The sequence below is a fragment of the Nyctibius grandis genome, chromosome 9 (assembly GCF_013368605.1).
Source record: "Nyctibius grandis isolate bNycGra1 chromosome 9, bNycGra1.pri, whole genome shotgun sequence".
NCBI lineage: Eukaryota > Metazoa > Chordata > Aves > Nyctibiiformes > Nyctibiidae > Nyctibius > Nyctibius grandis.
In genome coordinates, this window is record NC_090666.1 from 9,309,211 (window position 1) to 9,417,046 (window position 107,836).

Below are 107,836 nucleotides of genomic sequence, written 5' to 3' on the forward strand. Positions count from 1 at the left end.
AGTTTGCTAGCCTGGAAGACGCATGTGATATCTCAATAATGGTTTCCAGGACCTGAAACCTAAGCCAACATATATTTCTACAAAGGTGAACATTAAGTTAATGGATTTTTTTCATTCATTCTTATTTTCCTCAGACTTTTTGGAATTGGGTTTACTTTTTTTTTTTAGGCTAGCACATTTTCACTTAATATGTGGAAAGCACTGACCAAACACAGATGGGGAAGAAGAACCTGAATGCAAGAGGAGCCCCCAGGTCCTTGCTTTTGGAACTGTTTTAACTTCAGGAGTAAAAAGATAACTAATCACTAGGGTGTATGGCTAAAATGGAGTTGATCAATATGATAGTTGCAGTGATTGAGTGTATCTTATCTGTGACCTTTCTGTTATCTACAGAATCAAGCTTTCTCGCTCATTTTCACTTGGCCCTAGACAATTTGGGCTTTTTAGCTATCTCTAACACAAAGGTTGCTCCTCCTATTTAACATAGGTTGTTTATCTGTGTACAAAAGAGGTCATAATTGGTGCTTTTGACAAAACTGATGAAAATCCAACTTGCTCAAGTGTTTCCTTTTCTCTGCCTGTTCCCTTAATGTGTGTCAAAATCTTTGAATTTAAAAAATAAAAAAAAAAGAGGAAAATTTTGTAAATAATTCAATGTTACTAGGCCAGCACCCAGTGGATCAAGGGCTTTTATTCTTGATTTAATTCAGGACTTGGCACATCATGTCATTCCATCCAGTATGACTGTTTTTAAGCTTTCATATCCTGGGTGACACCTCTAACCCAAACACTCTTTTAAAGTACTTTTTGCTGATTTCAGATAGAACTGCACTTGCAAAGATCCCCATGTACCAAGAACAAAAACAATTCTTGACAGTAACTCTATTTTACTCTGTCTTGAAAAATGAAAATTATTTCCTCCCAAGATACTACAACTACTCAGTGACAAGTCTTGCCTGTCTTTCATTAGAATTAAATCTACGCCTTCTTGAATGATCAGTTCCACATCAAGCCTGGATAGTCTTCTTCCTTTTGTCACATTTGTGTCTCTTTTTAACAGTTTAGGGGTTACTGCTGCAGTCTTTCTCCTCTATAGCTCTACACTGGCTTCAGTGGCATTGTAAGAAGTGTAGGATCTGGCCTACCAGGTACTAAGATCTGTCTTGTGAAGCTGAGACTTTCCTCCTCCCTTAGAGGAAGAAGTCCAAGACATACTTGTGCTATATAAATTATATATATAATGATATAGTTGTATATATAAATTATATACATAAAAATGTGGAGATGGTGGGGATAGGCTGCCTTTATCACCTCAAGAATGGGTTTCCCTACCTGAAAACTTCCAAATGCAGGCATCATTTTGCAAACAGGGTTTTATAGTTTTCCTTAATGCTTGTTAATGGCATTTTTGGTGTAATAATTGAAGTTGGAACTCTTCGCAATTTTCAAAATGGAAGCTTTGATGATTTGTTTTAAGTGCTTTGGTCCTAACTTCTATGTACTGCCAGAAAACAGGTTCTCCACCCTGTCTCTGTGTGGATGTGGATGTACAACAGTATACCGTATATACCTACACAGAAGAGGAAACTGAGCTACTGACTTACAGTTTGTAGTAGCCAACTGTGCCTATTGCTTTGATTTAGGGAGGGCACTTGCTGTTGCCACTGCATTTTAGAAATCATGTCAGCTTCTGCAGGAAAGTTTTCAACAATCCTGGGAAATACATGTTGCTGTGTACTGTGAATGAGTAGGCTGCGAATCTGGGGATTGGGAGGGGAGGTGGGAAGGGAGGGGGACGAGGACTTAGCATGTACACACTGAAGGTGAACTAGAATGGACAGAAAGGTGACAATTTTAGCCTTTATTGTTGGGCTCTCGGGGAAATGAAAAACTAACACGCAGTCCCTGGAAGGCCTGATGGCTGAAGGGCTGATCTTTATGTTTTGCAACATACATTTTACCCATCGCTCTGTATTTTAAACCCCAGGCCTGTCAGATTCTGGAAGTAGATCGAAACACTGGTTTAAACACTACTTTGTTACCAAGGCCATGTCTCTACCAGGGAAGTTGCCCTAAGTTAAAAATACCAGTCTTGTTAAAATCACTTTGTAGCTGCACCTATTACTTGATTGCCTGGATTAAGTTTGCATTGGCATCCTATGCAGTTAAGCTGAAGTGTAAGAAATGCTTCAACCAATTAAGATACCTCTACAGGAAGGTTCTTGCACCAATTTAAGTATCTGGTTTTGAAATCACTGCATATAAACCATGACAGCTTTTCTCTTAGAAACAAGGCCTTAGTTTAGCATGTCTACTCATCTAGTTGAAAAAATAATAATGCAGGCTGAGATTCTGTTGTCTTGCTTTGCAAAGTGGCCTGTTTTCTTTCTTGTCCTTTAAAACCTTTCTTGCTCTCTACTACACATTAGATTTTTGTTTGGGGGATTTTTTTTTTTAGCACCAACAAAAAAAACTATGAATGCTCCCTATTTAAAAAAAAAACAACAAACAAACAACATTGCTTGAAGGACTTTCATTTTGCACTATAATTTTTCTTTTACCAGATGTGTCTGACAAGTGCATTTTGGAGATGCCCTCGGTCACGTTCTCTCAGGCCTACTCTGGTATTTCTAATATATCACAGAAGTACCCAATCTTGTAGCCCTCAGTTCTGCCTTTTTTTGACATTTTATTTTTTTTAAGCTTTTTATATATATATATATAAATATATTACTTTGTCAGTTTTTTTGCTGTACAAAAAGTCTTAAGATTTAAAAATATTATTTGTATTATATGATGGTGGTATGTTAATGTTACAAAATTATTAATGAAGAAAAAATTTATTTTTGTTACTGGTCTGTTTCATAATTCTTTTTTAAATTGGTATATTGTAAGATATCTATGCAAAAATGTTATGTGACGCATTTTTATTTAAGAATGTAATATGTGTAATAAACAGTAGAATGTGTTTGGCCCGACAGTGTTTAGCGTGCCTTGTATATTATTTCTTTATGAAAACTTCTGTGAAGAGTGAAATGGGTTTTGAGTATCAGTTAAGGCTATCATTCTGTAAACAGTTATTGACATAAATTATATAACTTCTAAGTATGCTTTAGCTTAGCAGAATCACATTTTTTGATTTAAGCAGTTTCTTTTTTTTAATGTATTTTATAACAGTTCAAGTGTTGCTTATATTCATGCCATATCACATGTTGCTTTTGGAAAAGATGCTCAAGAAGGAAGTTCTTATTCTTAAAAGCTGACCAGATTTGGCTTGTAATACTGCTTCTGTTGGAGTGAGCGACTTCTTTACACTGGTTGGAGATTTCAAGCAGTATTATTTTTGTAAAAGACACAGACAACACTTGCATTGCATTTTCCATGCCTGGCTTTAAAACATTTGTCAGTCAGTGGTCAAAATAGGACTAGACTTTGAGGCTCCTGAGCACTAGTGCTATGCTCTAGTCTGTGTATCAGGCTGTCTCGCAGGATTGCAGTATTGTTCTTTCCCCCGCCTCAGTCATTTAGTCTCCCTCTTTAATGTCTGCAAAATTGCAAGCACAATTGAATCCACCTGGATGCTCAAGTACTAAAAATGTATTTAGGCAGTAAAAACAGTCATTCTGAGCACAATTACTTTGCAGTGTCGTGGCATAAAATGAAATTACTTTTTCAAGTCAGGCTGGTATCCCTTTAGGTTTTGCTGTCTTGTGCTCACACACTGCAGCAACCTCAGTGGGCGTTGCATGTAGACATCCTAGGGCTCATCTGATGCCAACTTGCTAGCTTTTATTTCTGGGACAACATGCCTCACTTGCCCTCTTGGGAAACCTGCTAGGACTGTTTATGTCAGACAGACAGAGGGTAGGATTCCCCTCCTTACATCTGCCATCTAGAAGCCAGATGACCATTCTAACCTACTCATTTATACTCCCTCTATAGCTAATGAAGAGAGACATATCCAGAGGTGACTCACTCCAGGGGATGAGTTAAATGCAACGGGAGCTGAGGTGATGTCAAGCATTTCTGGAAAGCCACGTGGTAAGTTGGAAGACAAAAGTTTCAGTGATGCCCGTGGCTGCTCTGGTCACTCAGGTTGTATCAGATGTTTGATGATGGACATAATTTGTAGTGTTTGGGTGTATGCTAGTGAACAGCTCTTGACCACTGGAAAAGGGCTCAGCACAGGTCAAAATTTTGGGCTTATGTTCCAAATGGTCAAAACCGCACAGTGCTCTGACTGCTTCAGTGTGGCAGTGTTACTCTTGGTGTTACTCTTACAGAGCGTGCATGAGGCAGTCAGTTGTTATACAGCTGGCTCTTTGGGCTGTATTCAACTGGCATGAATTGGAGGGAGAATTATCAATTACGAGTAAACATATAACCAGTTGGTTTTCCAGGAACTTTCAGTAAATACAATGCTTTACTATCATACACTTCCTCTTAGAAGCAAGTAGATTATTAGTCTTCAGGAATAGCTGTCAGACACTTCCCTAGGCTGGAGGGCAGGGAAAAGAGATACTGTGAAAGAACTCCTTCCCTCTAAAATTGTTCAGGTAGCATGCAGTCACACACCTTGGGCAACTCCCACTGTTGGGGTGTGGAGTTCTCTAAGGAAAGAAAAGAAAATTTTTTTCACTTCCAGGGTTAGACTGCATATGACCATCCCTATTGAGCTCATCTGATGCAAGCTCATTACGTGCAAACTTTGCATGACTTTTCAGACATAGTTCCTCTCCTTCAAATGCATCTCAGCTGAAGCAGAGAAGGGCTGAGGAGTCCTTACCCCTTTCTCAGGCTGTAGGAGGCTGAGCAAGCTCAGCACTGTCTAGGCATGACTCCACAACACATGGCTATCTGGTGGGCAGCTTACTCTAACAGAGGAGGTTGCCAGATGCATAAGTTGATCCTCAAGTATCTTCTTTTCCAGGCTACTTGAGCTGAAAAAAAGAAAAAAATGTAGATTTTTTCCCCTCTTTTTTTTTATTTTTGCTTTAACTCACCTTCTCCTAGTGAGAGTAAATAATGACAGCAGAATTAAAAGCGAATGAAAGTGAGGGTGTGCCACCAGAATTACGCTATTTTAGTGCTTTTTACAAATATTTGTAATACTTCTGGGTTTAGTTATTTTTTAAAGATGTCAATCAGTTTTTATATGAAAAAAACAGTTTTTCATGAACAGTTTTCTGACCACCTGGCTGGAAGTATTTCCAGAAGCCCAGTTGCAAGCTGCTGACTGAGAGCTTGTGTGCCTCATTGAATACCTCTGTGGTGCTGAGAGCTGAGCAGGGTTACTGGAACTATTGCTTCTAGGGGCCTTCTGTGTCCATGCCTTGTCCATTGACTTCAGTTGTCTGGTGATCTTTTGTCTGAAACTGTAACAGACACATCCTGTTTTCAGAGACCCTTCCTCATGTACCCCTGTGCATGGTTTCAGATTCATTGCCTGCTTATGTTCTGGCTGGTTAATGTTCAATGATTGAGAGGCAATAAAACTGAGCAAGATGAAGCTGTGCTGTACCTAATTAGTCTTGAGTCAGGGCTTGGAGGCTCTTCCAAACTCAGTCAAATTTACTTCTGTCCAATGGATTTCCAGTGGACTTTTTGGGGGTGTAGACTGAACAAAAGCATCTCGAACAGGTGGAACAGGATAGGTGTACCTCAAGTTCAGCTTGGGTTTCCCAAATAATATGGAGTGTGGGGACTAGAAACCACATTCCCAATCCAGGCAAATACCTTCTGGTCTGAGGCTCCTATCTAATATTTCTAATTTACTGAGGTAATCAGGAGGCACTTTTCCCCTCAGGATCCAATCTAGCTGGTGTTAGCAAACCCAGGACCAGTACTAATCCCATAAGTAAAGAGAAGTATGGTCGAGTGATACCATTGTGAAAGTATTTTGGGATATTCAGGAAGGATCTTTGAGAAATAGGAACTTTCCTGCCCTTTAACAAAAGCCTCTTACTCTTTTGACAGAAAACTGCGAAATAAATACAAGTCCCTAGAATTCAATGATGAGAACCTTGGCCTTCTGAGGTGAATATTTTGGTCCCTAAAATATACGTTTCTTTCCACCTCTTTCCTGTGACCCTGAAACACTGTGGCTAGCTGATGGTGCAGAAAAAGCTGCTACAAGGAAGGTAATTTGGAAGAGGAAGGAGGGGACAGCCCGCATAATCAGAACAACACCTAATGCTCTGGGAAATGGCAAGAGCTGCCAGAGTGTAACCTAAATACAGTTCATGAGCTGTGGCACAGGACGGAAGGTCTCAGCTACAGATCTTTATCTCCATGTAAAATCATGTGAGTAGCTCCAAGGCATCGCCACAAACACCCTGAAACCCCAAGTAACCGTTATTAATAAACCTTAACTGTTCCCATTCTGCTTTGCTTTTCTGAGACATATCTTGCAAACATTTCCCTAAGCCCTCTCAGCTCACTCTGAACCTCCTCATCTCCCTCCTTTTTCAGGTTTTTATGCTGCCAGATGAGTTTGCCTTCCTAGTCCAAGACCGTGATCACCCCTTTACATTTAACTGATTAATTGATATTTAATGATTAAATTATTATTAAATGATAAATTAAATTTCCTTCATTGTGAAGGATGAGTTACAGGCAGCTAAAGTGACGGCTGTTCAGAGACCCAACGAATAAAATTGTGTCTGGGTCACTGTGCACCTCAGAGGATATAACTGTGTACTGGTGAGTCAACGGTGTGACGCCCAAGGAGCGTATGTGCCTGTCGCGTGTAGTCAGAGACCCCATTCCGAAACCGCTGGTGAGGCTCTGCGGTGAGAGGGGGGCCGCGGTGCCCCTGCCGCCCAAGGCGAGCCCGCTGCCCGGGGAGAGGCAGGGGCCCGGCGGGGCCCGCGCGGCTGAGGGGGCCCTGAGGAGAGGCACGCGGCCCCTCAAAATGGCGCCTCTCTCCCCTCAGGCCTCCCCGCGGCAGCCGGCCTGTCCCCTCGGGCGCCCTCTGGCACCGACTGCAAGCGCCAGCCCTGCTCGGCGCCCGAGCAGCTGGACGTTGTGGCAGTGACAGCAGGAGCAGTGAGGTTGAAGGGAAGCGCAGGAAGAAATTTTCTCCTCCTGTCAGGTGGGTCCTTTCCCGGCACATGGAAGCCATGCCGCCCTCCCCCCGTACAGTGATTCTGTCACCCTTCTGTCCCCATCTCGTACTTCACTGTTTTGGGGTCCCTCTTGCACAGCTGGCCAGGCTTTCTGCTGAGCCATGAGGGTTTTTTTTCACAGTGCTGGTAACCAAAGAATTATAAAATGCTGCCATGTTCTTCATGGTGGGGATTGCTATTAACCCCTCATCTGCTTTCCTCTTGGCAGGTGCCAAGAGGTGCATTTCTGATGCTAGGTGCCTGCCCTCCCGAGCCATGGCACAAATGAAAACCAGCCACCTAGGCATCCACGGGTCACATTTTCATTAGTAAACTCAAGAAGGCCGTAGCCCAGTTATCCGTACTGTTAAACTGCTGGTATGGCCCTGTCAGACACACCCTGCGACACCACCTGGGTATGGCTGAGGGCTAGCAGGTGCCCAAAGGCAGCCCAGACATGGGCACTGCTTTGGGAGATCATGTGGGGAAAGGTATGAGATTTTGGTGGTATGAGACATAAGCCATGCTGAGCCAGTCAGCCTCAGGGCCAGAGGAGGCCTCAGGTGCATTTACTTGTCCGTATGAACACTGCCAGCACTCCCACACAGCGCCATTCCCTTCAGCACCTGCTGTTGGGCTCTTTTGGTGACCACAGCTGTCTGTGAGGAGAGCACTACAGGCTCAGGGGAGCTGTGTCACTGTGATCAGGTGTTGCCCAAAATTAATTGATCTGTGGGGTGAGAAGGTAGCGGTGCTGCTCTCTGAACGCAGCCACTGGCAGCCAGGCCGCTCCGGCTTGGTGCCTCAGATGTCCGCCATGGAGCAGAAGCTTCAAGATGGTGGCTGTGCCAGTGGTAGCCGGGATGGCCGCCAGGCTGGGGAGGTCTCCTCCTTCCCCTGCTGCTGCATGTGCTTTGTGGTACTGGGCAGGACAGCAGGAGGTAAGCACATGCTCCGGAAGGAAGCTGGCCCACCATGGTGGGCAGGCACAAAAAACATCCATAGGCTGAATAATTTTGTTCAGCCCCTGAACAAAAGACCAGCCCCTGGGTAGTTGCTGCCTGACAAACTTAAGGAGGGCAGTTTTCCCTTTGATGTTAGCGGGAATTACGTTGTACACATACCAAGGGGTATGTGCCACTAATTAATCAGAAATCGCTGGTAGCAAGTCACTGTGTCAAAAGGGTTTTGGCTACTCATCCCTCACTCTTCAGAAGGCCCCCATTTCCACACAGGGAAGGACTTGCTTGGAAGCAGCTTGAACAGATGAAAAATAGTCAACAGCTCTGAGAAAATTGCATGTATGTTTGTGTCAATTTAACAGAGAAATATACACTCAGATTTAAATGCCTTCTTGATTTATTTTTTTTACAGAAGAGAAAAAGATGAAGAGGACACCAAAGACAAAACATGCAAAGAAAACCTCAACTCAAGTTTGGTTTTAAATAGAGCAAGATGTTAGTGGAGCTGTATGGCAAGGAACTGTACTAGAATTTGGAAATGCCAGATTGTACCTATACCACAGCAGACATTTTAGGTAAATTTAACTGAATATCATCATCTTGTATTGGCTCAGTTTTAGTGATGTGCACCCGTTTTTCCTCTGTATGTTCCTATGTAGCACTAGTATGCCCACGGAATTCACTTGCTCCATGGCTCTAGCAGACACACAGCAAGGTGTTAATAGCTGCATAAGACATTTTGCATGGGTGATTCTGCTGTGAAAGGCTAATGCTGGTTTCCTCTTTCCATGGGGAGAATAGAGATGGTCCACTTAATACAAGTTCAAACATGAGCAATAAGCAGTGGGGAGAGGGTTTTTACTGACGGTAGCCAAGCCCGAGAAGGACGGTTTGAATTATTTTGGTGTCAAGGCAATGGCTGGACTCGATGATCCCGGAGGTCTCTTCCAACCTGATTGATTCTGTGATCATTTGTTATTACTGAATTCTGTGCTGAATCCAGATCCTAGGAATTTACAGCCTAGTCTGCAGAGGATTTGAGCTGACCGTGACACCAGGCTGGGAAAGGCATCTCTCCTTGACCAAAACCAAATCCATGTAACTGTAGCTGTTGGTTACAATACCCTTTGTTATAAGTACAGCAACCAATTTTCTCTAAGGCACGGAGTGACTTCATTACTCTGTGTGTTGATTTTTCTGAAAAGAATTTGTAAATAGTTTCATAAAAATCTGTGGTTCCAGTAGAAGGATATGACCCTCAGCTCCATAATTTTCATTTGTCTGATTATGGTGCCAATTATCTTACAGTGTGACGGGACTGAAGACAAGAGGGTCTGATGCCAAAATCACTTTCTGCTCATGATGTTCTTTGGTTTTGCTTTCTTTGGGGAAAAATTATGGCTGGTGAAAATACTAGATAAATCAAGGAAGTTTATGATTCTGCCTTCACATGCCATGTGCCTCACACCTCACCCAGAAGAACTATTTGAAATGGAGGACTAAAACAGTCTCCACATTGCTTAAATTCAAGGCTTATTGATTCTAACTGCCTTTAGCTGTGCCAAGCATCGCCAGCCGTGGAGGTGGATACACATCTAATTAAGAACTAGACTAACATCTATTTTGTGTGCTGGCAGCTGTCAGAGTGAACAGGTAATCACCGTCAGCGTGATTACTGCTTTACATGTTGTGTCCCACACATGCTTGTGTATTTATACATGTGTATACACACATGTATTTAGGGATATTCAAGTTCTTATGTTCCCTCCTGACCTTCCTGGTGGTACCATAAGTAATGCTTAAGAACATTCTCCTACCCCCACACCTATACTTAAGTGATGTGAGAGGAGGAGAGGAACAAAGCTTTTCTGAGTGTAATACTGGTACGATGTTAAGAGGCCTTGTCTGCCAAGCCAGATACTCCTGTGATGCTCACTGTAAACACGTCACTTTGGTCCAAATTCACAGGTGGAATTCAATGCCTAAATATCTTCATTGGTATTAGGAGGCTTTAGCCTCCCAACAACTCCCTAAACCAGGAATGATAGCATTGCTCTACCAGACAGGGGTACCTGCATTAATGAGATTACCAGATTCCAAAGAGACACAGACACCAGACTGACTTCCCTGGTCTCACCTGTCTGCTAATCTGTTTATAACACCGTGTCATTCCTGGCTAATATTGCTTTCAATCAAGTTATATCCTGTTAAACTCCAACTTCTTAGCTGACTGCCAAACCATGGAATGATAACTTCAGTGGCAACACCATGATATTCAGATACAGTAGGTAAAAGTACTGTGTTGCCACGGTTCTCCTCCTTCCCCGCCCTGTGTTCTCTATTGTATTCTTTATCGGATTTGTGTGATGCATCACACAGGGGCTGCGTGTATTCTAGGAAGGGGCAAGCGTGTGCTTGTGAACTGGATGAGTCCTCCATCTCAGTAGGACTTGTTTCTTTTCACACAAAGACACGTAAATTTAAGGGAGCATATGTATTTGAGTCTTGGCTCAGGCCATACTGATGTATGCTGTGTGATACTAACATATATTTTGTGATGCCAGTGCACCTTTACTCTCTCATCTGGAAACAATACTAAGAATTCCTTGTCAAGGGTGACTGTGAGGATCAAACATTTGGCGGGGGGGAAGTAACTGTTAAGAATATTATTTGTTTGATAGTAAGCAGATTTTTTTTGCTGTATCCCTGAATCTCTATTGTCATAAAAGACAAAAATGTACCATGGTTCTGTAAGAAACTCTGAGATCAGTGCTAATACACTGTTACCTGCTTAGGAAAAAAAAGAAGATACGTATGGAAGAGGTTGTATGCTATATATCCGTGGGAGTGCTTGAGAGCATGAGTGCGTACCCCAGTCTGTTCCTTTCTTGGAGAACTGTAGGGTGCAGGCATTAAAGTTCATGGTCCATAGATATATAGGGGAGGGAAAAGGAAATTAGGGCATTTAGGTAGCAGTTATTCAATCTGATGTTTTTGGAAAGAGAGATCCTCTCTTTGGAGAGGAAGACATTAAGTTCCAGTGTGCCTGAGCAGATTTTTATGGATCACTCTTCAAGGCTGAATACACTTTTTCTGAAAAGTTAACCCTAGCCTGGTGTCTGATCTAAAGACCATTAAAGCTACTAGGCAGGTTTTAAACTTAACTAGAGTTTCTCAGTTCTCAGTCCTGAGTATGGAGAGGTTTTTATTCATGCCAAACACTTTTTTATTTTGTCATACAATAAAATAGATATAAAAAAACCCCACCAACAAAAGTGCTAAAAGACAGCCAATCTAATTATAATATTTCTGTCAGCACCTGTTCTTTTGGTCCCAAAAGGAGCAGACTCCTGCCATGGTTCTGTTCTTCCACATAGTTCTGATTTTAATAAGAACAGGAGGAAGCATATAGAGAGCGTAACATTTTTTCTGCAGAGGACCGGCCGGTGCCTCAGCATTAACAATGTAGCAGATTAACAGTCTTCTCTGAGAACTGCTCCTTTGTATGGTGACAGCCCAGTGTGCCCTATTTCCTACACAATCATAGTTTATGACTGGTACACACGTACATTCATAGAATCATAGAATCGTTTTGGTTGGAAAAGACCTTTAAGGTCATCAAGTCCAACGGTTCACGTCACAGATTACCAAATGGCAGTAACAATGGAGATATTTTCCAAGCTTTACACAGACTTTTTCTTTACATTTCTCTTTAAAAAAAAAATTTAATTATCAGTCCACCTCGAGCACTTCTTTTTTCTCATCTAACCACCCCCAGCCCCCTCCCCACCCGTCAAGCTGTGTGAAATCTTTCCAGCAAGACCTAAAACCATGTGATATCCTCTTGGACTCATGTTTCATGTGGAATCTCAAACTGAGAGAGGCCTCAGGATAGAGCACTAACTGACAGGGGGACGGCAAGCCAGTCGGGATTATGTAGGCGTGCAGAACTGAGGAACCAGGGCTGCTCAATATGTTTTTAATGAAACTAATAAATACAGCCGTTGAATGAATAGAGCTGATTGACACAGGGAGTTCCTAGTTCCCCCCTTCCGTCTGCAGCCTTTTCAGTAGCAGAACAGAATAAAGAAATTTAAAAGGAAACTGGGACATGTATTTTCAAAGAAATTGCAGGCAAAATGCTGGATAAAAGAAAGAGTGTTCTTTTTCTACAAAAAGCCTAATAAGGTTTTCCCATGTTCTTTCCACATAAAAGAATCAAACCCTCTCTCACAGTTTCCAGTGAGCCAATGGAAAAATCAGTAATGGAATAGCTGTAGAAAATTCAAAGTAGAAATTGTTTTTCATTATCATTTTCATGACAGGGGAAAAAATTGCTAGAAAAATCAGCTGTCCCACTGCTTTAAAAAAAAAAGGAAAGAAAAAAAATAGAAGTGAGCTTTGAAATGTCTTGATGATAAAGAGGGAGCATTTCCAAGGGAAAATGCAGCCCTAATCTAATTATGGAAAGGAGTTTGCAGCCACACAGGTCTGACCTCATCGCACCATGCTGGATCAGGCAGCACATTGTCTGCACTGGGTAGGATGTGGGTAGCCAAGTCTTTGGGTAAAAGAGTGCCTGCATTTCCACATACCTTCTTTTTCCCCCATCAGCATGTTGACTGTGTATCCAGTTCTCAAAGATGGGAACAGGGGATGATGGATGACCTTGAGGATAACTAAACTGAAATCACAGTTGTATATTCTGAAGTAGGGAGCTAGGCAGAGAGGTTGTTTAAAAATAGGTAGATGGCCTAAAATAAATACTATCAATGTCTGCATGCCACAAGCTTAAAAATAATAACAGGTGAAAGCAGTGTGTATGGCAGTGGAAGGGGAACTTGACGTAATGGGTATTTCTGAAGAATGAGGGAGTGTCAAAAATCAATGGGATATTGTAATACTTACTATAATAATAGAGCAAGGACAGGTTAGGTCACAGAGTGAGGGGGAGGAAGGGGGCTGTGCAGCTGCAAGACACCATTCGATCTATATAGATAAGATTTAAGTAGGTAAAGAAAACCAGATAGTAAAATATCTATTAATGGCTGACAAGAAGTAACTATATATTAGGAGTAAATAAAAAGGACCACAGCATAACTCTGAGCAACCTCCTCTGGGTAAGAAGCATGCCAATAGTAAGCTAGTAAGTAGCTTGCCAATATTAAAATTTGGAAAGGAGGAATTTTCTTACAAAAAATACAAAACCAAATAGAGAAGCTAGTGAACAAGCCATAGAACTGTGAGTAAGGATATTCAGAGCCTTAGGCTGAGCAAGGAATTTTTTTCTGAGTAACTTACAGCGATCACAAATTTAAAGACTAGATTATCTAATGCCTGCTTTTCTACCTTCCCACTTCACACTCTAACATTACACTGAAATATTTTCCAAGATACTCTTCCTTCTGCAGTTCCCCTTTATATCTTCCTCCCACAAAACTGTTATAGCAATAGTCCAGCTGTTTTCTTGCTGCTGTGGATTTATGCAGAAGACTCTAACACCATTGTACAGATGATAGACAGGAAAGCCTCAAAGCATCCCTGAGCTGCTTAACCTTATACCTTGCACATGCTGAAATCAAGGACTTAAAGGGAGGGGGAGGCAGGGCTACTCCACAGAGGTTTAGGTCAAACATATGCACAAGTCTTTGTAGGGACAGAGCCCCCAAATGTCATGCAAAAGTAAAAAAAACACTGCATATTCGTAGTCACAACAAAGATTATTTGTATTTGAAAAATAATTTGGCCAGAGCCTGACTTGCAATTGCTAATATTCTTATTCCATAACTAGGTTAGTCTTGCTGGCTCTCTACCGAATCCCACAAATATCCAAATTAAACTAAAATAGTTCAGAACAGATTTTCTGTAACTCTTACTTCTCATTCTGGATCCTAAGTAAATAGGTGTATGGTGTGCATCACGCCAAGTGGGCAGCAAAGCTGAGCTCTGACAAGTCAACTACAAATGCATATTCCAGGGTCAAACTCTTTGGTATCAATGGAAGTTTTGTCTTTAACAGTGAAAGTGGGTCGGGGTCCCCTCTGGCCTAATCTGTTGTGAATCCTTGTGCTATTCATAGGCTATTCAAGGAGGATGAATATTTTTTAAAAGTACAGAAAAAGGAGTGAGGAAGAAAAGAAATAGTAGTAGCATGGAAAAATATTGAATTAATTAACACCCCCTTCCCCAGTTATTACCTCTTTTCTTTGTTCTAGGGAGCCATCTACTTAATCAGGGAGTTTTACTCAGATGAGAGTTTTTTGCAGATACAGACAATTAGTACACTCCTTGTCACAAGTTTGGCTATCAAGTGATGCTCTTCAGGATTTATGCCTCCTATGGACTATCAAGCTGGAAACCTTGCAACAGAATGAACCTTCATGAGTAACCCTGATAAACACATGAGATTATCTTTAAGGTAGTGATTAGGCTCCTCTCAAGTATTTCAAGTGAAATACACCCAACCTGAGATCCTCCAGTTCATGAATCACATTTCTAGAATTTTGTTCCCTGGAACTCAGCTCCAAAACCACAACTTCTGCCAACGCTAGGGCTGGATCATGTTTCTGTGAAAATCAGAATCGTTGCATTGGCTTTACAGGCAACACATGCAGGCTCTAAATGTCTGATTAAAACATGAGACTTATTTATTAAAATATTTTAAAATTATTGGCAACATTTTTCCACATTTGCGACATGTGGGAACATTTTTTGCCATGGTCACAAACACTTAAAATTAGATGGGTATCAAAAGATGTCCTGGATAGGACAGGATAGATAGGATAAGGAAGGATAAAGTTTTGTATGGCAGGTTTTTTTCTTCCTCTTTTGTTTTACTTGCTATTTGTGTGTCTCCTTGGTGCTAATTTCTGGTTTTCAAAAACATAGTTAAGTAGTTCATTTATAGAAGAAAAATATCAATGAAGAAGTCAGGTTCAGTCTTATGTGTATTTAGTCTTCAGACTTCCAAAGAAATTGAAATGGTTCAGAAGTACAAATTCCTGTTAAAAAGTTGGGAGTGTGCTGCTATTCTTGTAACTTATTCCACCACCATATTATTTAAATAATTGCCTTCTCACCCACCCACCATATTTAGGAAAGAGAAGAACTTTGTACAGATGAGTTATATGAGATAGGGAAAAAAGAAAGGGGGAAACAAAAAAAAAAGGAGGACATGGGAAAAAGAGGGGAAAAAAGAAGAAAGAAAAAAAAACAGAAAAAAAGGTGCTCATGTATAGAGCTGCAGAATAGAAGACATAGCCTCCAGTTCAGAGAAACTCTTCCTGTTCCCAAAGAGGTGATTAATCATGTGCTTGAAGTTAAGCACACACTTATGTGCCTTGCAAAATTGGGATATAGGAGGAAATTGTGTGGTGAGTAGAACATCCTGATTTTATTTCCTAAAATGTCTTCTTGTCTTTAAGATCTTGTCTGTTCTGTCTGACTGGAGAATTGATAATCACAGGACAAAATCGATCTAGGCTCTGGAGCAACTGATTGCCAGCAGGTCAGCTGAAGCATATACTGCACTGGGGACTAATTGATGGAGTTTTCCAGTTGATAAGGAATCTGCTGGGGAAGACTGTGAAACCCAACATATCTCTTTCTGATTTTATCAGTATGGGGACAGAAATTTGGAACAGTTCCTCATTCTTTACCTTCATCCTCGCTTGCAAGTATCTTGGCGCTAGAAAAAAAATTGACAGATTCTTACTTACATTCTGGTACCTTAGTACAGGTGGGTAGAAGGGCCTTCATGTGAGAATTGAGAAAAAAATGGCACTGAATTATGAAGTGGTATAAATAGCTTTTCTGTAAATGTGAATCTGACCTCAAGTACTAGGAGCTCCAGAGTGGAAGAATAGCATTGTTAAAAAATAAAGGGGCAGAGAGGCTTAAGTTCAGGCATGCAATTGCTTTGCAGACATTCATCATGCAAAATAGAAGGCAAAAACTTGTTAGGAAAAGTAAGACAGTGTGATACATAAAGACATTTACCCCTAGGTAAGTCAGGAGTAGTTCTCCTGAAATCAACAGATTGGTGTAAATTGAGCCTGGAGCAAGACCGGACTCTGAGATAACATCTGATCAAGTTACCTCCCTTATTACTGGAAGGATTGTCTGCAGCCATGTCTATTTGGAGCTGCAGCACAAGAGGATAAAGGGAGAATGCTTGAGAACTAATTAACAAGTTACCAGCTGAGTCGGTCTCATTATTTTGAAATGTAAATGCTTTTGTTGATTAAATCTGGACCATTAGCTCTGCTCTGTGATAGAGGAAGTTTCATCAGAAGTGAAAAAAGAGGAAGCAAGGAGCTTTGTGGTGTGGTGATGGCCATTGAAATAGCTGATCCATTGAGGAATGTCCCAAGAATATAAAGAGGGCTGAAAACATGAGCTTTTCTATTTGAACTTATCCTCTGCAACTGGAGCTGTGAGAGGCTCTTACTCTCTTCAGATTATGCAGAAAGGAAAAACATGACTTACACTGACCAGCAGTTACCAAACAGTCAGTTTAATGACAAGACAAATTCCTATTCAGCAGGATCTTGGTAATGTTTCATATAAATAAAGTTCTAGCGCAGAACAGGCAAAAGTTTCTTCCCAGATCCTTACCATAGATTTTTATCTACTCCAGATGCCTGGAGTTCCTATTTATGAAACCAAATTTCTGCGCACGTAAAAAGACATATGTCATGGATTTAGACACCTTCCTAATTGACTTGCACAAGAATAATCACCTAATTTAAACACCCACTGAAAGGCACATTTTTTTTGTATACAAGGTCAAATTCTATCCTGATTATAGAGCAGGATGAAGGAAAAACATTGAAGTTAGCAAAACAACCACGGGTAACAAAGCTGTTCTTTCAAAACTTCTGGTCCTCTGGTGTGGATTTCTAGGTCTGAAATATGCGGTCAACTTCCAAACAACCTCTTCTTGACCTATGTCAGGGAGCCAAGACCATAGCGTTTGGATTTTGCAATCCACTTTTCTTCTGTCTTCTTTCCAAGTGCAGCAGGAGACTCCCCAGGCGTTTCATTACCAGAAATCATAGTGATCTTCTGTCTACCTTGGGAAAGTGTTATATAAAATGCAGTTACCTATATATTGAATGACCAAAGGACCAACAGGATCATCTGAAGTATTACTCCACAGCTATGCAGCTCAGTCACCCTGCCAAAAGTACCATACTCTGTGTACTGCAACTTTCACGTAAATAGTGAGCAGTATTTTTCATAGTTTGTGGTGAAGGCTTTGGGTAAGCTGGCCAAACTTGCAATTATGGAGTTATCTCCAGCTCCACTACACTGATTATTGCTCAAGTTCTTGGGCTACAGAGAAAATCTATGTGGTATTTGAAAAGATGAGCCCCTGGAAGAACTGGAAGGCCTTATTATATATTGGCTAGAGCAGAAAATAATTCCTCCTTCTTGTTTAACAAGAAATCACCATCTACTTTTCTCCTCATTGTGTCCAGATATACAATCAGGCTTTGTTTTACACATCCAAGAAATAGAACCTTCAACTCTAACATGAAAACGTGGTTTGTGTCATGGTAGCACCAAGAAGAACTAATTAGGGGCAGGGTGCCCATTACGCTAGATGCTGCACAAACTTCTGAAGGAAACTGATAAAGATGTTGACTTCTAGTTTAAGACAAAGCATCAGCACCCAGGGTAGAAGGAGGTGGGGAGTTAGGGGAACACATGGTTATAGAGACCAGCTTTGAGAATGTAAAATGGGTAAAGCTTCTGAATTCTTGCCCTTTCTGAACCTAAGGCCCCAGTAATGGGATACCAATAGGACAGGTAAAATCATGTCCCTTTGAAATACCTTGTCTTGTCTTCTGGCTTTATCAACTGACTATGAACTGTTTTCACCGCAAAGTAAACTAAAAAGTGAAAAAAGCCACAGAGTGAGCATACCAGATGGTTTTCATGTGTGTTTAATACAGCACTAGTAGAGCATTATCCCAAATGACTTATACCCTCTCAAACCATGATAGCTCTAGGAAAAAGCAAATATTGACGCTCCAATAATGTTTGCCCAGCAATCAGTGAGTGGTATACAGCACTCAGGGCGTCTTTATTACAGGAATCAATTAGGAAAATGGCGAACTGAGGTTCTCCAATTAGAAATATATAATAAATGCTGACATTATTGAAAATGCCCACTCTGCGAATCTTTCTGAAGCTATGTATGTATCTGCTTCGCAGTCGGTACCACTTGAAACTCCCACTCCGGTTGACTATCTGCCAGTATCCATACCTTCCATTTTAACGTTACCTCCCACATGTGGAAATAGATGTTTGTCATCCTAGATCCACACAGCATCCACTTGTTCTGCCTCCAAAAATGATCAGTACCAGCATTATCAGAGGACGTAATCCTGCAGCTGAGGAGATATTGAAAATATGCTCCCAGGGAATGTTTCCTGCTATTCCCATTAACTGCATGGTGTCCTGACATAGACTTCATATACTTTGATTACATGACACCCGTTTTCTTCCTGCAAACACTTGTTTCCTTCTCTCTGCTTGACTGATGCTAAAGTTAGCCTTCCTGTGTACCAGAACATTGAGATTTGAAAATAAAGGCTGGAGTCTTGAGTAAGTTCTCCTTTGCCTCTTTATACCACCAGCGAGGCAAGGGAGTCAGCAGTCCCTCTTCACACAGTGAGGACAGGAGTTCCAGCTCTTTTGTGTCACTGGAGCACTCAAAGGAGTTAGAGATTAGTGACTTGAACCCCGAATGTGCAGTGGATGAAAGCTGGTTCCAGTTGTTTATGTCTGTAATGCACGGGATAGAACTTCTTACAGGAGAGATTCAGCAACCACTGAAGCGACTCCATCAGGGACAGATCATTAGTCTGTTTCCTGGGTGCTATTTTCTGATTCTGTTAGCATTCACAAATGTCTCAACATCTAGCATTTTTCCATTACAGACTCTATAATTTGTCACTGCTTCTCCCAGGACAAATATTTGCTGTGGAAAGATGAATCTGATTGGCTTGGTTTTAAGACCGTAGCTTTTTGTTTTCCTTCTTTTCTGATAGCTTTGTTATTGTTTTTGGCAGCTGAGTCACAAGGAGATGTTACACAAAGGGTATTTACAGTATAATGAGGTTCAATGGAGTTGAAAGCTAAAGTTCATTAGCTTGCATTTAAGACTACTAGAGCAGAGAGGCTGTAGTGGAGCATTGTGTTTGTCATTTGCGGGTGTTTCTGAAAAGCAAACAGCATAGATTCTCCGGACACTTACTGGCTTCCTTTCTAGCCTCCCAGCTGATTTTCACTTACAACAGAGTCCAGTATTGCAGAATGGAGATTGACGGAACCGTTCAGCACAGTGTCAGCAAGTGTACGTAACCTCTGCTCTGACCATCGCCAAAGTTGCCAGAGAATGAATCAGAAAGGATTTGAGCAAAGGATGGTGTCGGTGCCATAGTGACCATGCAGTTGCTAAGGATGTGATTAGCACACCGATTGCAGGAACGGGGAAGTTAATTGCTATGTCCTCATTCCATTTCTCTAGGGGAATACCTGTTTGCCAGTTCTGCAAGACAAAAAACCCCCTGCCTCTTGATTTTACAGCGCCTGAAGCCAGCACCTGTTTGACCCTGAACATCTCCATTATGAAGCTAGAATACATCACTTTTATCCACTAAGTGCAGCACATACAATGCTAACAATTGCCTTTTTTTTCCCTTTTTTTTCTGTATTTCCCCCTCCCATGCACAACACACACTTACTTGCTCACTTCCCTTAGGAAGTTTAAGAGCCATTTTTTTTTTCTTTAAGCCTGAATTTCAGTTATTAAGCTGAAGAAGGCTCAGGGAAATGAACTGAAATGTCTAGTGAGAAGAAAAATGGCACTGTAAGGATGAGATAAAAAAAAGCTCAGGGTAATAGAGATTGATCACTCAATCTGTTCATGGCTTCAAATAAAACTGAGTGAATTTAACACATTAGGTTACAGTTAAGAAGCTGAGTTGTTTCTGTGAATATAATATAGTTTCAGATTATCATGGGGAGCCATTTATTTATTTTTGCATTTGTGAGTCATTTAGACAGTCCCTTTATGTGAGTGAAAATATGCTTATTTTCCCACTCCCTGCTGTTGGGTTCTATTAATATCACACTAGCTGAAATCGACGGGCACACTAGAAACTATTTGGTGCTGAATTTGTTTTTCAGATTTCTTTTTCTCTTCTTTTTCTTCTTCAGGCGGCTATTTTTATAAACCAGTTCAAAAACCCACAGGCACTTTTAATACAAGTTTTCCTCCATTTTTAAAATACAGGGCTTAACCCTGCAATAACAATCCACAAGGATGCAGGAGCCTATGTAAGGTCTGTGATGTCTTTTATCCCTTTCAGACAAGCTGGAGGTGACACTGTATTCCCCTAGCTTTCCAAAACAAAGCATCGGGCGCTCAGAAGTGGCCTCAGTTCCGACTGCTTCTATTTGATTAAAATAAAAGGAAAAAAGCTAGAAGCTGTCAAAAGAGAAGCTTAAGTGAATAGAAAAGAAATGTTGCTGTGAGATATACTGGTCCCTGTAGTTTACCAACAACCACAATTAACATCTCCCCTCCCTCACCAAGGACATTCCTGGTAGCTGCTGCCACAGATGCTCTTGCCCTTTTCCTCATGGCAGAAGCTAATGGGATACTGGTAAATTTGACCCTTTTATGTTCCCCATAAACTCTTGGAGTTGTTTCTCTTCGCTCTGTCCTTCCTATGGCTCCGTTTGGATTTTAGTGATGTATGGACTCTCCAAGCAGGGATCTGGTGTCATATCATGCTTAGCGCTATATGTACAGATTATAATGAGGATACTGAAGAGCTTATTATCTAAAGAGATGAGGCACAACAGGTTTACAAAGGAAATCAGTGGAGAAATTGAATGTGAAGTGTTCCCAGCTGAGCTGAGCAGTTCCCGACTGAGGGAGGCGACAGATGAGAACTCAAAGTCCAGGAGCTGGAGCCAGAAGACCTGACTTTCAAATCTGACTCAGCTGTTCTCACTCATGTTGAAATGATGGGGGATTAAAGCACCCATACTTGATGGAGGTGCCCTCCCCTTGGTGAGGCAAGGGGATTGTTCTGGGGGCTCTAGTCAGTTATCTGGGGGCTCCTGAACTCACAAAAACTCAAATTGTGCTATTACTGCTGTGTATAGCAGAAGCAGAATGGCCCTGAACATGAGATCCTCTTCACACCCTCAGCCAGCAAGACCCAGTTAGCTCACAGCAGACACCAGTCAGGATGTTTGCCTCTGCCTGTGACTGAGCAGCAAGATTGCTCTCGTGCCCCTGGCTTGGCTCTTGCTTTACCCCCCCATTTGTTTCCCCATTATGTGTCACTCTCTCCTTGTGCTGCATACTGTCTAGGTAGGAAGTTATGTGCACTGTGGAAGAGGCGCTGTCTTTGTTTTAAATGTCACTATCATACCTCGTCCAGCATGGCCCTGACCTCTTGGTATTGGTCTTAAGAGCTACAGAAATAGAAATGAATACATAAATCCTCCCACCTTAACAATTAAGGAAGAGTGGGCTGGTCATGACCCCATGGTGCATATTCCCACCCGCCCTAGGAGTCTTCAACTCTACTTTTGAATGTAACCTCACCAGCTTTCTCCTTGTGGGAAAGTGCCTCTGTCTCTTTGTTCTTTCTTGATCATATATTTTGGTTCACATACAGCCTCACCTCCATTACGTCCTCACCTCTGCCAGTGGGAGGGCAGTAATTTTGAAAGGGCCTTAATGGTCTATCATTTTGTACATGCTTCAAATAGATCAATGAAAGCGCCAGCTCTTACTGCTGGGCAGTAAGCAAATGTTATGTAAAGGTGAAGAGCTACATAGACTGCTCCGCTGGCTTAGGCAAAGAGATAAGAAGACACGAACAAGCTTCCTGGAGAGGGAATCTAAAAAGACTAGTCACAGGGAGCAAGAGATAGGAACAACAGATTGGAGGAGAAAGCAGGAAATTAAGGACAGCTATACTGGTGTCAGTCCTACTTTCCTAAAGTCCAAGGGAGATGTGTCAGGGTCTACAAATAAGAGCAAGATCAAGACATGAAAACTTATCCCCTCATTGCCTACCACTTGCATTGAATATGCTGGTATTATCTGCTTTCTCAGTCACTTCATTCATCTGGGGTAACAAGTCTGGTAAAATGTGTCATGTATCTTCCCCAGGAACAAATCCACAATATCTGAGTGTTTTTGATCTAGGACATAGTTTTCCTTTGGTGTTACTAGCAAAATCAGTGGTATCACCTTATGAGTCATCTTGTACAGCAGCACCTTTTGAAGGTGTTCTGCTTTCTAATGCTGCAGATCTTTTAATAAGTCTTTTTCCAACATCCTCAGGCCCTAAGAAGCCAATTTATAACACATCTCTTTTTAAATACATGTGCCAGAAACCCACACATTCAGCATGACAAGCACAGGAGCTTGACATTAAGTTCTTAAACCTGTGGCTGAGATCCTAAAAATAAGCACCAGAATTTTCAAGAGGGATGAAACCTGGAGAGCTTCAACCACACATCAAGAAATTATGTATTTGGTCCTTTTGAAAAGCCAGAAAATAACAAGAGACAGGGCTTGTAATGCAGGACTCATTTTCTAGCCTGTGTGAGGTGTTTTACAGCATTTTACACTCATTTCTCTTTAGAGTCACATCCATCCATTAGAGGACCAGACCAGGGTCCAGGAATTTTCAGCACCTCTTATTGTTGACCTGTTCTCTTGGCTGCAGTTTCAACTTCTGTAAAATGAAAGGTGGGGAGGGAGGATAAAAATGTAAGGGGAAAAGAGGAAATTATGGTGACCAGATTTATGAAGCAGATTGAGATCTCCTGATGAAAAGGAGATAAAAGAGCCATCAGTTATTATGGGGCACCATATTCATGCTGGACTAGAATGTGTACATTCACAGAGCCTCCCCAGGAAAAGGAGTCCCTGAATTTGTTCCTATATTTACACAGGGATGTAAGTATAACTATTATAGGACTGCACAGTCCTCATGTAATAACAGGGAAATTGCTGCTCTGTTCTATGACTCGTATCATAAAACCAACCCTCTGCCCCATAAATCATTGCCCAGTTACATTGTTCTGCTGGAGAAACTTCTGTTACCGCCCCAAAAACATTAAAAAAAAAATCTATACTACCTGGCTTTTGGAGACCAAACAGTGGCTGTGCCTGGAAAATTACTTCCCTGGCAACTCTTTATACCAACAAAGCATGTTCCTTCTGTGCAGGCAGATCCCAGGAGGCAAGAGCACTCAGCATTCCATAACTTGGGATCACAGTGGCAGGACTGGGCCTTGGGGGTTTGTTTTTTTTTTTGTTTGTGGGGCTTTTTTTTTTCATGACTAGCGGTCTCCTAAGCAACAAAATGGGTAGGAGGAAAAATAGCAACTAGGCTAATAACAAAACTGGGGGAAATCCCAGCCTGAGTCATTGTAGGAAAGGGAATTAGCAGTCCCCTTGAGCCTTGTGACACTTATTCAACAGAAAAAGTTGTTCAAGATTATCAGCCTGTCATCTGATGATGTGGGGTATGTGCTTAACGGGTCTTCCTAATTGTAGAGTAAAACTCCCTCCTTGCCTTGCCTTCTGCTTGCTTTTAAAAAAGCAGTATTTTAACAATTGAAGAGTGAGACAGTCCTCTTTTCAGCAGGAGCTAAATTCACATAGAAACCAGATTTTGTTCCCAGATTGGCTTTAAATGGGAAAAAAGCCTGGCATTTCTACAGGCTTGCTCTTGCTTTTCAAGCCACAAATGGGAGCAGAATCTGACTTTTTAATCACTCCCATAAGGGCAGCTCCTGCATAGCTTATAGCTTCCTCATTTCTCTACACAGGCCTTGTCTGAGATCTCTTCTATCTGAACAATGTGGTTTTTAGGGCTGACACAGGAAGCTGCAGTGCAATAATAAGGTGTTTTGATTTGTCCAACTTCCCAAAGGATCAAAGAACTCTCAGAAAAACCTTTGGCTGAACTCAGGTGTGTCCAAAAATACACACCGATTTATGTAGGTGCCACACTTGCTCTAAATGCCCTGCAGGTTCTTTTCTATTTTCGAGGGCTTTCAGCATGTACATTTCTTCAGCTAACATGCAGTGTAAGTTTTATGTTGATATTGGCTCTTATTGTGTATGACTACATATTTCATGGCTTCTCAGCATTTGAGCTTCTTTTCTTATCATCCTCTTGTGGTTTGGTTCAGGTCTTTTCATGTTGGTAATGCAATTGAGTCAGCTATGTCTAATAATCCTCATAATTTTCACAGAAAACAATAATACAACTAAGCAACAGAATTAACGAAGTCTAGTTTCCTCTGAAATTGTCTCCCCACCCACACACAGTCTGTAACCCACTTCTCAATTTCCATCATAAGTGTGCCAAAAACCACCCTCAATTTCCCTCTCTCTCCTCTTGGAGAGGCCCCCCTGCTCTTTTCAAACAAGACCTAATTACTGACCTCATCGCACACCCCTTTGCCTCTTAAAGGCTCTAACGTTAGCTCTGTACTCCATGCAGCCACCTTTTTTTACTGAGCTTACAGGAACTCCTCACTTTTGTGAACTCTTTCACATTGCCAGTTTGGCTGAAGGCAGACAGCTGGTTCACAGGTTATTAAGGAGAGGCTGAGAGATAGACAGTATGATCTCTTAGACAGTGTGATCTCTCAGGCCTTATTTCTTCAGGAAAAGAGGATAAAACGACAAGGTGATTAGAGCTCAAGTCTTTACGTCTATGGACCTGGGTTTTTAAAGGTGTCTTTATCCCAGAGAGCTGGTGATTTTGTTGAGGAGTTACTGTGTATACTCCCACATATTATCTAATCATTACATTTTACCATCATCCACTGAGGACAATAGAAATGTTTTAGTAAAATAGTTAATTTGTCTAGTTGGCTGTGAGAGACTGGGAACTGCATTTAACCAAGGCAACAATTCCCTTCTTTTTTAAACAGCTTGGAAGTTCCCAAGGACCTTGTCTGACTCCTGATTCCCCTCCTTTGCTGTTCCCTGTCTTCTAAATTGGCACATGTTGCCAAAAGTGCCTGCTGCCCAAGGAGTGGATGGCATGGCTTCCTGTCAGGCTGTGAACATAGTTCTTTTAATCAGTCAGGGATTTGTTGCTGAATGAAGGAAATCTCCCCCAGACATCTTTCAAGTGAATGGTCTCCACAGAATTCCCAAGCCAAGTTGCCGTGGGAAACTGGGTAAAAAGGTTTTAGAAATCAAGCTCTGGTCTCAAGCATGTTAGGATTTACAGGGTCAGATCCAGCATTGCTAAGGCCAGGAGATGTCTGACTATGGACTCAGCGAGTGCAGGATTAATCCCATTGCCGCTTAGCTACCATGGTGACAGAAACCTTAGAAATTTCTGAGACATTGCTGGTGTGCTGGACTAATTTCAAGCTTAAATTTGGAATAGTTTGCACAGCAAGTTTAACATTGCCGTTTAAATTATAGTCAACTATCTTTTCTCCTAAAATGTATTAAATAAAATATGTATTTACATCTTGGAGGAACATTGTGGTTTTGCACATTCTTTTCCTTTTCATCTAGAAAAAATGACTGCTTAACAAAGAGGATGATTTCCCTTTAAGCAGCTTCTGTTTCCACTCTCATGTTTGGAAAATGCTGCTGTTCTTTAGTGAAGAGCCCTCTGAGACACTCCAGCTTTCTGTGAGGTCAGAACTCCTCAACCGCTCACTGCAGTCTGCTCCTGACACATCATCGTACTAATGTTCCTGGTGGGTTTCTCTAAAGTGTCTGTGTGTTTTGAAGCTGAGGAAGAGGTGTAGTCAGTAATTTCACAGGGTACTATAGCACCATGTCAGCATTTGGGTTTAGTGCTCTAAGTAAAACCTGCAGCACTTCATATAGAAATTGAAGGTCTCTCTCAAAAAAATGTGACAGAAAGGGCTTCTTCAAATACATTGCAGGTAAAACCAACACTAGAGGCAATGTAGGCCCACTGATGAATGAGGTGGGGGCCCTGGAGACAGAGGATAAAAAGAAGGCGGAGTTACTGAATGCCTTCTTTGCCTCTGTCTATACTGCTGGAGGCTGTCCTGAGGAGCCCCGGACCCCTGAGGCCCCAGAAGAAGTCAGGATAGAGGAGGAATCTGTCTTGGTTGATGAGGGCTGGGTCAGGGACCAATTAAGCAATCTGGACGTCCATAAATCCATGGGCCCTGATGGGATGCACCCGCGGGTGCTGAGGGAGCTGGCGGAAGTCATTGCTAGGCCACTCTCCATCATCTTTGCTAAGTCGTGGGCAACAGGAGAGGTGCCTGAGGACTGGAGGAAAGCGAATGTCACTCCAGTCTTCAAAAAGGGCAAGAAGGAGGAGCCGGGTAACTATAGACCAGTCAGCCTCACCTCCATCCCCGGAAAGGTGATGGAACAACTTGTTCTTGGTGCTGTCTCTAGGCACATCAAGGATAGGGGGATCATTAGAGGCACTCAGCATGGTTTCACCAAGGGGAAGTCATGCTTAACCAACTTGATAGCCTTTTATGAGGACATAACCCGGTGGATAGATGATGGTAAAGCTGTGGATGTGGTCTATCTTGATTTCAGTAAAGCGTTTGACACTGTCTCCCACAGCATCCTCGCAGCTAAACTGGGGAAGTGTGGCCTGGATGATCGGGTAGTGAGGTGGATTGTGAACTGGCTGAAGGAAAGAAGCCAGAGAATGGTGGTCAATGGGACAGAGTCCAGTTGGAGGCCTGTGTCTAGCGGAGTCCCTCAAGGGTCGGTACTGGGACCAGTTCTATTCAATATATTCATTAATGACTTGGATGAGGGAATAGAGTGCACTGTCAGCAAGTTCGCTGATGACACAAAACTGGGAGGAGTGGCTGACACACCGGAAGGCTGCGCAGCCATTCAGAGGGACCTGGACAGGCTGGAGAGTTGGGCGGGGAGAAATTTAATGAAATATAACAAGGGCAAGTGTAGAGTCCTGCATCTGGGCAAGAACAACCCCATGTACCAGTACAAGTTGGGGGCAGACCTGTTGGAGAGCAGCGTAGGGGAAAGGGACCTGGGGGTCCTAGTGGACAGCAGGATGACCATGAGCCAGCAGTGTGCCCTTGTGGCCAAGAAGGCCAATGGCATCCTGGGGTGTATTAGAAGGGGTGTGGTTAGCAGGTCAAGAGAGGTTCTCCTCCCCCTCTACTCTGCCCTGGTGAGGCCGCATCTGGAATATTGTGTCCAGTTCTGGGCCCCTCAGTTCAAGAAGGACAGGGAACTGCTAGAGAGAGTCCAGCACAGAGCCACGAAGATGATTAAGGGAGTGGAACATCTCCCTTATGAGGAGAGGCTGAGGGAGCTGGGTCTCTTTAGCTTGGAGAAGAGAAGACTGAGGGGTGACCTCATTAATGTTTATAAATATGTAAAGGGCAAGTGTCATGAGGATGGAGCCAGGCTCTTCTCAGTGACATCCCTTGACAGGACAAGGGGCAATGGGTGCAAGCTGGAACACAGGAGGTTCCACATAAATATGAGGAAAAACTTCTTTACGGTGAGGGTGACCGAACACTGGAACAGGCTGCCCAGAGAGGTTGTGGAGTCTCCTTCTCTGGAGACATTCAAAACCCGCCTGGACACGTTCCTGTGTGATATGGTCTAGGTAATCCTGCTCCGTCAGGGGGATTGGACTAGATGATCTTTCGAGGTCCCTTCCAATCCCTAACATTCTGTGATTCTGTGATTCTGTGATTTAAGCGTGGTGTATTTCACTAGAATACCTGTTAAACATACCATCAAATGCTTTTAATGGTTTTTCTGTAGAAAAGCAAAATGAGAAATTTGCACTACATTACTAAAAATACTGTATAAGAGAAATGTGATAGGCAAAAAATATTGATTAGTTCTAGGATGCTATGTGTTTTTAAAGTAGAACTGTACTTGGGAACAATTTATTTTCCTTTGAAGCCATTTTTCATTCTAAAGCTCGGTGGCTCCGTTTGAATGGTACAGGGTCGTGAGTAGGTCACTGACTGAGACTCCAAAGATCCGGGCCCATTCTGTGTTCTGCAGTCCATCTTGCTGGGTACCCTTATGCAAGCTGGTTTTCTTTCCCCTCAGTTCACATGTGCTTTATTGAGTAGTTTCTTTTGCTACTAAGAGTGAGACTTTCAATAGACATGTGGGCCTCACTGTATTGGCCTCACTGGAGGTACTATAGTCACATAAAAGGTAGTATTTTTGCTGCTCAAAAACACAGAACTCCAAAATAGTTCTGCAGTAGGTGTTGTTGTACAGGGAGGTGAAGTAAATGGTGTCTATCTCTGAAAGTTTACAGCATGGGAAAGTGCCATTTTAGCCTATTCAGAAAATAAATAGCTTATTCTTTCCTGGTCACTTTTGCATTGACATAGCCCATCTGAGAGGACTTTCACCTGGCAGAGGACTGAAGAATAACATAGCTAGATCAGTGGGACTGACCAGACTGCCTAATTTGAGTGATCCTGACCATGGAGTAGGTGTAGGGTTAGAACAAACTTTGTCTCAACAGCTATCTTAGGCTAGAGAACTCAGCTGGAGTTCCTGGTTTTCCTTGGAATACAGTCAAAGAGCTCAGTCTTCTGCTGATATTACAAAGCAAGCATCCAATAGATACAACATCAGATTCCTGGTAACCTGGACAAAGCACACACGTTACAGCTGAAAAAAAAGCTTCACGACCGTCTTATCCATACAGTCTAAAGGAAGTGACAATTTCTGGAACTTAATCTTTTTCAGTCCCTGGGACACTGTGGGTCACAAAGTAGATAATTAATGGGTGAAGCTAGTGGCTGTCTCTAGATCCTTGAGAGTCCATGAGATCCACAGAAATAACTAGGACAATAAGACTTGCTAAACAAAACAAGTATATACATAAAAAATACATATGTATTTGAAATATATATTTCCTGTGCTGAACAGAGTCATACATATTGGAAAAGTCCAGGTAAAAGTACAACTTCACCGTTTGAAAGGGGACACGGAAGAGGAGAGCTTGAGACTTTAATGACTCAACTAGACAACCACCCCCAGAAATGTACCCCAAAGAGCAATCCTAGGAGCCAGGTAGTCTTTCATTGGCCTTTTTTGTCATTTCTAACTTCTTTGATTCCGCACATTTCCATGTCCTTTAAATAGAACAGGGTTCCTATCAATCTCTTAATCTGTTCTCCTGACACACACAGTGACAGTCCTATGTGCAGATGGAGACAGGGGAGTTTTACTGCTTTTTTTTCTAAAAAACATGTCCAAACTGCTTTTGGATTCACTGCTTCTCCACCCCCGTCATTCTGCTACCTCTTCCCATTTCTTTCCTGCTTACATTGCTTGACTTTTCTCCCACTTGTAAGATATATGCTTTATTTTACAACATTTCTCATGCACTATAAAAAGTGCTAAGTCAAGCAGTTACCAGAGCTGGAAGATCTCACCTTCCTCCAATTGGCACAGCCGTCATATAATAGCCATCATGTTAACTTTAAGTATAGATTATTATTATTATTGAGCTTGTATTACCTTGGCTGTTTGCCCAGCTTGTCCTTGATAACTCAGGGTCACAAAAAATGAGTAATACTCTGGTCCTACCCAATAAGACACAGGATCAGCCTTCAAGAATCTTTTAAATTTGGCACTCCAAATTAAATTAAAAAATGGTTTAGATGATTGCTTTCCATGAATAATTGCTATTAACCCTTATTTCCCTTCTTGCCCCTTCCCAAGACTATTATTCATTCCCAGTTGCTTGGATGCTAAGAATATCCTTGGATAATGTTTTGGGGATTTAAGGCAGTAACAAGTTTATGAAATTAATGGGATTCTGTAGGTAGCAGACAAAAGACAGCTGGATAGATTTCTCCATGCACAAGTAGCTTGATACCTGCCTCTGAGATGGGAGCAATGCCAAATAATGCATTTTGGCTGTGGACTCTTGGGCAATCATTTCCCCAATAGAATTACATTCCCCTGGTGTGGGATGGTTGGTGACCTCTGAGCATGACCCTTTTATAATATTTCCTAGTCAACTGTTTGACACAGAACTGGCTTTCCCAGATTTCTACCTCTAGGTAATGATCCCTGAAGTGTTTTCAAAATCACACCATAATTTGTTCAGGTCAATGCCACAGGTAACTGGTGAAGCAAACAACAGTGAATTCAGAGACAGTTCCAATACCACAAGTGTTTGACCACAAGGGACATTGCTTATCCCAAGGAAGATTAATTTTTCAAGTAGAAGCTAAAGCAGAAGCCCACCAAAACCAAATAAAAAAGCCCCTTCATTTGTTTCTAACTATGTAGCTTGGAAAAAAAAACAGTCGCAACATGCAAATATAAAGAATACGCAGAAACAGTGTCTGAAGTGAGACAAGCGAATCTGGAGTAACGTGGCCTTTCTCATAGATTCCTGTGTTCTGTTTTGTGTTTAGAAACTAAGAACACAGACATTAAATACAAACTTACTTTTTGTGTGTTAGATGATGGCAGTGGATGGGGAATCCTTGCTACAATCAGTTGATTGACCTGCCCTGGCACTAGCAGTAAATGATACAAAAGTCTGCACTACAATCTCAGGATGGACACTTCTGTTATGTGACTCTGGCAAACAGACTTTTACACCTAAGTATCACAGAGTGTGCTGCCTACTTGTGTGTTCCTTGCTGCCTGGTTATGCTTGTGCTCAGTATCTCTCTCATTAGTTTTAGTCCTTCTTCCGCCCTGTGCCTCACTAATCAGAGCTAAGTAACATTCATTGGTAATCCTTTTCCTTCTCAGCCCTCTCCCAGGTAAAGCTGTATGGGTGTTTGAGAACAGGAAGAGTTTGTATTTTCAAAACAAGTGCTGTCTTTTTTAGACACTCATGCAGAAGCAGCTAAAGCTAGGAACAATGGCATTATTAGTCCATCTGTGACCTGTCCATTTCCTCTTTCCCACTGCTAAAGCCAGCATTACTTACATCTTTGTCAGGACAATAAATTTCCATCGTTTTCACAAATGCGCTCCCTCCTCTAGGGATTTTCCATTGCAGTTGTTACTATGCAATCCTAACCACCTCTCCCTAAATTACATTGCCCTGATTTGAGGCGTTCCCGCACAACAGAGCGCAGCTGTGGTGGGATGTACCTGGTCAGTATACCGAGGTGAATTAAAAGGTGTGAGCATGACACTGCATTTGCTCTTTCTGCTTGCCACTGGATGCCTCGTGAAATAGCACACTGATATTGTTTGCCAACTTGCAGAAAAGAAGCTGGTTTTAAGGATGCCTACCATGCACATAAACAGACACCGTGAGATTTGGCAGACAGGAGCAAGTGATGACAGGTTGTCATCAAATTATTCGTTTATATTTTATACCAACAAGGGTCATCCGGATTCATTGGAAGGAGGATGCAGGAAATATAAAATGCATTTTAGACAAGATTTTCATTAAGAGTACCCAAGTTTGCTAATTCTAATGCCCAATCATAACCTCTGTTTATTTTTTCTTATTATTGGTCCCCTCTCAGCTTAGTGGTAATGAAAACAAAGCAGCCTTCCCCAGCCATTTATGTGGAAGGAGATTGTGAGCACAGCATGTCTCATCAAAGCCATGGGTTCTGCTGTGCTTTTTGTGTATGGTATAACTGGACGTCCCGTCTAGTAAAGAAAACCCATCTCTGAATGAAGCCAAAAGAAGACACAGGGAATGAGACAAAGCTCATCAGGACCATGAATGCCTACAGGTTGTAGGTTGAGGGAACCCAAGACGAGCTCGGGGTACTTTGATTTCCATTCAGAGCCTGACCCTTCTGTCTGAAGTAGGTCCCAGGCTACTTTGGAAAAAGGGGAGTTTTGGCTAGAGGGATCTGGGACACAAATGGCTGGGTCTTCAGCTGGCATAAATCAATACATTTCCATCTGTGATAATGCATGGAACACACTGAGAATATCTTTCTGTGTTTCCGAGCAGGTTTGTTCCAGTTAAGACTGCTTGCAGTTTTCATACACAGTCTAAGATGTTCAAGTCTGAGAGTTTTTCACTTGGAATACAATCTGCACAAAAGAATAATATTTGAGTGGATTTTGGAGCATAAACAGTTTAGCAGGAAGTAAAAACTTGCATTGCAAGTGCTTCCCCAGAAAGGTCAACTGACAGAGGTGTTTTCCACACTCCCCTCAAAACTGTAGGTGTTTGCTCTTCCATCATGTGATGCTCTAAGAAATGAGGCTACACACGTTCGTTTAATATTATAGTTCCCTCATGATATCTTCACTTTCCTTAATGAGGGCAGTGTTGCTAACTTGTTAGGAGCCTGAGGACTGTATCAAATTAACATAGCATGGAGGAGAAATTAACAGAGAGAGGAGCTCCTTGCATGAAATGGAATGAGATCACTGCTGGCCCTTTCCTCAATCGTTATTTTTGTATTACAGACAAAATGTTAACAAGGATAATATAGAACACTGTTACTCAGAACTGGGATGCCCTTGTTTTTATTCAATAACCTGAATGACCAAAAGTAATTAATCCTTCGCAATACTAATTATATATTAAAGCAAGCATGATTTGGGTGTTTAACTGTGAGAGAGAAAGGGAAGGGGCATGGGTCTTGGTAAAATTATCAGAGAGAAACAACAATGAATAAAAGAATCTTGTAGTTTTTCATGATAACTTTTAGTTTTGCATGTGTTTACACATGAGTAAATCGAAAGTCACACTCTTATCTCAGTAGGATAATGCTGTGCTTTTGCTAACATGCAAGAAATCAGAATGCAGCTCTTCCTGTACTTCATAAAGCAAAACCTGGCAAGGGTCAGAGAAAGCAACAAAGGAATGCAGGAGAGAGAAAGCCAGGCAATGGATTAGTGAAGTAAGGGGTGTTTCAACAGAGACATCCATACTATGTTTTTCTTTAAAATTTTCCTTTGCAAAACATGGTTGATAAAATGCGCCCTCTCTGCAGTGATTTTTGTCGGCCGTACGTATCACTCTTCTACAAGCATTAAAGGTACACTGAGAAGTCATCAAACTAGGAGGGTGTGTGAAATATAGAGCCCATGTAATGTTCGTAAAGATCAATTTGCTGTAGCCTTGGCCTTTTGGTGGTTATGGCTTACTTGTGCAATGATAGCTCCTAAAAGGGACTGTAAGCACTCATTGCAGGACATCTCTTCTGCATTGGCAGTGGGGGCAAGGTGCTGCTTCCACACAACCTTCATTTGTGGTTTCATTATGCAAAGTGGGTGAGTCATTGCTGACAGATCCAAGGAGCTGTAAGTCCAGGCATGATCAGTGTGCTGACAGCAGCAGACATTCTTCTAGATAATGATTATTGCCAAATATCTCATATTTTTTTTCTGACAAAGTCTTCCTCTCTGCTTCTATGATTCTTGAATGCTGGGAATGCTGGTGGCAAAATCTCCCCTCATCCCCCTGCCTAGGTGCCACATGCAGGGACATCTTCCCCTTCTGATGGTGGTTATTACAGCAAGAGGAGCTAATGAGGAACTGAGCTAGTCCACAGAAACCTGCTAATTAACTTTGGGACGCACCTGGTTGTAACTTGTAGTGGTAAACAATTTTATAAAAAGATAACCAAGGTCAGCAAAACCAGCTCCCTTCCTCTCTGACTCTAGGTGTACAGGCTGTGCAATATCTCTGAATCCAGCAAAGCCCTGGACAGCAGCATTTTTGTACCAGAGTAGTCATGGGTTAGTTTTGGAAAGCACTTGGTGGCAGCCCAAGCTTGGGTTGGCTTTGGCAAGGTGAGCGTGTGGGCATCAGTCCTCAGAGGGCACTGCCATCTGCTGCTGGTGGCACTGGGGAGCTTCACCGCCGTTTGCCAGCAAATGGCTACGACACACTCCTGATCAAACCCCACTTGCTTAAAGACAGCTCACAGTTATGGGCCAGATGGACTTGTCTTGTTTCTTACAGTTCCAAAGACACAATATATAAATACAAATATGAAGACTTACAAGTCACATCCTAAACTAAACATAAGTTTAGGGAGTGATGCTCCTGTGGGGAGAAGTGCTAATTAGTGACACCTTCTGCTACAGAGCCCAGCAACAGACGGGTCTTACTGTAAATGAGTGGTTGGTCTGAAAGGACTATGCTCTGGGGAACCTGCAGGAGTTAGACAGATTTAGCTACACCAATTGGTAATAATCTGTGGACGATGAACACAGGAACTAAGATTTGTCACCTAACAGTACAGACAAAATGACAATAAGATGTGCTTTGGAAAAATGACTGCAAGGAGTTTTTTTTTGGTTGGTTGGTTGGTTGTTTTAACAGTACCATGGTCAAGTGATATGCATCCTCCTCTTGGCAGCATTGGAAGAGAATTGGACAAAAGAATTTTCCAGGCTCTGCCACAGATCCTCTATGAGATCTTAGTCAAGCCACTGAGTCTCGCTGTACTTTATAACTTCAGCACAGCAATATTTCAGTGCTCTAAATGTCCTTTATCTGTGAGTTTTCTGGCAGAAGCTCTGGATCTGCAGTTGCCATCACTAGCCTTCAAGCAGTCAGGGGGAAAAAAAAATGCTCTTCCCCAAAGTTGAAAATATTTTGTTGAAAATATCTGGTTAGAACACTTTCAAATTTTCAAGTGGAATCTTGAAATTTGCTAAGAACAGACGTTTTATACAAAATAACTCTTTCCTTGGTGTTCCTTTTGAGTGGCTCAGGTGGAGGGTCCCTGCTCAATGGGCTGAAATGTTTCCTTTCCTGTAGCACTCCACTGAGCTTCCAGCTTCACATGAGGATCCCAGGCAGATGCCTGCAGGCTCTCCCAAGTGATGGGGAGCCATGCAACCGGGCCCCAGTCCCTCTGCAGAGTCAGCCACAAAGGATTAAGGAGGTTTATAAGAAAGGCACCCCTCTATAAATAGGCTTTCTTTACATACCATCTGTAATGAAATCCCTCAGGAGTCTGACTTCAGGAGAATATTTGTCACCACGAGTCACACAGTTTTGGAAGTTGAGGATCCAAAGAAATCACTCTCTGGTCTGCTCTGTAGGAATAGCACCCCATCCTTATCTTCCTGTTCCCTTTCCCTTTTGTATTTTTGAAGGAGTTGGGCAGTTTCTGTGTTCGCTAATCTGACTGCATCTAAGTGACAGGGCCACATGTCTTGTCTGTCCCCACACACTTGCACCAGCTCAACTCTTCAGCTTGTTTCAGGCTGCTGTTGATGGTTGCCTGGTTATGACCATTCACCAGCTTTCCAGGCCCTGTCTTTTCTGGTAAATCCCAAATGTGGCAGTTTAGGGAAGGAAGGTGGATGTCAAGGAAGCCATCCAATTTTCTGTAGTGGGAATTGGGGATGTTTAAGTGTCACAGGCGTCCTGCTAATGCTAGCAAGACCCAGGAGTCAGCGGGGTCAGGCAGTGGGGACAATAAGTGACAGAGCAGGACTGTGGCTGACAGAAAGGCTGCACAGGCCCAGGTGAGCCCCTGAAAATGTGCTCAAGAACCAGGGAGTAATAGTGCTCTGTCCCTGTGTGTACTCAAGCTGGCTTCTTGCAGATCCGGCAAGTGAAGCTTGGGAAATTTCCACAGCTCTTCATCCTTTCCTCCTTCCCTAAAACACAGCTATCAAAACCACAAGTGGATGCTTGTATTTTGTGGCATAAGCCTTTATTGAAATACTTAACATTTAGTTCCTCTGCTCATGTAATTTTGTCTTTTCAAAGGGACATTATACTTTGCATGGGAGTCTCTTGCTGGGTTCTCTAAGCCATTTTTAAGAAACAGCCCATGTAAGTAAAACACTCAGGCAAAGGCTCAGGCCCAGGCTGCCTGGGGTCAGCATCACAGCCCCACCTGGGAAGTACTTCTGATCAACATGGTCTATGATTGTTGTCACAGCCAACATAGTCTCCTCACATGTGGGTTGGATCTGGTCAGCAGGTAGAACAAATCCATGAGTACCCTTGTCTCGCAGTTCGAATGTGTAGGAGAAAGGAATCCCAATCATGTGAGCCCAGTCCCGTGAGGAGCCTGAGTTACTGTCTGTGAATTTAAAAATAGAGGGGAGATATATGTATTAAGCATGATTCTTTCTTTGAAAATACTTCTTGCTATAGTTAATGCAAGATTATACCAGAATCTCTGAACTGAGCAGTAACCGTATATCACTGTGACAGGGAGAGCAGAGTTGCTAGGTGCTGCAATTCTTAATTATACTAAAAGTCTTCCATGGAGTTTCCTAAGTGAAACAATCCTCCATAAGATGGTATTGTACAATAACAGGAGATGACTTCCAGGGATTCTGCGTTTTTAGCATTTTACTGTGGTTAGCGTGGGGTACAAGATGGACTGGCCATTTGTCTGATCCGGTACTTCATTTCCTACATTGACACTGCCTGGAATTTCTTTATATATTTGTTTTTAAACATAATTTTGGTCAAGTCTGAAAAATTTCTGGCTACTGCTTATATCACTGTTCATCTGCCTCGTGGATCTTTTTTCTTACCTATTCAGTGTAAGTACAAACCCTGGCAAAATGCAGTTCTAGGCATGGACAAGGTACCTTATACTTACACCACATTGCTCATGCAGTAGGTGACTCGTGTGACTCAGGGACTGGCACAGACAGACACTGTGAATATGCAAAACTGCATGGGTACTGGAGCCAACTACTTACTGTTCTGAGTGACTAGCGTGACTTATTGCTTACTGGGAAAAGATTGGTTTTACCAGGCAGTCTCTGGGGCCCTCTAGTCCTCTATGTAGAGACTGTCAACTAGTATCAGCTGTGATGGTGTGTTCGTGATGTGGCTATCCAGTCTATTAGGAACAAGGCTGAAAGCAACATATTTCACACAGAACTGCAAGCAGCTGCCGTGTGATAAAGTCTGATGGAGTAACTATAGACCTGAGTGGGATTTTAATTTTTGCTTGACTCCGGTGAAGACAAATAGGAGTTTTGCTGCTGGATTCAGCAGGTTCAGGATGATCTATCACCAGTCTCCTTCTGTCCTCTGTGATGTATCTGTGAGGAATTCATGTAGGAACTAGCTTCTGATCAATGCTTCCTTCCTTCCCGCAGTCAGCTTTATAACGTACAGTGTTATTTTGTATTCAAATGACTGCTGCTTAGATGTTCCACCGAACCAGCCCATTAAATATTACTCAAAGAGAAAACTCAGCAAAACAATACTTACTGATGCCTGTGACACAAGAATAGAATGACTCTCTTCTTTGAAAAACAGAGCAATCAAAGGGAAACATAAAGAAACTTACATAAAATTAAAGAGGTTGATCCTACTTCATAGCTGGTCCCATACTTTCCCATCAGGGCAGCAGCTGCTTTCTCTGCAACATGCATCTGTAAGTTCAAAACGGGAACATCATTGTCATCAGTGCCAGTACATTTGGCAATTATTTTGAGTGGACCAAAATATTTGTCTCTTTCAGCTTTACATTTACATATGATCAGCTTTAAGTTTTGATATTATTAGCTCAGGACTTTAGAGAAACCCATTTCAAACAGTTGGGCAAATTGTTCTTGAATTTTGTAATGTGAGTTATGTTAAAATTTTAAAAATCACTCTGCTATTAGGCAGAGAAGGTATTTGCTTTGTTGTAAAGGTAGAGGGCTGTATTTTGGAGAATTAGAGTCTCTGCTGTATAGCATACTGGTACTGACTACAGCGGTCATTGATCTCTTACCTGTGTCACATTGCCATAGATTCTGTATCCCACCATCTTTAGAAAATGAGCCATAGACAGACTAAATTACTTCTCCAATGACTCATATGAAGTCCAAACCCAAGTCCCTCATGCTCTTGACTAGTGCTCCAGCTACTGGAATGTTTACAAATACGCATGTTCATGAACTCAAATTAGAACACTCAGAAACTGAGGGGAGGTGTAACCAAGAAGTAGGTGCCTACTTTTCTCCCATTCTCCTAGTGAGCACATTTGGAATACCCTTTCTGGACACAATTGTGACAAACGTGTGTGTATAATGTGCTGGCATCCTAAAGTGCAAATGCATTCTTGTATGCAGAAAGAACTTGGTGCTCTCTCCACTTCCCTTGCGTTGCAGTAACCCTATCTGTAATAGTTCAATTTTCCTGTTTTAAAATGGAGGATTAGGATTAATTCTGAGGCAAATAAACCTTGCTGATACTACATGGAGTGCCAGTAACTCTGGGAGCCAAGCCTCTGAATAAGCCCAGCTCCTCTGAAGGAAAGGCAAGAGGGCAGATAGAGTTGTGCCACATGCTACTGCCTGTACTTGTTCTCTACAAGTGTAGAAGATGAATGTTTTGCCCTACCAGTTCTTCACTGTTACTTGGAGGTTTAGTTGTGGAACCATATGGAGTGAGGATGTACTGTCCATAGGAATGAATTGTTAAATAGCACAAAATGTCACTCTTCTTCCTTTCGATAAACTGAGCCACAGCTCTTGTCTCAGGCTCTGATTCTGGTCCAGATCCACAGAAGATTTCACTGCTGCAGTTATAAGAAACACCAATACCTGGAGAGGAATACAAAAAGTGAATCAAAGGAGAGACATATAAACGCCAGTTCAGAGGGAACAAGGAAATTTACCTTGGAGTGTTAAGGCATGTGTTTGTGTGGGTAGGGAGGCTAGACAGCTCAGTGGGACTTCAACATTTTACTCTGTTGGTAGTAACTAAAATTTGCTACAAGACTGAAATATTTAATGCATATTTACAGGCTAGCTGCAACGAAAACACTCTGACACCACCACAGTGTACCACCTGCCAGGGAAGCTTTGGAGGCTCCTTGAAATTCATGGCAAGCACAAATACTGGCTGTTAAGTGACTAACTCCTAACATTGCTGTCTAGATCTGATGCTTGCTCCTGCAGTGAATTAGAGGTATAGTTATATAAGCAGCAATTTTCTGCTCACGAAAATAAATGCCAGTTGAAAGTCAATGACTTAATAGTTTTACAAACCAGGTTTTTATTTTTACATATGTCTTGATGATGAGATGAGTATTCCTTTCTTGTAGGACATCATCTTATTTCAGAGACTAATTATTACTCTTACTTTACATTTGTGTTGCTGATCTGAAGTACTTGGAACTTACTGCCCCACGAGGAATTGAAGTTTCGGTTCAGATCTGTCCCATAGCAGGTGCCATTCATATATGGAGAACGGTTTTTCCTCCACAAACGATCCTAAACAAAAGTAACTTCAGATACATAATAACAACTTAATGATCCATAGGGCCTAGTGATAATATGGTGTGAAGACTCCTTTGTCTTAGACCTCTGCATTGTGAGTAACTCTTGCATTGTAAGAGTGCAAGTCTGTGTGCAAGGGTTGTAAAGCTTAGTGACAGAACATTTTATCTACTACAGCCAGGCTGTCATATTCCACAAGCCTGCGTGCACCTTGGAATGAGCCTCCTAAGCTTTAAAAAAAAAAAGAGTATGCTTTTTCTGTAGTACCCAACTGCTTCCATGCAGTGTTGCACTCCTAAGAAAGACTTGGCATTGTGAGGGATACCTCTGTGTCCAAGAGATGATAGTGGAACTTATGTTTGTTTCAGAGTCAAGATGAATGCTTTTTTTGTCAGCTAATCTTGCTGCTGCTGCTTGGTTCCCTGCTATACTCACTGCTATACTTCGTTCTCTGCAGACCTCACTGCACTGCCTGTATGAGCTTCCCGGCTGAATTACCTGTGCATCCAAGTGCAATGTGTGGTATGCCCCAAACCTGCCAGGGAGCAAGTTGGGAGACAGCAGGATCCACAGGGCAGTAGGCTGAGCCTGTTGGGCCATGCTGAGCTCCTGCATTAAAAGGTGTTTTGACTGGGCTCAGAAGCCTGGAAGCATGATGAGAGTTGCGGAAGACCAACAGTTTGCATTATCCTCCATATCAGAAAAGGAAGATTATTTGGGAGAGCGCACGTATTTCAAAACCAAATAGCCCAATATTTGACCAATTCTCCTCCTGTCCCATGCTGCAAAGGTGCTTAGACCCATCTGCTGGTTGAGATCTCTTGCAAAGAATGACTGACTCCTCCAGACATGCTTAACTCCATCAGCCAAGCCTTGAGCTGTTAGCAGGGAAAGTCCATCCCCAGAAACCTAAAAGCAATAGATCCTGTGGTTTTGACCTTCTCTTTTCCCAAGGCTCATGACATTTGCTAGGAATTTTTAGCCCTGTAATCTCAAGTGACTGCTGATTTACCAGAAGAAACAAAACCTCTCTGCCATGAGAGGATTTTTGTGAGTAATGATTCTGTCACTGTTCTCTGTTTAAATATAATTGCTATGATTGTATCTAGAAATGACAATACATGCTTTGCACATCTAACTTTCAATCTAGTTCCTGTATTTTCACTACTTACTCTTTCCCAGGAATAGATGTAGCCATCAATATTAAGGACTGGCAAGACGTAGAGGTCCAAATTCTGCAGAAATCTGCTTATCTTCGGGTCAGATTTGTAATTTTGAAGAATCTGAAAAGAAAAAATACAGAGGACTGAGCAGAGAATCTAGTGGTAATCACTGGAAAGAGCTAGTTTAGACCTATCTTCAGGGAATCACTCACTCCTGGATACCATCATGCTACCCAAGATCTACTTGATCCCCAGATATGTTGAGATATTTACCTTTTGCCATTAACAAAGTGACAGTGTATCCCATTATAGTGTACTTCATATGGATACAGTCTTGCAGGTATGAAAGCTGCATGATAGCATAGCTGTGCACCAGGTGCTTTCAGTACACGTGGAACATTGCTATACCATATCTTAGGGTTGCTTTATTCCAGGGAGACTGTGGCTTTGCAATGCAGAGATGCTTGATCCAAAAGCCAGTGTGGGAAGTGGAGAGATTGCTATCAAGTTCAGTGGCTTTGGAAGCAGTTCAAGAGGCGGAAACAATGCGCTAACAAATATTGTCCCATATCTCATCTCAAACTGTGATTTGGACTTAGGTCTCCACAGGTATCTGTACTATGTACTAATTTTGAAAATCATATTTTAACAGAAAAAGCATAATTCCTGGTACCATGATAGACAAGAGAACTGAAGTATCCAAAGTGATATGTTTTTTTTACTATCTAATCTAAGTGGACGAGTGAGGACTCACTTCTTTCACAAACCACTGGCAGAAGGCTGGAGAGATCCATTCTCTGGCATGAATCCCACAGTCCATCCAAATGATCTTTTTGGTTTTATCTGATGGTTGACTGATCTGAGAGAGTGTAAAAATTATCATTTGGAAAACTGTTACATTACAATAAAATAGCCTAGAGTAAGACAGAAAGAAAAGCATGTGCCTTGATATACCATTGAGCCATCTGAGATTATTATTATTACAGACATCATTATGACAAGCTTTCCCTCCTAATAACCCCATCTCTGTAGTATCGCAGGGCAAGAGTTTTAAAGTGTCTGTTGAGCAGGACTGTCAATAAAACACTGTCTTTTTCATTTATATTAGTCATTCACAGGACTGGTTGTTCTTACTTTGAGATTCTTTTTTTTTAGAAGGGGAAGCACAAAAAGGCAGGGAATCTAATTTTACTCAGTGATAGGAACAGATTAGACAATCACTAACCCAATTATTAAGACTATGGTTTTTACTAGAGCGTCCAATAAAAAATGTCCTGAAATACTCCTAGCAGAAAGGCTATATGCTGTAAAAAGTAATAAAAACAATGAAACAAAACTCTTTATCCTCCCGCACAGCTGTTGCCAAGCTAGTTTCAGCTTGATTTATATTTCTAAACAAGACTTCAGATAAATTTGTTGTTTTCACTGCATAATAGCAATAGCAAGCTTATGGTGATAGTGTATATGAAAGTTGGCAATTCTTACTGTACTGTAGAGGAGTAAAACCATCTTCTGTTATTTCAGTGAATTGGGATGAGCACTGTCTTAGGAAATACCTGAATCCTGTCTTCTCCTGCGTACTTTTTTGTGAAGATACCTTTTATTAATTTTAAGAAAGTTCCTCCCTTACCTGCAGATAATACATTGTTCGATTCTCAATTGTCTTCCCCAGGTAGTGCTGAGTCACCAGCTCACTGTTGCTCTTCTGGATCTGAGTCATCCATTGATAAATCTGAAATAGTCAAGGAGAATTCTTGGCCCAAAGTGGGAGTTGCCTACTCTTTCTCACCTCCATTTTCAGATTAAAGCATTTTCTTTTGCTTAGACAAACAATGTTTTCCTCAGAGCTTATTTCAATCTGTGGTATCACTTAATGCTCATGGAAGGCTTTTCACTTGCCTCTGAGCAAAGGCATGGTCATATCTCACTGAATGTTATAACATCACTGCAATACAACGCTGATACTCTATTCTGATCTCATTCTACATGCTCATCCTATTGGGCATCTTTCTGTTTACTTCACCAGACATGGAGCCACAGCATCAAATCTTCAAAACAGTATTACAGTCTCTTCCTTATCAGTAGTGATTCTCCCGATCTGATTTCAGCAGCAGTCATCCCCAACAGGCAGCTCAAACAAAATATACATGAGGATTCACTCCACTCTCTCACTCTTATTATGTGGCTAAGAGGAAGAATACCAACATGCTCTGCCTTTGTCCAGGCTTACCCACTGGTCTGTGAAACATAGCACCAAGAAGTCTTCACTACCCACCCTTCTGACATTATTCTCTCCTGAAGTGTCAAAAACCTGCCCTTAAATTACTTCTTTCTACAGGTCTCCCATTGTTCACCTCTTCTTCCTCACTGGGATTCCAGATACCGCAATAGTCATTGCACTTCACACTTGGCTCAGAATCAAACATACTGGGACTTAAATGAATAAATACTAGAGAAAATGATAAAGCATAATAGGGTAGAAAGGTGGCAAACAAATCAACTGAACCCCAGAATATTATTTGCAAAACAATATGGCTGCTTAATGCAGAGTATTTAGGTTTTGGTCAGGGAGGAATTGAGGATTTAATCATAATCAATGGCAAATTCATGTTCAATTCAACCAGGCCAAGATTCTAGTCAAAGAGTAAGGACTAATTCTGCAAAGAAGAAAGCCAGAAAGAGCTCCACAGACTTCAGCTAAAGCACAGAGTTGCTTCCTGTGTCATTTACAAAATAGGAGCAACAAAGAAAGCAAGGAGACTTGGGTTCCTCTTTACCTCTTCCATTGGATGATATTGGGTGTAGACATAACCTTCTGGGATCTGCCTGTGGCTCCTCCTCTCCCTTGGCATGCTCTGATCCACAAGTTCCTGTACGTCAGGTATTAGGACTCTGAGGGGAGGGGAAAGGGGGAAAGAGAAAACAATCCCAAACAATTACTGCAGAACTATCATGGTGGGTGCATTGCTTACATCAACAATGAAAGGATTTAGCCTCTTCTGTTGTGGACTGCCTGGTCAAATTCATCACCAACAGCATAATGGTTACTTTCATGTAAGAGGAAATTCAAAGTATTGAGATTTTCACTGGGTTTTAACAATAAAGTAATAATTTTACCAGATTTTTTTGAAGGTTGACAATTTTCTACTAAAAAAAAGTTCCATATTTTCTTTTCTTCACCACTTCTACCTCTGGGCAAAACTGTAAAATATTGCCTTTTGGGAAAAGGAGGGAAAAGTGAAAAAATTAAAATTAGTGGTTCATTGTGTTTTGTGGAGACATTTTCAGTTTGCAAAGACTTCACAGAAGCATTCATTGCAATTTGCAAAAATCAGAACAAAACCTCTTTTACCTTCAAAAAGCTCTTGCTTTTTAGCTACAAATTGGTTCAGAAATGAGTATAGCACAGGCATGATTCCATGATCAAGGGAGTCAATAAAACCTTTTCCTTGGCTTCGGAGGACTTTGGATCATAGACTGTGCTTTCTCACTGCAGTCGGCCCGGTGTAACACTGTTACAAATCTGTGCTCCTTGTAAACGCTTGCAATAAGACAATTGCGAAGGTGGCTTAAGTATTGTTGATTTCAAACACTGTAAGTGCTAATAGGCTGCTCTGCTGACAGCAGCACTGGTCGGCATTTCTGGAAACTGCACATAAGAAACTTTTTAAAGTAGTTACAGCTGACTTTCACTCTGAGCTTTGATGTTTATTCACATCTGAACTTCAAACTAAAATTCAGGCAGTACAAATTCCTGTGAACTGAAACCACACATGCAAAATGCCTTATCAGAGCTCTGGAGAATTGAAATCCCAGAGTCTGACACAGTCAGAATATTGATGTCCTGATTATAATTTGTCATTTATGTCTCTATATACCTAACTGTCATGTTACCTTCCTTGCATGTCAACTGACTTCTAAAAGGCAGTTCCTGCTTTGAATCTGTTATAGGAACTTTAACTCTAACATTGCTGTATGTATTCATCTCAACCCCTTTGCAATACAAAGCCAAAATTTCAACTTGGCTATTAAATTATCCACCTCTTTCTTTAGGACCCTACACAAGGTGGCTACAGTGCTGGCCCCAATCCAAGGGAAAAAAAAAAAAAAGATTAAGCTGCTAACTTCAGTTTAGTCTTTAAATTTCCACTAGAATCAGCTGAAACCATTAGAAAATGAAGAGCCTTGACATAAATAAGAGGTTAAATATCTTCTGGAATGTTGTCTAAGTCCTGAATACCTAAACGTGATGCTAGATCATTTGTACTGGATCCCACCTCATCTCTCTCCATCTATGGTTGTCAGGGCATCACACTTACTAAAAAGAATTTTTCAGGCAAGATGCAGGATGTCAAGATCAGCTTTAACTCTGAACAGCTTTGAAGTGGCACCAATCCTCCTGTAACTTTTTTTTGATTGGTAAATGTCAGTGTACGTCCATAGACCGTTTGTCACCAGCCCTGAATGACTACAGGACTGTTTATATGAAATATAGCTAGCTACTGGTTACCTGAAAAAGTCAGTTCCAAATGGGAATGGGACTGCGTGAGGAAAAGATCATATTTGATCTCATCTGGCTTTATAAACACTCTTTGTATCTGGATTAGATCTTCTGGTTGGAAGTAGAAGCGTGGCAGTTAGTGAAGATGTGTGGCTGGGTAGGTGTGATAAAGCATCATGGGCCATCTGCAGCTCATGGCTCACAATTGTGTGCACAGTGGGAATATGCCACTGGGACCTTTGTCCCAGGCCATGATGTCTCTGGCTGGATGATGCCAGGAAATTCTCACCAGCCTGGTGGGGGAGGGATAGGAGTAGGAAACTGCAGCTTTGAAGAAACTTGCTGAATATTCACTTTGAAAGGACTCTTCTCCAAACCAGAGGAACAACAAAAGACAGAGAAGGGAAGAGGAGAGTTACAGAGACTGCTTCTTTTGAGTGACACTGATTAAACCTTTGGGCTTTCCAAAATAGGGAGGACCCTGTGTTCAAGTATCCATACTTTCCAAGAGCAAAGCATGTTCCTACAAGCAATGGTTGTACCAAGTTTGGCGTCCTGACTTTAGACTAAAAAACTGAGTCATACATCTGAGCTCCATCCTCTGCCACTGAGAAGGCAACAGCAGGAAACAAGACCGATTTGGCTGTCTCAGATCCCAGCTCCAAATTCACAGTATAGGCTAGCTGGAAGGTGAATAAACAGGGCACAGGGGAATGTGCTTTTAAAACTCAAAGGTATATATAGCATCTGTGCATTGGGCAGGTCAAGGTAAGTTGGAGGCTCTTGGAACAAAGGTTGGATTCTGTCATCAGTACTTGCTGACTGTTCATTGGAAAGGGCTAGGTCCTATTGTGATAGCAAGGAAGATTGTTAGAGCCAGCCTTCCCCATCAGGAAATTAGAGGTCATACTTGTAAGAGATCATATGCTGATCTAAGCTGTCTTTCACCTCCTGCACCAGAGCGGCTGGGACCCTTATGTGCAGGTCTTCTCCAGCCCAGATATCTTCAGGCAGCAGGGGCTTCCACAAATCCAGCTGTGCAGAGGAGAATAAAGAAATGCACAAATCAAGCTCTGTTTTCAAAATGAGAAAATACATTTAAGATAGAGTAGCTGCATATCAATAAATGGAAGAAATTTTTCTTCAAATTCTCCCCTTAACTATTCTCCAGCCATCTGTTCATAGAGCATGCAGCACAAACTTAGTGTTTCCATTGACTCAGGCACCACTGATTCAGAGCAGCACCTTCACAGAGCCATGCAAGGAAACTAACTTCTTCCCAGAAATTCCTTCAGGTAGTGGAAAGGCAATTCCACCCTACACTAAGAAAAAAAAAGTTAGGTAAATCTTTTTCAAGTTTACTTTAACCTTCATTCCTGTCCAAAGTTACATACAAATCTGTTTTACAGCCCAAGACCCCGCTCTGCTTTTTGGGCACACATGGTTATTCTTACTCACCAGTAAAGTGCTGCAAAGATGCTGAAGATGCTGGACTTGCTGAAATGTTTCTGGCACAATATGCAAAACCTGATCCCTGGAAATTCAGCAGAGAAACAAGATCAGTTTTAATGTCTGTTAAAGTATCTATGATTTCATAACTCAAAAGGATATATTTTGTTATGTAGAAGGAAGACAGAGAATGTAACTGAGCGCTGTTCCAACAAAAACATGGATGAGTGATGAATTCCTGGAATGTTTAACTACAAATAGTACTAAGTGTTGTAAGTTTCTGCTAGAGCGTTAGGTTAACACTGCTTCCGTGCCAGTGGCAATTCTTGATTCACCATACCAGCTTCACTGACGCCAACTGCTCACATGAGCCCTGGTGTGTGTTTCTGCCTTTGCAGGACCAGGGCCCAAACAAGATCATTGGCAATATATAATAAGCTGTTTATTTGATAAGATGTCACTTTTTTTTTCTCTAGTTCAGGAATTATTCAATTATTCCAGATAGACTTGGTGCTTTGCTGATCTACTTCAGCATGCAAAAACATTAGGTAGCCATAATAAATGAACACTGCTAAGAGCTTGAGATGTTCACAAACTGCTTGTCATGAGAATAGCCAATTTATTCTACAAATAGTGAATAGTGTGGTCCCCAGAATTGCATATTCTTACTCAATTTGCAGGAAACAAAAATTTCTAGTGCAGGATCTATCATTTTATATTTCTAGAAAAGACACACAGATCCAGTGTCTAAGTATATATTTTCATGAGGCCCCATGAAACTTTGATTTACTACAAGCTTAATCTGAAAAAAATATTGAAAGTTTATGAAGAACAAATTAAAATGGTTGGAAATGCAGAAAAAGCAAATCTGTATGTTCTATTAAAAAAACCTTTGTAATTATTTTTCTAATTTTTTTTCAGTGTTCCTTCAGATCAGCTTTCCAGGACTGATAGCAAGTGTGACTTTTCTAATGAAAGGGTTTCATAATGAGGAGTGGATTTTGACAACTACATTATATTACTTAAAGGTAAGATAGCAGTTATCCACTACTGGTACGACAGAATGGGGAACCTGAGAAATGTTCATATTTGTTAGTAACCAATAACTGCTGCTTCACAGCCTCCTTCAATGCCTTCAATGGGCCTTGCAGCCTTTGTGGGACAAGTACAAAAAAAAGTAGATTTTACATTTGAAAGCTTTTGTAACAGAAATTCTTGTTGCAAAGCCTTGCATGGCTTTTTATTAAAGCCATGGTCATCCGTATAATATGCTCTCATCATCTGAACTGCAACTGCTGTCATTGGTGCTGCCACACACAAATGTACAATTATCAGTGTAATATACATGCAAATAGAATTCACTGTTCATTCACACTATCCACTGAAAAACAGGGGGATTGGGAGTTTTTTACTTCTCTCTTGAAAACATCACCTTTGCTGATAAAGAAACTTAGAACTTGATAGTTAAAATGGGCTGTTTACTACTTGTTCAGGAGATGCTGTTAGCATATAGGACCCTCATCTATGGGGCAAAATGATTACATTTGCATTGCTAACAATTTGGTACAACAGCCAAGATATCTTTGTAATAAACCTTGTAGATGCAGGATAAACATCTTTGCTAGGAGAATAAACATCTCAGCTGCAGTTCAGAGTTTATTCTCTCTAAATGCCTGGGCTTGCTTTGCTCTTTGTCTATCAGGAAGGGAAACAATATCCTGTAATATCTTTCTATCCTCATTGACATTATGTCTTAATTACACCAAATGAAAGAAATGCCAGACAGTCAGATTGCTGCCAGATGGCCAGCTCTTATTTACTGATAAACCTTTTACAATAGCCAGTGTGGAGACAAATAATTTTTAATAGCAAACTAAGATTAGAAAGCACACACTCATTTATGATTATGGACTAGGATTCTCAGTGGAGAAGTGCAAAGTCAGCCCATGTGACCACGTGAGAACAACAGTTTTTTAAGTGCTACAGTTAAGATTTCTTACCAAATTAAAGGGCTGTTCTCAGCACAAGCTGCACTTCCTTGGATGCTCATAGATTGGATATTTCATTTAAGTTGTTGAACGGAGCAAATGACAACAGAAATGGGCTTTACTAGTCATTTTGTCTTTGTGCAGGTGCTGCCCACACAAAGTCACACTGACCATTCGATTAAGTGTGTTTTTAAATCCTATGAAAATACTCAACAGGTTCTGTCCTGGACAGCAATTAGAAACAAGAATGAACACTACATTACCAAGGGTCTGTTGAATTCTACTCAGTGAAATCAACAGGCTCTGACTGTGTCCCTGATACAAATCTAAAGGCTAAATATTATCCAAGGGAAATAATACATTTTAAAGAGAGAAGTAGTGACTTTCTATGTCTGCCAGAGCTTTGCCAGGAGAGCTGTTGAAAGGGTATACTATGAAGGAACTCACTTGCAGCAGGTATTGCTTGGTTTTCTCTCCTTTTTAAAACTATCTTCTGGGGGTATAATTAGTCTAGAGGCATTCAGCACTGGGCTACTTTCTCTGTTTACTTTAGAAAATTCCGTGTATAAAGTTATATGTGGATAGCTGGCCTCCACACTGTATTTGTGCCCCTCCTGCAAATCCCAACTGCTGTAAAGGCAGAGTGACCTATCATTGCTTGTAAAGTTGAGGGTGAATGAAACAAAATAGTTTAGATAGGCAAACAGCATGATTTTCTATCGCTCATTTTCTTATGAAGCAGAACTGAGAATGGAGAATACAGCAAAACTGGACATTTCATACTTTTCAAAAACATTAATCAGTAATAAAAAGTGTGATAATCTCATTCTCTGAACACCTTGAGGTGAAGATTGTCTGAACCAACTCCATTAGCTTTTTTTTGTTATTGTTACAGATTTCCAGCAGGGGTTTAGTATCTGAGCTGCTTTTCGGACACCATCTTTTTTACATAACCTCAGCTGTCTTTTATTAACGGATATAATTGTGCTCAGTCATCCCCCCGCTTTATACTCAGAAAAGGCATTTTATTCCTACAGCATCTGATTTCAAAGTTCATTATCAGAGTCTAAGCCAAATGAATTTCAGCTAATGGAAGCAGAGCATCCTCAGGTGCATTTGAGGGGCATTCTGTGTCTCCTGTGGCTGCAGCCATATCTCTGTTGGCTTGGATTTGGTTAAATCTTTCTTCATTTCCCATCTTTATGTTTTCTTTCCAAATCTTACAAAGCTTGAAGCTTAGTAACCCTATCTCCAGGTTTTCGTTTCATAATTGTTGTCATTATTATTCTTACACAGTCCCTGGGAATTTCACTGCATGCACAGTTCTTCATGATACCCCGTTCACACTCACCCGTCATATTGCATTTTCAAGCTGAGTTTTCCGGGAATTAGGATCCCCAGAGAAAAGATGATCCCAAGAAAAAGCCACATCTTTGTGCAAACAACTCAGCCCTGACAGTGCAGGACTAGAGAGGAGGAGGATAGATCTGGACTGAACACTTTATTTGTACAATTATAATATATAACCAGACTTATCGTGGAAGGGAACCTGCCCTTGTTGAATCATTAACTTTGCTTTTAAATAGTTCTACATCTTCTTAATTCTTCAAGATCTCTTCCACACCCCAAAACACAAACACATACAAATAGCAACATTCTCACTGAAGCACTTCTGAGAAGTAAGAAGATTTTTCTATATGTCACCTTCAAATCTTTTCAAATGTTACGTGACAAAGTTGGTAGTCATTGGAGAAAGTGTTACCTGGAAGGTCCACAGCGACTACTTAAGATTAGCTTATAAAAATCATAGGGATGGGAAGAACAAGAGAACTGTGGTAAAACAAGCTCCATCCTTGCTCTCTTCCTTCCTGTGTTTGTGTCTTTGTGGAGCACTTATTTGACCTCTTAACTGCAATTCTGTCACTTGCCTAGCCAAAAAGAGGGCATGAAAGAAACAACCAACATTCCTGTAATAAGAAAAGATGGGGACATCAGAGTCTCATCTAAGCCACTTTCAGTTGGACCAGATCAGTCTCTGGCCACAGACTATCAACTTTACACTGTCATAAAGAGTGTTTTTGTTACATACTCAAAACAGTGGGCTGGTCACTATCTGAAAAATTTAATTTCTTTCTTAGTTCATATATCAGGAGTAAACAGCTGAATTCCTTCCTTAATAGGCTACAGTTAGACATATAGCACCATTCCTCAGAAAGAGTGATTTAATGCAGAGAACTGTATGGATTTTGGGTGAAGAGAGTCCAATAAGTCAGTTTGGTTGTGTAGACATGCAATGGATGTTAACTGTAATTATGGTATCTTTGTAAATCTTCCTCAACCAAGTATGAAGTCCACGTTACTACCAAGGCTGTCATCAAGGAAACAGGCAGCAGAACTGTCCCAGTGTAAAAGAGGAACATCTTAACTCAAAAGTGTTCTCAGAAAACCAGGCTGGATGCAAGAGAAGAATATGTTCGTCTTCATAAATCACACCAGACCCTTCCCATTTTCTTGCCACACACTATAACCTGCTTAACAACTTGAACCTGAAAATGGTGGGTATTTCCCTCCATGTAGATATCCAACCCACAGTGACTTCCAGAAGAACTGAATACAGGATTAGAGGCAACTCCTTTTGTGAGAAATCAGAAAAACAAACTCATGTTGGAAGACCATATTCCATGTTGACACTCAGGACATCTGCTCAGATAACCTTTAATTTGCTTTCTTTTTCTCCACCACTGCTATGAGGTGGACTGTTTTCAAGTCTTCTGCAGTGTTGTCTGTGCCCTTTTACCAGAGCTGGCTTTGAACTGGGGTTCAGTCCCTTGACAGGGACTCAGAATCTAGGAACAAGAAAAATGGAGGCATAGAGGAAAAAAACCAAAAGACTTCATCTTTTTTTTTTCCTCTTGCAAAAAAGATATGCACAAATGGAGCAAATCGTGATACATGCTAAAATTCAACTCCATCCCAAAGCTTACACCTCCATGCAGAAAGCAGAAGCTATTTATTCTGTGGTGAAAACATTACTCCTATGATGCCAAATAGTTATGAAGATAGATAGGGTCATTTTGCTTAATGGGCATCGGATTCAGAAGAAATTACAGCTGCTTGCTAGGTCTTTGATTCCAGTTCCTTTGAAGTGTAGTTGATTTGAATGGGCTTTAGATGAAAGACCTGTGCAAATAATCATGGACATTTCTCACTGATTTAAAAAATGGACTTGTTTTGGGACTTCAGCAGAAGATTTGTTCATAAAAGACAATACTTAAGCATGTACTTAACGTTCAGCTTGCAAGCAGCACTGCTGAATTCGGAATAAAAGCCATTGGAGACATTATTCTGCCACCAATGAAAAAATATCTTGGGATGAACACTTAACTTCAACAACAAGCCTATTGCCCTCTTGGGCATAAATAATGTCTCTCAGTAACAGTCTGTTCTTTGGTCAGGTTCTTACTGACAGCTGCTTATCTTTCTAGCAAATGTGGAAGGCAGCTTAATCCATTTATTCCCTCCTTGAAAACTGTGTGCAAAAGGCATGGGGTATTCTGGGGAGAGGAAAGGTCGTAAACATATGGCACAAACATGCCATATGAAACCATGCGCTGTCCTTTCTTCCAAACAAGTTTACTTTGCAGTTCTTCCGTACGTTCTTCTTAGAGCTTCAGAGCATTTTTTCAGCATCAGTTTAGCCTCTCAGTTGCCCTGTGAGACAAACAAATATTATTTCCACTACTTAAAAGATTAAGAAAAAAGGGGAAAAAAGTGACTCCCCAAGGTGACATAGGAACACTGCTGCAGAGCCAGGAATAGAATTCAGATCTCCTGACTCCCTGTCTGGTGCTTCCTTAAATATATGACCATCTGCTCTCCTGCTGGAAGTATAGATACTATATGCTGACTCCAACAAGCTGGCTGCTAAGCCTGTTAGTTTATCCTCTTTTTATCCCATACTGATATCATCTCAAGCTAAGCTTTTGGCCTGGAGTCAAAGTGATTTCCAGTATTTGAATGATTCGACCTGCTTGTTATTGTTTTAACCTTGCACCACACATATGCTCAGCTATTTGTGACTTATCTGCATACAGTCTGTGTAGCAACAGCCGCAAGCTAGAACTGTTTTGTTTAAAGATTCCATACTGAAGCAAACCACATGTTTTAAACAACTATCATAGCGGTGAGTTTGATCTTGGTAGCTGCCTGCACCCAGATTTCCTACTGAGCTGCATGTAACTTTCAAGGACAAAGAGCTTATTAAAAACACAAAAAACTTACACACTTGTGTGTTTCCACAAACATCAGTTCATCATGTTAAGCTTTCCCAGTTCCACAGCTAAATCCTGCGCTAACTCCATCCAAACTAAAAACCAAACTAGAACTAGATGAAATTTAACATGGGCAACATTTTCTTAAATCATCACCTTGATTCAGAGGAAATCATTCTCCAGTAAATCTCCTTCTCTCATTGCTGCAGAAATCTCACGGTATGTGTCCAAGACAGAATCATCACTCAGTGGGGTCAATACAGTAGCATGCTGACTAATGTGCCTTAAATCCTAGTCTTCTGCTCCACTGAAGAAGTGAGGTGGATAATTCAGCTGTTTTACTGAAATATCCTCTGGTTATCACTGTAGCTTTACTTGGAGGAAGCACACAATGAATTGACAGTTCTGTTTCACATTGACTTGTCATAGGAGGTAGCTTATTCTATAGATATTGTCTTTTTCTATGAGTACTAAAAGATATTTCTGTCTTTCTGAGCAATGTTCAAAATATTCCAGTTCATTCTACACGATTAAGTACATGTTCTTGATTCTGTAGCATATGAATATTCAGCAATGCGTTGTGTGGTCTGCAATGTGAATCATTGTTCCTCTCAGTATGCCAAGTCTTCAGCTTTCACGGCTTTGTTAGTGAAAGGTTTTTCTGAAATTCTCTGGACTTCATTGTTATTTGACAGTGCTAACTGTTCTCAAGCCTCATTAGCTCCAGCAATGATCCTAACATAAGTGGGAATATACTGGAAGCTATGCTGAGTTACGACGATTCTCTTCTAGAGTAATCTTGCTGAGTTTTCCTTTCTCTTTCTCTGAGATTACACTGTAAACAGCCCACTAACCTTACATTTGAGATTTTAAATAATCTTAAACCAGAAAGAATTCCAGCCAACATACACTAGATTAGAATGACATTACTAGCAAACCTTAAAATTAGTTCCATTAAGCCAACCTTAAGTGTCCTGCAGATCATCAAATGACATAGGATACTTAAGCTTTAGCTTAGTGGAACTAATTTGATGATTGGTAAATGATCTAGTAATTTCAAGAGATACACATTTATAGATACTTTCAAAAATTTCTCCGTAGTTTTTATGGCATTTATACACATGCATACTCATATATTTTGAGGCAAAACTGGAAATATCAGTGTGTTGTGTCAGTGTGGGAAGTAACACCTGCCTTTTCTCCCCAAGTCCCATGATGCAGTTTTTAGACAGCTTTGTTACCAGAGAGGAGCTTCAAGTACCAGTTCAGTAAGCAGTTCCTTATGGAAGCGGGCTGAAGCAGGCTGACAAAGTCTGTATTGGTTTAATTAGACTGGCAGAGCAGCTTCCTCAGACACCATTTTCTTTAACCAGAAAAGGAGAATGTTATTAGTGAATTGTCTTTCTTCAGTAATAGGTAGCCTGGGTGGTTGTTTTCCCTTCATCCTTTAGACAGCAAAATGTCACTGCTAAGGAACCTCGAGCTGGTTCTTTAACAAACAATCTGAATTCAAGATGATATTTACCACTCTTACTAAAAAGTAACAAACACTATTGGTTCAGTTCTAGGAGTTAAAGGGTGATCACCTTTACAAAGAGTTGTGCACAAAATCCTACAGTCTTTATGTAAACACAATTCCTACGGGAAATTTGTCTGCGTAAGAACTGTGCAATTTAACTTAAAAAAAATACGAGTAGTATATTTCAGATGCAATGGTAAATTGCTGAACCCAAAGTCCACACATACAAGCTGGCTGCAAAATATTGCCCTTGTAGTTTGACCAAAGGAAAGGTTCAATTTGCTGATAGTTTTTAATGTGCCTGAATCCACTGTCAGAATGATCAGTTAAGATTTTCTCACTCACTTTCTCCAGTCCTGAAAACTTCCCTTTATAAGAATACCTTCTGATGACATGCCTAGAACTTAAGATTTCAAAGTTACTGCTCTGGGGGAAAAGGATTTTCAGAAGTGTTTGATCCTGTATTGATGTTCTGAGTGGGCAAGAATCCTTGATTTTGTGAAGAAACAAAACTTCTTGTAAACTTTCAGCTGTCAAAGCAATATGTTGTTTGTTTTAATTAGGCCTTTTTAAAGAAGATGTCACATAACATTAAAAGCCTAGCTTGTATTTTTAAATAAAATAATGACCTTTGTAAGTAAATAAACTAATATTATTTTATTGCTACTAGCAGAACTGTAAAGGACGGCACATAAGTCTCTATTATTGCTTAATGGTTAAAAACCAAGCTTATTGCTCCGTATTCTAGAATAACCAACATTATTTTTAATGAGTTCTATTACAAGCACTAAAATACTTTATGATTAGATGTGAATGTGCTTGCATATGATTTCTTAGACCCAAACAATATACACTATATTCACTTTAACTTAGGTAATTAGCTTTTACAGCTATAAAACATGTTCATATTAAACTTTGGCCTCTGTTCTATCAACGATACACATACTTAGCTTTCTGTTTAATACCAGCACCACTGAGCGTGACGGTATTGCTTGTGTGCATGCAGTGATGTATGTATGTCCATACAAGGTCAGTAATACTCCAAACCCCTCAACCAGCATGAGGATCTGTTCAAAATGGTTGTGATGTCCCTGAGGAATCTCAGTGATTATTAATTAAACCAATAGTACCTGACAAAAGACCTCAAAGCGGATCTCATCTGAGCCAAACCAGTCCATTCTACATAACTTATACTCAGTAGAATATCCGGTTATATTTGCAAATGACCCTTAAAGAATTTATAAGCCGGGTTTGAAGTGTGCTGTGTGTGTATGGGTGTGACATGCAGTAGAAACAGCTTGTATTTTGGTGTCTGATTTTGTAAAAAATCATTGCTGCTAATAGTATCTGGGGAAGGGACTGGGTAGTGTAACTTTGAAGTGCTTGTTGTGACAGGGCTGGGTAGGTTTGCAGTAAGGCTGTTGACGTGGCTTGCATTGGTGACAGATTTTGTGGTTCTTCAGCAAAGGGAGCTGTTTCTTTTACACTTAGCCAAGACTTTGTCCATTCCCATGGCTGAACTGTTACTACTCTTTGTACAACAAGTGGATCTGAAACATCAGCCCGCTCTGCCTTGGAGAGCTTACAAATCCAAACAACTGGACATGGGGATATCCCCTTTATACAGACAGGGGACACAGACACCTGGCTGCACTGGGACTGGCAGTACTGAGATGGGAGCAAACACCAGGACTCTGGGTGCGCCACAGGGACCTCCTGAATGACTTGCCCCTGAGCAGACAGATAAGTGGTGGCAAGCAAGGAGCTGAACTTAGACTCCCCATGTCTCCATCTAATGCCTCAGTGTCAGTTCATCTTATCCTCTGTTAAGAGAGAGTGGTATTGATACCTTCATTGTTGTTCTCTTTTTTTCCCCTTCAAATAATGAGTAATTAGATTCAGCAAATTAATATCAAACCTACCACCAGCAGTGGAAAGTTTAGAAAGTTCTCTTTTTACTCTGCATCAGCAGAAATCAAACCAACCTTCATCCCTCTCAGTACTACCTTTTGGGGGGAGTACTGCCTACTGAGAATGAAGTCTTCTTGCAGACATTAGTGAAGCATTCACCATTTTGTACTGTTCCTTGAGCATAGACTGATACAGAGCAAATCTCCAAACAGAGATGCACACACATGTTTTTTTTTGCCTGCTTAACTTTTCAGATCTCCATCATTTTCCTTACATTTATACAGAAGTGACCCAGACTGAGCATTTGTTTAGAAGATGGTGTGTCCCTGGAATAAATTGTTCATTGGCAAAAATAGAGCATATTCTAAAAGAACAGAAACAAATGCATCAGCAGTCTTTACCCCCTTCTTGCCTCGGACACCACAGTGTACGAGGGGTTTAGGTTGCTTTTGTATTTTCTGAAGAATTCCCAGGGTCAAGGAACTCTCTGTTGTTCTGCTAAAGCTGATATCTAAGTGCTGAGCCAGCACAAAGGGCAAGTAACAACCCAGCGCTGGTCTTCAATATGTGTGTTTTAAAAGATTAAATAGTCTTTTATTACATGACTGACATTTCAAATGTGGGCTCCATGCTCGGTCTTTCCTCCCTCCCTAGCTATCGTGTGCAGTAACATCTTAACATACAGAGAGATTATCTGCTCCTCAACAAGCCATTGTATATTTCCTGAATCTCGTCTCATCTGTGTCAGTACACATCAAGACTTCAGTGACAATTCTCACCATTTACACCAGCCTCTGTGCAGTCAGAGTCCAATTCACCAGCTGTTCCCTGTTGCAGAAGGAGAAGACTGGACTGGCATGGCAGTTAAAGTTTTCTCCTTTGAAGCTGTAGAGCTGCAGCCTCAGCTGGTGTATATTGCTGTAGTGCCCTGATGTTAATTTGAAGCAGCTGATGAGCCACTCCCCCTTTCCCCACACTCCCCACACATTTCCCCACCTTTCTAAAGGGTGGTCAAATACAGATGACATCTTATGTGCAGTGGAATCTGTACCATGAAAACCAAACAGGCAAATACAGAAAATTTAGCAAGTGCCCTTTGTGGATTGAACTGATGGGAGTAAACTATGGCACATAGGAATGACAAGGAGTGTTCGGTGAATTGTCTCTGGAAGCATGGATAGAGTCCCTTACCTATAGCAGTGAAAAATGAAAAGAAATTCTCCTGTTTATAAAAATTTGCATCTTGCTACATAAAGCAAGAGCATATCTGGGTTTTGATGGGTACCATGGCAACAATGTTACTGGAGTATAGCACAGGAGGATTTTCTGAGAGGGAACAGGATGAAACAAAAAGCTCACTGGTTATCTGTGGACACAAGGGCTTTCGCTGCACACCCAAAGACAGATTCTCCTTCTTCTTGTTCCTGGGAGGCTATTTACAGTTGCCAGCACATTCATACTTTCACCTTATACTGCGGTTGTCCAGAAATAATAAAAGAAGGGAAAAACCTGCTACAACTAGAAGGACAGATCTTAAACATAATTCAGAGATCCATGATATTTGCATCACTTAGAAGAACAATGCAGAACTTCTAAAACCACTATGGTTACTAGCAAAGAATGAAAGCACATGATTACAAACATGTTCAGTAAAACCTATGCTTAAGTACCATAACTGATTTAAAAGTATGCATGTAGAGAAGAACAGATAACCACAGCTCTGCTTTTGTTCTAAAATAACTAATTTCAGCACATTTCACCTAAGAATGAATGCTCCACCTTTTTTGAGATCTACAAAACATCCGCAATTCTTTTTTAATTCAGATATTTTAGTGCCAGGTATTGAGGTATTGAAAATAGAACCTCATTCATGCAAACTTATGTGCTCTAAGATTTGGGTGCAAAGAGAATAGCTTAACATTAGCAAATGGCAATAAAAAATAATACCTACTGCAATGGCCAGGGGAAAAAAAAAGGGCATTATAGAGGGAAGTCTTACTATTTTCTTCACTTTAGCAATTGACCAGAGCCACATCTTTAGGTCTCTGCATACAAAGCATTAATCAACCTCTTGCCTGTGCAGAAACAGTTGCAATACTTGAGAAAGAGACTTTCATTCTCTAATTCCAAGCTCCAGTTTATTTAGATTCTGATTGCTCAACAAAAATCAGACTCTTGCAATGTACTTTTAGTCCCTCTTTCCCAGTCACTTTTGACCATCTTGGCCAATTTGAGAGCCAAGTGGAATTTTTGAAGAGAGGTCCTGGATGTTTCTTGTGAATGAGTAGCTGGGATATTTCATACCCTGAGAAGGCTGGAGTTAGGGCTCAAGAGTGTTTAGACATAAGCAAATCCAAGCAGGAGAGAACTATAGGTCAGCAGGGTCTGCAAATCCAGCTGCTTATGGAAACAATTTGTTTTTCCAAACCCTCACTGTTCTCATTCTGCATTACTTCACAAACTTTGTTTCATTTTTGCTCAGATGGTACTAGTTTATTTTCTGTTCACGCAAGAGCCTTCTTGACCCTTGCAGCCCACATCTTCTGCCTTCCTATTTCTTGCTCTCATTTTAGATCTGTTCACACATCCTGCAATGCTTAACATCATCCTTGGGCCAGTGAAGTTTGCTATATGACTTACATTTGTAAATCCTTCTCACAATGTTTTCTTACTGATTGTGTGATGCATGACAATGATCTGAGCTTGTCACCCTTTTTTATGTGGATAACCTTCAGATGACCTGGAGAATTCAAAGGATGAACAGTATGTGCTTTATTCTCAAGGAAAAATTTACCAGATAAGCCAGCTTTATCATGGCATTTTACTGTTTTGTAATAAGATAAGATTTATGAACCAAAAAAATGTCTAACAGCAAGCAGCATGTAAAAACCAGGATCATAAAAGGCAGTATCTGTTTCTTTGAGATTAGCAGGACAAATACGTAAGTCCAGTATCTCTTAGCTCACAATGAAGGAAAGATTTGTATGGATCTACTTTTCAGACTTCTTTGTAGCTCAGGAATAAAATATGCTGCCTTCATATGAGAATCTGGTCAAATATATGGTTGCTCTGTGCAGCTGAGTCCACTGTCTTTAAGTCATAGTTACGTAATTACTCTAAGCCCTATACTTGCTTTATCTTCTTTAACAAGCCTTCAATTCATTGAAGATCCTCCCCTCCCTCATTACCTGAAATTACCTATTTTCACTTTACATGGGGTTGAGAACCTTGGCCTTGCTGCAGATTGGGTACACCCTTGAAATACCTTTAGTGAGTCAAACACCACAGCAAATGTTTGGGTTCCATCCATTAATAAGATATACCCACGGGCTGTATGAAATAAAGCCATCTTCAGCTTCCTGGTTCCTCACTCCTTGTTCAGAAAAAATTTCCAGCCACTTCACTTACAAAGTGTTCCAAGTGTGAATAAAGGTTAGAAACACATGTTCCTGAGTCTGCAGGCAGTCTGTGAACATGGTAGAGAAAGGTGCAGCTTGCATCCCCTGTTAGTCTCACTGGCAGGTCAGCTAAAACCAACTATTATTTAGTACCTGTTACACTTTTTAAAAAGGGGATTTTGCACCTTTTGCACCAAGCAATCCATGCAGTGACAAAACCCACAATTACAGGTGCAAAATAATTTTTGTTGATCTTCATTGTGAGTCTCCTGCTAATTTTAGTAAGCGTGATTCAGGAGAGAGAGGAGAGTGGTATTTAAATACAAGTTGTAATGCGCAAAACAGGGGATTAGATCTCCTTACTACATGAACTGGACACCTGAGAAACCTGGGTTTATTTCAGACATTGCAGCAGAGTAGCTTTTTAGCAGATGCAAAGATTCAAGAAACCCACAGCTCTGAAGGCTCTCTGGCAGCAGCTACATACTGCTTGGAACTCTGAATCAGTGTAGGTGACATAGTAATGACTGAAATTATTGAGGCAGCATAAAGCAAGGTATTTTAATAAGCAAGGTGATCATTATGGCAGACTACTACACTTCCATACTGCTTGTATAAGTTTCCACCTACTCGTAAGGTGTTTAAAAAAAGAAAGATGGTGATCAGTAATGTGCTATGCCATTTTGTGCGCACTGCTGGCCAATTCTGTCCAGGCTGCTGGCACCCAAGAGGACAGTATAGTTCCCTGCCTGGTGTTTTGTCCCTGAAAAGATGGGAGCTACGTACCTGCTACTGAGGACCTGATTGAAAAACTCAAAGCAGAGAAAGCAGTTCCCCGGCCCAGGCAAAAGCTGCAGCTGACACTGCATTAGCTTGGTTTGCAGGGCTTCAGCTTTGAACAGCACCAACTGCTTTCTCAAACACAGCTCTAAGCACCACCTGGCTCTCCAGCACAGAGTATTTCAGACCTTCTCCAGCACAGGCCGGAGCCATGAGTCAGTCGGCCAGCTCAGAACACCAGAATGGCTCTGACCAGTCTGCTTCACATAGATTTGTACATATATAGTGCTTTCTTAAAGTAGCAGATCCAAAAAGGGGGGACAACAAACTTCTCATCAAGCAGATGAACTCTGCTCTGGTTGTTAAGTTTTACAATTGCATCAAATCTGCAATCAATCAAATCATTTCAGAGACTGAAGTGAACAGCGTGCTCTGCTTTTTATGCCACACTGCTGTGACGATGCTGCTTTGGTTGCAGTTTCCTCCATAAATGTGCCCTATATTCTACCTACATGTTCTGCAATAAGTTGGGGGGTGAATTTTTTTTAAGCGCATTGGTTCTTTTCACATTATCACTAGAATACCTTTTTTATCTCATCATTGTAATACCTTACCCACGTGTCCACGCTACTTCAGAAGGACAAAGAAGGTAGTTCGTGTAGCTCACCAAGTGAAGCAAGGGCACCACCGTTAGGTAGCACACAGTCACTGTAGAAAGTATTGCTGTTTCCCTTCATGCTGACTGCGCTGTGGTACAGCAAAACTGTGGCTGGAGATATGATTACACCGCAGAAAGCAAGTTGTTGTTGGCAAATATATGTATTTTGAGCATTCCAATGCTCTTACTAAGTACTTCAGCAACTCCAGCCCAACAAATGGATTTTACCAGTAAATGTTACCAAGAACAGAAAAGATGTACCAGTTCTCTCTGCTCCTTCAGCTCAAAGGCCCAAAGCTGCTTTGAACTTCTAGGACTGCCAACACAATCAATTCCACCACTTCGTAACAGGCCAGTCGAGGTGCATCACAGTACGTAATGAACAAATCTGCGAATTGCAACACCTCTGACACTGGTATCAGAAACAGAGAGCAAGAGTCAGTTTATACAGACATGCCAGACCTGTGTTCTTGTAGCAAGACGTGTCAAAATCTATGACAGTACGAGTGAAGCAAAAGGTTCAAAAGAAAAAGCATACAGCTAACAAACAGAACCGTTATTGTCCTGAACTTCTGAAAAAATGGGTGAGACTGATTTCTTCAGAAACTTTTCACATAACTTTGGATTTTTTAACATACCCCTTAGGCCGATTTATTTACTGCTTTAGCATCTATAGTCCTGCATAAAGATTAACACAGGGGATGTTGGGGGTGGGATGTTGGGGGGAGTCCTTCTAATGCATATTTGTAGGCCAGGTTCCAATAGGACTTGAAATGGTCACCTGCTTTCCCTGACTCAGCTCAAGGGAAGAGATAAATTTGACTTGGGGCATGGAGGAAGGGAAGCAAAATGAAGATAAAATTAAGAAATGTCAACAGCAATGGATACCAGGATGCTTCTTGGATTAAGTAGTTCCTCCCACTGAAGAAAACTCCATCCCACTTCACAAAAGAAAACTCCCACTATCAGCAGACGTTGTTCACTTCACAAACTTTCTCAATCATCTGTAATACTTTGGAGTAGGCAGTTGTGTATAAAACTGCTTACCGTCTCTTCTGTTAAAACCTTACATTAATTGCACAGGAAAAAGAGAGACCAGGAGACCCAAAACTGTTAGTTTATTTTAATTATTATCCTGCATAGTCACTTCAGAAAAATTGAAAGCATTTTCTGAATAAATTTTTCCTTTCAAAAACTCAACTGCATCTTCATTTGTCATTTCCTGAAACTTCTTGTTCAGGACCTGGAAGAAAGGAAAACGAATGGCTACATTAGTTCTATTGTCTTTAGCAAACTACCCTGTCCCACAAACCAAGCACTCAGTGATGGGAAGGCCATAGGGAGTCGCTGTATTTTGAAAACAAGTTGACTTGGATCATTCATTCTATAAAAATCAGGGAAATAAGCCAAAGTCACATAGAGGGTTTTTTTTTTGCTCAACTATGATTATATTTATTTTGCTGATAATGATAAGTGGTAGCCTGTCTTTTACAGTTCCTCTGTCCTTTCTCCCTAGTGACACCACCACTACCTTCTAAGTAGAGACGATATACAATTACCACTCTGGAGAAGGCTCACCATTCCCTATAAGGCCTGTTCTATCAAACGAATGTACTCATTACTGTGCTGACAACAGGACTGAAACAGCGAGAATAGCAGGACTCTTCTTACCAGAATCACATGATAGCCCAGTTTATTTAGATGCCGCTTCTTCATTGCCAGCTTCCCTTGGGGGTGTGTTGTACCCACACAGAAGGCAGACAGAGGAACAAAGAGAAAAGCCAGTCTGCAACCAAGAAGAGTAGGGATGACTCCATTGTAATTTTTAAGCATTTCTAAGACAAGGATTCAATGCTGTCCTTTAACACAGCAGAACATACAGCTGTCTTTCTGGTAGGCAAAAATATCAGGACTGCACAAATTTCATTATCATTTTCCTTCTCCAGACTTCAGTAATTTAGACCCTCTCTTCTTCTATGAGCTTCACACAAGTACCAGCATCTACCCAAATTCCTACAGCTGAATTAAGTCCTTAGATCTCCACTTCTCCCACAATCAAAAGGAAACAGATCATTTAAAATTCTACATTATTGTTGCAGCCTCTGCATTTACTTTGATCCTTTGCTAATACTCAGTATCAGCTACTTCCTGCCATAAAAACCTACCTGGAAGGGTGAGGAAAGCTGAATGCCTTGGAAGCCTGACAGTGAGTTTCTGTTACACTATTCACTAGCTCTCCTTTTCCCAAAAAGCAAACTATACAAAATACATTGCTGTGCAGTGATCCAGCACACAAACGTTAAGTATTCCAATTCTACTTAAGCGTTACTTAAATGATGTATGTCCCACTTCAGTTATTGAGAGGTCATTTTTCTACACAAGATTAAATTAATCACCTAAAATGTGGATATGATGATCCTTTTTATTCAGATTCTATTTCAGCAGCTGAATTAACTGCCATAACATACCACTGAGATGCACATTTTAGAGACTTAAGAGAATAACTGAATGTTTAATTGGACACACAAATACTTGGAATTTTAAAACCATAACGTAGCAATTTTTGGAAGGGATTTCAGTCATACTTCAAAACCTGTATCCATTACAAGAGTATTAGATTACTGTGATGTTTCATGCCTCTTTCTCTGAAATGTTAAGTTTTAGCCTCTGTTAGATGGAATACATATAAATAAAACTAGCCTGCTAGAAAAAATACACAGTCAAAAAAGACACCTTTGAACACTTGAGTCAGCATGATCATCTGTTGCAGCTATTGGGAGCACCTTCCTTCTGTCTGAATCCATTCTGATTTCAAAATCTGAAAACAAAACAACAAAACATTTAACACTGCAAGAGGTTACAATTAATGTTCTCATTTGAACATTAATTGTTCAAACTGTTTTCAAATGAACAGCTCATTTGAAAAAGTTAACAGACACTGTCACTGCTCTGTTTCTAACTGCCGTTCTCTAATAATTTATTTATTATTGATGGCTTTTCCCTCCCTGCAACCAATATAAACAGCTATAGTTGCACATCTTCAGAAAAAAAATTTGGTTTTGGAAACTGTAGATATAAATTTATGGGAGTGAAATCATAGTTTAAAGAAACTAGTCTTGATCAGTCTGTCATACCTACTCAGATTTTCCTATAATCTGATTTCTCATTAGAAAAATTTAGGAAGAAAATTATTACAAATACAGAAAAATTGGTAAGTTGGGTGGCTGGAAAAAATTAAGCAATATCAAAATATAAAAGAAACCAAATGTTATGAAATGATCACTTATCAAAGAAGGTCATATCCCATTTCCTAAATGAAAGTAGAACCCAAACCTTAGCCAGAGCTTCAAAGAAGTAAGTCAGAGAACAAAAGGCAGCTGCTGTTTGGCTTTGATTCTAATGTGATTTAGTACCAACACGTCAACTCTGTAAAACAGTTGGCCGTATTGGATTTAGGTACAAATAACATTTGCTCGCTGACGCTTAACAAAAAGTCCAAAGCAGTTTTGTAAGTAAGAGCAAACATAAAGTTTTAGTAATTGACTTAAATACTTTAACAGAAGCATCCTAGAAAGCAGATTCACCAATCAAGGACATAATTTGTCAAAAGATTGTGTCTTCAAAGTGTTACACTTTTAATCACTTGCACCCTACGCAAATTTGTTACCACCTTATTTTGGGGACTATAAATCTACATTAAAAAGAATAGGACAGTAATTTGGCTTCATACCAATACGGTATTTATATGGCAGCTGAACATTTTGCTGAAACATGTTCTCATCTCCCAGAAGTTCTATCAGTGCCTCCCGAGCCTTTCTGAGATTAAGAGATAATAATGAGGAGAAATTCTCAGTCGGCACAAATGCAGGCTTCGTGAAGGAAGGGCTATCAAGTTCCATACATGCTTTCACATGGCGAAGCATCACTTCCTTTTGTTCTTTGTAAAGATCATCTGAAAAAGGGTACAAAAAATATTACATCCAATGTATCATCTCACAGAATTTTTCATTTTATTATCATTTATAGTCTGTTCTGGCAGAGCAAATTAATTTCAATACAGGAATCAAAACCCAATTGTTTTTTCACTGAATATTATTGAGTGTCTTCAATATATTGTTAAATATACACCATCAATTCACTAATTATAATATTAAAGTCTATGGCTGGCACCTGCCCATTTATCCAGTCTTTCCCCTCTACTGTACACAGCTCTGTGCATGCTATCATTTATTACAGGAGACTTAAGGAGAACAAGGAATGAGAAATCATGCATAAAAACCACTTATAAAATCCAGACAACTAGAAGGCTATTTATAAAACAAAGAAGGGATATCAGACTTGGCCATAATTTTGAAACTGTACTTTAAGAGTACTAAGCTGCCCAAACTCTAAGCAGTTACAGCTTTACAGCTTTCAGGTTTAGTCACAGCAGTCTCAACAGCAAGACACAGTGTTTTACTCTACACTGAATTTCTCCTCCACTGAGCTACTCTACTGGCTGTAGAGAACTGTAATGTGTAAACCAAATTCTACTACAAACCATTCCAAGTTCCACACGATAACTTGAAGCAGTCAAAAAAACCCCTTTTACTCATGATTCCAGGTACTAAAGTTGGTTTATGAAGGTTAAGACTTCCTGTGTTTTTAAAAATCCCTGAACATCTGTTGAAGATAGAACCCCTGGCTCTTACACATTTCTACCATTTCCACAAATCTCATATTCACCTCTCTCCACATGCACACCTACTATTAAACTGTTGCTATCATGGGGCATGATTGCATTCTTTAATTTCTAAACTTTTAACACAATTACAACAAATTATGTATGGAGGCAGACTATCCCTTTTAAAACAAGAATATGTGAAAGTAAGGCCTGACCTGACAGTAGAAGTTCATCCCTGCTGTCCTTTTGCAGCAGCTCATCAAGTGCACGATGAGGAAGATATCCTAAGATGCAAAGTGAATACACTGCCCTCAGCAGTTCTGTGTTGGAAATCTGAGGGAGGTACTTATTCAAGCAGCTATGAAGAGTCTCAAAAAACCTGTTCAAAAAGCAGAAGAAAAGTATCTAAATACACAATAAGGCTACAGAAAATACAATTTCAAACAAAAATACAAGTTAGAAATCTTTATTATCTTGTATAATCACACGTTGTGTAATCTAACATTAGCTTTTGATTCTTCTTTGAGCATACAGCTACCTATCAACAGATTTAGAAGCGCAGTCAGTCTAGAACCAAGGTCTCCATTTTCAATTACAGAGAAAAATTCCTATGCAGAAAAAATGTGAAAAGACACAGCAAATTTACCTTAGATTAATAAAACAGGATTATGAACTCTTTCACAACTGAAATCAAATACTAGTTGCCATACATTACTCTATAATGACTACATAACGTATTATCAGGCATTCTAAATGAAAACCTACAGATGCTTTTGGCCTCTGGGAACATAGTTGAGTCGTGAATATGCTCGGAGAACAATCAAAAGGTCTTTCAAGTTGAGGAATTCAGGGTCTTTTATCACCTTCTCAGCAAAAATACCCATCAGCTCACTAGGCTGAAAGCCAAGTGTCTCGAAGGCCGAAAGAAAAAGGATAATCTAAAAGAAAAGATAGTTTTATAAGGTCAAGAAAGCCAGTAAAGCGGATGCTATCTGTAGATTTCATAAAAGCCATTTTTAATGAAAGCGAATTTTTCAAACTGTGACATCCCTTTTATTTCTTATTTCTTTATTCATCAATACATAGAAGAGCATTTAAAAAACATGACTGTATCAACTTCATCAGATTGGTATTCCTAAAAAATCTGTTCTCCAAAGATCAAATACAAACATGAAGAAAGGTAAGACAGAAAGCACCAGATACGCTACTACCACCACTATAAATTATTTGGTCTCCAACTCACCTGTCTTTTGTCCCAAAGGCAGGCAGTAGAATTAACATAGTCTGCTAATGCTGAAAACAGTTTTACATTACGGTACTGGAGATTGTGACAAGCTTCCAGAATGAGAATTAACTGCCGAAATGGAGCATCGTGGATATTCTCTGTAACAGAAGAGCAAAAAAAGGACAAATTATACAAAGCAATGGGAGCTGTAGGTTGGAGACACTGTGGGAACAGTTTGGCTAAGGGATGGGGAGGGAGGAGGATCAGATAAGGAACTGTGGAACAGACTGAGGCTAGCTAGGCAAAGTCAACTGAGCTAAAACATATAAAGAAACTGAGAGGTTCAAGAAACCAAACTGAGTCAGGACCAAGCTAGAGGGATATATCAGCAAAAGGGAACAAATTAACAGAAGAAGCAAGAAGATTGTGTTCCCAGAACATCTTCTGTTCCAGGATTCTTGATTTTCAGCACCTCCCTGCACTCAACACGGAAACCCTCAGGCTAGCCCCTTTAGTACTGATTGAGCCTTTGGACTGTCCACTTCACCATGACAGCTGAGGGAGTAACAAAAGAGGTGGATCTACAGCTGCTGATTAATCAGATATTAGCACATGATGAAATTTACTTTTTTTTTCTGATTTGGTTTTACAAAACGGCAAGAAACAACAAATATGAATCTATTTCTAGAAAGTACTAAAGGCTGTCAAGCACTAAAACATTCGTGTATGCTAAACTGGAAAACATGGAACCACAACGTAACCTCCTGGTGTATGAGCGTGATGACACAGATTGAGTCAGGTGACAACAGACTGCTGTTTCATTTGCCACACAAGATGGACCTACTCCTGAGATGAAAAAGATGTGTACCTAAAGATTGTGTCTTAACACGTATGAACTGTATAAGCAGCCTAAACACTCCTGGTTCATTTATGTTGAGAATGCTATTTTGCTATCTTAATGTTTTTTTTAGATACAAATTCATATGTATTTTAAGGGTGAATCAGTACATACTGAGCACATATACTTAAGAAATGTAAAGGTATGGAGAGAGGTGAAAGCATTAGCTTTCATTTAATTTTTTTCTGGGCTGCAGCATGAGGTCAGTTATTAAGCAGCATTCAATAATTAAATCCAGTTAATCAGGCAAACACTGTTCCCTATAGTTTATCAACTAATCACACTAAGCCATCAATCCATCCTGTAAGATGTCCACTTCCAATTCAGATTTGTTTTAAAAGTTTATCTGAAATCTATTTTTTCTTGCTCGAACTCAATTCTTTTCCCTAAATTCTGCATACAGAAAAATGTGAAGAAAAACATGTCATTCAGGTAAATGTTAAGAAGGGCAGAGATGACAAGAGCTATTTGCTTTCATTACTGATCAGTAATTTTCTGTCTTGCTGCTTGTCAAATGGCTCCACGTTACTATAATATCCTGTAAAACAAAGATGTTTCCTGAGAAGGAAATCTTTAATCTTTTTTAAAGGGACATGAGACAATAATTAGAAGAATTTGGTATAAGGAACGGAAATTTAATAAATGTATTTTTTTCTTACCCTGGATCTTCTTACTGCAGGCATTCAGGATTGGAATGGAACAATAATTCATCGCAACAAGAGCGAAAAACACACGCAGAGCATTTGGGAAAGTCAGATGGTCTATCTCTTTCAAAACTGCCATCTAAAGTGAATTAGAGTTTATTAAATCCTTCATTCTTCAGGTATATTATCACTGCTTTCTGGTGAAGGCATTTTCACCACAACTTTCCCAAATTCCTTAGCTTGTTCAGACTTTATGAAAGAAAAAGGAGCAACAAACAGCAAAACCGTAATTACTCTCAATTTCTTAATACACAATTATAGCAGATAAAGTGTTCTAGAGCTGTGTCACTATGCAAGTTCCCAGCAATCTGCCTTTATATGTTTTTTTTAAAGACAGAAGTCTCAGTAAAGCTCATTTCTAAATACTGTGAATATGTATGTTCTACAAATGCTTTAAAAAGTAGCAGAAATATAATTGGCACAGTTGACTTATTTAATAGTACTCCAATTACTGTTTTTGATGTGCGTGAAAGCTGTAAGCCTTCAAAGTGATCCAACAGCACACCAAGTGGCATCTCTTTTAATACAAACACCCAGCTACAAGTGTGGACTGAGGCAGAGAAGGTCAGCTCTGATGCCACAAAAGAGACTTCATTTATTGAAGCAGTAATTGGATTGACATAAATGACAGTAAAAGTGAGACTACAAAGCATATGGGCTATTAAAATATAATATTCTTACTGTATGCGTATCAAAGGTTAAATACAAAATGCATCTACAACAGAAATTACACAGCATTAAAAATAGCACCCTGTAGGCTCAGAAAATTAAGAGCTCCCTTCAGTTAACAAGTGGAAATGTTACTTTCCTCTCAGTTCCATATTCCACCATACCTTCAGCCAGTTTCTCACTATCTTGTAAAAAGTGGTACCTTGTCTAAGGTTTTATGATTTACTTACATCCAACACATTACGTAAGCCCCCTGCACTGCTCTATTCTTGCCCAATTTCCCATCAGTGGTATCTTCCCTCACTTCCTCATGAATGCTATTACAAACTCTGACCTCAGAGCCCTTCAGCTATGTGATGAAAACACTAGCAGGCCCTGTTTGAAAGGTTTCAAAATGTGGCTTTAAATCAGGGGATGAAACCCAGTACACCCTGCCATAAAACCTGCAGCCTGCTCCCAACCACTGTATTTCTCAGGGGACCTTTCAGATACACAGAAAGATACGGCCATGAGCAAATGCAGTTAACCTTTCTATCATATTTTCTCTTTGAGTGTCTGGAAAGATCAGTTTATAAACAATGCAAGAGCACAGGCTTTGTGGAAGTAAAAATGAGCCTCCAACTAAATTTACCTCTAATTTCTTTTTCAGAAAGACTGGAGCATCTTTTCCCATGCATTTCATCAGGTTTTGCAGTGTAAAGATGTCTCTGATACTTGGAATGCGCTGCTCCACTAGTAATCTGATGAAGAAAAACACAAAAGGCTTTGAGCTAGAGAGAGTAACTGTTTACCAGAGCTTTCGTCATTTCAGCAGAAACAGGTAGGTACCCCATTCTCCCTCACTGATGTACTCTCAAGTTAAAGCTGTAATTCCCTGCTCCTCTCCCACCTCCTTTTTTGCAAGGCTGCATAACTCAACATGAGGTAGCTGCAGCACAGATATTTTGCACACGGAAATAATTATGTATGTCTTCTTGATGTTATCCTGATAGATGTGTGTTGTTGCTGATACATTAACAGCGTGGGCACCTGCCCAGACTGCACGTGACTGTGCAGACATGAGTGCGGTTAAACCTCAAGGAATTAACTCTCTTCTGCAGAAAAAAAAATTTGCACATTTTTATCATAGGATCATCTATGTGCAGGCAAGTTCTGAAACAGCCAGGAAACTCAGGGATGGACATGGACAACAACTTGGTGCAAGTGAGGAAAAAAAACAAACAAGCAGTGTTGTGAGCTGTAGGAACAGAAGGGGATATAACACAGAGGGATCATAAGCACAAGATGAAGAAATTCTGCTTTCCCAGCACCTCCTTTCCTGGCTCAGAGGGAGGTATTATAATTTTTATGTCTTAAATATACCTGCACAGCCACAAAAATATGAAGTGTCACTTTCTAAGACAGTGCACTGCTCTGAAGTTCATCACTGCAGATGTGGCTTCGTGCAAATGGGCAGGAGCTCCAGACATCAAGACAGAGAAAGAGCTGTAGATGATCTCCTGCTTTCTACCAACTTACAAACACTGTGTACCTGAGCTTCCAGGAGAACCTGTTTTTTGCGTATGACTAACACATCCACCTTCTCAAAGCAGGACCTGACACAGGACCAAAAGGACTAATCCATGGCAAATTTTATGACATTCTCAGTAAAAACAATCTCATGGGAGTGAGCAGATTGGTTACCCACATAAATCTCATTAGCCCAGAAAAAAATCACTACAGCCAGAGAAGTTATTCTGATAAAGCACTAGAGAGAAGGCCTTGCTGGATGCACAGATAACATCTAAACTTGTCTTCATCTTAATTTTTACTTACTAAATTGAAAGAAAATATTCCCTGTCTGTTAAACAGCATTTTTAATCATGACAAATTAAAATACTTCACAAAGTAAGCTAGTCTCATTACCTCCTTTCTACACGGAGATAAAACAGAGGCATAGATACGTGAAGTGACTCGATCAACATCACAAAAAACCCACAGCAGTGGAGCTGCAGTCAGAATATGAATCCCCTGCAGAGCAGTCTAGCACCCTATGCCATCAGAAGCCTTTCTGCTTGAAACTGCAAAGACAATGCCAAAAATCACTGCCTTGTACAGCTGTTATCTCACGGGATCATTTAAGTCCTAAAACTACAATATGTCTTTTATGCACAGACATTCCCTCCATGATTTCTAAAAGACAAATATTCAAACAACACGTAAATATGAAGAACATGTGAAAGAGATATTTTTCTCACTGTAGTCCAGCTTGAAGAGCGCTCACATTCTTGTCTTTATCCAGCCCTGCTAGAGTAGTTGCCAAAACTGAGATACATCGGTTATCAAGTTGATTCAGCTTCTCCTGTTGAAGAGTTTTCACAATGTCAGATTACTTCAGACCAGTAAAAGTTTCAGAAAAGAAAAACTGACTACTCTTAACCTGTACCTGCTGTCTTCTCTTTCCCCCCAGAAGTCAATTCATAAGCTTTAATTCTGCAGTGACCTGAAAGGTCTCTGCAAATTTAGTCATCAGTCAAATTTAGTTGATTTGAAAAGGGTAATGATTTTTGAGTCTTCTCCTCTCCGTTAAATCTGTCTGAAATCAGGCAGTGGTTTCAAAAATGAAGGAAATTAGAAGTACACACAAATTAACTATGGGAGCCCTGTTTCCATGGAACATCAGACTAAACCAGGGACGTAACACAACTCTCTCTGATGTTGCACATCCTCCCAGAATTAGCCCTGAGGTTTCAGCCCAAACTTAGGAGAAGACAATTTTGATACTTACTTGACACACCCTCACCAAAGTCTGGACTAGGAGAGTGTTCTGAGGAACACCTAGGTTCACCACGGCATGCAGACTGAACACCAGATCACCCCGCGTCATCCTTCTGGAGTCCCGCAGCAGCTGCTGACAAAGCTTGACAAAAGCTGGGTGCTCAAAGATCAGCTGCTTCTCGTAACGCTGCTGGTCTTCGGACAGGTGTTTGAAGAGCCTCCACACTGTAGTTAAAGAGTTTGTGAAGTGCTTAGTGGAAACAGCAGACTCTGAAGCCAAGTCCAGTGCATCGCAAGGACAGGTACATTTCTGAAGGCTATTAAAGAATGGGTCACTATGATCCATTACGTCCTTCACTTTGAAGCTCCCAGAATCATCCAACTTTTCAAGTTCCAAGGAGCTCTGGGGAGGCTGGTCACTCACCAAAGCCTCTGTACTCTTCTCAGGTTGTATTTTAGCACCTGTGCTAAAAACATCTGTCTTTTGAGATAGAAATCGAAGAGATGATCCATGCAGAGAAGGAAAAATATTTAAAAATAATTTCCTGACGTTCACATTTTCCAGGGGATCCCTGTATCTGCCAACCCATAAAATGTGTTTTCTTGTTGCGGATGAAGATTTGGGAGCCAGCACAGAATTGCACCTATGCATGCATCTAGCAGTATTTAACAAGTAACTTATTTTATTATTCATTTTTGCTTATGTCTAATTACTAGATTTGAAACGTCAACTCAAAGTAAGGGATCCGATGAAATTCTACCAGTGGAAACACTCCTGGAGAAACTGCGTAAGATCACTTATCTGTAAAAACAATCGAAAATTATGGATTGGTTACCAGACTTTCAATTCCTAAAGTTTCAATTGCCAAATCTACGCACATCTTTTACAGGAAAGAAAAAAAAAAAAACACAATTTGGAAAAAGATCCCTGGAAAATTATTTGCAGAAGGACTTTTATTGGTTCTCCTACGTTTTAGTCAAACATCTCAACACAAGGCTAGCTCATCCTGGGTGTCAGCTCGTCCTCCTCTTTGCTGCTTTAACCAAACACTATGCCGGGAGGGAGAGCCTTTCCCGAACTGACACTTCTCGAAGCAGACGCGTGTCTTGCCAGGGCTCTGGCGGGTCACTGCCAACCCTCAGCTCCGGCTCACGCAATCCTGCCCGGCCGCGGCCACAAACAGCCTGTCCCAGCCTCCCTGCCGCCCTCCCAGGACGAGCCGCCTGCCCGGCGGCCGCGGCACGCCGGCGGGCACACTGCCAGGGCCGGGGGCACCAGGCGGGCAAAGCCTCTCGGCTTGGGGCTCGCTTTCTGCAGGCGCTGGGAACGCTGCCCACGGGGGTACGGCACCAGTGGCGCAGGCCCGCGGCCCGGCGCCAAGGGGACAGGGGCCTCTCGGGGGCTCCGCACCGGCGCGGAACACCAAGGCGCGACGGCGGGGGGTCCCACCGGGCCAGGCCGTGCAGTGCCGGGCCGGGCCGGGCCGCCCGCTGCCCGCCTCAGCCGCGCCGGGAAGGGACGGGGCGGACGGGTCGCGCACGAGCCCCCCGCCGCCCGGTAGCTGTTACCTCGCACGCGGCGGCGCCATGACACCCGGCCGCCCTCCGCGCGCGCTCTCGGCGGGCCTCGCGAGAGCGACGGCGCGGGCCGAGGGACGAAGCGCCGTGGCGCGCGGCGCGTTGCTGCGCAACGCCGAGGCGGCCGTCAGAGGGTGCCGCGCGGATGGCGAAGCTGGTGGTGGCCGGTGAGGGGGCGCGCGGGGCGGGGGGCGGCCGGCGGCGGCCCGCCTGCGCTGTGACGGCCGGTCCTCCCTGCGCGCTGCCTGACCTGCCCTTCTCGTAGTCTCTCGGGCGGTGTCTGCACGCACGCCGCCTCAGGGCTTTCCCAGTCAGCCTCCTCATCCCCCCGGAGAGGCTTCTGCCCCCCTCGGGGAGGCCTCCTCAGCCCCTCAAACGCTGGCTGAAGAGACTGTTCCACCTCTGAAATTATCCTGTCTTTGCTGGTTGTCCTGTTACTTTCTCGGAACTCATGGGATGCTGGTTACATGAGACTCTTCCTTGACTGGAAGAATTAAAAACTGTTTGGTCTGTTAAGCCCTTATCAGTCAACATCACAAAATCTTCCATTGGTGGTGTTGTCGCTGTGTTCACAGGTAAGGCAAACTGCCCGCACTATGCCAAAGTCGAACTCCTGGCTGACTATCTCCAGGCGAACTTGCCAAACTTCAGGGTTCACAAGATCACTCAGCACCCTGACAAATGGGAGGTAAGGGATTGTAAGTCAAGTGGTTGGTAGATGCCCCAGTGCTCTGCAAAGCCAGGAATGTGCTCATCTGTAGTATGTCTCTTGTCCTATGTTAGCATTTTGATATGTGGGTAGAGGTGCTGCAGAAGCAGCTTTGGCTGTGAGAGCCAGCCAGAGGAAAGGTTTGAATGTTGTGAGAGATGGGCATTCTCGTGAGTCTTACCACAGAAGATGGGCACAAAATGAGGGCCAGCCTAAAGCTGTGTTTTGTCAGTAAGAAGTTCAAGTTTATTGGGTTTTTATTATGTGTAAATGGCTGCTTAGCCTGTAAATCTTTTGCACACCGTGATTGTATATGCCTTCAGAGTTGTCACTTGTCAAGAGCATTTCTGGCATTCAAGGGCTTTGAATTACAATGGAAGTATGAAATTAAATCTCACATATTTGTTTACAGCGTGGATGGGCCTTTCTGAGTACTTTTGCTGTAGACGTTGCCATGTCTGCGCTGTAGTTCCTATAAGGAACTGAAAAAACTGCAGTATTACTTCATGAGACAGGCAGTACTATGATGTTTATTACCTCACATTTTGCTTGACACCTCAGCCAAGTAAGTCACTTAAACAGTTAAGTGAATAACAATTAACCTCTTCATCTTACTTACCTTCTGCAGCCAAATAGAACTCCTCAAATTACTCGCTGCTTCACAACATTGCTATCTTTAGTACCGCTAAGACAATTGAGCAAAATTACAGCAGTAAAATCAAGCAGAAGTAAAACCTTTTGCTCTTTTCCTGAGGTATCACAGTGTATCACCATGCCTTGCTTTGTGTTATTTCCTCATTTTGCACACACTGGTACTTGAGTAAGTTGTGAAGCACCTTGTAATTATGTATTGAGAGGAAATAATAAGAATGTTTATAGCTGTAACATTTAAGTGTTACCAACTGTGAAAAAGTATTAAAACCTTTTGTCGGGGATGTTTACATCAGCAGTGGCTTCATGACATTTGTGAAATGAATGGATGGGAACACAGAGAGTCTCCTGTCATTTGGAGAGAACTGTTGGACCGTGGAGGGAAAGGTCTGCTTCTGGGAGGAGTTAATGATTTTCTGGAGTATGCTCAGGTAATGTGCTGCCTCTAATACTGTAAATCCATATTTTATGTTTTCTTATAACATTGCTGATCTTTATTCCTCCTTCAAATGTAAAATAAAGCTATCCTTTCTAATGTTACCTTGCTTGTTTTGGGTTGTCATTTGATTGGAGATCATCCTTTTTGTTCTTAGCGCTATTACGGCATCACCTCAAGGATGCTGAGTGAGGAAATGTTAGACGTTGCTGAGGAGAACCTGCAGGCGTATATTGAAATTGAAAAAGAGGAGGAAGAGATTAAAAGTCTTATCAAGCCTTTGCAGATCTGGATCACCAGGTGAGAGTAAAAAGAATATCTATGAAGTTTCACTCAGCTTCAGAAGAATGCATTTTTTTCCTATCATGTGTAACAGGTGTAACTATCTGAAGTTACAGACTAATCCCTGGAATTTGCTGATTTGAATTACGTTCTGTGCCCCTCACTGTGAGCATTCAGTATATAATTTAGAAATTATTTCTACTTTTGTTACATTTTGCACCGGTTTAAGTGAGGGATGTGAACAGGCACCATTTAGCCCCCAGAACACCTTAGGGAAAAGCAAGTATTTACAAAACAAGCTAGGAATTTTGTAGTGCAACTAACTTGCATTGAATGTTTTTGGAAATATTTAAATAAGTAAAGAGTCTCTTGCAGTTCTAGGTTTAGAAATTTCTGTATTTCTGATAGTCTTAACAGGGCACCTTAAAAAAATTGTGGCTCTTTAAAGACATCATTTTTTAAGTGACAGTATCAACTGAAATGTATAGGATGGAAAAACCTTCACATGAAAGGAGGACACAACTGTTTTAAATTTTAACCTGTTAAAATAACAGAAAGAGCAATAAAGGATCCAAGCTAATTTAAACATATTCTATTTACACAATCAAATACAAAAGAAAGATCTTTGTGTTTATTTATGTAATACTTCCAAACAAGCAGTGGTGAGTCGTCAACTATAATTTTTCTATATCCTTCTCTTATCAGTGCATCAGCTCCGATGTGTTATCAGCTGATCCCTATGTTGGCAAATGGAGAAGTGTTTGGGATGACCACAGAAATCAGTATCCATTTGCTTGACACTGACCAGTTTAAGGAAGCTCTCTGCGGTATTGTAATGGAAGCTGAAGACATGGCGTTCCCGCTCCTCCGCAGTATTTCAGAGCACACTGAAATAGATGAGGCTTTTATTCAAGCCGATGTTGTCATTGTTCTTGATGACGTCCTCTTAAACCGTGAAGTACAGTCCCTTGAGAACTACATCAGAGAAGTGGGTGAGATCTGTCAAGTGTATGCTCCCCTGATTGAGAAGAATGCCAAGAGTGAGGTCAGAGTAATTTCATCAGGAAAAACCTTTGTAAACCTTAAAGCGATGATGATTATGACATACGGCCCGTCCATTAAGCCTGAAAATGTCATTGCCGTTGCGACATCCTGTGAAAGTGCAGCTAAAGCCATGCTGGCCAGGAAGCTGAATATGAATGCAGCAGGTGAGTGTTTGTGTGTTCTGGTAGCATTTGGGGAATTCAGTGGATGGACACCTTTGAGAGTACATATTTCATTGTAGAACACAGCTGATGTGCGTGCAGAAATGCAAGCACAGCAGTGCACCCACTGAATTGCGTGGCTGTCCAGAATGCCAAGGTGCGACTAGCAGGTGGGACCCTTCTCTGTGCTTCCTGCTATCTGGATCTGTGCCTGATCCCATGAATGTCAATTCTTTTGCTAACTCTTGGACGCATCCCTGCTATTATGGTGTGTATTTCATGCTGGAAATACACTAAGAGGACTGAGCTGTGTTGCAGATCAGGAACTAGGACTTCAAGATTGTATTTGCACTCTGCAGCGCATTGTTATTTTGGAGACACGCAAACTAGCTGTGAATAAACATGACAACATACTGCTGTGCAGATAATGAGAGTATAGTAGAACTGTGCTGTAGTACTATTCTGTGTTAATTACCTTTCTTTCTCAGGTCAGTTGCTATAGCTTGGTTCTATTTGCACAGTTCTGCACTGCATAGCAAAGGTGTGCTCCAACAGCCTGCTCAGCATCAGGATTCTTTCAATGTTGCAGGGATAGGAACTGGTCATCAATGACAAGTCTAGATGTTTTGGAGCCTAATAAAATAGAAAAGTAAGTTAATAAGCTGAATAGCCTATCAGCAGGTTATTTGAGAAATTCCTTTTGCATCAAAGCAGGTCTTTTTTTTTTTAATGATTTTTTACTGTTAGGCATTCTGTATTTGCATGTACAGGATTTTTAAAGGAAAATTGCTCTATGTTTGCAATATGTTTTGGTTTTTAACAGCTAAGTATTTACTAGGTTTTGCCTATTATGTACAAAAACATGATATAAATGAAAATTCCTTTTTCAGCTTGTGATGAGGTTCCACATGTTATGGAGAACCTTGTTGCATGTTTCAGATCAAATAATTCCTGCTATCAAGGCAGGACACTAATTGAAGAATAATTCATCTCAAAAGGGACTTCTGAAAATCATCTAGTCCAGCCTACATTGTGAAAGTATTTGTCTCTTCATTAATCTATGTATTTTTCTCTGTTACAGGAGTTAAAGACGTGATTGTTTGGGGCAATATTACCGGCTGTAACTACATTGATCTGTCACATGCAAAACTTTATGGATATGACTGTGCTATTTGGGGTCCAGCTAATTTTTCACATCCTTTGTTGAATATGATTTATGATAGGTACAGTACAGATTTTTTTTTTAAAGTAAAACTAAATAACTGCTTTTAATCCAGGTTTATCTGAAATGCTTTATAAACATCAAGAAAGGTTTTTGTTTTCAAGATTTGTTTTTCCTGACTAGTGCTGTACACATAGGAAAACTCAAGTTGAAGTACTCAGTCTGCAAAAGAAGTTGAGTAGTTCCTAGTGCTATACATAGTTCTGACTCTCCTGCCAACTTTGTTTATAACTATGTTTTCCTACGTATTAAGTGTGTTTCTCTTCTATCATATCATGAGCACCCTATAAGAAGTAATAGAAGTCCAGACAGTGACTTAGATGTCTAATATACGTGAAGAAACTTTGAAATAATACTAAACATATATCTGCATCTTGAAGTACCTGAATTCCATTGAACGTGTGGCCTGAGCACACTAATGTCAGTTTCCGAAAAATAGACAATTTGTTAATATACATAAAAAGGATAACTGGCAGCTAGATAGCTTCTTGCAGAAAGTAGCAGAGAAAGGCTGGGTGCAATGAGAGGGCAGCAGATGTGACATGCACTCGGGCCTGGCTATATAGACCAGAGCTCCCACTCTGGTCTAAACCTAGCATTTACTGGAAAGCAGACGTTTCTTTTGTTCTGTACTTGTACTGTGCCTAGCACAGGGGGATTATGGTTCATGTCTGGCTTCTTACATAAGATGGTAATACATATAAATAATAATAATAATAATACAGGTTATGACTTGAGTAAATGACCTAACTTTCATAGATAAGTAGTGCTTGTTGTTACCTGTCAAGGCACTTTTTATTAGAGCCTCTTTTTCTGTCTTTAAGTGCTTTGCCTTCAGCAGTGAAGTTTGAATAAGTTTTGACTATTTTCTTCCCTCAGGCTTAGTTCTCTTTTCCTCTAGAAAACTACTCTTTCTGCAGTTATCTTAGTTTTTTCTTCGTTTTTTCCCCCTGCTCCCTTTTTTGTTGGTAGCGAATGGATCCATTCAGAATTTCTGTCTGCACAGAGTTCACTGAGTTCCCGGGTCTATCATTGTGTAGGAATGTTACCTGCTCATGCGGTAGCCACTGTACTGAGATACTGGTATCATGGCTCTCCTCCTGGGGAGATCGTTTCTGTGGGAATACTTACTGAAGGTAAATCTACTTTTGCTTCACATATTCTCTTGTAGCTTTCCCCAGTGTGTATAATGTTGTTTTTTAATCAAGATTTTTAATTTAATAAAAACTTGTAAAACAAATCGTGGTATAATGGCAGGCTGAGAGTTTGTTTCAGCATAAGAACCTCCAAATCTAAGCAATTTTGCTCTCCAGAGCTTGTGATTTGATACTCACCTCTTACAAATATCTCTTAGGTAAATGTTGTCTTGCTGCAGATTGTCTCATAGTCTTTTAGTTTAAATGCTTTTCTCGTGTATGTGTTTTGGCAGAAGGACTCTTTATAGTTCTTAGAGCCTAAGCTGTAAAAGCACGTTCTTCTTCTGTAGTTATGTGGACCAATAAATGGAACGTTTCACAGCAGCCATTTAACCCTTTTATGAAATAAAAAAATTATTTTTTTCCCCTTTTTAAGATGTAAAATTGTTACAGAAATTGTGTTACAGCACAGGAAAGACCTGTTGGAGCGAGTCCAGAGGAGAACCCAAAAATAATCAGAGGGCTGCAGCACCTTTCCTACGAAGAAAGGCTGAGAGAATTGGGGTTGTTCAGCCTGGAGAAGAGAAGGCTCTGGGGAGACCTTATTGCAGCCTTCCAGTACTTAAAGGGGCTTATAAGAAAGATTGAGACAAACTTTTTAGGAAGGCCTGTTGTGATAGGACAAGGGGTAATGGTTTTGAACTAAAAGAGGGGAGATTTAGACTAGATATAAGGAAGAAATTTTTTACAATGAGGGTGGTGAAACACTGGAACAGGTTGCTCAGAGAGGTGGTAGGTGCCCCATCCCTGGAAACTTTTAGGGTCAGGTTGGACAGGGCTCTGAGCAACCTGATCTAGTTGAAGATGTCTCTGCTCATTGCAGAGGGGTTGTACTAGATGACCGTTAAAGGTCCCTTCCAACTCAACCTGTTCTATGATTCATGTACATCTAACTAAAATACAAAGTTATAGTAAAAGGGGAACTCGTCAGTCTTTGAAATGTACACTGAAAAAGGCAGTCTCTGTTTATACTAACATCTTAACAGTTGCAGACTTTTGCAGGTCTGTAGGACTTAATCTTCACACTGGTGAGGATGTATTTTTTAATTGGAAATAATTTGGTTGGGTCATTTTTTCCCTCTTCTTCAGGTCAGTTTTGCGTTCCTGAAGGAATTGTCTTCTCTATGCCAGTGAGGTTCCAGAATGGTAACTGGGAAGTCATGACAGAATTAGAAATTAATGAAACGACCCAAGAAGTTCTGGCATGCTTAGCCCATGAGCTGATTCAGGTGATGATTTCTTGTGTCTAATAGCGTGCCCATTCTGCCACCTGCGGGTACTTTGCAATATAACTTTGAATACTGAGACCTTTACTCCAAGTGTAAGACGTACAAACTGCACACATGCACTTAGGCATGATAAATGCCAGGTATTTATAAGTGTAAGGTAGTATTTGTATATTGAAATGAACAGACAACTGTTTTGTTGCCCAAAAAGGAGACGATAAAATAAGTTCACCTATGTAAGTGTAGAATTTGCACCCCCAAGTTCTTCAGGCTTTGTGCAGAACAGAAATATTAGCTTTAATTTAGTGTTTCTACATTCTCTGCTGCTGATGTTGACTTTGCTTGTGTGGTATTGAGAGTAGTTCTATGCCAGCAGACATATCGTTTGGGATCCTTATGGCTGTGACTCTGCATGAATGAAGGCCAGATTTTACTAGAATTAGGGATTTTTCAGAAAATACAAAATCAGTGAGCAGTAATTTCATCATGAACTTCTTGTCACTTAGTGAGAGAAAAATAATTTAATTTGACTGAATATTAAAATACTACAAAGACTGTTCCCAAACTCTGCATTCTAGCTTCAATCAGATTTTGTGATCTTCAGTCATTCTAGTAACATGTAAGGATTATTTTATTTTAACATATTTTAAGTTTGTGCTAGAAATTACAGTGGATGAAAAGAATGGGTGATATTAAAACTGATTTTTTTTTTCCATTCAGGAGAAGCTCGTTGCCCTAAAGGAAATAAAAGAAATGCATCCATACAGAGCTGATTAAAAGACCAGTAAAAAATATTTCCGTCAAAGTGGGTTTTTCTCCCCATAAAGACGAGATAAAGTTTTAAGTGAGAATTTAATAATGGATTCTTATTTTATGTCCCTTTCATTTTAAATGGATATAAAATCCTTCAGAAAAGAATATAAATAACAAGTGCTTGTCTGATGTATCCTGACCATGCCTGCGGCATGATGATAGGATACAAGCCTGCATGGTAGCAACCTTGTTTTGATAAGTTTCTATTGTGTCATTCACAGATCATGAATATAAAAGCTGAGCATAAATAACACATTTAGCATGACACATTTTGTCTTCAGTTGTTAGTAACTATAAAATCTTTTTAACCCAAGTAACTATTATTGGAAAAGCACTTTCACCATGTGTCCTACTATATGCTTTTGAAGCTATTCTTTACTATACTTTACTGTTCTTTACTATCTAGAAATAATGAGTTGAATTTCTAACAGAGAAAAAATACTGTAAATTGGAACTCAAACTTCCCATTTTTCTGTTTGCTACAGTACCAAACAGTTCATTCAGTATCTTTAGTCTATAAGCCAGCCAGAAAAAGAAAAAGTTGAGACACCCAAAGAGAGAAGGCTAAAAAAAGATATTCCTCATTTCTATAGAGAAGGCAATCTCAGTAAGTGGCAGCCACGTCTGCCACTTCTTCCAATTACAATAGATGAAAGATCTTTTAGAGATCCCTACATTATAAATTATTAAGCCATTTTGCTTTGTTTGTTAATGACACACTAAGTTTATCATGACTTATTTTTTTAAATGCACAATGATGTGAGAAATTTAAACAAAAAATCTATAGAAAAACTCCGATATCCCTTCCTAATATTTAGCAGCATGTGGAAAGGCTATAGGCTACATGATACTGCCATGGCAAAACTCCCCTGAATCCACATCTGCTTTTCCCGTGCAGAAGAAAAACCCCACATCTCCTTCCAAGTCTTTCTGTGCTGTTTTTCCTACCTATTTTCCCAATGTGCTAGCCATTTCTTTCTACTTTTAGGTCCTACAGGCCTTTTCCCTAGTTAGTTTCTTTCTCCCTTCCTTCAGGTTCTTTCCAGTACTTTGATATCAGCACTTATCATACTATGAGCTGTTCTTCTGCATTAAGGGCAGGCTGAAGAATGGGGAAACTATTTGGGGCTTGATGCCCAGGGCCTTTAGTGAGCACATAAGCCTTTTGGTTATCCATGCTTGTTTCTCAGGAAAGGACTGCAGACACAGTAAGATTTTCTTGATAAATGCAGAGTTTAATTATTCCACTAATCATGACCTTGATTAACCCAGACAGAAGATTCCCAATTAGATAGGCGTGTCCTTCCCTGTCTGCTCTCTACTTTTATGGGCACTGCTTTTCTGTAGAGCTGTCCCATTCCTCTTGTGGCTGCTTTAAGCACTAGGTAGAGGGCCTTTCCACTGCTAGCAGCTAACAGCTTATTTGTGGCCTACTCTTGTGACATTAGTATCAGGTACTGTACTATTCAAGTATTACTGAAATGCCCTGCTTATCTTCTTGCACATGTAAGTATTTTAGGAGGTTGGCAAAAATATGTACTGTTTTTGCTTTTTTTACAGAGATGGAAACCTTGCCTACTGGCTCACTTTAGCCAGAGTTGTCTGGATGAGAAAATGCTGAAAATTCCCATACTAAAACAATGTTTCCATTGCTCAAAAGAGCAAACTACAAAGAAAGGCTAAACATTGTCATAGCTTTTACAGTATCTTCCTCATCAAAAACCTGGAAATCTGTAGGCAGAAAAATATTTCAAAAACAGTGTGAATATAACATTCTTAATCTGGAGACCAAAGCAAAATTCCTACTGACTTCAATGAGTCTAGGGTTTCATTTACATCCAACAACTTATTTCTTCAGACCAATAAACTGTTTCAAAAACATCATTTAATGTCTAAAATGTTCCTATTATGACAATTTTGAGCAAGATTATCACACATACAGTAGCAGTTTTATAACTCCAAATTCTTGTTTCAGACGTAATGAAACACAGTACTTGTGTAAGAATACATACTCTCAGGCAAAAATGATTTTTAACACAAAAATTTAAGTGCATATATCTCCTTAGTGACAAGAACGTTTTTGTCTCCATGTTTTTTATTCATTTCATGAGTTTCATAGGGACTACTCATATGTTTTAAGTCAAACATGCAATTAAGTCCTTGTCTAAACAGGATTTTTGAGGAACCACTTTCACTTGCATGTCTTTGGTGTCTTAAAAGATGGAGACTGTTAAATGAAATATTATTGTACTTGCTAGTTTTTTATCATACGTGTGTGTTTTTAAAGTAAAATAAAAAGTTTCCTGTTCTTTGAATCAGATACATATAGTTGGAATAAATTCACTATTTCTGTTCAAGTGGAGGTTCAAACTCTGAGCAGAGGTAGACTTCTTACATGAGGAAACGAAGAGAAGTTTATTTGTTGTTTATCAGCTGATGTGGACAGAAGGAGGAGGTGTGTCTCACTGGTCTTAGAAAGAGGAGCTCAGAAAGCTGTGGTATCACAAGGGCGTTGGAAGAGTGTAGTTTCTTGTGTGAAATGTATATGGGAGAAGCAACATTTACAGGAACTGAGATATCGTTACAAGTATCTTCATGGAAGAGTTCACATGGGAGCTGTAGAGGCAGGTGTTGTAAAAAGTTTTGAAGAAAGTGGTTAGGAATCATTCATTTCATGAGGAAGTGGTCTTCAGGGAATTAGTTTCTGGTAGTGTATGCACAGAAAATTGGCGGAGTCTCTGAGGAGCATCTGGAGGCAGACGTCTCAGGAGAGCATAGCAGGGAAGGATGCTACCAGTAGTCTTTACAAACTACCTGGTTTGTTCCATAGCTCCTTCTCCAAGACAGGAGAGGAAAAGTTAGCTTCTCTAATGTGTATTTATGTTTGTTTTTTTCTATATGGAATATGATTGGACAGTCTTTTACTCTTTGAATTCTTTTATTCTACCTGTGGAGATAGTACTTCAAACAGACTGCAGTTCAAGCACCAACACTGCACAGCTGTTAATGAGAAGGAAATTAACAGTTTCTGCAATATATAAGCATGCTTACTGGACTTCTGGGTCACTGCCTGAACACCACAGGCAAAGAGTTTCTTCTCAGAGGTTGGGAGGAGAAAAACAAAACTAATGTCTTGGATGTCTCTTGTATCCTAAATTATTCTAATTCGTTTTATCTAGTGGCCTGGAGGGAAATTGAGATCTTTCCTCATGGAAGCATAGTAGAATGGAAAAGTTTCTTTTCCTAGCTTTTGCTTAGGAGAGAAAGAAAGAATAAAAATAATAGGAAACCTAAAATATGGTAACATATTCAAAGTTGATTACAGTTGTAACACAGTGATAGACTTAGTCATCACTAAGTTTGGGGTTTCTATAAGTAGTTTCTGGTACACATTTTCTCATTCATAGCATTGATGAATCCTGCTACCTGGGTGTTAGACTAACTGTTGAAAAATTTATGAAAAAGGGCTTTAAGATAAATTTATGTGTCTTACAAATGTTATACATATTCTGCATAAACCCTAGCATTTGGGTGTACTGAAGAGTGTGTAAGCTTTCTGGTTGGTCTGAACAATTCTTATTCTAGGACATTACCACTAGGACTTACTATTTTTCCTCTCTGTGTAGTTGCACCAACTGTTTGTTACAGCACACTCTGCTTTCTGCATTATTGTGCCAGCTTCCACCTCATTTTCAGTCTCTATAGCAACACTGTTTCTCAGCAACTGTGAGATGCTTAGTAAAGGCCCCTCAATTTAGAAATATTGCACTCTAACCATGAGAAAAAATTGCTTTGAAACAAAGATCAAAGAAGTTTTATCTTTAATAATTCAGGATATTTATTACTAATTAATTAGTGTTCTCTGTTTTGACTGCTTAGACAATTACCTGATACTTTGATCTGGGCCTTTGCCAGGCATTTGTTGTGAGCAGCATTCATGTAAAAGCAAAACCTTTAGAACTGTACCTTGAAGTCAACTTTTAAGTGCTATAAAACTACTGGGCTTCGCTTGCGGTGTCGTCTGACTTCTGGGCCTTTAGTAAGTAGCTGAGAGAAAGGTAAGTGCTGTTACTGTGTTTAAGAGGAGACAATAATTTCGGCCTTTGAGCACAACATAGAATGTTTTCACCCTTCAGAGGAAACAAAAGTAATTGTAGTTTATTTTATGCATATTTAAAATGTTGATCATATGTTGTCTGATTTCAAAAGAAGGGAGGCCTCTGTGATCAAGTAAATTGATCTGTTGGGAGATTTCTGCCTTACTGAATCTGGTTTGTCTTTCTCTGTACTTTAACTTAATTATGCAACACGATTTAAAATGCATTTTATTTGATAAAGTACATATTCTCAGAACCTGTGTAGGCAAACAAAATATATGTAAGTAATCAAGCATGTTACTTTTCTTGCACATTCCAATAGGATTCAAGAATAAGGCCACTCTTATTCTGCACATAAGAGTATTTTTGTTAATGGGATTGGGGTTTAAAATTGTAAAAATTTATTTCCTGTACATTTGTAATTAATTTTAAAATTATTTTTTGTTTTGTGGAAGTGTTTTTAATTATTAATGAAGGGCACATGTAGCTGAAATACAACACACTGACTGAAATAGTCAGCAGACTTAGTTTAGATTTGATGACAGGCAGATGCTGCTTCTACTTTCGTATTACGTTCATTGTAAAGTAGATCTGCTAACACTGAAGTAGATCCTGTTCATTTCACCCAAGCACTCCTACTGCAGTCAAGAGCTGGACTCTCCATGGAGTTTTGTATATAAAAATGTGGACTGTACATATGTTAATAACGCCTTTCATAACTTTTTGGAGGGAGGGTTCATGGGTATGATGTTTTGATGTTGCACAGTGACAGCCAGTTTGGTAAAACACATCCTAAACACATAATTAACTTGAGACCATGAATACCCTAGTGCAAGAGTATAGTGTGTTTATCCATATGGGTAGTTCAAAGGTTAGACGTTGCAGTGTACTGGATGGAGAGCTTAAGTATCAAGTACTAATAGATTATGCATGTTGTATAACTCGGTGAAGTCAGTGGATCTGTTCTATTTGAGTGAGCAAATTCTAATGAGTGAGTTCTAATTTAAGTGTTTAACCCATGTATTTTTAAATTAATCCTCTTGCTTTATTTTATGTACCTTTGGTGGAGAGAAAAAAAGGAGGAAAACATGAGGCAAGCTGTGTGTTTGTAAGTCTGTCTTTTAGGTTGCTACATGTAGCTGTCACTAAACACTTATGTTTAATTCATTGCTTAGAACCTTCTGATTTCATTGATTTCCCTACATTGACTTTTCTGTCAAGCTGTGCAGAGTCATGTACTACTGCACCCATTTTAGGAGTAATTGTATAAGCAAAGTTACATGCCTATGTAAATGTTGGGCAGAACTGCAGTCTTGCAGAACCCAGGGTTGAGTCCAAGCTCTAAACCTTAGCAAAGAAGAAAATAGAAGAATAGTGAAAAAGAAACATAGTGGTATTTCTTTCAAAGAACTTCAATAAAAACTGTGGCATTGTAGTCTCTAATGAAGAACTTATTAAAGCAAATCTATATCCCATCTTTTTAAGTATTTATAGGTTAGTTAGAAACTGAAACACAAAGTTGCAGCTTTCACCAATTAAAATGGTGAGAAGCATATTTATGGTAGACTCAATAATTATAGATCATTGAATATTTGTGCTTCATAATTGACCAGTATTCTGTCATGTTTATGACAAATGATTAATGATTCTCACTGGAAAAATGTGATAAAGTGAACATTTGGGTAAGTTCAGATTTAATACCAAATTTATTATTTAAGTTTTAGATAGTTTCCAACTACTTAATTTTTATTTATTCTTGCAAATTTCCTTTTTTCCCCCCACTATAAGCCATATACATGGCCTTTGAAGTGTCATGTAACTTAGATCTGTTACACCTAGTGTTTTTTGACTGTAATATTAACTGAAAGATAGTTACTATACTGAATTAATATTTATGTTTTTATGTTTAAAAATATAATGTAGTTTAGAGCATTAATGAAAAAAATCCTGAGGGGAGACATTCAGTTTCTATTGTTCTCAGAGACATAATTACCTTTGCTTTCAGAGTTGTGCAAAGAAGTAGATTCACAGTTATGCTTCCTTTTTCCCTTCCTGCTCAGCTCAAAAAGAAATAGTGTCAGCTCAGCTGAAAACTTTAGTTCAGTTTGAAAATTTTAGAAAATAGACTTGTGAGCAATTGCAATCAGTGAATCTTGGGAAGAGTCTGGTGTAAAGGTATGCCTTCTCTGACCTGAGATTATATGCTATGGACTGTTGTAATCCTGTATGTAAACACTGGACTCTTCAATAGTAAAAGATCCCATTTCCTGTATTTGAAACTGTTTGGGGGACTATTTTCACCCTGATTCAATTTTGCAGTTACTAGAGTTGTTCTTACTTTATCCTGAGCAGACAGCATGCAATTTTTTGGAGTTTCTCTGCACTTGGCACCAAAACTATTATGTTGTTTCATGTAATTCTGTTTAATTTCATCTCTGAAATGCATCCAGTAAAATGTTCAGATTAAAAGGTTTGATTTGAATGGTTCGATATGTCTCTGTCTAGAAAATGTGGTTTTACACTTTGATTTGTTTCATTATAGAACGCCTAATGCCATCTGTTCATTTCAAATGGATCCAGACTTAGAGGGTAAGGATTTTTCTAATTTTTTTCCACGTTTTCTCAAGAGATATTTCTGTGTCTGTTTGGACAGAAACTAATGACTTGTAGTGAAGTCATGCCACTTCCAGAATCTCTGTGCTGTAACACATAAATGATAAATTACACAGTTGTGCTATCTTACCTTTATTTTTGGATCTGTCCTGGCGCCTTCCCTGCCATTATCACCTTGGCTTGTGGAATCGTCAGGCGCACAGGGCCTTGTTCCCTCATTTATAATATGTGATAAGTTTTTTTCACATATTCTAGAATAGGCACGAATGATGGCCATACACTCCCTTTTGAGTGCAAAATCTTAATAGATCTGCTACAAAACAAGTAGCGCAAAATGCGAAACTAGCAGGTAACCAGCTGGAGATGTCAGGAAACAATGCGCTCTTTTCTATAGGTGTTTGGAATTACTTTGTCAGCTTCTCAACAAGGGCATTTATGAGTCTTGCGGTGAAATTTGACCCACTGCGGAATGATTACATGCTCGTTTTCTGTCCAAAGGGGAAGCTCCATCCCTATGAGAAATTAAAGAGTTTAATTGTCATGTGCCCCCAAATAGCCTCTCAGAAATAATAATCCTAAAATAGTTTGTATTTAATTTGGGCTTTTTTTTCTTTGTCTGCTGTTTTACTTGTGTGCTATTGCAAGTTAATTCTGGAACTATCACCTGATAGGCACAGAATGCCCTATTTGGAGGCCCCATTTTGTCTGTAAGGATGGACTTGAAGTAAGTAGCAGCAGATGGCTACTAAAACAGATTCCCTCCACTTACGAAGTCATCTTGCATGTGGAAGGTGTTTGAGTTGGATCATGTGTATGTTTCTAAGATTTGTATTTGAAAATAAGCATTTGGAATTTAATCTGTAGCCTACTGAAAACTGTGGGAGTCTTTCTGTTACTTTCAAAAGAGCTTTGGATCAGTTTACTGACGAAAGAGACCTGATGATACATGGAATCAAAACTCATTTTTCACATTGTATGACATGCTACACTACATCTCCAAATAATATCACAAAACATAGCATGACAAGAGCAGGACTAAACAGATGGTATAGCAGATATTGGCTTATTTCTATATCTTAGGCAGCATCTGGGAACCAGCAGAGCTCATAATTTGCTGGCTATTAACATTAGTCTGGTACATTTGTGGGAAATGATTGCACACAGATTGGCTCATTTCCAGACTAAACAGGTAGAGAGTTTCATAAGTTATTTCTACTCAGTTATGTGTATTCGTTGCTTATCTTTCACCTTAATCAATCAACTGTGAGTAACTCTTCCTCTCTGAAGTACAGGGAGAGTCTCTGAGGACAGGGGGATAACTGATAAATCCCTTTCTAGTTTCTAAAGCTATTGTCAACAAACCTTTCTTTTCATCTTGAAGATCTAGGTATGTTTGTAAAGCACCAGATACAGGTCATGTTCAGAAGCCCTTACTTCCCACTCAGGAAAATATCCTTTAGTGATGTGAAAGGAATCAGCTGAAATCATGTAAGTGTATGGGATTTAGTCGAGCAGCTTGAGTGGGATTACAAAGCAGAGATGTCAAAAGCCAGTTGCTCTGGTAAATTGCTTATCTTCTTCTGAGAGAGTCCCAGATGTTGATCTTGACAGAAAAAGTGTTTAATGCTTGAAACAATATGCATCCAAAACAATAAACCTGCTGTGCAGACTGACAAACTGTTCCTTGTAGAAGAGCATCTCTGATCAAGAAACTATTTTGCCTGAAGAAATAATATTTCATTATGATCTTGGCTAGAAGTATGCATAGTGCATATCCTTTTTTTCTGATCCATGAATAGACTTGATTCCCAAAGAAGCAGGTGTGCTCTCTATGTTAAATACTATTTTTATGACTTGTCGTGTCACTGGTCATAAGAAGACCATTTTCCCCACAAAGCTATTGGGAAAAAAATAAAATGTTTTCCTTTTGTTCATTTTTACAAAATTTTCTCTCAGAGTATTGTGGGCTTTGATCAAGTCCAAATTTGGTTATTTTGACTTTTAACAATTTCTTAAAACAAATTTGGTTTTCTTTATTTCCTTTTTTTTTCTAAATCAACCACTCTATTGTAATGTTTGGTTTTTTTTCTTTCACAGAGGCTTTCAACGATGTTCAGAGCTCCGTCTACAGAACAGCCCTAAAACTACGCTCAGTACAAAGTCTGTGCCAGTGTTAGTAGCTGAAGATAATCCTGTGCTTTGACAGGGAGAACAATCTGTAAAAACTTTGTACTGCTGTCACCATGAGTTATTATGCTACTTTGCTCTCTCATTTTCCACCTGAGAATCTCAGAATGCATTACGAACACTTAAGAGCTAGATAGTACTTCATATACAAATTGATTTTTTCCCCTTTTGAATGTCAGTGGAAATACATTAGTAAAATTCTAAAGGCATGGGAGAATCAAATTATTATTACAATCTGCAGCACTGCTATGTAGACATCACTGGCAATTATGAATCTTTATCTGTATATTATTATTCTTGTTAAATGTCAAATTCTCATGTGTTTCTTAGGAGTTGATTTATTGGAAATAATCATGGATCATCAAAAATGCATTGACCAGCATTATTATTAATACTATAAGTATTAATGAGAACAAAATAAAATATGATAGACCAGAAAACCCCTGGCTAGCACGCACTCTCCCTGTCTTTGAAGTGAGTGAGAATTCTGTGCAAGCAAAGTATTATGGAACAAAGCCCTGGTCACCTAGGTCGCTTTGAAATTACTGGATGTAAATTCCATATTGAGCTAAAATGCAGGGAAGTCTTGAATTTTCCACCTGAAACAGTCTGTTGCTGAAAATGCACAACATTGCAAGCGAGGTCTTCAGGGTAGCACAGAAAAGATGAGTAGTTTGTTGTTTGGCCGTATTTTTTCATTTGGGCATGCTCGTCTATAAATGTATTTAGTCTGATCTCAGCCATGATATGGTAAATCTGCCTGGTGCTATGCGTCACAGGACGGAAGTACCAGTTCAGGTACTGGTTTTCATTAGCTCCGTTGCCTAGTCCTCCATGTCTCCTCTAGGCACTCATAGCATCTGTCCCAGTGCTCTTTGAACATTGGTGACCAGAATTGCACATGGGTTTCCAGATTGAGATTCGCCAGTGTCTCACACCGACATTTTCCCATCTGTGCTGGAAAGAGCATCGGTGACATATTCTAGGTTATCTGCTTCTTCAGCAATCTGCAAACTTTCAATCTACTACAATCTTTCTCTTCTGATGTTAATTCTGGTTGATCACGCCTCTGTGGTACTGAATGTGACCTTTAAGAAGCCATAGCTCTCTCTTCCCACTGGATACTGGTTATTCCATGGCACATTTATAATACAGCCCGTTTGCCCCTTGGCCATAGTGGCCCCCTTCTCTTTGCATTTGTGCGTAAGGAGAAAGCTTACATCAAAGCACAAATTGTTTTCACAGTCCCAGGTGAGCGTTTTTCTGAAGTACTGAATGGTCCATAGTTTTATGCTATCTATACGTAGAATGAAAGTTAGGTCTATAATTTGGATGCAATTAATCATGCTATTTTCCTCTGTAATTTGGATGCAGTTAATTGTGCTATTTTCTTCCCTTCCTATCTATCCCAAAATCACATCCAGGGAATTTTAGTTGAGCTGTTCTATCTTTGTAGCCTCACAAGTTTTGCTACATCCGTACAACCATCAAGACCTTTCCTAGATTATTTCCTTTTTATGTTGTGTACTGTTTTAGACTTCGTTTTACAGTCTTGTCTTAGCGAGGCACTTCTAATAAAAAAAGTGTTGAGCTTCCATTCATGAAAAGGCAGACATCCTCATTCATTTCTCCCTTAATTTTCCCACAGTGGATTTGATTGATGTTTCTCTGATTCAGCAAGTCCTATCAAGTGAACAGAGCCAGAGGAAAAAGCAGATTTCTCTGAAAGTGCAGCAGGTCTCTGGAATGCTGATGAAACTGTTCCAAAGGGCAAGATTAGAAAAACCAGGACAGGTAGATCCAAAAGCCACCGAATTCACGTTGAGCCTGCTAACTGCCATGTATGACAGGTGAGAAGAAGCACAAATGTAAATCCATCGTGAAGTACTGCTAGACTAAGACTGTTTCTACCACTCTTATACCATTTCTGTATGAAACTTTCCCATTTTGATGGTATTTTGCTTGGTATACACAATGGGAGTAGTTCAGCTATAGGAATATGAGGCACAAAGCTTGATCAGAGAAACAGTGGCCAAATGTTTCCAAAATTATCTGGAAGCCCAGATGTCTGCCAGTCCATGCTAACTTTTTCTGTGAACAGCTTTACAGAGAGTAGCCCTTTTGGCTGCCAAGATATTTTGATACACTCCTGAAAAAGAATCTATATTTGCCTTTGAATGACAGTACCCTTGCACAGGTCAAGAATTTGCCAATCACTTTTCATTATTCTTTTTTCTCCAGTTTAAAAAGTTCATCAACCAATTATGAAACAAAACTACTGTCTCATAACTAAGCTGATCAGCTAGCTCCTATGAATAGCAAATAGTTTCTGGGAATAATAAGGAAGCAGCTCACAGCGTGTACTTTTCTCATGTATTGTTTGTGAATAATGAATTAATTCACTAAAGGCAGGATTGGTTTGTGATTGTATCAGAGTTAAAAGACACATGCTAAGTTCATTGTACAATTTATTCACCACAGGTGAATTTTATTCCCTTCTACATCAGAGCAAAGTTTTTTACCGAAAGTGAGTGAGATCTAAGTGGTCTGCAGGACTTTTTCTTGAATCACTATTCATTAATAATATGATCACTACTGCTTAAGGTCCCATAGTATGAATTTTTTTGTACTTAAAAATATCAAGGCTAAGAATAAAATGGTGTATTGCAAAACAAAGCTAGAAACATCAAGAATATTTTGTAATTTGTGTGCACTGTAGGGAAATGATTTAGACGAATCTTCTTGACAGGACTATCTTTGTCTTTTTTTCTGTTTTCTTAGGACAGTGTGTCATTTTCTTTTTGCTGTAATTTCTTTTTAAAAAAATTCACAAGTTCCTTGCCATTTATATAGGATAGAAAAAGTTTCTTCTAATCATGTTTTCTCTGTAGAGTGCGGTTCTCCACTATCAACCCTGGAAAGTATTTCATGGCAAGAGCATATAAGGGCTTTTCCATGTTTGTGAGGTAGCTTACTTAATAAGCTCATGTAAACTATCATAAGGGGATTTGATTGTATACTTTATCTTTAATCTTAGACTTTCTTTCTGTGAAAGTTCTGGAAAAACTAAATATATAAATTCAAAATCTAGAAACTTTTGACCAACGATTTCCCATTCAGCTCATACTTTAGAGACTATACTGCAGCTTTATGCAATATGCTCTGTAAAAATGCAGTTTATCTAAAGACTCTTGAAGATGATTTTATGTAATGATATTCTGAAGTGCAATACTGCTTTGCAGAAGTGATATCTTAAATACAGAATTCCAGGATTTCCTGATTTATGGTTTCCAATCCGTTTCTGCTTTGTCTTCAGATAAAGAAATATTTTTTCATTAGGTGTCTATGTCACAAACTTGGGTTGTAAATTAAGCTACATTCTTTATGATCTGATGGTCAAAACTAAAGTCCTGCTCCGGCATATATCCTTTTGATTAAATTGAGGTGCAGTGAAATTAAAGGGAATCAGCCCAAGAGAAGCTCAGTGCAGATTTGGAGCCACAGTGAAGCTGCCTGATGATATAATACAAAAAACAGATTGTAATCCTGCTTTCACTTCCATATTTGGGAAGGCTTTCCACAAATGAAAGGCAGATTTATTTTTTTTTAGGACATGTATTGTAATTGTAAAATTATAATTTACTTGGAATTGAGGTCTTCGAAGGAGATGCTGTCTTTTTGTTTTATGATTGCATGGTGTCTTGAGCAGTTAACTCTGTAGTTATATTCAGTGACAAAGGGTCCTAGACATAAAATATCACTAAAATGCAACATCAGTTATACACATATAAAAGGATATGAGTTTTGAAGTTTTCTTCCAACATAGCAATATTTTTTCTTTAGAGGTTTCAGTTTTTACATTCTCAGTGAATGTAATGTAACTTATTTTATTTTCCTAGAACTGGAACAGGTTATGTCAAAACTAGGTCTGCTGCAGCTGCCCTAATTGCCCTTTCAGGAGACACTCTACTGGCTAAATACAGAGGTGAGAAATGTATGATTTTATACACTGCCTGAAATACTGAACGTTGAGAAAAATCTCCATTGTATTTTCTTTTACTTTAAAAGAGAATACAATTCTGCCATGCAGAAAGTAAATTATGTTGACTGCTGAGTTGTAGAGAAAGGCTGATGCAGAGTACTGTTCCATCAATGTCTCTGGCCATCTTTGCATAGAGAGTCTCACAACAAGTCGTAGTAAATTTTAATATAAGTAGAGCTTAAAAATGAAGGCCAAGTTCTATTTGCCTAGCAGAAGAGAACAGAAAATCCCTAGTTTTAAATTTCATTGGATTAGAAAACAATATATATTTGATCCGGGAAGCTTTTACAGCCCTTTTAACATTAGACAAAAATGCTGAAAGAACTAAGTATAACAGATAAGGTAGCCCAGTGCAATGTGCAGCACAAAGATTTCTGCCTGAATTAAATGCTCAAAATGGAGAACAAATGGACCACAAGTGGCATATTGGCCTCACACTCTCCCACTGCATATTGTGTATTTCCTTCCAAATTACAACTTGGAATTAACAGTTCACAATTTAAGTAGGACATATCTTGCATAAACATATTTAAATATTTTTCTTACAGCCATGAAAATGAGCTCATTGTTTCCTTCATCCTTACCTGTCTTAACTGCCAGGAGTAAGGAATTGCTGTAATTTCCTTGATTTTCTCCTCTTTCCCCTGCCTGTAGGAAGAAAGTATTGTCACAGCAGTCACTGAGTGCCTGTTAGATAGACAATAAAGAGGAACTTTCTTGAGGGGTTTATTTGGTAGGCTGCAATCATCATGTAGGTAGTTTGAGAATAAGTAGCTAGAAGACACTTCAGGCTCTGCCAGGATTCCAGTTTCTTTACTCTCGTTGTTTTCAGCTTTCTTCCAGTTTTATGCTGTCCCTGATGAGAAGGCAGCCTTGATTACCCGTAGTGCCCTGAGAAGCCTACTAACAGACTTAAATCAGGTAATGCCACTGCAGTGCTGTTACACAACGGATCTTGTAGGAGTATGCTGATCTAGGAGAAAAGAATACATGGTTGATACATTTTGTGTTTGATTACATTATGGCACTGAAGTCAGTAGGGCACTCTGTGGACGTAGGGAGCTACCATGCAAAGGAGGTAAAGCAATCAAACTCTCTAGCTTTTCTCAGTCAGAGTAACCACTCGTGTCAGTGCCTCTGTGCGTTCATTTTGCATGAGCTTACAGGTCCTGGGAACAGCCGCATACAGCTGTTCCTAAAGCGACTCCAAACCTCAGATGTCTGTACTCACTGGAATAGCTTGCAGTTACAGAAAAATGCCTTAGAAATACAGGTATTTCCAGCTGCACTGGGGCTGGAAATGGGATCTGAAAATGACCCCTGAGATTCAAACCCAGTGTCCTTCAGTATTCTAGTACGGCAACATAGTATGTTGATCCATTTCAGTGAGCTGGAAGCAAATCATTCTGACACTGAACTATGAAATTGCACACTGATGGTATGAATATGAACAGGTTTTCTTCAGAACAGTATGTAAAATGGCATTTCTGTAGATGCTTCACCATCTGTGTGCTGTCACCATCTCACCAGAGCATGATGGGAACATCTGTTTTTTATTGAGGTGTTTCTGAGCCTTTCTTCTTGATGCAGATCCCAGCCATTGTGGGAGAAAGCTGCACTCTGTCTTGTGTGGAAATTGCGACTCACAGCTGTTTCCATGGGGTGAGTGAAATTCTGATGTCCTGGGAAATGATTTTGAATGTTGCTGGTTGATTAAAATTGCAAGTGTATCACCATATAACATCCACCAGTATCTACTTTTAAGGGGCAGGACTCTTTGTCAGTCTCACAGGAGGATTTATATCTATAGAAAAGATGCTCGGTAAGATACTACTGAAGACACTTGCATTTATTCCAAAACCTTTGGAACCCAGTAACATTTTACATGAATGGAAAACCTATTTTCCATTATTTTTTCCATTATTTTCCAATATTCCCAAATCTATTTCCATTTCCAAGAGTCCAGTATCAGAGCTTTTATTAGGAATTGTAGATGAGACACCAGTTCTTTTCAAGTAGATGGCTGAACTTGAGACGTGTATTTTTTCCAGGTTCTGGATTCAGCAATTGTTGAAGAAAAATTCCTGTCTTGGCTGAGATCAGAGCCTGCTGTTCTCCTGTGGCTCCCTACGTGTTACAGATTATCAGCCACAGAAATGGTTTCTCACCAAGCTAGATGCAGAGTCTGCAAAATTTTCCCCATTACAGGCCTCAGGTGCGTCAGTAATTACTGTAGTCTGTAGCATCCACATAAATAGTTCTTACCATTGTTTGCATACCTTATAGGCTCTAACTGCTGTATTAAGCAACAAACTTTGGACATAATCTAAGAAGTAAGACAGGGAAAGAGAGAACCATCACAGGCTAGTGCTCAAGCCTGCATCCTGCTTCTCTTTAGTTCACTAACACAGATATGATTATGGAGACTTACTGAAAGTAAACTGGCAGTTCAGTGGTAAAGCCAATTAAACCTGTGTATCTCATTTCTTAGTTCTTTGTCCCATAATCAGGTGTATTAACTAGCTAGTTAAGTTATCCATCTTAGCATCTTATTCATCTAAGTAATGGGATAAAATGGCCTGATGGTATAAAAATAAGGCTATTCATTACGTATTGATCAGAATGCTCAGAAAAGCATTTTACTGTTACTCTTCTCACTAATAGTAATCTTGCATGTTTAGGTTTTTGCATTTTTATTTTTTTGCAAAGTTGCAAATCCTACATCAATAATGTAGTAATATTACAGTTCCATGAGAGCAGCAAATAGAGATAAGCTGGTGCATAAGAAGCATATGAAGATGTAACTGCATTCTCAAAAATGGCGCTAGAACAACCGTTTCTTCCTTGGACTGAATTTCGATGCAGCAAATAAATAATATCAAAATCATTAGTGGGTTCTGGAGAATAGTCCACTGTCATTTGGACAAAATAACTCTTGCATTCAGAGAACAGTGAGAAGAGTCATTATTCTAGCAAAGGTGCTTCTCTGCATTTCAGAACCCAGGGATCTGGATTTCCAGTAATCAAGCTCGCTTACACCAAGGTCTTGTGGGGAAGTAACTTAATCCTTCTGTTTTCCCTCACAGGTATCGCTGTCTGAAGTGCCTCAATTTTGACCTTTGCCAAGTCTGCTTTTTCACTGGCCGTCTCAGCAAACCACATAAGAGGTCACATCCTGTTGTGGAACACTGTGTGCAGGTAGAGTCCCATTACACTGATTCATTTCCCTGTTCAGGTTCTTCATGTAAGCAAATAGGCAGTAGACTCTTGAACTACGTTGATTATGAAATTATGTGTGTATTAGCCATAATGGCCATGACATACCAGCATTATTAATCTGGGAACAGTAAGTCAGGGAAAGGAAAAAAGGGGGCTTCTAACTTTAGAAGGAGTGGTTTTTTTCTGAAATAACTGAATAGAGCCATGAAATGCCATAGTGCAAGTCCTCTTCCCAAGGAGTTTTATGGCAAGTTTGCCATTTGCAGATCACCCTTAAACTTGTGGAAAGGGCCCTCAGTGTGTCCCAGTGCTCCTTCCTCCCAATCCCAATGCGGACTCATTCAGAAATTAATTCATCCTAAAGTTGTACAAACTCCTGCATGAAATTGCCTTTATTTTGGAGCTTTTCTATTTTATTGTAAACCTTTTGGACTCATTTGTCACTGTCAGTTAGGGACACAGCACAGAGAGGCAGCATGGGCCCAACTAAGCTCACCTACTTGGTCTCTATTACAGGGGCAACTTGTGCTTTCATCACACTAGTGGTGAAGTTCAACACTGGGAATTTGTGTTTGCAAGATCAGCTTCTCCTTTGAGCAGGAGATTGCAGATCTTGCACACAGCAGCAGAGAGGTTTTTTTGTGGATCTGTATAACAGTATCTTCTTCTGTTCCAATAAATGAGCTGAAAAGCACCCATGAAAGTTTTCCTAGAAAGCTGTACTTCATGGTCTCCTTCCTGAAACCCTGCACCTAACATGAAAGATATCTGGGTAGCCAGTGTCTGCACCAAAACTAAAGAATGTTAGACTGCTCTTGCAGTCACCCTTTGTCTGAGGGAACATTAAACTGTAGCCACTTCATTGCTCTCTTTCTGGAAACCAAACCCTGTTGCTAACACTGTGAGAAACTGTATCTGGATGCTTAGTATCTTCATTCAAAATAACAGATAGATGTTCATTCCTCCAAATATTCTTCCTCATCCTCCATCTGTGAGAAAGTAGGAAAATCAAATAGCACTCTTAGCAGATGCTGTCCTAAACTGGGTAAGTTTTCACATTGTCTTTATCAGGGAGTAGGCTGCTGAGTGGGGATTTGAAATATCAGCACTGTTTTTGCTTACCGTGCTGACACCTTGTGGTAATGTTATTACCATGCTGAGAAAAGACTAGAAGGCATGCTGTATGTTTTCTTTGTGTTTTCCTGCTCAGTTTGTCAGGGCTCACCCCGTGTCCTGCAGCAGTCATTTCCTGGGACAGAATTGGTTTGTGTCCCCCTATAATACAGCTACTGAGCTTAGTTGTTGTACTTGAGCCTGACACTGCTCTGACAAATTTAAGTGTGGTTTTTACTGTATTGTATGAGAGGAGGAGGTGAAGCACAGAAGGCTGTATCAGTTAACACTTCATACAAGTATGAAAGTACTTCTTCCCATTGATCAAGAGGAAACTTAGATGCTAGTCAGGCAGAATTACCGTTGTGACTGTGAGCTTAATCATTGTAACTGCCAAAATCCTGTGTTAAGCATTTCCAGGCTGCCTGAATTTGGCCCAGACAGAGTGTTTTGCTTGCCTAACAGAATTGGATCCGCTCTTGCCTGTGGTTCTGGATCAGCACCCACCTCAGCCTCCCCTTCTAGGGCTCAGACAGCAGCCGTTAACCTCTTCAGTTGTTGAACAGGTGGACCTTCGCTTTCCTATGTCTTGCCTTTGCCTTGGACTGTGTCTACTTCCGGGCAGCACCTGTTTGAAAATTCACTCCTTTATTCCAATAATCCTCATTCCAATAGATGTCAGCAAAGGCGAATGCAAAGCACTTTCTCCGCACCATCAGGAACAACCTGTTTCAAGAGCGCTGCAGAAGAAAGGAAGCTCAGAGAAGGACGGCTCTGGACATAGTGAAGGAGGGGCACTTCCCTACTCACAAAAAGACTTTGTGAGTTTGTTTCTGATGAGTTTATAATCTCTGAATAATACGTCAGGCTGTGGGATATTGCTTCATTATGTCCTTTGAGTAAATGATTTTGTTATGACAGACACCATGTCATGATTTTTCCATTAAAAAGGGAAAGCATAAATGGAAATTTGCTGCACATTGTTCTGTAGCTTAACCATGATTACCGTGCTGACAACCTAATGACCAGTTGTCTTATAAAACATAACATGCTTGTGTCTTCCTTCCCTCCTTCCTTATGCCATCTCTTTCTCTCCATGCCATTTCTTATGCTCAGTCTAGGGTCAAGCATTGCATATATTTAGTACCTGTCAAAATTGCATGGGTTTTTAAGCACCTCCGTGACAAATTCATTGGAAATTAACTGTGAATACTTTCCACATGTGACCCACAGTCCGTTCATTGACAGTCATTCTACTCAAGTCCCACTGAATTTGCAGTCCTGTGGAATTACTCACAGTAGTGAGTAGCTGATCTAACCATTCCAGTTCTTTCAGATCAGTTCTGGTTTGTGTGCTTTTAGTTAATGTGTAAATTCATTACTGTATTTCCACTGATCACAGTGGTTAATAATGAGCATTGGTGGTTGCATTGTGATTTTCCCTGTAGTTGTCCTTTCCTTGCTCTGAGATTTTGGTTGATATTTAGGAGTAGAAACCGAAGGGAATATGAGATAAGCACTACAAACATATGAAGGGTGAGATTCCTTCCTACTTGTATAAAGACCTAGCAACTCTCTTGCATCTCACATGTGTTCTCCAAATGAGACTTCAGTGAGATTGAAATAAGAAAAAATGGTCACTCCTCTCTAAAAGAATTCATTTCATCCTTGCGTGAAGGAGGAGAAAAATTTGTTTATAAAACTTGATTGTGCTATGCTGCTAGGTAAGTACATTGCTATTAGAAAGCAATTTTTGTATACAGTAAGACCGATGGACGATAGTTACCGTGATTCTCACAGAGAATATTATTTCAGTGTTTGTTTTTTAGAATGTAGTGGAATGCAAAACATTTTCTATTGCTAATATTTCCCTAGTTCTATTCAGCAACAAGAAATCTTTCTTTGTTTAGAATGTCGTTTAATCCTTCTATGTGCAATCAAGATTTCTCTAGTTCTGTGGGGTTTTGCATACCAAATGCTTGGGTAGCAATGAGAGAAAGAAGAATTTGAGGTTGCCATTACAGGTGTCACTGTGGGGCTCATAGATATCTGGGCTTTTCCTAGCATAGAATGTACTGAACAGCAGGATGCCTGGCCCTTTGCTATCTTGTTGTAGTTCAGTTTCTGAAGATATTTACCTCTTGGCTAAAGGAAGCAAAAAAGAGAAGTAGCAAATTGCACTAAGTGCGTGGAAAGAAGAACCTGTTGTTGAGAATCTGTTGAAAGAGTTTTGTTTTAAGGAATTTCATTCTTTCAGCCAAAATATGCCAGCAGGCATAGCTAAGCCATACTTCTTGCTTAGTCAAAAGCACAGCTGTCTGTCTACTTACAGTGCATTAGTTTTATTTTGATCTTTCTGGGTACCAAAAAACATATAAGGCTTGATCCTTTCTCTACTCATTACATCTCGGTTGGTATATAGTCCCCCTGCAGAGCTCAGTGCTTCACCACTACCTGGCCCTGAAAACCTGTGTTTCCCAGTGGACAGACCTGTCCTGGAGTCACCTAAATTCATATCTGAAAACAGAACTGTAATGCAGAAGAGTGAGAATAACAGCAAGACGCCAGAACAAAGCAAGACAAAACCTCAGGTGAGCAAAACATGAAGCCGTAATAGCCTAATAGCTGTGAATAAGACCAACCAAGTTAACTATCTAATTGACTTCTAATTACCAATGAAAAAGAAATGTAATGGGCAGCTTCACCTTTCTGTTAATTTCTCACTTATGGAAAAAAATGTGGAAACTGAAAACTTAGTGAAGCTTGAATTTGATACCCTCCCAAGATTTGTGACTAACTGCTTGGCTTCCATGACTTTCAGAAGCATTTGTAAGGATATTTGCTTTGTTACTTTTTTTCTTTTCAAGTTGTCTTAAAGTAGCACATGAATGACTAGCTGAGACTGGAATCCTCTCTCTATTCTGACAGTAAAAAATGCCATCATGTCCTCCTACTGCAAGCAAATGTCAAGGAAGGATGCCTTAATTCTTATTATGCTCAGGCCATTTTTGTTACCATGGCAATAGCAAGAGGACAGAATGGGCCCTTCTTAAGGATAAACCCAGAGTAGTGTCCACTCCAACTAAAATAGCTCATGCATAAAAGCTCTCCACTAATCCATTTCCAGGTTCCCTGCATAGAAACAATGCTAGAGGAGTGGGTAGGACAGAGTAGATAAAAATAACTACATAGCAGTTTTTTGTTTCTATATTTATTTGAGAGGTTGCTAGCTCTGCACATACTCAGAATATAGGGAACACTGGGTTGTGTTCAAACCAGTTTGTGTCATCCACTCATCTTGTTCTTCCCAGAAGCCAAGGGTGCTGTAACTGATGACTAGCCTGTGCGTGTCAGGTCACTCCTTTGGCTGCTACTCCTGCGCTGCCCTTTGGAAGACCTGCGTTTTAGGACTTTGCTGCCCAGCTCAGGTATAGTGCCAGCCAGCACATATCTGCAGGAGAAGTTGTGGGCAGACATTGCTTAAGCATGTCATTTTGATGGCTGGCATTCGTCGTTTTAGAAGACAGCGAGACGGGACTTGTATCCCTGTAGTGGGATTCTGTCACATGCATTCCTCTGTTGTTCATTTTCTCTCTGGGCTGAGAATTCTCTTTGAGCAGTTTTATACTGATTTCCAACATGTTATAGTGCAGATTATTTCAATGTTGCTTGAAAAGATGCAAACTGTAAGTCCAGTGATAGCTTTTAATAGAATCCATTAGCTTGGAGGTCCTGGAGACCCAGCTCTTAGTCTCATAATTCCCTGGCAGCCCTGATTCCAGCCCAGCTTACACCATGCATCTAAAGCAGCTTACCTGGAAAGTGTCTCCCTGACTTCTGGGCTACTGTCCCCTGCATGGCCCAGGGGCTGCTACTTCCATCCAAAGATCAGGAGTTTCTCTTCTCTCTTCTACATCCAGTCCCTTCCTCCATCTCCTTGTCCTAAAGCAGTTAATGGGACTTGGGAGAGACTGCTCCCAAATCAGAATATTCAATTTTGCAGAAATTCCAGGGAATGAAGTTTTGGTTCTAATTTAAAACAAAATAAATTCTTGTACACTTAGAATTTGCCATAGGACAAAGAATTTGTTCTATAGAGTAAATTTTCCAGTCTGTTCTAGTAGCCATTAGAAATACTTTAATACATCAGTTGATTGCAATCAGTTAAATTAAAAAGTTAACTAGTAAATCTGTAAAACAGACGAAATCCCAAATTTGCCATGCCCTCTTATACCAAAATTTGCATAGAAAACGTAATGTTATTGCTGATAAAATTATAAACAGATACCTTTTTTCATTATAGGAAATAGCCCCTTTTGAAGCAGACATGTTAAAAATGCATGAATCCATCAAAAGCATTCACAATGAGAGCAGGTAGGTAAATGCAGTAGTACAGTGACAAGGCTGGTGGGCAGTGCTGCTTCGGTGAAGACCTAGAAGACAAATGATTTTTCCATACTTTAGAGATTTTGAGATTTAAAACAAATCGTATCAAATGGGGATGAATGACAAAAACTCAGCAACAAAAATTGTAAATGGAGATCACTGGAAAAACAATTTCTGGCAAACCAAAACATTTTGGTTTGCTTTCATCAGCATTTCTGCAATTGTTAGTTTACATTTCTAAAAGTCATTTTTTAAGGGAAAAAAAATGTTCATTCATATAAAAATATCAGAATAGCATAATCTTTCAAATTTTTCTCTGAATAAGGCTTAAACAAAACAAATGTCATAATTTGCATGAAGTTTTTAAATCAAAGAAGGATATCTTTTTAAAAAAATATGCTTTAAGTCAGATAGAGATTACAGGCTTAATACAGTAACTATTAATACAGCATAAAAATTCCATGACTTAGCTTATCACAGAAGTCCCTTCTGATATTCAAACCTTTGACATGATAAAATATTAATTCCTAAACCACAAATTTCTTGGATGGTTTGTTTGTTTGGAGGGGGTTGTTGGTGTATGGGCAACGATGCTTACCTTTTTCTTTCACTTTTGCTTTCCCCTCCTTCATTTTTGTAGTTATATATGAATGTGCTGTAGATATAATCATGTCTGTGACCACTGAAACCGATGGAATTACAGTGAAGTGTAGGATTTGATCCTGAATTTACTCCATTTCCTTCAGCATGTTCAGTTCCCTCTGTTCCCGTTTTGTTTCATTCTAATAAGTCAATGTGCAATTGCTTCTCCAAATTCACACAAGGGCACTCCAAGACTAGAGCAAAGCAACTGCAGTTTCGTTGTAAGTCTGTGTCCCTGCCTCACTCTCTGTTCTCACATGGGAAAATAAAGAGATATGGCAAAGACCTTCAGCTTTTGTTTAGATTAGCAATAGTTACGAGGATATCTGGGAAGCCTGCTCCTGAAATACTGCATCACACTCTGACCCAAGCTTATCATATGACTGCGTGAATGAATCACATTACTCCTGGGAAGCTCTTTGTTCTTATTTGTTGACTAACTTCCAGCATTTATGTGCCTATTCACAGAACTGGGCTCTGAGTTAGTTGAAGGTAGGCAGCATTTTACAGTAAAGACCCATTAATTGGTGTTACAAGGGACCACTGTAATATTAATTTTAATTTTAAATGGTCTGACTTGCTGTCCCATTCAGACAAATCTTGCATAATTCCAGTGAAACTGATGGGGCTCTTGTCCGTGAGCCGATGCATACCCAAAAGAAAGTGAATCACATGAACTTCTGGATGTAACTAAGCAAGGGAGATAACTATTTCATCATGTGATATGAAGCAGTTGGTTTATTACTGTAGTGTTAAAAAGCTTTTCTGTCTGTCTCCACCTCAGCCGTGGGGAAGACGAAACTGTATTTCTGCCCTGACTCCTTAGAGAAATCCCAACTCTAGAACAGAGTGGTATTGGGTGGTCTTTTTCTCATATTGTGCTCTGAGTAGGTAATTTGTAAATCTTCTCTGGTGTGCATGGGAGGGTGGCACTTCTCATTGCAAAAATCACAGTATCTTTTCAAGGACAAGTGGCCTTGGCAAAAACTATTGGTGTCATCAAACAAGCTGCATAGAATACTAGGAGCAAGAAGGAACTCAATCAAAGATGTAAAGGCTGCTTTTACTCCTTTGTTGCCCAGGGGGAAATGATGGGAATCTTTTGCAGGTCAGGGAGTTGCCATAAGTAGTTTTCTTCTAGACAGAGGGACTGCTATAATGTCTCTTCTGTTGCAGCCACCTTTGGGGGACAGGTAAAACCCCACGAGGCAAGGCTCAATCCTGGCCACAGTTCCACTCAGCTCGCATCTTTCCTCATCTAGAACACTCCTGTTCTTGCTAATTCCATGGATACATCCCAGTTCCTGAAATACTGGCCTGTAAGCCCAAAGCTGACAAAAATTTCCTGAACTGACAAAGAGGAGAAAGTTTGTGGTACAGTGTTTGCTCTTTTCCATGACTGCATGTATTTGTGTGTGTGTGTGATCTAGCAAAATTCCCACCCTCCTGTGTCCCTGGCAGGTATATGAAGAAGCAGTTCAACAAATGGAAGGACAAAATGCAATTTCTTCACAACTGCCAGGAAGACAAAAGCTACAAAATAGAGGCAAAGCTCCAAACCCTGAGAGCAAGCCATGAAAACCTCCAAATGAAGCTGCAGCAAATGAAGCAAGAAGTAAAGGTATAGTGATGAATATACCAAGAATCTTCACAGCTATGGGCAATTACTGAACACTAACTACTCCTTTTCCTGCAGACTAGCACTGTTGATACTGTTTTGTGCACCTTCCACTTGTCTGCTCAGTCATCTTAGGTTCTTGTCTTCAGATAAAGCAGATAGGCTCTTTGCAGCAGGGATTTTCTTGTCACTCTGTATATATTTAGCATCTAGCCCAGATATCCGTGTCTGGGATGTTTAGATACTACTGCAGTGAAAATAATGAGGGGGAATTCCAACAGGAGTGAGAAAATGGTTTCCAACAGAAGTATTAGATACTTCATTGCAGTCTTTTCTTTAGAGAAGAATCCTGTATTGGCATTGAATAAATAAAATACTGTTTTGTCATTTCTAATTGCTGTCTTGTACTGGGGTGTAATACAGACTTCTTAACAGAAAATATTTTATTTCTTTTCAATTGTATTGACTCTTGTTCATTTAAAGTATCTCTGAGGTTCTGAAAAGGCCCTTATTTCATGGGGAATGCATACATATTTGCCACCTACAGCATTTTTGTAGCATTTTCTGCAATGCTGTTTTTAGTGTGTTTTTCAGGTATGGTCAAACATAGAGAAAAGCCAGACACATCTGCAGTGCACACTTGGTCAGCTTTATGTCACTTGCACATGGAGTCCGGTATGATCTGGCATGTCGTACCATCCTGTGTGACACTGGCCTGTCCATAACATGCAGAGCTGGCTGCACACACGCAGTTAAGTGTCCAGTGCATGCAAAGTCAGCTCAGTGCATCCCAGTTACATCAGACTCAGCATTCATGCAGTGGATGGTATTTGCCATCATAGTTCTGTCTAGGAAATTCCAAGTACAACTGTGGCACTGACAGCTGACCTAGTTTTGGAATTTCAAATATTAACAGGTGTGAGGTGTTTGATTACGTGTTTAATATACACATATGTTTTTCCCTTAGTTTAATTCTTTTAGAACAATTTTCCTGCAAATTTACTCTTGGAACATTATTATTCCCACTTTTCTATGGCATTAAAGCATATAATGTCTTCAGATTGGAATTGTGCAAAAAATGGCCACATAGATTTGTCCAAACTCAAACACAAAGTTTTATTTTATTGCAGGAAAATATTTTATTTGTGGAAAGAATTGGTTTAGTTCACCAGAATTAAAAAAAAAAAATTTCTGGCCTGAAATTATTTTCTTACCTATTTTAGTACTACCAGCAAACCAAAATAGCAGTTATTTCATAATGTAGTTTCTGTGTTTTGTCTATTGCAGACAATGTTACAGTCACCAGAGCATCCTTTTGCACAGTGTGAGAATATGATGCCAAGAAATCCACATGTCCTGCTGGAAAGGAGAATGAGGGGTGGATTAAATCCTGCCCAAATAAGGCCTACTTCCAGAAGATGTGCAGACTGGAAATCTTTGGATCCTCACAGCTCTGCAAATAGAATGCAGCTTTTACAAACATCTGAGGTTCCCGCTGCAGTGGACTTTATGTTCTCAGAAGACCCACTGGAGTCAGTGTCCCTGCAGAGCGACAGACCTGTTATGGGACAGTATAAAAAAGCAAAAGAGAATCACACATATCTGCCTGAATTGACAGAAAACTCCCTCAGTGGCATCATGAGGCATACAGTTCTTACTCACACTGCAGTGCAGATACCACCTGATGAGAAGGAAGTCAGTGAGGAAGTGGAACTGCAGCAGCTAGTGATGAAACTGAAGGATGCATTGTCTCTCCAAGCCCAACCAGGTACGAGTTCTCCCCATTATCTTGACACTGTCTTCTTACCTTCATCTAGTTTACTCTATAATATTGTTCATAATCATTTAACCCTCAGAGGAAACTCAGAATCTTCCCTTTGCCATTGTAGAAGTACTCCAGTTCTATACTGTAAGGTAGAACATATTCCTGTAAGGTAGAATATAGCCCTAATGTTGGACTAATTTGAAACAGGATGAGTCAAAGTACGTAAGAGGAAATCAGTCTCAGAATCAATTAAGGAGCAAACTTAAACTGGTGAGAGCACTGGAGAGCTTTTCTGTTGCCACTTCTGTGACACTGTAACTATGACTCTAGTCCCAGGCAGACTTCCAGCAGTACAAAATCCCTTTGTAATCAATGGTGTTGCACAGCAGAGCTTTGCTCAACACTCAGGTTGTTTCACTTTTGATAATGAGGATGTAATAAGGAGGATGATGGGAAAAGCTGCTGTTTCTACAGAGTTATCTTAAATTAGAGATTTATAAAGAGTTTTTCAGGGCTCTGGCAGCATCCAAATGCTCTGAAAGACTTAAAATATGTTTACTTTTCAGTTCAGCGGTCTGCTTTGCAGCAGGAGTTCTTCTCTACAGCTGAATGTGTTTGCAGATCCTTTTCTGACCTTATCAACCAAGTAACTTCACCAGCTTGTGAATGATGAAAACTACCATTCAAAATACAGCTGAACTATTGAAGGTAATTGATGCTGTGTCAGACACTTTAAAGTGCCTCAGATGTTGCATTGTAATAACCCAGCATAACAGATTTCTGCATTTACTGACTTCACCAGGAACCATAAACAGTGTTAGAGAACAATGTTCCTTTTCTATTGGTGGTTTCCAGCTCCTGTGCTGTAGATGTTGGCCCAGATGATAAAAATCAGCATGTCTTCATTAATGTTACCCTGGCTTTCACAACTGTCCTGCCCTGTCCTTTCTTCTTATTGCTATAATAGTCAGTAATGGCTTGTGTTTCAGGAACATTTATTTCTTATATGAGAG

The 107,836-nt window shown here is 40.2% G+C and overlaps 4 protein-coding genes across 4 annotated transcripts; 2 read left to right on the top strand and 2 right to left on the bottom strand.

Moving 5' to 3' along the window:
* Positions 1–35,846: 35,846 nt before the first annotated feature.
* On the bottom strand, positions 35,847–49,801 carry CPO (carboxypeptidase O). Its single transcript, XM_068408182.1, has 11 exons — positions 49,722–49,801; positions 46,392–46,467; positions 45,844–45,968; positions 43,210–43,324; positions 42,063–42,164; positions 41,187–41,291; positions 40,442–40,552; positions 39,173–39,263; positions 38,389–38,591; positions 37,349–37,433; positions 35,847–36,115 (listed from the first exon to the last, which is right to left on the bottom strand). The coding sequence occupies exons 1-11, from the start codon at positions 49,799–49,801 to the stop codon at positions 35,847–35,849; spliced, it is 1,362 nt and encodes a 453-aa protein (XP_068264283.1).
* Positions 49,802–62,000: 12,199 nt separating this feature from the next.
* FASTKD2 (FAST kinase domains 2) lies at positions 62,001–73,444 on the bottom strand. Its single transcript, XM_068407867.1, has 12 exons — positions 73,393–73,444; positions 71,834–72,625; positions 71,304–71,407; positions 69,698–69,806; positions 68,353–68,476; positions 66,814–66,953; positions 66,336–66,508; positions 65,786–65,949; positions 64,638–64,859; positions 63,641–63,725; positions 62,579–62,693; positions 62,001–62,150 (listed from the first exon to the last, which is right to left on the bottom strand). Exons 2-12 carry the CDS (start codon positions 72,515–72,517, stop codon positions 62,031–62,033), a joined length of 2,040 nt encoding a protein of 679 aa, XP_068263968.1. The 5' UTR covers positions 72,518–72,625; positions 73,393–73,444; the 3' UTR covers positions 62,001–62,030.
* Positions 73,445–73,486: 42 nt separating this feature from the next.
* MDH1B (malate dehydrogenase 1B) lies at positions 73,487–81,105 on the top strand. Its single transcript, XM_068408066.1, has 9 exons — positions 73,487–73,568; positions 73,977–74,089; positions 75,058–75,192; positions 75,355–75,497; positions 76,185–76,687; positions 77,766–77,907; positions 78,879–79,042; positions 80,192–80,331; positions 81,049–81,105. Exons 1-9 carry the CDS (start codon positions 73,547–73,549, stop codon positions 81,103–81,105), a joined length of 1,419 nt encoding a protein of 472 aa, XP_068264167.1. The 5' UTR covers positions 73,487–73,546.
* Positions 81,106–87,793: 6,688 nt separating this feature from the next.
* Positions 87,794–107,493, top strand: DYTN (dystrotelin). Its single transcript, XM_068408224.1, has 14 exons — positions 87,794–87,827; positions 89,949–90,023; positions 91,687–91,888; positions 93,938–94,023; positions 94,913–95,001; positions 95,671–95,742; positions 96,132–96,295; positions 97,167–97,278; positions 99,088–99,233; positions 100,835–101,003; positions 102,716–102,786; positions 104,902–105,061; positions 106,346–106,826; positions 107,390–107,493. The coding sequence occupies exons 1-14, from the start codon at positions 87,809–87,811 to the stop codon at positions 107,491–107,493; spliced, it is 1,950 nt and encodes a 649-aa protein (XP_068264325.1). The 5' UTR covers positions 87,794–87,808.
* Positions 107,494–107,836: the final 343 nt, after the last annotated feature.

Bases quoted from the DNA above. Each gene is read 5' to 3' on its own strand.
- CPO (XM_068408182.1), bottom strand. From the start codon at position 49,801: ATGTGGCTTTTTCTTGGGATCATCTTTTCTCTGGGGATCCTAATTCCC. The intron at 40,553-41,186 runs GTGAGTCCTCAC...TTTTCTTTTCAG, and splicing joins GCCAGTGGTTTGTGAAAGAA to ATTCTTCAAAATTACAAATC. The intron at 38,592-39,172 runs GTAAGTTCCAAG...ATTCCTCTCCAG, and splicing joins CTTCAATTCCTCGTGGGGCA to GTATTGGTGTTTCTTATAAC.
- FASTKD2 (XM_068407867.1), bottom strand. From the start codon at position 72,517: ATGAATAATAAAATAAGTTACTTGTTAAATACTGCTAGATGCATGCAT. The intron at 62,694-63,640 runs GTGTCTTTTTTG...TCTTGGTTGCAG, and splicing joins GCTGACTCAAGTGTTCAAAG to ACTGGCTTTTCTCTTTGTTC. The intron at 62,151-62,578 runs GTAAGAAGAGTC...CCTTTCTTCCAG, and splicing joins TGGGCTATCATGTGATTCTG to GTCCTGAACAAGAAGTTTCA.
- MDH1B (XM_068408066.1), top strand. From the start codon at position 73,547: ATGGCGAAGCTGGTGGTGGCCG. The intron at 75,498-76,184 runs GTGAGAGTAAAA...TTCTCTTATCAG, and splicing joins TTGCAGATCTGGATCACCAG to TGCATCAGCTCCGATGTGTT. The intron at 79,043-80,191 runs GTAAATCTACTT...CCTCTTCTTCAG, and splicing joins TGTGGGAATACTTACTGAAG to GTCAGTTTTGCGTTCCTGAA.
- DYTN (XM_068408224.1), top strand. The intron at 91,889-93,937 runs GTGAGAAGAAGC...TTATTTTCCTAG, and splicing joins CTAACTGCCATGTATGACAG to AACTGGAACAGGTTATGTCA. The intron at 102,787-104,901 runs GTAGGTAAATGC...TGTCCCTGGCAG, and splicing joins AGCATTCACAATGAGAGCAG to GTATATGAAGAAGCAGTTCA.